The sequence below is a fragment of the Amia ocellicauda genome, chromosome 1 (assembly GCF_036373705.1).
Source record: "Amia ocellicauda isolate fAmiCal2 chromosome 1, fAmiCal2.hap1, whole genome shotgun sequence".
NCBI classification, from domain to species: domain Eukaryota; kingdom Metazoa; phylum Chordata; class Actinopteri; order Amiiformes; family Amiidae; genus Amia; species Amia ocellicauda.
In genome coordinates this window covers 27,972,803-28,116,981 of record NC_089850.1, presented here as the reverse complement: position 1 = coordinate 28,116,981, position 144,179 = coordinate 27,972,803, and the positions used below count along the sequence as shown (strand labels likewise).

General features: G+C 37.8%; 4 protein-coding genes across 10 annotated transcripts in view; 2 read left to right on the top strand and 2 right to left on the bottom strand.

Moving 5' to 3' along the window:
• Positions 1-3,354: 3,354 nt before the first annotated feature.
• On the bottom strand, positions 3,355-10,190 carry LOC136747667 (syntaxin-11). The gene is made up of 2 exons (XM_066700712.1): positions 9,848-10,190; positions 3,355-7,247 (listed from the first exon to the last, which is right to left on the bottom strand). The coding sequence occupies exon 2, from the start codon at positions 7,240-7,242 to the stop codon at positions 6,367-6,369; it is 876 nt and encodes a 291-aa protein (XP_066556809.1). The 5' UTR covers positions 7,243-7,247; positions 9,848-10,190; the 3' UTR covers positions 3,355-6,366.
• Positions 10,191-14,304: 4,114 nt separating this feature from the next.
• stx11b.1 (syntaxin 11b, tandem duplicate 1) lies at positions 14,305-19,274 on the bottom strand. 7 transcript variants are annotated; one of them, XM_066700662.1, is made up of 3 exons: positions 19,194-19,274; positions 16,361-16,535; positions 14,305-15,554 (listed from the first exon to the last, which is right to left on the bottom strand). In XM_066700662.1, exons 2-3 carry the CDS (start codon positions 16,437-16,439, stop codon positions 14,677-14,679), a joined length of 957 nt encoding a protein of 318 aa, XP_066556759.1. In that variant the 5' UTR covers positions 16,440-16,535; positions 19,194-19,274; the 3' UTR covers positions 14,305-14,676. The 7 variants fall into 7 exon arrangements, with proteins under 7 accessions (XP_066556759.1, XP_066556749.1, XP_066556739.1 ...); XM_066700652.1 differs by lacking the exon at positions 19,194-19,274 and adding an exon at positions 19,075-19,185; XM_066700642.1 differs by lacking the exon at positions 19,194-19,274 and adding an exon at positions 19,011-19,187 and having other exon boundaries at positions 14,306-15,554.
• Positions 19,275-30,515: 11,241 nt separating this feature from the next.
• mthfd1l (methylenetetrahydrofolate dehydrogenase (NADP+ dependent) 1 like) lies at positions 30,516-122,386 on the top strand. The gene is made up of 28 exons (XM_066700628.1): positions 30,516-31,136; positions 33,880-33,964; positions 34,226-34,276; positions 34,369-34,422; positions 35,796-35,920; positions 37,466-37,566; positions 38,335-38,471; positions 43,850-43,961; positions 45,562-45,632; positions 46,595-46,692; positions 46,954-47,127; positions 52,763-52,899; positions 53,512-53,558; positions 54,121-54,228; positions 54,500-54,574; positions 55,872-55,974; positions 57,750-57,826; positions 58,740-58,880; positions 67,364-67,432; positions 74,253-74,364; positions 88,067-88,206; positions 88,750-88,791; positions 89,669-89,769; positions 90,629-90,806; positions 98,453-98,560; positions 99,057-99,209; positions 117,829-117,946; positions 121,895-122,386. The coding sequence occupies exons 1-27, from the start codon at positions 30,904-30,906 to the stop codon at positions 117,916-117,918; spliced, it is 2,922 nt and encodes a 973-aa protein (XP_066556725.1). The 5' UTR covers positions 30,516-30,903; the 3' UTR covers positions 117,919-117,946; positions 121,895-122,386.
• Positions 122,387-131,512: 9,126 nt separating this feature from the next.
• Positions 131,513-144,179, top strand: part of akap12b (A kinase (PRKA) anchor protein 12b) — a 49,282-nt gene continuing 36,615 nt past the window's right edge. Inside the window, exon 1 of the mRNA XM_066700598.1 lies at positions 131,513-131,756. Coding sequence (XP_066556695.1) covers positions 131,643-131,756 — 114 coding nt within the window. The 5' untranslated portion in view covers positions 131,513-131,642. The remainder of the gene's footprint in view (positions 131,757-144,179) is intronic.

The window sequence follows — 144,179 nt, the reverse complement described above, 5'->3', positions numbered from 1 at the left end:
AAGCATCCCTTGCATAATCATACTTATTTATCAATAAAAGTGATCAATACGATGTGTTCTATGATTTTCTTATTGAAAAAGCCCAGTAATATTATGAACATTTGCGTGAGAAAGATTTAGTGAATTGCACGTCAGCTATATTTGGTAGACTTAATAAATCCTGACTTGATTAACTACACTGGCACAATTAACAACCTAAACTGAAATAAGCATTGACATGTAATTAATGTGATTTCTGTTTGAGAAAATAATATCACACAATTTAATTCCCACAATTTTGTAATGGCTGTGGAAACTACATCTCCGTTTTCTGTTTAATCTCTGAATTGCATACACTTTGTATTCTACATTTATATCCCATAATTGCGTAAGAAAGGAATTACAACAGTTACAGCTTTACAACAGCTTTAGTTGATTTTTTACTGATTGCTGCAATAACACAAACCATTACATTGGTTTGCTTCCTTACTTTTGAACTTATTTCTTCTGTAAACAAATGTTGATTGTGGGTATGTGTCCAGTGTGTAACTTATGAAGATGTATAGCTAGACATTTACATTGTTATACTAAACTACAGAAACTACATTTCCTGAAGTACAACAGGCAAATGTTAAAAGTAAAAGTCTACTGAGAGAAGTTAACTGTGATAATATCATGTTAGACTTCAACCTATTGGAAAGATAGTGAATTACTGCAACACTGTCGTCTCATTATAGGAAGCAATTGTATTAAATTAAACTGTATTTGTACATAATGCCAAGATAGGACTTCAAAACCACACTTGCTTGTCAAAATGAACATTTCTGTGTTTAACTACATGTGTATGTTTCAATTATTAACCAGCAGATCATTAATATGGATATTAAAGAATTTTAAATGTTAACAGTGTTCTGTCCAAGCAGGTGTGCTCCTGGCGTATGATGACGTTTGTATGTATGAAGGAGGAGGTCATTGTACTGAATGCGCCCTAACTGGTGAGGAGGCATTCCAAAGGCAGAATCACTTCTCAGGATCTCCTCTGCTACATCAGTCAGGACACCTTCCCACAGTGCAGCACCAGGACGCTGAAGAGAAGCCCTACCAGCGCAGTGAGTGTGGGCAGGGTAGGCAATTGTCTAGGGCCTCGGGCTTGGAGGCGGGCCTTCAAAACCGTATCATCCCTATACGCGAGTCCAGGGTCCCAAGCTGTGGGGCGCGCCGCGGGGAAAGAGCTCAACAGGTAAAAAGTCAAGACGAGACACAAGAAATCCCCGAGGCCATCTGACAGCTGTTGATTGCCGCCCTGCTGAAATCACACTGGATAAACTGATACCTTTTGCATCGACCTCTCTCTGTGAAACAACTTTTTCCACACTTACACACATTACACACACTGTACTGTCCGACTCACACGAGTGGAAACTGGGTCTCGGTTATTTATTGGATTCTTCCATCTCCAGTCCCGGCCAATCAGAGTAGAGGACTGTCAGTGTCTGTGAGCCGCTGATTGGTAGCTGATCACAACACACAGCAGTTTATATGAGGTGATAATTATAGTAAAATAAATACATAAGAATGTAACAGCAGATTAATTTGCTACAGGAACCAGGGTCTACGAGGCCAGCAAGCAGCAACCAGAAAGAATGTCACTCTCTCTCTGTCTCCTGATCTTCTCCAGAAAAGAGGGCAGGAGAACTATGGGTATGAAAGCATACAAGAGGCCGCTTCCCCAGTTTTGAGTCAGACCCCATTGTAACAGTGGCGGACTGAACAGTGACCAGAGCCCCAGGGTGAGACAAATCAGCAGCAGCTGTACTCAAAACACAGAGAACAATCATAACGATGCCTACAGCTTTGGAACAAGTCAGGCGTAAACGGTAACCAGCCCAGCCCAGAGGTTAAAGGCCTCAGTGCGAGTTCATGTGTATAAGGAAATAACTAAGTAACTGAGCTGTGATAATACAATATTAGATGTTAACAATGAAACAGGAACAGCCAACAACAGTAGGAATTCAGTCAAACGTGTTAGACGTAAAGTTGTAACAATGATAGACTAAACTGAACCCTGGAACAAGTTCAAGTCTGAAAGGCAAGAAATATCATACTGTACACATCAGGAACAGGCGAGAGCCAGCTTCCACTGCAGCCGCAGTGAGCAGGTAGCGCACAGTACTCGATACAGTTATTTTAGCTAAGAAATAGCTTTTCAGAGGTTCGGAGAAGAAGCAAAAGAGACGCAGTTTTTCTCAGTCACCCTGATGAGCCTATTGGCAGCTCAGGGAGTCTCCCACAAGTGTGACATGATTCCCACCGATGATTGTTTTTTGACTTGAAAGAGAACTCCTTTGCCATCCTTTAGCATCTGTCTGGAGTGATTAAGTGGCCCACAAGGTCATTTCATCTTCTTAAATTAAAGGAATGGATTAAGCTGAATATGTGCCTTTTGTGATGAGTCAGTTGGGTGGAACTTGAAGGATGGGCAGGTGTGACAAATCAGCCTAGTGTTTAGCAGGTGAACCGAGTGTGTTCAGTTAGTCAAGCTAACGTGGGCCTGGCGTGCAACCTCTCGTATGCTTCTGCAGGTCAGTTTTCGTGTTCAGGCTTTCTTTCTACAAAATTAATTTTTGGTCTGATCACTTATATATGAATATTATGAATCACAAGAAGAATACATAAAACAACAAAAAGATGTATAACCCATTGTTTGTGTCTTATCTGAAATAGTGTACACCATAAAGAATAATATTAGCTCAGCTGCTCACTGTGTACATAAACAGTTTTGCTTTGTTAAGATCCCCATTTCATCATCACATTAGATTGTTCTGTACAATGTTCCCTTTAGTTTTCCTTGTGGAGTATGTTTCAGAAGTATAAATAGATAAAACTGGTTATTCCACCAATGCTTAGGGTGATGCTGAAACTAAGCAATTCAACTTAGATGGGGAAGCTGAAAGACAATCTCATACAAGCTGCCCCTCTGACTGTTTCCTGGAGGAATCAGGCATGTGATCATACTCTCCATGTGCTGATGGGTTGGTGGAGAACATGTGAGAGGAGATGATTAAATCATCCTCTCATAATCACATGGGGCTTCATCCTAATTCTGTCATTGTGGGCCAACGCCAAGTCTCTTAACTTTCTTGTTTGTATTATTAATTTAAATTGTTCAAAGCTTCATCCAGGTCCTTCTAAGGACTCTCTAGATTTGTATTTTGTATTTCAAAGCATGTTGCTCTTGGGAATGTGGAGTAACCAGTTGTAGTCAATAAAATATACTTTCATGATAAAAACAAAAAGCAAAATACCAGGGAATCTAAATAACAGGCCTAAAACATACAATTAGGCACCTCATCACAACAGTACACATCACATTCATACTGTGAATCAGTATTTTATTTTATTATTATTTTTTTACAATAGTTCAAAACATGCATCACTGCAGTATAGTCAATATGCACATATGATGGATGCAAAAGCTAGAAAAAATCCAATGTTAACGTCACAACGTGCTGCTTTAAGAACTGGTATTGATGTCTGGGGCAGCATCTTATTCAGAAGGTGTTAAAATGGAACACCACAGTAACGGTTTTTGCCGAACACTTGTCATTCAGTTAGCAAGAACATTTCCACACTGGTTTTGTGCTACTCATATTGCATGTTTTTAGCTTAATGCATCAGTTCATATACTGGTCCAAATATTTTTGTGAAATGTACGAATACAAATACTAGGATTTTCTTTTTAACCTTGGCTTTGGTTTTCTTGAGCAGTTACCTGAAATGCTTAGTCAGTGGAAAATTCACTACAGGAAATATACCCCCCTGCAGCAAAACTCCTATGGACCTGGGTTGAGAAGAGTTTCCAGTCATGACAGAAAAGCCCACTGTGTCTTTTTGATTTTGACTAATAGCCACAGTCTCATAGTGGAGCACCACTCTACACTGTGGCAACCGTGGGATTGAGATCAATCACACCGTATTACTTCCTGTAAATGTATGTTGTTTTTTCTTTCGCAGTATTTTGCAATAGGGTCTTGTTTTCCAACAATGGAGTATGTGGATACACATAATTATGAAAGGGATGATTGTGAAACACTATACACATTAGCAAACAGGTTTCGCTGGCTATGGGTTTTATGAAAGCTATACAACCAATTTTAATTTACATATTTATAGTAATAAAAAGTAAAACATTGATATTGATTTCCTGATGTGTAAAACTGTAGAAACCAGGACTTGTACCTGCAGATATACATTGTATTCATGATACTGATCTACCTGTTAGTGTAAAGTAAGAGTGGTTATGGTTATGACTGAGAGGGCTATGCCTTTCCACTGGGGTGTTGCCTGTAGAGTCCTGTCCTTAAGGTTTTCAGATCTTCTGCACTGTTACTAGATTAAAACAACCTTTCTTTGACTTCAGTAGTCCTGTAGGTACATTCATACATTTTGTTCAGATGTGACTGGCACAAAAGCATTCCTTAAACTCATTATTTTGTCACCTTTGTAAATATCCTAACAAACTGTAATACAATAATATCTGTAATTGTCCAGCTGAGGATTCACAAATGTTGTTTGTTACAGATGTTCACAAAAATGAACTAAGTTGTATAAACTGCCTAGTAAAATTTTACTAGGCCTTAATTTCCCTTCGCAGCCAAGAGTCAGCAAAAGATTAATCCGATAAGAGGTTCCACCCATACAGCAGTAAAGTCTGAAGCAGTCTATACTACTGGGTGATTTCAGAGCAAAATTGTTCCATTTTTGATTAATACATCATTCATTTGATATATATATATATACACAGAACAAAACTGCTAGCTTATGAAAAAGCTGCACAACAGTTGATAGTCAAATACAACTCTATGCCATACCTAGATATTGCTATTGCTAGGACTACAATAATAGGCTTTCATTCGAGTAGTTGAACTAGGCCTCATTTTTGTACTTGCTAGATGATGCTCCAAGCAAGTGGAAGAAAAATAAACATTTTGCATGATCTGCAGGATTACTGATAGTACATTCATCTGAGAATCTAAAAGTAGTAGTAATAAATGCAGGCCATATGTGGACCGCACATCAAAAAACTGTGACAAATGTACTGTGCCAATGGTCAAATGAGCAACAAATCCATTTTGCTGAAAGAGGCACAACATAACATGGATACTACGAGCCCCCACATTTGCATGACATACTGCCTGGCAAATAAAACTGACATCAGAAATGCCACGTCAAACATGGCCTAATGAGGTAGAGAATGCAAATACCGCTGCCCATGTGCATTTCATCTTCCTGGTTTGACTGTTCCTATTGTATTCCTATCAGCCTTATCAGCCTAAAGAAAACATTCTTCAACAATAACAGGGATATAACACGGCAGACTGTGGAAATTAAACTAGTCCACAATGTGCAATTATATTAAACTGAAAACTCCCATGTGAATCATATTAAAACATTTTATTTTTAATGTAAAACATTAAAATGTTTAAATTTTCCCCATATCAAATATATTGTAACATATCTGTAGACAGATAAAATATTTTACATTCACTTTTTTATTATAACTTTCTGCATCCTGCAAATGGTTATTTTAAAGTACAATTTGTATTCTAGCCATTTAAAAAAGGGTTCTTTATACACACACACACACACACACACACACATATATATAGATAGATAGATATAAATATATTCCCTTTCAAAGATGTGCACCAAAAAAAAAAGTTAAGTGTCAAACTATAGCAATGTGTTTCGTCGTATCAAAGAAACCGTGACTCATTCTACCTCAACCTGCATTTTTAACACCTGAAAGAAAACTACTCTCAATGTCAGAATACAACATATGGACAAAAACAGGGCAAAAATGGCTGTTGGTATTCAGAAGATTAATAAAAAATAAAAAAGCTGCACAGCAGTTCAAGCTCATTTGCATTGAAGTTCCTGTGGTTTGACACTAAGCTATGAGGCTAGTTCACAGCACCAGCTAACAGTACTGCAGTATTTGTATAACTACAAAATGTCTTTAATAATAGAAGTGTTAGAAATACAACCTGCAAATATTTGTGCTTTTAAACAAGGACACACACATACACACACGCGTAAAATATATATATATATATATATATATATATATATATATATATATATATATATATATATATACACACACACACACTTCTTATCTTAAGACAACTTCCTGTTGTCACCACAAAATTGGTACACAAGCAACTGCACAGCTGAACTCAGATATACTCCTCTTACACAGCCAAAGCACAGATCAAACGCTACTCAGAAGTAAACTGGTCGCTGTCAATGTGAACGCTGCATTTTCAGAAGCTGCCACAGGAGAGGTGGGGAACAAGAAAATATAGATATCCTCAGGATTTCCACTCACTTGCAGCAGGGGAAACAGCCACAGAAGAGCTGTTTGCAGGGGTTCTTTTTCTTGTATTTCACGGCTTGTTTAATCTGATATGTAGCCTTCCCTACATATTCCTGAGTCAAGCTCACATTGGCTTCGATGTTGTCCAGCATGCAGCCCTGCTCCTCCACCAGCAGGGCCATCTGCAAAAACAGGTTGTGGATCTCACGGATTCGGCTCTCCAAATCCAGCAGTTCCTTGTGGCGGTTCTCTATTTCGTTGAGCGCCGAGCGGGACGTTTTCCCTTCGGTCATCAGATTCTCAGAAAACACATTCCACTTGCCGGTCTCGATCATCTCCTCAATCTGATCCCCAGTGACCTCCTTGCCCATGATCTCTACCTGTCTCTGGATGCGGGTCTTGCAATTCTCCCGCTGGGTCATCTCAGCCTCATTGTACTCAAACATGGCGTCCTGAAAGCTGTTCGTGAGAGAGATGTACTGGGACCGCACCATGCGCACCAAGGCGGCGTTGAGGCCGTGCTCGGTCTCTAGGTCCTTGCTGAGGGTCTGCATCTTCTGCAGCCGCTTGTAGATGCCTTCTCCCCTGGCCTTGATGTCCCGGGCGATGGCATTGGAGTCGCGCTTGATACTGCTGATCCGCCGCACAGACGTGAGGAAACGCGTGTTCTGCTTGCCCAGGCGTTTGACATCCACCTTAAGGTGACTGATCTCTTGCCGAATCGCCTGCGCCTCTTTAAAGACGTCATCCATGGTGTGTTCATCTTGAAACACCACGGCCTGCTGCTCCATCTCTACATCTTCCACAGCCGAAGGGTCATCCTCCCTCTCCTCGTGGGATGAGTCCTGGGTCACCACCTGCAGATCACCGAGTCGGTCTTTCATCGTCCCTGTAATACAAGGCGTTCAATTAAGGTTCCATGTGTATTTAAAACCTGATCAAGTGTACTTTACTTTTTTCTTTTCAAATATTCCAGAGAACCATGACATGTCTCAGTAGGTGTGCATAACTGTATAGCTTTAGAAAGGTTTGCTATGATTATAGTCACAAAATATTATGTTAATTGAAACAAAATACCTTTGTGTAATTTCCCGTGTAAGTGAGTATTATAAAATACTGAATGTTAAATATTTAAAAAATAGAATAGAATAAACTAAAATACTAATACATCTTTATTTGATTATCATCTTTGCCGTTAACAAAGCTTTTAAACTGTAGGTAACTTGTGGTGCATTTGTACCAGCATAAAGATAATGTAATAATATGAAATCACAATGCAATGTATGTGATCACTATTACCACAGTACACTGAGTAAAAGAGAAAGAGCAACAAGCATAATTCAGCTACACAGTATCCCCGATAGCCCTGCATAGAAATCTACAATTTAACAAAAAAGCGAATTCAAGATTATCAGCTTGTTTCAGACCTCGATAAGCACTAGTCTTATACTACAACACCTAAAATAACATTGGGTAGGCCAAGACTAGTGCTGATCAGAGTCTCGAAACCAGGACTAAATGTTCTTTCTTGCTTTTTGAAGCCATAATTATTCTAATAGGTTATAGCATCTAAAAGAAAACCGTCTCCAATGAAGAAAATAATAAATGTTAAAACAAAGCTACATGTAGCCAGCTGAGTGAATTCTTGACAGTTAATGGGAAGATGTCTAGGAACATTTATGAAAGTCATAGGCCAAAATAGAAGATGTTTCTTAAATTCTGAACAGAAGACATAACTGACAAGGAAGTAAGGATAAGGATGGGGATGGGGAGAGAGAAAGACTAAGGTATATAGAATTGATTACCAAGCAATGTTGTAGCATAAATGCTAATCGTTGAAGAAGAAGTCATTAACAAACACAAGAGCTTGTTCAAAACCCCAGTGTGTGTGTGTGTGTGTGCTATCCTGTGATTCAAATGGGTGCTCTAATCTGAATGACACCGATGTAGAGATAGCCTCGGCCTCTCTCTGGGGCATGGTGCTCAAGTTAAGGGGAGCGATGGAAAGTCTCACATCTGAGCTGAAAACAGCCAAGAGTGAAATGCAGTCCTCACTGGGGTTAAGGTTGGTGGGAAAATTGACCCACCAGCTAAGCGACCACTAACTACAAATTTGTTTTCACTGGCCACTTTAGTTGTTTTTTCCCCAGGAGCTTCTTTCTTCTACACAAACACAAACAATGCCACCATGTACTGGGTTACAATTCCTATTAAGCAAGTGGGTACAAAATATTATATTATTTCAGACTTGGTGAAAATAGAGGTCTCTTTCTTGTCATTTAATAACCGTCTGTGCTGGGAACACTGCAAATACAGTTTCTCATGGTCTACAAGATACTGTACACGATAACCACATCCTTCAGCCTTCATTTAAGATTCTGTTCATGTCAATATTTCAGTGCATTCTGTTCATGTCCAAATATAACGATGATGATTACATTATTTTCCCTTTGCATTTAAATCCCTGTTTAATATTATTTATTATTATTATTATTATTAATAATAATAATACAGTTCGTAAAACTTTAAAATTAAATATCAACACTCCTCCGGATTGTAGAACTAAAACTAAAATAAAATTTAAAAATAAAATGTAAAAACATGGTAGTGTTGTTTTGAATCTTGAACTGGAAAATGCCTACAAAACAAAGGGCAGATCTAAGTGCTTAGGCGGTATCAGAGCCACAGCGTGTAACTTTAAAATACTGTATGCGTCTATATAACGCAGGGACGTGTTTGGGGGATTTTCGAAAGTTCATATATATTCCAGTTCCACATTCAGCTCAACAAGTGAGCAGTTTATCTAGAACATACATACGCAACAATGCTCGTTTCGTGCTTGTGCACATGAATGTGATTCCAGTCCATTAAATAAATCGCCTTTCTTTAAAATCAGTTCTCATCAAAACCGGTAGAACCTGTTTCCATATACCCTTAAAAACACTGCATTACAACAGAAATCAAGTCATAACAGCTATAAAACCCAATACTCGTATAGGGACTCCTTGAGGGAGTTTCAAAGGGAATTCCCACAGCTCACATTATCTCAACCAAAAAACCCACCTTCATTCGAAAATAGTACAATAAAAAGTAATTTTTCAGAATAAAAACAATAGCCAATCATACCCGAAGTCTTCACTCATGCTCAGACATGGAGTTTGTCCGGGTTTAATAGTAATAACGCCTACTATAGGAGAAAACATTAATTAATACTTGTCAGATTGTAATTTCCACCTACAACAGCTCGGCAATATCCTCATCCTGTGAAACGATATCATTCATCTGGCTAATTGACACTAAGCGACCCCCCTAGGACTTAATTAATTTGCAACAACAACATTTATCTAATCAGGTGTATTAATATTGCGCATACATACTTATACAGCAACCAATTTGCTCATCAAGTAACTGTTTGCGCATACTTAGAAGTCAGTAAGCACTTTGCATGTAGACATGAATGAGACTGACATATTTTCACATAAATAGTACCTTATTTCATGTCCCGTAAGGCGATCAACACAGCTTCTGTAACACAAAGCTGCCCAAGAAGAGCCGCCGTCCGCACATCCTGCGCCGCTCCGCACTCTGCGCCGCCGCCCGCGGGACTAGCGTCGCTGTGGGCGGAGCTGCGGGGCTGCGGGGCTGCGGGCTGCGCTCTGAGACCCGGCGGAGGCGGAGAGAGCTGTTCCGCTTCACAGATGAAACAGCTGCCAGACAGGGTGCAGGTGATGAACAAACTGCGCGATGTTGAAGACTTTGCTATTTAGCGCCAACAGCTGCACTCTTCTGTACTGATCTGACTCCGTGTACGACTTATTATATGGTGGGAGGAGGAGGATGACATCTGTCCCCGTTGTGTGTCGTGGTCTGGACTCCAATCGCTTCATTGATTCAGAGACTTAAACTAGAAGCGGAGTACCGAGACGCGTGTGTGTGAACGGCAGTCTGTCCTCTCACGCCGCTTATCTCTGCTGCCCCGCAGTGCTGATGATCGATGCAGAGAGCTGGGGCTGGTCTTGTTAAACTGCCCGCCCAAGAGACAGCAGATCAAGAATTGCTTAGTTCTCTACTAATCGCAATGTTTATCTTCAGAAGAACATACAGTTTACAAACGTCTCGATGTTAGACTGTTCACATGTGTTTAATGCCAGTAGGCGCATTTACACGGCCATTTCTGATCCGGATCCGCAGTGTAAATGGGACGTCATCGATTAGAAAAGCTGATGTTTTGCTGAGGAACATTTTTCCTTAGTAATGCTATTTAAACCCCCCCATTATTATTTCCAGACCATTAGCAGCGGGCACAGAACAGGTGTGCCACTCAGCCTCCTTTGTACTGACTGGCACATACACTGCTATGCAAGAGTCTTTGACATTTTGCAATTATCTACCTAAATGCATAATGTATGCAAAATAAAACATGTTCAATGCAAATACACCTTTTACAGAAAACCATTATTTTCCGGTAACGTTATGTTAAAATATTGTCAGTATTGTGTATTTTTTTGGTTTGTTTGTTTTTTTAGTACATATGGTTAAACTCTTGAAATGAAATTAAAATGAACTTCAGTCACAAACATGCGAGTGCATGTGTGGCGACACCAAGAGAACGGTACAGGCCTGACTGCTTGACTCCTACAGTGAGGGGGTCCGGAGGCTCTGTTATGCGGTGAGGGGCATTTTCCTGGCATGGTTTGGGTCCACCTCAGTATGTTTCATATCCAGTCTGCCCTTGCAAACGCATGGGCTTTGTCATAGGCCCACTGCTGTTCAGATACGGTTTGCTTTCACACAGCAGTTTTAATTAGTGGGTTACATCTACAGTGAAGAAAGTGTGGTTATATGGTAAGTGCTCTGCTGACTGGCACTCATCATGCCTTTTGTCCCACTCGACCCAGGGCAGTGCTGGCTGGCTGACTTACTTCCTGTGGTGGGTCACTCTCGACCTGGGTCATCTCGCTTTATACCCATATATGTGCCTTCACAAAAAGAGCATCATAACCCGGGTTGCTGTGCTAGAGCAAATGGGACTTCACTGAGTAATATATGTACATGTAGCATCTGGCAACAACTTCAATTTATACACAGCTGCATATGTCCACCTCTATATATTTAAAATAACTTGTCTTATGAATGTGCTTTGCCTCAGAAGACTGTAAGAGGAATGAAAAATCCAGGTATAATCTTCATAGAGAGTACTGATCAGATTTCTCCTTCAAAGGTCAGAAAATGGCAACAATTAGAATGAAGTGAAAAGTAGAAAATACTCTGACAATAAAGATATAATAAGTAGTCATTTACTGGCAACAGTTTTCATGAACCAATGTACAGATACAGTGATTACAAGGATAACGCACCTTAGTAAGTACACTTTATGAAAAATTGTAAATATATGATCTTCGGAACATTCCCATTACACTGTGAGAATTCTACAAAAGTTACTATATATATATATATATATATATATATATGGTCTAGGCCTCAGTACTGTTGGACACCATACACAGTGCAAGACTGATGGAAACTTTAGACAATAGTCTGTTCCAAGCTGGACACATTGCATTAGTAGTAAAGAGGAACACAGAGCCACATGACTCACAGACTCATGAGTTGTACTCAGGTCAGATACCAGGGAGCTCATCAGTAAACTTCCTGCTTAAATGGTTTGTGTGATTTAATTCCATATTATATATTTCTCCCCTTCTCTAATAATTTCAAACCCAGCAAAAAGTTTCTTATAATACAGATGATTGTACAGGGGGTCCTCGAAAATCATAGGGGATGCGTTCTTCAAGATCGCAACAAATTGCGAAATTACAAATTAAGAGGAATTAATATCCATAAGAAATAATGGGAATGGCCCTAGATGCGTTCCAAGTTCCAACACCCCAAAACAAAAACAATGTACCCATCCAAATGTCTTTTAAACACAATAAAGCATAATAAATGTATAACCATTGCTGAATGACCTCAGTGAATGAGCCTAACATAGTATTGTACAGTTTCTAAACACCAACACTGTTTACTTAGCCCATCTCCAAAGCATTAAATCACATTATGTAAAATCAAGACATTCAAATTAACTTTTACTGTTAGTAAAATTAGAGAGAAATTATTCATAAAATTGAGCGTGAATTTGAGAGAGAGAGAGAGAGAGAGAGAGTAAAAAGAAAAGTTCACTAACTGCACAGGATCGCTGTTCACAGGCTAGAAAACACGACATTGTGGGACAATGGGACTGTGAGTCTGGCAACAGTTACGATATTAAGATCTAATCTAAAATACTTGCTTTGTACCTTTTCAGTCTCTGTAGTTAGAGAAAATAATAATGGTAAGTGAGAAAGTAGGAGGAGTTGTAGTGAGGAGCAGCTCACACTGTAATCACATCAGTTTATAATATCTGCACCCTCCTGACTTTGTAACGCTGACATTAAAAGTCACTGACGACTCTGCAAGGACAGGTGAAGAAAAATGACGATTAATGAAAAAACATCCTATATTCATTAGTGACGACTGCGAAATGATGAACAACGAGTCAATGCATTGCGAGGACCCCCTGTACTGTATCTGTACTGTACTTTGGTGTCAGCACACTTGATATCTGTAGAATCACTTCCCAATCAGAGAGCAACAATTAAATTAACATATACACTCACCTAAAGGATTATTAGGAACACCTGTTCAATTTCTCATTAATGCAATTATCTAACCAACCAATCACATGGCAGTTGCTTCAATGCATTTAGGGGTGTGGTCCTGGTCAAGACAATCTCCTGAACTCCAAACTGAATGTCTGAATGGGAAAGAAAGGTGATTTAAGCAATTTTGAGCGTGGCATGGTTGTTGGTGCCAGACGGGCCGGTCTGAGTATTTCACAATCTGCTCAGTTACTCGGATTTTCACGCACCATTTCTAGGGTTTACAAAGAATGGTGTGAAAAGGGAAAAACATCCAGTATGCGGCAGTCCTGTGGGCGAAAAGGCCTTGTTGATGCTAGAGGTCAGAGGAGAATGGGCCGACTGATTCAAGCTGATAGAAGAGCAACTTTGACTGAAATAACCACTCGTTACAACCGAGGTATGCAGCAAAGCATTTGTGAAGCCACAACACGTACAACCTTGAGGCGGATGGGCTACAACAGCAGAAGACCCCACCGGGTACCACTCATCTCCACTACAAATAGGAAAAAGAGGCTACAATTTGCACAAGCTCACCAAAATTGGACAGTTGAAGACTGGAAAAATGTTGCCTGGTCTGATGAGTCTCGATTTCTGTTGAGACATTCAGATGGTAGAGTCAGAATTTGGCGTAAACAGAATGAGAACATGGATCCATCATGCCTTGTTACCACTGTGCAGGCTGGTGGTGGTGGTGTAATGGTGTGGGGGATGTTTTCTTGGCACACTTTAGGCCCCTTAGTGCCAATTGGGCATCGTTTAAATGCCACGGCCTACCTGAGCATTGTTTCTGACCATGTCCATCCCTTTATGACCACCATGTACCCATCCTCTGATGGCTACTTCCAGCAGGATAATGCACCATGTCACAAAGGTCGAATCATTTCAAATTGGTTTCTTGAACATGACAATGAGTTCGCTGTACTAAACTGGCCCCCACAGTCACCAGATCTCAACCCAATAGAGCATCTTTGGGATGTGGTGGAACGGGAGCTTCGTGCCCTGGATGTGCATCCCACAAATCTCCATCAACTGCAAGATGCTATCCTATCAATATGGGCCAACATTTCTAAAGAATGCTTTCAACACCTTGTTGAATCAATGCCACGTAGAATTAAGGCAGTTCTGAAGGCGAAAGGGGGTCAAACACAGTATTAGTATGGTGTTCCTAATAATCCTTTAGGTGAGTGTATATATATGTATATATACGTATGTATATATGTATATATATGTATATATACGTATGTATATATGTATATATATATATATATATATATATATATATATATATATATATATATAATGTAGATTTAAAATCTTATTTAAACTTATTTAAATTGATCCTGGGTTCCAGGGCAAGCTGCTGCCTAGCCCCTAAATTGGTATATAGCACATACTAACACTTGAAATAGGAACACATATTTAGTGTCCTATTATAAGTGTTTTTAATAGTTATATTGTTATTTATTTCCCGTTATTATATATCACACTGTATTTGAGTAAAAATTGTTCTGGAAATATCAGTTTATATTGAGAGAAAAAAGTATTTGTTTCACAGTTTCAGTTGTGGCCTTAAATTCACATATCTTTACTCCAGATAACTGCAGATGATTTCAGGTTACTGCCCCGTTATAATTACTCTCATTTGACGCAAGGGAAACAACCACAGAATATTTTCTTTAAGGGATTGTCACTATTGTATTTCTTGGCAGCGTTGAGCTTCGTCAGCACCTGCCCCAGAGACATGTCAGTTTTGTGGATGTTGGCTTCAATGGTGTTCATCATGGGGCCCTGGTCCTCCGCAATCATGGCCACATCTAGGAAAAGCTCATGGACACTCTTGATGCGGTTCTCCAGATCCACCAGCTCCTGGTGGCGGCACTCGATCTCATTTAAGGCGGAGCGGGCTGTCTTGCCCTCCACCAGCACGTTCTCAGTGAACACATTCCACTTATTGTTTTCAAGCATTTCCTCGATCTCTTCGCCGGTGACCTCCTTGCCGACAATCTCCATCTGCCTCTGGATGTGAGCCTTGCAGTTCTCTCGGAGGGTCATCTCCGTATCGTTGTATTCGAACATGGCGTCACGAAAGCTGTTGCTCAGGGAAACATACTGGGTCCTTGCGATACGCACCACGGTCGAGGTTACACCGTATTTGACCTCCAGCTCCTTGCATTGCTCTTCCATCTTCTGGAGCCGGTGCAGGACTCCTTCTCCCCGGGTCTTGATGTCAGCGGCGATGGCATTGGAGTCTCGCTTGATGTAGGTCATCCGCGACACATCGGTGAGAATGCGGGCGTTCTGCTCCTTCAGACGCTTGATGTCCTGCCTGATGAGCTGGATCTCGTTTCGCACATCCTGAGCCTCCTTAAACACACTTTGCAGAGCTCGGTCTGTGTCAAACAGCGCAGCCTCCTGACTCAAGTCCCCTTCATCTACATTGCCACTGCTCTGGTTCAGTGTTGGGAGTTCAGTTGACACCACCTCCTGTAGATCTTCCAGTCGATCTCTCATCATTCCTGAAGCACACAGAGAAGCACACAGCTTTTAATACTGCAAACAGAATTCAACTCATGTAAGAATACTCCAATATACAATTTCCACATTATAATTGTAATCTTTACAAAAACACCTGAAGACCTGCAGCTTCAAATTAAAAAACTCTCATAGTCAAAAGTTATGTCTACCATGATAAACAAAACAGCATAATTGGAAGTAATCAAAAGACAAGAGAAATTGGGTTATAGTACATTTGGAATATATAGTACACTGTTGAAAGGAAATCTATCCATTTGCATGAAGAGAAAGATATTTGATCAATGCAAACTACCAGTGCCCACTCATGATTCCGAAACCTGGTCACTAAATGCAAAAATGATGCAGAAACCACAAACAACACAAGGAAGCATGGAAAGATGGATGCTTTGAATAACAAGACAAGAAAGAAAAGGACAAAAATGTATCCAAGAGCAAAGGAAATACATCATTGTGTGAAAATGTTAAAATGGCAATAAGCCACATACATTGCAAGAAGTACAGACCCAAGATGGAAAAAAAGCTACAGAATGCATCCCAAAGATTAAATAAATACCTAAAAGAAGACCACATAAAAGATGGGAAGATTAAATAAGAAGCTTGCTGGTGTGACCTAGAAAAGAGACAATAAATGATAATAAATCTATATAATATAAAATGCTTATCATACATTTAGAATATTCAGCTGTTCTTTCCTCTTTTTTTATCTCAGTTTGAAGCTACCAGATACTGAAATTTGCTCACAGCTAAAACCTTTTTGCTGCTTCAGGATAGAGGAGCACATATTCACCTACATATTCACCTATATATGTGCTGTCAAAGCCATCTGCTACTACTGACTCCTCTCTGCTTTTGGTGCCTGATATCATCAGCACCTCTCTGCCTCACACGGCCCCCAAAGGAACATCAGCTCACAAGCACCCGTTGTGTTATTCTCAGTCCCACAAGCCCTCTGATCATGCGTCCTGCAAATATGAAACCCATTTTCATTAGTTCCTGTAGTGGTAATATTCTGCGTTACACTATACACCACTGTATAACTGAAAATATTGGATGGTATTAAATTTGGCAGATCTGCAATATTGTGGGATATTGACAACATAACAAAAGTTTACAATTTAAACTTTTTAATTAACACAAAATATATTTTCATTCAAAAGAAATGCTAACATGTTTTAATGGTAAAATCAGTAGTTATTTTCTGATTACAGCCTGGGAAAAACAGGATGACTAACGTGTTTGTAGTATTCACATCTTGTTCAGAGCCCCAGGCTACAGTCAGGTACTACAGGCAGACCATTTAGCCACTTAAAGTAGTTTCAAATTGCTCTTGTTGCAATTTAGAAATTGCTGATTAATTGAATCCCATTAATAATTCCAACTTTTCTTCCCCTGTATGCATTCAGAGGGTGGGATTGTTTGTTTGGTGGAAGTATAATTGGTGATTCAACCACCAACAATTCCCGACACATGGAAGGCCTAACTCATGAACGTTGAAACATTTTTAAGTTCCGCATATATAAACCTATTAATAGAGCTATTGTATTTTTTAATGTAAATGCCTTAGACAGATGCAACAGACAAATAACAACAAATACTTATACTACTATTGTTATCAATATCATAATTTCCCTGAAACAATGCAATTAAACCTTGCAAACACCACAGTAGTCCATCTGTTAATGTGCTAAGTATTTTATTAGAAACATAACTTCATGAACCTGAGATATTGTAATTGTTGCGATACAAGATCATTATATAACTTAGAACTAGAAAGAATCATTTTGTAAAATGAAATGAAAATGAAAATAGAAACATACTGCTCATCTCATTACGCCTTAACAAAACCAGTAAAGAAAATGCAATTACTGACATCACTTTAAAATAAGGTGGTGTGATGAATTAATATATGCTAATAATATAATACTACAGGATAAACACAGTAATGTGTCATTTATTTAATATGAGGTATTTCAATCCTGTGGTATTCATATATTAATTAATGAGCAATCATATAATCTTATTTTAATATGTTACCAAATAATGTCTTAACATCTTGGGGTTACAATAATGAGAGAGTGCCTTTTCATGTGCTAGTATCTGCCTTTCTGCTTGAGATAAGACAATCCTTTCTGTGTTGTAAGCACTAAGACATTTCTTGGTTTCACCAGCTTTGTGAAACTCTAATAACAAGTCCCTCTGGTATTGTGGTCAAACCAGACTGATTTCATATGATGAGTATGTTCAGAGCAAAGGTATATGAGACTGTTTTACCTTACCAAATAAGTTTATAGAGAGACAATCCTTGCAGTCATAGGCTTCATGTGTATTAATTGTACTGAGTGAGATTCTCATTTATGCTTCTGGCAGTGAAATGGAAATTAATACAAACCAATTAAGAGATGTTAAATGATTAATCAAAGGTAATAGTCAGCAATATTCATCTGATTGAATAAAATGCATCTCTGGCTATACACAGAGCATGGATTTCATGACTTGCAAAATTGATCCCAGAAATTAAAAATCCAAGGAAAGATAGAGAAATAAAAAAGGATCCAAATCAAAATTATTAAAGAATGATTAGCTGGAGATACTTTCACTTCTTTAAAATAAAATATGAATTTCAAAAAGATAGGGTGATCCCAAAATTTTAAATCAAAATGGCAAAGGGGGAATCAACACTATTATCTATCAATGTAAACTGGAACGACATTAATTTGAATATGCATGTTTGTGTAAGGATGTGTCGGTGTCAGCCAATCAGATTCACTTACTTTTTCTTCTTTCTCCAAAAGTATGTTATACTAAACACATTGCTAAGCAGGTTATTTCACTTGGCATTAAAAGGACGTTGTCTTTTCAAATGATATTTGCTGCGTTATTAGGGGCAAAATAAGAAGTTGGTTCAAAAGTAATTGTAAAACCTTCTGGTGACTTAATGAGCTCCTTTTAAATAATAAAATATATGTATGCACGTTGGGTCGTTTTAGTATACAAAATGCATTGCTTTTGTTCTATGGGCCCATAATGTATTCTCAAAAATATGTGTGCAAGATTATCTGTGCAAGTGTTGCATTGATATTTTACTGAGACGGAAAGCAACATGAGTGTGTTGTTGTCAATCAAATATCTGACACACAAGTAAAACTGTGCAGTGGTGAAGTGTGTTGTTTTTGACCCTATATTCCATCCAGCATGCACCAGTCAGAATTATAATACTGTCCTATTCGTTTTTATTATTTCAGTGTTAATTAAACAATAACATTAATTAGTCTTTCATATAGATTTAAAGAAACTTTATATATCAAATACTGTATACATCAAGTAAGCAGTCAAATTATTTGCAACGTACAAATCTGTAAACACAGCACTGTTAAACAATAAAAACAAGCTAACTACTGCTGCTGCTACTACTAATACCAATAATAACAATAGCCTACCTTATTGCATTTCCCTCACTTGGATCAACAGATTGTGTTCAATAAGAAGTAACCTAGAAGTGACCTGTACATGCTCTGGAGCTCCCCATGTTTGGAAGTGACGCCCGCAGAAAGGATCTGGCTCCTTCTGATATTTGCTTTTGACTGGATGCGGAGAAAGAGGTGCCTTATTTTTAGGTTTACCTCGTCTCGGGTCTCTGTGGCAGATAGATGTCAGATAACATCTTTCAGGAAACGTCACTGTGGAATGAGAGCGAGTGGGTTATTCTGCCACACCTCCCCTGAGCACAGAGCCAGAGAGAGAGAGAGCTGTTTGTATTTCCAGTGACAGTGAACATGTCCGATGCATTGACCTGAACTGATGGGTGACGGAAACCAGAAATCAGAAACCAGCCGCGTATTGAATGAAACAGCACTCACATCCGTCATTCAAATTGTATGCAACATGTGTTAACTACATTTGAACTGAAATGTGGCCATAAGGGAATCGGTGTAAATCCCATGATCAATATCCGATAATCCAATAAATCAGTCAAATCATTTCATCGTTTCAATCTTCTTCTGACACAAAATCTTTATCAGTGAAATTTCCACCCATGACTATAGAGCTTTTCCAGTCTTTAAGACTGTAGAGTCACACACTTTATTTTTTATATGCAGTTTTTCCTTGAACACCTCCCTGCACAATGTCTTGTCTGAAAATGAAGCCGTTACTGCGATGGTATATGCTGATGGTATGTGAAATTCTAGTTTTGGAAAGGGAGCTTGTCAATGTGTTTCAAACTAATCTGTATGCTATAGCACTAAAATCATCAGGTTGTTCATTGTAATACGTGATATTTGTAATATTGTACAGGATTATTACTTAATGATGAATTCATTTTCTAGTTTGAGTAATTATACTCTTTAATTCATTCTCAGGGTAACCTGTAAATGACTTAGAATTATATCATGGTTTTAAGTTTATTTATGTGTAATTTAATAAGTGTTGATTTAATAAATACCTATACATTGTCTTGCTCATTAAAGTAGTATAAACATTTTAAAAGTAACCCAAAAATTCAGTGTTTATTATATTTCTTACCAGAGACTTTCACTATATCTCATTATTGTTACATACAATTACCCATTTAAACAAACAAAGGTGTGATGACATCACTGTATTTATACAGCTCTGTTATTAACTACAATATTCATATACATTTGTGTTACATGTTATACATTTTATAATTGCCTTTCTATTCCACTGTGGGCCTAATATATTGCAGGCAGTCTCAAACATCAAGATTCAGGGAAGAAGTTCAGGGTCTCAGAGCGAATAGTGCACCTATGTAAGGTCGATAGACATTTCTTTTATGCGGCTGATTTAAAGAATTAATAGCTATAATTTTTTACTTTTACTTCAGAGACTGTGCCTTAGCACTTTGGAAATATTGCTGTTCACATGCTGGAATCTGTAATAAACAAGCGAACAGCATGGCACAGATTTTTTTTGTGCCGAATTATTGTCATCTGTTGTCTTGAATTTTCATCTTCTATTTGAATGACATCTGCTCCACAGTAAACAAAGTGCTGTTGTTGTTTGCTATGGTTGTGTAATGATGTATGTTAGGTTCAAGTAGGTATTACGGTGCATTCTATGATTTATTTTTATGAACTTTTCATCAAATTGTTGCCCTGCTGGTCTTAAATTATTTTCTAATGCTTGAGTGAAAAGGGAGAAACTGGCCCATTTATGCAAATAATGCATACCTTAAGCAATATAGTTCAATGCAAATAGAAATAAAACGGGACATATCTAGTTTGAAAGATAAGTGTGAGGGCTTTGACCTAGGCAAGACTATCTCAGCTAAACACAGTGCTATATCCTCACACTCTTGTCAGGGACAGTTGCTGTACTACTTCCTGTTTTGTAACCACAGCTTGTTTTCTTTGATGGTCTTTCTCAATCTGTGTATTAGGCCGTGCAAAGTTTAATTTCTCTATTATTTGACATGTACTACTGATATTTATTGTGAGTTCCTTTACATGCCAAGAAAATAAGTTAAGCAACATGCATGAGAGTCAAAAGAATGCAATTAATTTTCCATATGAAAACATGAAGGTGAAAGGTTGGAGTTTTCTCATTTTCAACACAAAATACCTTATAAATTATCAAGCAGGAACAGGACACAAATACAAATATAGGAAGAGCAGAATAAAGTGAATATATGACAATGCTAGAAAGCTATCTTTATACTGTTTCAATATCCTCTTATCACTGACCTAATTTTAATGGTTAAGTGGGTGTATTCAAATGACTATACGGGTGCTGAGTTTAGTTATGTGTATTCTTATGTGGTCCAACTTCACATTAAGTAAGTAAGCTTTACAATGCCTTTACAAAAATATCTAAAAGGAATTAAAATTATTTCACCTATTTCTGGTCACATCTTCAGCTGGCAACACTGCTATTTTGTAGGCAAACTGCCCATCTTATTCATTTTGAAAAAATCTTACATCTAGTTATTATACTACTTCTTGTTCCACAAGATGTCTTTTTGTTTTGTTTTTAGAAAAGTATTTCGCACAGAAGCAAACAAGAGTAAAACAAAGTATAGGAGGGAGGTCAACAGTGGAATGACTAGAAGAAGGAACTTGTGTGTAAAATCAAATAAGTCTGTGACAAGCCTTGAATCATGTACAGAGGAAGGAGAAAGGCAACACAACATGCTTCTCTATTTACCACAATCTTGAAACAATATTTAAAATACATGAACCTGCATGACCAGAATTTTCTACTCAATTGTTTATTTGATTTCCAGAGAACATAGCCCAACTTTTGCACGATTGAAATATCCACACTACTTCCGTGTATTTAGTGACCAAAATAGTTGTATGGATGGCAAATCTATTTTATAAGCAATGACCTTACAACTGAACTTAATGTGACCCACTTATTTATGTTAACATTGCTCACATTGATGTTATTGCTTTCTTTTTGATACAAATCAAGCTTAAAAAATGTCATAATACAGGACTCTAGAACACACTCATACATCTATGGAGGAGGCATATTGAGATCACTTGGTAAAATAATTAAGCTGAACTAATAAAACTTGATTTTACTAACAGATTGCAGTCTAGTTTGAACTTATGATTTTCCATTCTTGCTGTGCACACCCATAGCTTCTTTGCTAACTGACAAGTGATCATGGCGTGGCCTGTGTACCTGAAGTTTCACAATAGCATTTGTAAACATCCTTAATTACGTTATCCACCTGCCAATACACTGAAGCATGTGAAAAAACAGTCTGGTGTAGACTGTTATCTGAATCTTCCCTACAACAAATACAAATAGATTGGATGCTTAACAGTGTACTTTTGTAGCCTCTGCAGAATCATAATGATAGTTTTCAGGGCTGGGTTAGGTTTGTAAAACAGACTTGTGTGGGTATTGGGTAATATTCAGGCAACACTAAAATAAGTTAACCTTACATTTTGAAAGGAACCTGTTGTACCTGAAAGTCTCAGAGGAAGTGTGGAATGTCTGAGCTTGTCACTTGTAGCTTTGAGCTGCTCCAAACTGTGTTTCATTAGCTTCAGAATGGGGAGAGGAAAACACAAAATGATGAAACTTTGTTTGACTAATACTGCTGCATCACTGTCACACTGATGTGGTCCTTTTCCAATTAAAAATTGAAAGACTATTAGAGGAATCAGGGACTATTACAGTAAAATATCAGGAAGTCATGTGCTCATAGATACCACTTTTGTTTCTTTTTTTAACATAACATATTGGATGAACCATGTGATTTTCAAAGGATTGGTCACTTACAGGCAGGCAGGCAGACAGCAGTACGAGGGAAAGGAAATGAAACACTCATTTTCTGTGTAAACCTGTGGGCTGCCCTAAATAGATGACTTTATTTCATACGTTTCAATGCAGCTAATGAGAGTTTACACACTCTTGCCCTTGGTGCTCGGAAGGGAGGTTGACTGGGGAAATCCCACAAAACCCACATGTGTTTGAGATGAAAAGAAATGGATTAACTTTTGTTCTTCTAGAATTAGAACTTGATGCACATTTTCCTGTCAGATCAGGGGATGTTTTAACTGTTAAAAACCACTGAAAAAAGCCCTCCTTTTATATATACACTGTGACTGGGGGAAATACCTGTGAGACAGAACCTATAATAGAATTGGATTAGATGTCATACATGGGCTAGCACTCCATATTTAGAAAATACCTTGTTCTCACATTTACTGATCCTTTAGAACTATATTCAAAAAAATGAAAATGTCATGATTCTACAGAAATATTTCTTTGTTTTAAGTTCTCTAAGAAAACTTTTTTATTGACTGAAGAATTTGCATTTTTTTTTAAACTTCATGCAATTGGTTGGATCCTATCATATACACAGTGACTGAAATGGATATTCAGATGAAAACTTATATAGTACATAGTACATATAGTACAAATCTAGTTTTTAATACACAGCAATATCTACACAATAAAACAATGGCTCAAAACAATACAGTTTTGTATGTGGTAATTCAACATGCAAAGACTTGAAAACTATTGCATGTTGAAGTGAAAAATACCCTAAAAACAATTTGAATACAAATGTTAATTAAAGATAATCTATATGTCTATAAATTGGGAGACAAATTGTCATGTTCACAAACCCTTGCATGATTGACTGGATCACAAAAAACAAATACAGCTGTAATTAGTGTACTGTTACCAGGATAAAGAGAAGCTTCACATACATTATATATATATATATATATATATATATATATAATTTGGGGATCTGATTATTAAAGGGAACTACTGCAATTTCCATGGTTGACGGTTCACCCTGCGTGGGAATGGGGGGTGCCGTGATTGGGGGAGCTGGGCAGAAGTACTTTAGAGAGAGACTGAGAACAGGGTGCTCCTTAACAGCTGTCTGAGAAATAAAGCTGTTGCATGAAACCCAACTGTCTCTTATTATTTGTTGTTTTTGTCAGTGGTGAATCCGGTAGCAAAAAGCACGAAACACTACAATATACAGTGGGGGAAAAAAGTATTTGATCCCCTGCTGATTTTGTACGTTTGCCCACTGACAAAGAAATGATCAGTCTATAATATTAATGGTAGGTGTATTTTAACAGTGAGAGTCAGAATAACAACAAAAAAATCCAGAAAAATGCATTTAAAAAAAGTTATAAATTGATTTGCATGTTAATGAGGAAAATAAGTATTTGACCCCTTCGACTTAGTACTTGGTGGCAAAACCCTTGTTGGCAATCACAGAGGTCAGACGTTTCTTGTAGTTGGCCACCAGGTTTGCACACATCTCAGGAGGGATTTTGTCCCACTCCTCTTTGCAGATCCTCTCCAAGTCATTAAGGTTTCGAGGCTGACGTTTGGCAACTCGAACCTTCAGCTCCCTCCACAGATTTTCTATGGGATTAAGGTCTGGAGACTGGCTAGGCCACTCCAGGACCTTAATGTGCTTCTTCTTGAGCCACTCCTTTGTTGCCTTGGCTGTGTGTTTTGGGTCATTGTCATGCTGGAATACCCATCCACGACCGATTTTCAATGCCCTGGCTGAGGGAAGGAGGTTCTCACCCAAGATTTGACGATACATGGCCCCGTCCATCGTCCCTTTGATGCGGTACAGTTGTCCTGTCCCCTTAGCAGAAAAACACCCCCAAAGCATAATGTTTCCACCTCCATGTTTGACGGTGGGGATGGTGTTCTTGGGGTCATTCCTCCTCCTCCAAACACGGCGAGTTGAGTTGATGCCAAAGAGCGCAATTTTGGTCTCATCTGACCACAACACTTTCACCCAGTTCTCCTCTGAATCATTCAGACGTTGGCAAACTTCAGACGGGCCTGTACATGTGCTTTCTTGAGCAGGGGGACCTTGCGGGCGCTGCAGGATTTCAGTCCTTCACGGCGTAGTGTGTTACCAATTGTTTTCTTGGTGACTATGGTCCCAGCTGCATGGGGATCATTAACAAGATCCTCCCGTGTAGTTCTGGGCTGATTCCTCACCGTTCTCATGATCATTGAAACTCCACGAGGTGAGATCTTGCATGGAGCCCCAGACCGAGGGAGACTGACAGTTATTTTGTGTTTCTTCCATTTGCGAATAATCGCACCAAGTGTTGTCACCTTCTCACCAAGCTGCTTGGCGATGGTCTTGTAGCCCATTCCAGCCTTGTGTAGGTCTACAATCTTGTCCCTGACATCCTTGGACAGCTCTTTGGTCTTGGCCATGGTGGAGAGTTTGGAATCTGATTGATTGATTGCTTCTGTGGACAGGTGTCTTTTATACAGGTAACGAGCTGAGATTAGGAGCACTCCCTTTAAGAGAGTGCTCCTAATCTCAGCTCGTTACCTGTATAAAAGACACCTGGGCGACAGAAATCTTGCTGATTGATAGGGGATCAAATACTTATTTCCCTCATTAGCATGCAAATCAATTTATAACTTTTTTGAAATGCGTTTTTCTGGATTTTTTTGCTGTTATTCTGTCTCTCACTGTTAAAATACACCTACCATTAAAATTATAGACTGATCATTTCTTTGTCAGTGGGCAAACGTACAAAATCAGCAGGGGATCAAATACTTTTTTCCCTCACTGTATATATGTATCATTATTTAATAGAAATGATGATGACTGTCATCCTGCTCCTGCACAGACTGAGAATGATTACGAGCACAGAGTGAAATGCCACATTTCAGCAGTGGACCCTTGAGAATGCAAACCATGAGCCAAGATGTCAGGCCCACTGCTGTGTCGAACGCATTGCAGAACCTGTTCTGGGTTTGAAAAGCCCTGGTATGTGCACAGACTTCATTCCTTACGTCTGACCTGCAAGCTGGTACACCATACCAACGACATTGAACAAATAAGTAATCTGCTGTGATTATTTAGAACTATACTGTAATATGTGACACGCTTACCTTTTCTTCAGGTTATTTTAATAATAATTATTCATAATATTCATAGTCTATCTAGGAGATGCACAGCTTACAAATCAAACAAATGAGAATACAAGTAAGATACACAGGCTTGGGAGATTTGGGGGGAAGGGCTTCCCCAGCATTAGCACTAGCACACCCAACCAGGTTATGATTTTCATTAGCGTGAAATCATATTTGTGGGTAGAAAATGTGTTGCCCTGGATGAAGAACAACCCATCTGACGTGTGTACCCGAGTCGCATGATGCCATGTCCTAACCTCAGTAGAGGATGCTAGAGTGAAAGGGATTTAACAGTTAAAGTTGTATTGCCCTGACATTAATTACTACCAATTAGTAAGCCTGACAAACTCATACCTTAAACCGCAGACTATTTCTGCATTGCGGCTGTGAATGTTGCTCAGCAAAAGCACTCTTCCACTTCCACAAATCACAGCAAAGAAACTTCCTTGTCTTTCATTGTCAGCTTTTCAAACACAGGTAAAGTGAAAATGTTGAATGTTCTCATGCAGTTGAGTTCCCCAACTCTTCTGTGTTTCAATCGTGCCTTAATCGCTGGCACATGCAGTTCACCACATACACTGTAGGAAATCAGTATGGTTTCACACATCAGCAGATTTCAAAATGATGAAACTTTAGATTTGACATCTACCATTTGCATAGCTGACAGTATACTGTGGGATGTAAATGAGATTACTGTCATACTGAAATAGACATTCTGTATCTATTCAGGCAACTGTATGAATAATAAGCAGTAAACACGTAGAACAAAGCCCAATATTAAGTCTGTAACATTCCTGAAATCCCTATAACTTTGAAAGGTAAGTAGTGCCAAAACCACAACAATATTAAAACTATTTGTGCAGAAAAGCAATCAGTAAGAAAAAGGTAACATACCAAAAAAGCATTTTAGGAGCTAATGGACTTGTAAGTTATAGTTAACTAAGATTACTTAGTAGTAAGCTTATTAAAGTATGATGAGAGATTTAGCAACCATTCCCTGAGACTGTTGTATGTATATTCATATTTCATATTTACATTTATTTTATCAGCAGTGTGCTTGGTAGAAATGGTCTTAATGGTAAACCTGCAAACATAGAAAGGTAAGCTACTACGCTGTCTAACTAAATTGATTTTAAAACTGAAGTGCTGGTGGAGGACAACACCCAATCTGGCTTCCCTCTTGCTCCAAACAGAGACACCCTCACACACACACACTATCATAAATACCACACAAGCTCCTTTTCCTCTGCATCAGTTTTTCGCTTCACAGTTCCACGCTCCCTCCTGCTTAAAACATTAAGAACATTATCCCTCTGCCTCCCCAGTCTCTTCCTCTGCAGCAGCTCCTTAGCTCCATCCAACATGTGTGTGTGTGGGGTGGGGTCTGATGGCCTCATCCAAACAGCCATGCCATCGTTCCCCCAGCCAAGTGGGTTAAGGTCAAATAAACCCTATTACTTCATTGCTACTATCTTCCACCTCCTTCTATAGGGGGTTGTCAAAACTACTGAAAGGACAATTAACCATATTATACAGCTATTTGCACAACATTCTTGGAAAAGCACCAAAGCTCATGACTGAAAGCCCAATTGGACATCTCAACCTGTCTTTTATTACAGACTCATCCGCAGACAAATAAACAATCAGGCAAGCAATACATTTGACAGGATGACTGTGCTGCAGGATTCATTCACCTCCATTCACGTCCAGTTCCTTTTAGGAATGCTCTCCTACTTCAGGATTTACTCAGGTGCAAATAACATCTTGTTCACCATGGCAGGAGAAGCATTTTCATGAACATTTGTTTCTAGAAAAGAGTCTTTTCCTTTATTTGCAAACCAAATGATTGTGAAGTAGTGAGTCATGGTACAATAGTTCTGCAGTTACTAAGCTAGAAAGTGCATGTAAACATGTCCCCAAGTGGCTAAATAGATAAAAGCCCTTTCCTGGGATTCAGGATGATACCTACAGCCTGCTGCTACCTGGTTCAAATCCAGGCTGTGCTACTTGATGACTGGCTTGGATTCCTAGGTAGGTGTACTTTGCTGTCTGAGAATTGCTAGGATTGTGTAAGACAGAGCGCTTGGGAACTGTAGGCTCTCTTGTAAACACTGTGTCTTTTGGTTGCCTGCACAGATCTGTGTGGAGATGAAACTCTGCAATTTAAATTCTAGCTCAGCAATGTGACAGAAAGCAACTATTCAGGTTGCAGATACTTTGGATGAAAGCTGTGAATGTCCAAGCGGGGCAGCAGCAACCCTGTCTGTTAAACATCTTACAATTACAAACTGGGTTTTGGAAAACAAATTATTCACAATTCTAAATTGTTCAGGATTATATACAGAATTATTATCAGAGTGCTGATGCTTGTTTCTGTAATGTAACTGGCACTAGATTGCTTGTTGAGCTGCAACAGTTATTATAACACTTTGGGTTAATTAAAGCTTTTATGTTTCAAAGTAATTTGTTTCTTGGTAAAAACCAACATCATTAAGGTCAGCATTGCACTGCTATTTCCTATAACTGTAAGATCAGATATTTGTGTTGCTTCATGAGAGTGAGATGTGCAATTTGCAGATAATAGAAAATGAGGCATGTTTGCATTTCAAAATAGAAGGCTGTTATCTCTTCTAAAAAATGTATTACAATCATGACATTTGCGATGACTCCGTGCATGCTTGCTTTTTAACTGGTTCATCATTTCACAGAATGAGCTGACCAGCAAACTGAGATGCACAAGGGCAGACAAATCCTGAAAACTACATTTGGAATGTAATGCATTTTTGTATCCTATTAATTTATCTTTGAATCTAATGTTCAGATCCGTGAGCTGAGTTCAGTGTCTTCAGTGAAATATCAGACATATTGATGGTGTGATTATCTTCTTCAAAACAGGAAGAAGTGACCAGTTTCCTAACAAAGCAGGATTATCAAAATATGGATGCAACCACAGGAGGGCAGTATATGGAACAGCAAACAGCACAGCTCGCAAACACCAGTTGTGTATGAAATGCAACTGATTGCTCAGATGATACAGATGCAGTGCATGATTATATGGAGCGGCAGGGTGGAGTAGTGCTTAGGGCTCTGGACTCTAGATCGCAGGCTTGTGGTGTAAACATTTTTCTTGATCTGAGCCTGTACATTTAACTTTGGGATTTTAAACTTTGACAAAATAAAGTAATAGTAGTAGTAATAATAAACAATCATAAAATATTTTAGATTTTCTTCTTTTAAATAATAATAAAAAACAATAATATTAAAATATAATTAATTGAAACATACATATAACCAATTAAAACATAAACCAGGCAGGATAACTTTGAAGCAGGATGTAATGTAATTTTCTTAACTCATAACACAATCATCTTAATTAAAAACGAGACCATACTAGTTTCGTTTGCTCAACAGAATTGCTTACACACACCAGCTGATATAGCAAACACATGATTTAGAGTATCACTAAAACTCTCTTTTTCTGAAAATCCTGAGTAATTAACCATTTATGTACTGTTAAAAACCATTGTGTCTTTTAACTCTAGAGGGGGGCCAAATTGCAAGACTTTTTGGGTAACCCATGGATTCTAATGGAATACCTCATTTGATTTGTTTGGCATATTATTTTAATTAGAAATAGAGAGATAAAGAGTTGTACTAAACGGAGGTGTATTCTGAATTCTGCATATAACTGGAATCCTAGTTGCCTGCAGTGACTCAGTTCTGAAAGTGTTTGGTATTCTGGGTAAACATGCAATAGTAACCTGCTACTGTAAACCTACAAGAAAAGCAACTTGCTGTGGGATGGTTGCTACAATCAGGAAACTACTCCACAATAGTGGTGACATTAATTAATTTCCTCTCACTTATCAACTTTGTTTGGGATCATTTATGTAATAGTCTTTGAAAACATTGATGGAGGATCCATTAAAGAGTTTGATCTTTGTACTGTAATGTAATTGGATAATCTATAGCAGCCCAGAGGGGACATCCTAATTTGGACATGACATGTGGTTTTATGTGAAAGACCCTATGATGCATAAAACATATAGTGACACTTTCCAAAACAACATTCTCCCAGACATCATTCAATGTGCCATTGTGAACCAGAATTGTTACTAATATGACATCATTTTTATTTACTCCAGTTTTCCCTTTGTACATGAGATACATTATACTTGGGGTTTTTATTGTGTTCAGTTTATACTGTCTAAGTAATACAGTTCCTTACACCTTGAGTCAAGCAGTAAAGAACTGAAAATAGTTTTGTGTAGACTTCATATAATGGCAGATTGCTCCCATTAGATTATTATTAATAATACATTAATTAATAATTGATAATAATAAAGCTGACTGGCATTAGGTGGTACAGTTTCATGAAGCATTGCCCTCAGCAGTCAATCAGAAGCTCAGCTGAACCCATGCCAGTCATCCTGGAGAGACAGAAACCGGACCAATCACAGCAGCCCCTGAAAGGACACCATCATGCCCTGAGCCATTCTCCACATACAGAGCCCTGCACTACTGAAGCCACGCAGCATGGTGCTGTAGATAAGATGATAATGATTCATTACCATTTATAAATCCTCTGTAATCTGTAACTTTAATAATGTGTCTGTAAACTGCAGATTGCTCCAGTCTCGCCTGGAAACGGGGAGTGTCTGCAGCTCAGCGGACCCCACCTGATAAACAAATACAAAAACACAAACCAACGACGGCAACATCGACACGTCGTGTACACGCTCAGTATCCAGCAGAAATACTTCCACCCGCACGGTCATGACATTTTAAACTAATAAACTACCACCGGGGTTTACTGTGTTGCCGTTTTAAGGCCGCGGACACGCCTCCAGCCCGCTGCTCATTCCTCGCTCCTCGCCGCCGGGACAGCAGCACCGCACCGCCGCCGCCGCTCCATCACTCTCCCGGACCATGAGGCTGTCCGCAGTGCTGCGCAGTGCGAGCCGGAGCTTCCCCTCCGCCGCGGTGAGCCGGCCCCGGTTCGGGCTGCGGGCCCTGCGGTCTGAGGGCGGCTCTGCGGGGCCGGGCGGCTGCAGTGTGCGAGAGGCCAGCTCGGGCAGCGGGACCGGAGCAGCGGGGCCGGCGATGCTGTTCGGGAAACGCCGGGACCACAATGGCAGCCCCGGGCATGAGGCTGCCTTCAGGTGAGCGAACCTGCCATCCGGACACGTCCTATAGGCGTGTGACAACCCTGGCTTCATTTCCTGAGTAAAATAAACCCCTGTTCTCGTTGCATAATGGTTTGCGAAAGTACAGACTAAAGTTTGTGGATACTAGTCGAACATGTTATTAAATATACTTTTGTATGGTTTCCTCCTTTATAAACGAATGGCCCGGATCCCACGTGTAGCGCAGATGTCCGCAGAACTGCGCAGATCTGCAGAATCCCAACGATCCCATTGGTGGAGCAGCGCAGAAGTGCGCACATCTGCGCTGCTCGATCACGGCGGAGCACACTGATGCAACTCATTGTTGTTCTTGCTTCCCTTTGCCATGAGGGTTTACTTCGCAGTTTACACTAGCAGTGACGTCACTAGTGGGGTTAGTGAGGTTTACAGTCTGAGCAACTGGAGGCAAAGGAAGAAGTTAAACTCAATACGACTTTCATACAGTCACCTCATTGTTTTTGCCCAGCACGTATATATAAATAGAACTAATGAAAGGTTATTTATTTATATAGTTAGTTATGTATTGGCTTAACTATTTGGATTGAGAGCATAGTACACTGTACTTAAACATTACAGGGACGTTTCATGAGGTGCTTTTATTCCTTTTTATTTATTAATTATAATTGCTTATTATTATTTTAGTTGTGTTAGTTGTGGCCTGCTTAGGTCTTTGCCAACTGAAGTCATGCAACAACTAGTTGTCACTTCAAAGAGGAAAATGTTTGCACTTTTCACTTGTTCCTGGGAAAGCTGTGCCACTATCTGGCGAGCAAAAGTGTGAGACCCAGACTTAAAGTAGCAAGGCTTAAGGGTATGATATGTATTAGGTTTAAGGGTGGGGGTGGAAGTTAGGATTGAGATGAGATTGTGTTGAAGGCAATTCCCCCCACCTAGTCTTACCCAGCACAGTAGCCAATCCTCTGGTAGACTACATACTTGTGCCTCCATCACTGTGCGGAGAGTGTTGTTCAGCAGTTGGCATGCAGATCAAGTAGCACTGATACTAAGAGATCTGGAAAGCAGTTAGCCAATCATGGAAAATGGATGTTTTATCTGCTGTCCAGTCACATTTAAGGTGAAATGGGAAGGGGAAAAATTTACATCCATTATATATTTACTTTATGTATAGTTTGTTATCCTCATTTATTATATTTTTAGTATGGTTTTATCTTTCTTGATTTTTGATGTGACCCAATGTTATTGTATAGTGTCTGTAATTAAAACATTTTCTACACATATTTAAGGTATTATGATCTATAAAGAGTTATTTGAAAATAGGTTAAAACCTTGTTCATTTAAGTTAGAAATGTATGGGTACCAGCAGAGAGGGTATGAATAACCATTGTTCTAAGGAGACTGGCTATAAACCTATTTTTTTCTGGGGCTATTTGTTACAGCAATAGAAGTGGTTGGCTGTGGCTTTACTGGCCGCTGGAGTAATTTACATGATCAAGGAACTACTTTTGAGTGATCAATTAATGTAGATCAACTAGCATTGATCACTGAAGTTGGTCAAGTCTCTGATTAAGGCTACAAGCACAATAAATGCCTTTAATCCCGACAGTGAAATGCAAACAAGGCCAATCTAATCCCTGCACTTGGACCTGAGGTGTAAAATGGTCTTAGAGATAACAACAGTGGAGCAGGAGTGTCTATACATTGGTGTCCAGGTCATGGCATTCCAGTGTGCTATATGATAATGAGCTGGTTCCTCATTATTAAAGTACCACTCAAAAGGGATGTGCTGAGGAGGAGAAACTGTAATAAGATCAAATCCAATAGTATAAAAAGTACTTGGCTTCATGCACAATAAATACATGCCTTGTGGCTTTCTCCACAGCAATTTTGCCTGTATGCCACCATATGACCTTAAAATTCTTGTTGCCCAGCAGGGCAGGTGCCTTAACATTTAACTTGTCCCCCACAAAAATGTACCTGCCCAACTATTTACGTGAAGCTTATGCATGGTTAAAAGCAGTGGTAGAAAAAATGTACCACAGCAGTCCCTATTGGGATTGTCAAAAGGGCCTGAGGGAGGGGGGGATTGCTGATAGATTGCCAACCTGTAGGGGTGGGGGGGGGTGTCTGTTGCATACGGAAACCTGCTGCGGACTGCCGGGTGCCAATTACAGTCACTGGAAATTAAAACATTGTTGGTCACATGTCTGTTTCAGATGTAAACAAATCTGCAACGATCAAATTATCACTTGGCCAGTCGAGCATGTAATCTGCCAAATAAGCCTGCCTGACAGAAGTTGGAACCTGCATCGGGCCGTCGGGCGTTCCCTTATGTCGAACCATGATATGGAGAGGCACCACAAATCCTCATGGTTGAGATGATTTTAAAACCTTGTGGCTCCCATATCTCAATTCCAGATAGGACCTTCTGGTAGCTCACCTTATCTCCTCCACTGGATTCTTGTTTACATACTTCCTGTTTACCATACCATTATTGTATTTGGATGATGATTTGATATTGTACTTTCTTAGAATGTCATTGAATGTGACTTGACTTGAATGTGATGTAAAAAACAAATGCAAAGAAATGATTTATGTTTTCACATAAGCTATTGGTACTAGTTGTCTGAATTAGACATTTCTGAATGCTTTGTCACTGAGCTTAAACTGGACTTTCAGAAGCACAAATGCACTGTTTTAAACCATGTCAGGTCATTTTATTAATTGATTAATGTTATTTTTTTGTGTTATTTCTCTGTAGGGAAATAATCCAGAAGTCCAAAGAAGAGATAACATCATTACAGAAGCACCACCCTTCGTTCAAGCCTGTCCTTGCCATCATAGAGGTAATTCAGTTAAGAAGAGTTACATACATACAATGTGTTCTGTTCAGTTCAGCATTTCTTCTTACTGCTTAAAACACCAGTTCATTGTGTAAAGTGTTGGATTTTATTACAGATGCATGATAATTCTATCCAAAATAGTAGTGAACCATAAATGAAACCTGGGTTTGGGAGGGGATACATTAATTTCAACTGTCTCTTCTGTAGGAGCTTGGTGTTAAATTGTATTGATATTAAAGTGTAATTTTCGTGTTTAACTCATAGGCAGGTGAAGATGACAGTTTACTTGAAATGAACAAGGACATTGCTGCTAAGGTAAGTAAAGCAGCAAGAAGCCCTGTTGTGTGAATATATCGCACATTTATGATGAACAACTATAAACGTCTATAAATTCCATCTTTCCACAGATTGGATTAAATGTCATTCATATCTGCTTGCCAGTGGAGTGCACTGAAGATGAGGTATGTGCATCCGCAAAGAAGCGAAGAGCAGTGTATTACAATATTAAGACAGACCCCATTAGGAAAGTAAATAGACGATTGCTTAATGAGTATAGATTACAGCTTTATTAGACATTGCAGTAGATGTGAAGGTTTCTTTTTTATGTCTGGTTTAAGTATAGAGACTATCTTCAAAACAATATGTGCAAGCATTTTGAACAATCTTCTCCTCTTCCATTACCCTGTTTCCCTTAAGGACACAAAGATATTCTTTGTGACTGAAATCATGTTTTATTAAGTGTAGTTTGCAGTACTGGAAAAACTGTATGATGGAATCTCAAATATTTCTCATAATATTTTCTTTGTTAGTGGAAGCCAAAGGGATGAAAACTAGATTAATGACCTTCATCATGAGGTGTTTGTATTAAGATTTTTTGCTCTAATCAGGGTCATTAAGAGCTAGATTAATAAACATTAAATTGTGAGATGCGTGAAGGACAAGCTTTTGTTGTTTGAAATGTAATGGTGCTTGCTTCTGTGGAAAGGGAATCAAGCTTGTGTAACATACTGCAGGAATCAGTGAATACAGCAGTTTTTAGATTATAATATGGTCAGTCTAATACCTCCTCTAAATTTGGGTGGTAACATATCTGGGCTGCAACAAACAAACTGGAATTTCTATGATCCCAAATACATAGCATAAAAGCTGAGGTTCGGTTGAGAATCTATCCGGTAAGTAATAAAGTGACCCCAGACTCACTAAGGGAAGCTCATTCTGCCTTAAGACATTGTGGTTCACTGCTAGATATGCCACGTTTACTCTACTTAAGCTGAATGTGTACTCGGGGCCTGGTGTCTGCAGTTCAACGGGTTCAAGGCAGCTATCCTTGGATGAGTCTTTAACCTTTCACCTACTTCCCTACTTAAAGCATGAGTTTCAAGAGGTGGCGCTATGTCACACATGCCTTGGTTTAGTAAGAATCATTCAGTTAATTCATCTTAAAAGGGCAATGCAACATATTGCCGCATGCTTGTAGTCATGCAGAAAACCTTAAAATGTTATTTTGTAATCCCATCTTGGGTTTGAAGTTATTTTATTTATTTTGTATTGTGCAAGCTCATCACACTATTTATTCTTTTATGCAGGAATGTATTTATAAACAACTATTTTATTTACTTAAAATGGTTGGCTAGAAAAAAAAAAAAAAAAAAAGAATTGCAAACTATCTGCTCAAAGCAATTTCTTGAAATAGTTCCTGATCCTGATCTATTCTTGTTCTTGTTTGTAAACATTTAACTGCTACACTCCCTTTGTATTCATGCTTAGTTGCTATAAGATTTGTTTGCATACTGTACTACGCAAGGATGCCTTCATGTTTTTTCTGTGTTTCCAGATTATAGATGAAATCCTTAAGCTGAATGAAGACCCTAAGGTCCATGGCTTAGTTCTGCATCTGCCACCAGCTTCTCATTACAGCAAAGTACTGAACACCGTGAAACTGGAGAAGGATGTCGATGGGTGGGTGTGCCAAGAAGTGCTGATACTTCTTTCCAAATGCTATAGCTATAAAGGAATCCAATTGTGATATGTGTAGTGCACTGATAACAGAAAAAACACGTAATCATAATAAACAAACAACATAACAAAATCGATATGACTATTGGTAGCGATGTTTGTATTTATGATTTCTTTCACATTTTGGAAGTTTTATTTATGCACCTTGCTTTATCTTTCTGGTGTGTTGTAATTGTGCAAAAGTGAGTTGATCAGGCTTAACTCCATGATAAAGAAAACGTATATATTATATAGGGAGAATCAACATACCATGAGAATAGTTATTTTTTTCAACCTAATTGTGACTGACTATGAATAGTATTATTTCTCTAAATAACATTGTGTACCAGAAAAGCTGGACAGGCATTGTAAGATGTTGCACCTCAAGACGATAGTCTGAGATCATGGCTAATGTTTCCCTTTGTACATTCCACTGTCTGTATGAGCCAGATCAGCTGTAAGTAATATGTGGTCAGGAATCTCTCTCCCATGTTAGAATCAGGGTGGACAGGTCAAGTGAACAGGTCATTTATTTTAAAACCTGTGCAGAATCTCCAAGATGCTGGTTTACATATACAGGGAATTGTGACACATGAGAATTACACCTGGACTGATATCCAGCTGACATACTGTTTCTCTATTGTCTTGAAAGCTACACTAGTATGTGTTTCGCTCTTCTGGGATCTGGGATGAGATCATGCCCATTGGCACACAAGTTACAGGTTTACATGTGGAAGTCGGCAAAGATTTCCTGTGTTTTTGTGATTTTGTCATCAATTTCTCATGCTTTTGTGATTTATTTATGCAAAACTGAAATGTGCAAACCTTGTTTCCCCCAAGTTTTTGACCCAAGCGCATATGTGCATCATTACTTCACAGTTCAAAGCACTACCTATACTCCACAAATTATGCCATTAGTTTGGCTCTTCCACATGTTTGATTTTAAATTGAAGACCTATGATTGTTGTGTGGGGACAAGATAAAGTGAATGGAACTTTTGTAATTCAAGACAACGTGGGACACGCATGTCTCTATGTATGACTTTTTTAGAGTTTTGTTGCTGTATTGATTAATTTCTCAATTTTTAAAATTGGTGTCCAGATTTGATTTGGGTTCCAGCCCTTGCTAATTTAGCTTAGTAACATAAAATCACATTAGCTGTAGTGAATAGGGGCTAGTTAACAGAAATCAATTTAACTTTGATACATTCCATTTAGGAAATACAACATCTCTTATAGTTCTGTCAGATTTAAGAATTTAATTAAAAAAAAAAAAATTGTTTTCCTGAAATAGCATTAGTTTATAAGTGCATTAGATTATGTATGGCAGAACTTTGCTATAGAGATTGTTTAATTATGTCCAATGTTTTTTACAGTACAGAAACAAAAACATACAGGAAGGGCACAGAGTGCTTACACTGTCAGTAACAGTATAGTTCAATGAAAATAACTGCATGTCACTGTCTTTGCTAAACCATCCATCCACTAAAGCAAGTATTCGCACTTTCAGGGTGACAGATCTGAACGTGGGAAGGCTTGTCCGTGGGAATGTGAATGAGTGCTTTGTTCCTCCTGTAGCCAGTGCAGTAATTGAACTACTTGGAAGACATGGTAAGTCTTGAGTTTTCAATTGTTAAGTAACAGTGAACACTACTGGTGTTAAAAGGAGGACAAAAGATTAAGGTTAAGGTTTACCATAGGACCACTGATGTCATGACTTCAGTAGAACATTTCTAACTTTATGAGCTCTCTGTGCCATATAGGCTGCATATAATTGATCACAATTTCATGTGAAACAGAAACCTGTCAGTTTATTCCAGGTTATTAATTTACAATGTAGTGCATCACTTTTTACATATACATTTTTTATCCACATTACTGCAGATCATCCAAAACATCTCGGAAAAGACATTAATAATATAAAAAAAAAACTATTAAGCTTTTAAGCTAACTAGAAACTGCTGATTTTTTTTACTTCTGCAGTAAAGTGGTGGCACCACCCGGCAAATAAAACGCCACTAAATTACCACACATCAATTATTGAATATAGAATATCTTCATAAGATATACTTGCTTCTACAGTTAGGTTTATTTGAATAAAATACACTATTTGTTTTAGTATGCAAACACGTTAGCTTAGTTGATAAAACGTTATATAGTAAAAGTGGATTTGTGTATCTTAAGTTATCGAAGTTGGTATCAAGATGTTCTAGTAAGTAGAGAGTGATTCAGATATGAGAAATGCATGGAGAGGTAATAGACTGAGTTTTAGACATTTGCTAAAACATTTGCTTAGCACACAAACAAGCATAAACATTTGTACACTCATTGTAGAAAAAAAAGTATTTACTTAATGTCTGATGACGGCCTTTCTCACAGAGGCATCGCTGGAAGGAAAGACTGTGCTGATAGTGGGGGAGAGTGGGCCGCTTGAGGTTGCCCTGCAGTGTCTGATTCAGAGGAAGGGTGGAGTGGTGCTGAGTCCTGGGTGGAAAGCTGACATCCCACAGAAACAGGTATTTCTCTCCCACACGCTTTCATCCATATTTGGGAGTCTTCTGTCTTTCAAAATTGGGTTGCTATTGCAGATAAACAAAGTGCTGTATATGTTGCCTGCAGGTGTTTTGCAAGACTGTACTCGATGAAGCTTGTGATGTATAATTATGCTTGTCACACAAGATTGAAAAAATGTGGTTGAAGCACATTCAGACGACTAAAAAAAGAAAAATTGATTCTTGGTGGTTAAATTAAAAAAACGCAAAAAGCAAAAAATAAAAACAAAAACCACACCTCAGAAAACAATGTTGTCTAAGCATAGCGTTATACACCACAATAAAATAAAAAGGGTAAGAATACAGATAATGGTATGGAAGTCCTTGTTATTTTATCATTAGTGTGGTTATTAATTGTCATATAAATGTGTCTCTAAGGCTTCAGTTCAAAACATTATAAAAAAAATAAGGTTGATTGTGGGGACCTGTTTATATGTCAATCATATAACCTGAATAGGCTACTTTGTGACTTGCGCAGTGTGGTTTGGTTTTGCTGCGCAGATTGCATTTTCTCACAGAGACCTGTGACTTCGCACCCTGCTGGCTTCAGTCATATCCTAGCGAGTGTATGTGCTCGCAGACAAAACTGCAAATAAAAATTTCTGGAACTTATGATGACTCACTATCAGGGTAATCTGAAAGATGAATAATGTAAATGTTATCTTTTTAAATTCAGTGTTTGTCCTAAACGTAACCATGTTCGTAAACAACAAACGGGTGTAGAGAGACCGAAACCGGAAGCACGTACCTGTCCGAGAGTGAACCGGAAGTATGTAGGCTATAGACCAAGTGCACAGACTCCATTTATGTGATAGATTTCCTATGATTATTGAGCGGTGCCATAAACTCAAGCAGTTGAGCACACGCTTAACGCGGGTAACGCATAAAGCTTAGGACCATATCGCTCTCCGGCCTCCTCACATTTTTATTTTCCGTAAACTTGTAATTTTAAATATATACAGTGAAGATCCTGATTATTGCTTGAAAACAAATTGAAACAAAAAAACCTCAGTGTGTGGGGTTCACGTGACCTGCCGACAGCAAGTTATATCTGTTCTCTTTATCCGGGCAATTTTCAGCCATTAGTTGAATAATGATAATCATACACACCAAGTATCAGAGATGGCAATCAAAAGTGATAAAGACTTATCCGTTTCACCTTAAAAGAAATGGTGAAAGGGGAGACCATTACCGACATCCACGAGTCTCCACTACGTGGAAATGAAGGCTGTGTACCTCGATTTTCAAGCTGCTGCGTTACAGCGACCCCCAGGCCATTGTCGCTGGAGCTCGGAGCGGCCCCTCCCTGAAGCACGGTGGCCGCACACTTCGCTTTTTCCCGGATTACAGCAGTGACACAGCTCGGAAGAAAGGGACACGGCACAAAACCGTAAATGACTGATTCAGATGGGGTTTCAGTCTTATCTCCATGAAGTTGGCCTCCCCACTTACAGCACAAATGATAAATTCCATATCATTCGTTTGTGCCGGTTTGTGCCGTCGAAATAAATGTTTGTGCTGCTTTGGTTTTGAAGATATTAACATTTATTTATTTTCGGCGAGTGATGTCACTCAGCCCCCCCCACAACAACATAATCAATCCAAACATACCTCTTTCATTTGTGCTGGTTTGTGCCGATTAATGTTTTAACTATTATGGTTTTAACGTTATTTGTGATTTTTTTTTTTTAATGAGTGACGTCACTCAGCCCCCCTCACAACATCAGAATAAAACCAAACATGTCTCTCTTATTTGTGCTGTTGAAACTAATGTTTCAGCTTTTCTAATATTAAATATATTAATTAACTAAATTAAATTATGCAAAGAGCTTTTTTCAATATTACAACAGCAAGAGGTCAATAAAGGAGGAAGTGAAACAGATAAAGGGCAAAAATGGAAGTATCTTGGAAAACGAACAAGATGTGGCAAATGTTCTAAATGAGTATTTCACAGAGGTTTTTACAAAAGAAAAAATGGATAACATGTCACAGGTTAACAATCAGTCCAGTCAAACCCTAAGAGAGATCAGGATAAATGAGGAGGAGGTACTAAAGGGACTAGCAGAATTAAAAACAAACAAATCACCTGGGCCAGATGGTATATTTCCAACAGTACTTAAAGAAATTAGGGAAATTATGTATAGGCAGCTAACTCAAATATTACAAATGACACTTAGAACAGGGGATGTGCCAACTGACTGGAAGACAGCAAATGTCATACCAATCCACAAGAAAGGGGACAAAACTGAGCCAGGAAATTACAGACCAATCAGTCTCACCTGCATCACTTGTAAAATGTTGGATAAAATTATTAGACAGAAAATAGAGGAGCATCTTAATGAAAACAATATTCTTGGAGATAGTCAACATGGGTTTAGACGAGGCAGATTATGTCTTACTAATTTATTAGAATTTTTTGAACATGCAACTGCAGCTGTAGATCAGGTGAAAGCATATGATATGATATACTTAGATTTAAAAAAAGCTTTTGATAAGGTTCCACACCAAAGACTGATCCTCAAATTGGAAGCTGTAGGCATTCAGGGTATTGTAAGTAGATGGATTATGAACTGGTTGATGTCTAGGAAACAGAGGGTGTCGATTAGAGGAGTTGCTTCTAACTGGAGTGAGGTTGTTAGTGGAGTTCCACAGGGATCAGTACTAGGGCCTTTGCTTTTTCTAATCTATATTAATGATCTGGACTCTGGGATAGTTAGCAAACTTGTCAAATTTGCAGATGATACTAAAATAGGTGGCTCAGCAGATACAATCTCAGCAGCACAGGTTATTCAGAGGACTTGGATAATATTCAGTTGTGGGCCGACACCTGGCAGATGAAATTTAATGTGGACAAGTGCAAGAAAGATATCGCTGCTCTAGAGGCAGTTCAGAGGAGAGCAACCAGACTTATTCCAGGTCTGAAGGGAATGTCCTACTGAGAGACTGAGGAACTGAACCTTTTCACCCTGGAACAGAGGAGACTACGTGGGGACTTGATTCAAGTCTTCAAAATCATGAAAGACATCGACCACATCAAACCAGAGGAGCTATTCCAGATCAGCAGGGACACACGCACCCGGGGACACAAATGGAAATTCGGCTTCAAGGCATTCAAGACAGAAAACAAGAGACACTTCTTCACACAGAGAGGCGTCACAATCTGAACAAACTCCCCAGTGATGTGGTTGAAGCTGAAATTTTGGGAACATTTAAAAATAGACTGGATAGGATCCTTGGATCACTTAGATATTAATGGACACCAAACGAGCACAATGGGGCGAATGGCCTCCTCTCATTTGTAAACTTTCTTATGTTCTTATGATTTATTTTATTCAACACCATGCAGCCTATATCTCGCATAAGAGACCTGTTACTTCACCTTCTCTGCATCTTATTTGATTGTATTTATTTTTCATAACAAGTATAACACATAAAATACTAAGATTAACCATTTACAGCATTGCCAATACATGCATCTGAAAATAACAGTAATAATAATAAAAACAAACCATATCAATAGTAATATACAATACAATACGAACTGTGTTGGGCTTTTGAGCCACAAGATGGCAGTACAGCATTTTGTCAAATGAAAGAAAATGTTCTACATTTATTCCTCATGAATTGTACATTCTAGTAGAGTTTTTATATATTTATATATATATCTCCTGGTTATTCTAACTGATAAGCAGTGCATAGATTATTTTTAGGAGCAGTTTTGTAATTTTGGTAAGTAGGGATCAATTGCAACAAACTGAAGGCTGTGTACTAACTGGAGATGATGGCGTGGTTAGTACGCAGCTCCGTACTAAACTAGTCCGCAAGTTAAATGCACATTGCAACGAACCTCAAACCCACTGCTGCTGTGAAATAACTATGAAATAACTGAGAATATATTGAAAGCTCTACAGGAATTATTACCCAGCAGGAATTATGCAATATTATATTAATAATATGGAGTTGTAATACAATTGCGCTGTATGTAGCCTATAGCTGACTTCATATATTATATGCCAATATAGTAGTACAGTATACTGTGACCGGGCAGGACTGAGAGCTCCACTCGGGCCGCAGCTCTGCACGGCGGGGCGCTGTTGGCGGCTCTGGGCCTTTGCATTATACCCATTATTTTCTTTAAAATAATTCAGACCAAACTATTAAATGCTTAGTCTAGATAATGTTTTTGTCTTGTTTGGGTAAATAAAGTGCAATGGGAAATGCGATTTAGCTTTAGCTATATATTTTTGTGTTATATAACATCACAAAGAAAAAAAAAAAAACATTGCCCAAATTGTATTATCGATTATGCTACTAAAATAAATATATCATTATATGGTGTTATATGGCATTCGCACGTTAACTCACTTAGCAGGTCACCACCGGCGCTCTGCTCAGGTTTGCTAGTAGAGGCCAGGCCCTTCCCTTTCACTTCCCGTTTGGTAGCATAACATACTTAATCCTTACTAAGTTATTAAAGCTGGGGATCAGCTAGTCTCCAACTTTTTTGCTGCAAAAGGTACTAACTTTAGTCCGGAGCTGGGGATGATCCCGAGATATTACTTTACTAGGTTGTACGCAACTTAGTGCAGAGCTCCGTACTAACTCTGCGAGTTCGTTGCAATTTACCCTAGTTGTCTTTGTGTACAAAGTTTTCTTATTAATGAGGTATGATGGTAGAGATCTGTGACCATATAACAAAATCTTTAGTTTATACTACTTACGTGAGTTCATAGGAAGAGAGCAAAGTTTGTAATTTTCCAAAAGGCCTCTTATTTTTGCAATCTATTCTCCCAGTTAAAGAGGGCATTGTTTTCGTGTTTTTTGCAGCTGTAGTGTCATACGTGACCTCAGTTGATTTGTAATGAATTGTAGGAAAAATGGCAAAAATGTTAATTAGCAGCGACTTATCTGTGCTGGAATGTTTCAAAAGCTTAAGGGATCATTTTAGCAATATGTGTGACAATTGCTGGTGGCAGTAAAAGTGATCTCACAGATGGATTGAGTGTCTTAGAAAGACTGCTGTAGACGTAGAACTGGAGGTTGATGATCATGAACTTCTGAACCGACTTCTAAATAGAAGCTCCCTGGTTCCTCTGTTTTAGCTTTTACTTCAGCACATCCTCCATGGACATGAGGGGGCATCTGATGACTGTGTACGCCATCACACTGAATCTGTCCAGCACAGCACATTTCAGTTTTACATAATAAAGGTGGTCGGGATATTTGTTGAGAAAGTTGATATTCCAAATGCATCCCCAAGCTCTTAAGCCCCATGCAGGTATAAATGAACAGTGTCTTGCCAAATGGTGTTTGATGTCACAGAAATGTCTCTTTCGTTGCAGGTCCAGCAGGCCGATGTAGTTGTGCTGACCAGTGGAAATCCAGAGGTAATGCCCCCCAAAGGGTTGAGACCAGGATCAATAGTAATCAACTGTGCCTCAGCGATGGTGTCAGGTAATACATTCAAAAATAAAAACACGCATGAAACAGCAGACACGGTTTCAAAATTCTCATGCTGCTAACCACAGTTGGCAATCTTCTGTTCGTCTGGCCTCAGCTCTTAACCACATAGTGCACGGTCAGTAGCGGTTGATTTACAGCTGAAGGCAACCTAATTCAACTTGATTGAGTTCCTTTTCCTAGTACAGCTCCAGAGATTCTGCTTTGATGTTCTCGAGAAAACCAGAAAGGTTTTTTGACCCAACACGTGACGGCTGTAGCTTATTGAAATGAAACTTATGTGTAGAAAGCAAATTGTTTGGGACTTTGTGCTGAGTGTGTGTGTTTGTTGTAATAAGCACACAACAGTTTCTCTCCTTTGAGAATAATGGATCTTAAAGGTACAGACATTCTTTATTAAAGCCAGATTGAAAAAGAAAGGAAATCTGTGTCATTATTCATATTTTATTCTAGGAGTTTTCACTGGAAATAAGATCTGGCTTGTTTAACTTTTTACACATCGTACACCGCATGCAACGTATAGCATGAATTGTTTTACAATAATTCAAAATGTATGACAGGAGGAATATGGCCAGATCTGTGTAATTCAAAGGGGACTGGAGGGTGTGTTGTTTGCGCCAGAGGAATGCTGTGTTTGGAATATGAATTATTAGCTGTACTTTATAAATTTATAAATCTCAAATTTGCTGTCCCTGTTGAGCTGTTAAATATTGTCTGCTTTGTAACTAAAACATACTTTTCTATATTTCTTTATATTCAGAAAAGCAATAGAAAATATACTTTTTCCACAAAGTCACAATTTAACAATGTCTTGGCTATTGTTTCATGGGGGATAATAGGATTTTATTTTTATAATAACAATAATATATCCATAATCTGAAATCATTCCTAATTGTTTAAATGTGCAGTGCAGATTTGTAATCAATTCACATTCTTATACCATAGTCTGATTCAATTGGTGTTTTTCAATCTTTTGTCTACAGTAAGTAGGTAGTAGAGTTTGGCCATAAGCCATTGGCAAGTGGTGGAATGTTGTATTATTTTAATGCTTTTCTCTTCCTTTATCCAGTTTGTTTATTTGGACTAGCTGGTGCTAGGTAGTTCCTTTTCTTTTTTCTCTTCCTGCATCTGAATAAGCAAATATTTGGAAACTATGATTGTAATCATACTCTAGATTTGCTTCATGGTGTACACTGAGTCCCCTTCACTGTCAAGAGTATAGAAAACATGTCTTTAAAGCACTGTGGAGTGATGAATTTGCTGGTCCAGATCCCGATGGATAAATGCATCGCACCATTGACGTCCGCGTGTCAGAAGTGTAATGGGGTGTGCGACCTGCATTGTACCACTGAACTGTGATGTCGATCTCTGCGGAGGAGCAGCATTGTCCCCTGGGCCGCCATGGTGCTGTCTGGCCCATGTTTTAGGTCCATCATGTGGAGAGGCAGTGCAGGGTGCAGTGCTGAGCTGGAGGAAGGTCTCGGGTCACATCCAGCCCAGCCTCCTTCACAAATGCTTAATTAGTAGCTTGGGGAAATAGGGTCTTTTACTGTGATTTCTGCTTTTAAACATTCATTTTTCTTGGTGTTGTCAGAGGAGCTCCAGGACGGAGGGATTTCCTTGGAGGCGGGAGTGGGGCCCTTGGCTGCTGCTCTCAGGATGCAGGTTGGTTTCCTCAAGCCTCCAATTCAAACACTGTCCATCTCCATTTCTTTCCCTTCTTTCACGTCTTCGTACTACTCTGTATTTTTTCTTCTTTCAGCTTCCCTTTGTAGTGCATATTACTTTCTCTTGTGAAAGGGTGTTTTTAAAAGTTTTACATTGGCAATATAATGAATTCATTGTTCCACAGGGAGTTTAGTACAGGAGCAAATGGCTTACTGTTATTCATTCATTAATATATCTGTCATCCCTGCAAGACGAGCACCTGGGAGATTTAAAAACGCCTTTAAAAAAGAATAACCTCTACCCTAACTACTCTTTGAGCGGGGGTGTGCTTGCTGGGGGAGCAGGGTGTTGGCTGTGCTTGCTGAATTATGGACCATGGGGTAGGGGGTGTGTGCCTGCTGAATTGTCGACCGGGCAGAAGGTCAGTTCACGCAGGCTGTGCTTGGACATCTCGTAAAACCGTGAGAAATGCATTACACGGCCTTGAGACTGTGATGATGGAAAAAAACTGAGCCTCTCGTGTAAAATGTGAGACTTGGCAGACATTAATAATTCCTTTCCATTAAAAGTACACTTTTTTTAAACTTCAACCAAGTGATGTGGAGCAGTGTTTAAGTAAGTAAGTAATTACCTAGTCAGTCAGTGTGCCATTGCATAAAGCTGAGGTCTGCGCTCGAGTCTGTGTTTAAACTTGAATTACGCAATGACACACTGGCCTACAAGATAATTACTGTTTCAGGTACTTTGTTACCTGATTGTAGTCTAAAAGGGCTCTTTTAACAGAACGGAATTATTAATAAATGCTTTGTATATCTTCAGATCTCCTTGACTTGACTGAGAAACTATGATCATTTTGAAAGCACATAGGGACATTAGTAATACATGTAGAAAAATATGTAGCCTATTTTCACACAATGCAAAAAAGTAATATTCGGGACTATTACCTTTTTCTCTGTTAGAACGCTGTCATGAGTGGCCGCCGGTGGGTTAAGCATCAGCAATACAAGCAGTGGCATCTCCGGTGTCTCAAACTGCAGCCTCTGTCTCCTGTGCCAAGGTACTGTACATAGATTTTCTTGGAATTGTTCCTTCTAGTTAGTATTGAGTGGCATGGAATTATATTATTTATTTATTTTATTATCTGTATGTTTGATATTTTAAAAGTGATGAAATTAGATTTTCTTCAATGAACTATAGCCAACTTATTAAAAATTAATAAAAAAAAAAAGTTTATTTTGGTGTTTGTTTGTTTTCCATTTAAGACAACAAAGAACATCCCTAGGCCAATTTATTAAACTCCTGTTGCTTTCTTTTACAGTGACATCGAGATTTCCCGCGGCCAGACTCCAAAGGCAATTGACCAGCTTGCCAAAGAGATTGGATTGCTGGCAGATGAACTTGAAATGTATGGAAGAACGAAAGCCAAAGTAAGATTAAGTCTCCTGGAGAGGTTAAAAGAACAGCCAGATGGGAAATACGTTCTTGTGGCAGGGTAAGCACACATTCCCGTTAGATACTTCTCATTTGTTATTAATTATAAACGTAACCTTTTGGCTTGGGAATAAGAAGGAATTTCATACTGACGGAGAAAGTCCACTGTCAAAATGTATTACTGTAATTTGTTTCCCATCCAGCCTGTGGTAAAATCTAAAATAACCTTTAATATAAAAAATAAAATTCTCTGGAAGAGAACAGTGAACCGTTTTGGCGTAAATAGTTTCTAGCGCAAATGCTGCTCAAGTTTTTTTTTTTTTAATAATAACAAGTTAAGTTGCTTTCAGAAAATAATTACATTTTAACTGCAGTTTGTTTGCGTTTGAGAAGAAATGATAGATTTAATTTATTTCTGCATAGATTTAATTATCCCATCCTCTCCTGTACAGTGTATTTGAAAAAAGAAAAATAATAAGTTAATAGTTGTCTTCTGTGAGGTGAAGTCTTTCCTAGTCGACATTGGCTTATGTAGAACCTCTTTCTTGCTGAGCTGTGATTTAAGGGCTGTTTAGCTGTGTGTACAGGGTTGTTGAGCAATGTGTGAGTCCAAGGGGAGCAATATGGTAGTGGGAAGAAGCCAATAGGACATGAAACAATTGTTCGGATCATTCTTGCCAGTGGCGCTTTATCTACAGGCAGTGGAAAAACCTTTGTTAACTCTCAAAGCTTTCCTCTTGACTGATTTTTGTGACCTACAGAAAGTAAACCACAATAAACTCCTCTCAATCAGTCCTTTCTTTAGTCTCCTGCCTCCTTCTCGCTCTCCTGCCTTCTATTTGTACGACTGGGAGCTTCAGGTGAAGGATTTTCAAAGAGTATTTGGTTTAAACAGCAAAGGGAAGTTGAGTGCAGTCAACGCATACTAATTCACCAGACCTGCCGCAGAAAGCACATTTGTGATGTAGAAGAGATTGCTCTTCTCTTCTTATTTACATAATGGGCCTTGACTTAACCCCCGATTTGAATGGCTCTGTGATTGTGTGTCCTGCAGCAGTGCAATGCAGGCTAATGGTTTAGTTTGCAGCAGCAGACAAGCAGTCTAAAAAGATGAGCTTCCACGTCTAAATACTCACTTCACTAAGAGTCGACCAAGGAGGCCTGCAGTGGGCAGCAGCGTCACCTGATTTTAAGAAAGCTGGACTTGTCCGAGAACCTTTGCCACTGTCACTCTTATTATTGAAGTCTAATCTTTGAAAGCATTTCATACAGGTGGCTAAACCAAAATTCCCACCTTTTATGCTGAAAACAGGACCTGTCGCTGCTTTAAGATGACATGTTTCAGAGAGCAGGCAGTTGTTTTGGAAGTATGTTAGGGTTGCTGCCTAGAGGTAAATGATACTAAGGCATGAAAGAGTGCTTGTTAGGAACACAGGTGCAGGTTTCTAATACTGGGATGATGACAAGGTAAAAGACTGTAATTAATACGAGATGTTCCATATTATTTAAAAAAAGACAGCTGAAGCTGTTGATCTGACCGTTAGTAATTATTTTCTTTTGGCTACTCCAGGAAGACCTAAAACTCAACTGTTGTAAATGTTTCCTAGTTTTTTGGGGCATTTGGCTGCTGTCCTCTCAAGCAGCAGTGGAAACAGTTTGAAGTGGTTCAGTAACTTAAATTGTTAACAGCATTATACATTTTAAATTGCAATTAGCTCACATTACTGGGTGCCAAGTGACCTTGTAGATAGTCATTGTGGTATGAAAATATGGAGTCTTGTATAGTAGAGAAACTGAATGCAAAGCCAGGACCAACTCAGAGGCACACAATTGTGATAAAACCGTCTATTTCAAGCACAGCTCTCTTGTAATGGAAATTTAGCATCTGCAAAAAAATAAACTATACCAGAACACTTGCTCACCAGTTATAGAAATACATAAAACTGAATGTTCTTTTTTTGTGTTTCTGAAATATCTGTTTAAATGCAGTAGCAAACCGCTAACTTTATTCTGCATTTCACTACAGAAGAACCGGGTAAGAGACATGCGTGTAACTTAAACACCCTCATGAAAACTAGTTGTTGCATCTCATGAGGCGAGGCTATCCTGATTTCAGTGTTTTAAATGTATACAGTTAGGTGTATGTGACTGGACGTCAGTGTTTACAACTATGAAGAAACCATGATTTGGAAGCTACGCTGCTACACTGGATCAGCTGGTTCTGTGGTTTCAGACGGGGTCTATGTGCTGAGGCTCTGTAAAAGGTTTAAGAGCCGAGCCTTGAGCTCAGAGCGTTTTTCTCAGTGAATCCAGGGATTCTGTTTTAAAAAGAGAGGGTGGGTGCTTTATCATGTGGAAAAATAATTTACCGCTGACTGCTTAAAATGGCCTGAAGGCAAGTTCACATGCAGGAGTTTTCCTTTTTGGCTGAGGTTTTGTGCTCGGTTTAAATCAAATATTTGGCCCAGTCCTGGTCCACGACATGAATAGAAATCTCTAGACTGTCGGGTGTATCAGTGCACTGTGGATTGTGAAATGTATGCAGCAACACAATGCATTTAAACAAAATCACAGTTAGTTTTTAAATACCATCTTGAAATATTTTTTCTCCGATTTGAGGGAAAAAAGCTGGAAATACTTCCTAAATTATGGTCTATACACTTATGATTTTATGGACAGACTTTGATGCTACAAAGATGTTTATGATTTTATTACTCAATTTCTTATCTGACACCCTTATCCAGGGTGACTTACAATTGTTACAAGATATCACATTATTTTTTTACATTTACACATTTATACAACTGGGCATTTACTGGAACAATCTGGGTAAATTACCTTGCTCAAGAGTACAACAGCACTGCAGTGATTAAACACACAACCCTGTGCTCCAGTGTCCAGAGCCCTAACCACTACTCCACACTGCTGCCTTATACTGATGATGATGATTATTATTATTAATAATAGATTCTTTAAATTATGAGATCTGACTAGTAAACAATATCTAGGTGTAGAGGAGGTATAGACTTTCTTTAGGTAATTGTGTGTGTATATGTGTGTGTATAATATATATATACACACACACACACAGATGGATAGATATATAGATGGATAGATATCTCTTACCGTAGCCTAGTTGTAAATAGGCTTATGGGCATGTGTTAAAACTATGAGGTCATCTTTGCATCTTATGTTATCAAATTTATGGGGCCGGTTACAGTTGCATCTCGGTATCACACTGTCGATCAGTGTATAATATTAAAAATATTAATCCTAAACTACATTCTTTTGTGTCTCCAAATTTGGAAATGGCAAAGACTGTATTAGACCTACCTTTTGTTACCATTATATTTGGGAGCGGTAGAGGTACCTTCATTCTTTATATGCCATCTAAACCAGTGTGTAAGCTTGAGATCTCAGAGGACAAAAGTCTGAGTTATTGAAAGGCTTATCTTTTGGCAGCTCTATATTCAAATACCATTCTATACAGTATGGCCCTTTCTATCTCCGTGTGAAATGCACGTCTCTGACAAGGCGGATGAGAACCACGGTTTCTTTAATGTTGGAAACAAACAGTATCCCTGGCAGCCAGACAGGAATGAAAGACCACTTTGCAGCCTCCTGCAAAAAGATTCTCTTTGTTATGAAATCTATGGAGACTTGAAGGTTTGCAGCAATTAATATCAGACCCAGGCATACTTCTTTAAACTGGTGCCAAGATAACATGGCCTTTCTCATAGAGGAGGTGAAAAGAAAGTCTTGTATTAAATAAAGCTGCCCAGGTTGAGATGTTTAAGAGAACAGCGTTTCGATGTTCGTTTCAAACAGCACACATTAATGATACAATGCATCATATGGTTTTCTTCAAACTAAAGACCTCTACAATGCCAAGAACAGTGGAGTTTACAAAACCTGATGCTCCCTGTCAGAACAGATACTTTTTTCAAGATCTACATCATACATACATGTATAATATGTAGAACCCAATGAGCTGAAAGAAACAATAAAACATCCAGTCTGTATGACAGCCCTTAATTCTGGAATTAAGTTAATAAGGCTTATATTATGTTACGCTGTTTCATGTGAAAAGGAACAGGTAAATAAATGTGGACTTCTATTGTTTTGCAATACCACTATGAAATCCACTAGCAATGTACAAAGTAGTGTAAACTTAGTCCTTTTTGAATTTGTATTAATATAATGGTAATAAAACTGCAATTACCAATTTTATTTTTCCAAAACAAAGTTTGCCTATGGTACTTTTATGATGGTTTGCTAGGGACAATCTTAATGTTTAATTACGTTTAGCCAGGGTTGCAGTTCTACTGGTTTAACAAAGGTGGGATAAGTTTTGGATAGATTTGGTGTTGCTTTGTTTAGTATTTCTTCATACTATTCTTTTGACCTTTTTATTTAATTATTACATAATTTAGGGTTAGGGTTTCATATTTACAGTCAACCATGTTGTTCTAATGTTACATGATTCCACATGTGCTTAATAGTTTACGGTCTGTGCAAAATTCAGATGCATGGGTTTTTCTCACAAGAACAATGACCATGACCATAAAACACTAGTTCTGACTTTTGTATATTGGTTACCTGTTAACTTCAGCTGTATTATTAATAATATTATTATTATTATTATTATTATTATTATTATTATTATTATTATTATTATTATTACTATTTTGTATTAGTTGTATACATTACATTTCTGACATTTCACATAATCTTTTGCATATCTAAGGCAGGAATTTGTTTATTTAAAAACAAATGATCTCTGCATACGATTTTCTGAATATTGTGACAGGGGTACAGTTGATTACTTGTGCGTGATATTCTTGAATTCTGGTGTGTTTTCTGACTATATACATAACAAAATATCACATGAAAATGTCAATTTGATTAATGACAGGCATGCAATACAGAAATTCTTCTTGTTAAATTTTTTGGGTCATTTGATATAGATTAGATTTTCAGCCACTTACTGTCTATCCTCTAATGAACGTGAATATTCATGGGACAGCAGTTTATGAATCATGTGGAACTAATATTTTTGAAAGTTGTCCGATTTTCCCTTTTGGTTTAAGCCTTTTTTGGGACCTATGGATTGTTTGATGAGGTCAAGAAAGTTCTCATATATTTGACTCCTCTTTCTTGAAGAGATTTGATCATCAAAATATAAGGTCTGGAATCTCTCTCATGGACACAAGTGTACAAAAAGTAGCTGAAGGGTTTAAGCTCTGTGGTTTGCATCACCCATTAGCCAAGAAGGGTACTTGGCTGTTGGTAAACTTTTTAAACAAATAAAGGAATTCAATGTTTGAGACACAGACACACCAAAAATTAATGCAGTTCAAATATTATTCTTTAAATAATAATGCTCTCTTGTACTTTTAGTTTCTTTTAGCCAAATGTGATATACCCACTAGCCCAATAGTTATCCTACTTTGGTCACAGTGATGGAATGACATCCAAAATAGATAATCCTTTAAGAAAGTGTTGGTAAATTTAACCTTTTCGTGAATTTGAGCCTCTTTGTCCCACTTTTTAGTGTTTTTAACCTCAGGATGGTTTGACATGCTTTGGTTCTTTTTGGCATTATGTAAGATAAAAGCAAGGTGTACTTGTTTTTATTTCGATCCAATCTGTAAAAGGAAGGAAACTTGATTTATTTGTATTCTTCTGTTTTAAAGGATAACTCCCACCCCTCTTGGTGAAGGGAAGAGCACGGTGACTATCGGCCTGGTCCAGGCACTCACTGCCCATCTCAAGTCCAACTCCTTTGCGTGCTTGAGGCAGCCTTCACAAGGACCCACCTTTGGTGTTAAAGGTATTGCATCTGTTCCTGTTCATACTGAAGCAGATTATTGTGTGTGTGGCTGTTTATACAATCAAGATTTCTCTAATCATCTAGCAAAGGAATAGCGAGACTGAAATAAACATATGGGTTTGGCTAATCCATTGCCTTGGCAGAGTCAGAGACAGGGAAACTGCCTGTAACTATGTAACTTTAGGATATTGGGGTTCAGTTTCACCTATTCCTTCAATTTGTGCCCCTTGGGATGTGTTCAAACTGCTCTTGCATTAGTACTCTGTTACAGGAGAAACAATCTATATTTTAATTTGAAATCGAACATGTATGATGTCATGATCATCTTGGATACTTTACTTTTACTTAGTTTTTATTTTATTTTATTTTTTTGGAATAGCAAATCATTCTGTCTGATGTTTACCCACTGCTGCTAGACTATCAGCAGTTCATAATTCTGCAGGGCTGGGGTTTGGCCATGCTGGGAAAGAGTGTGTTCCCATGTGTGTCTGTGTGCACTGTGGAGCTGGGGTGCAGGGGTATTGGGAGGGCGCACAGCTTTGATTTGCTGGACGTTTGTACTCTGTGTGTGTCTCTGGGCCCTGAATATGGGATATGTTCTCGTTGCACCAGGGGGAGCGGCGGGAGGTGGATACGCTCAAGTCATCCCAATGGAGGAAGTAAGCAAGTCTTAATCACAATCATAAGACCGAGTCAGCTGGACTGCGCAGCTTCAGAACAATTTCATCCCTCACACTCTTTTAACATAATATTTTCCATCAGGAAGTTATTGCTGGTAAAGACAACACAAAAGACTTCAAAGCAAGCTGTGATTGCAGAATCAATATATCATGACAGCTTTCTCCACACAGCCTGCTGGCCCTAGAAAAGTGCATCCTGACCTGAAATGTTTGATTTGTAGTTCGCTGTATGTCTGCCACATTGTGAAAAAAAATGGACATGAATGGGATGGACACTTTGCCTAGTTGTTTGCAGATTATAAGTATTCTCACCTTCAAAACAGCATATTTTATTAGAGATCCTATTAAAAAGTATTAGCTCTCCAGTATGCTGTGAAGACATCAGATGCAGTTGTATTTTACCATGCTCTGATCAGTGCAGTGGCATCATATGTTATTAAATAGTTAACGCATCGCAACAGGATTACAGTCCACACTTTAATGTAAATTAAAAAGGGTCAAAATCCATCACTCTATGGTTAAATACACCCTCTCTTTTCAGTTCAATCTTCACTTGACTGGAGATATTCATGCTATCACTGCAGCCAACAACCTCCTAGCAGCAGCCATCGATGCCAGGATGTTTCATGAAGCCTCCCAGACAGACAAGGTAGCGTCTGATGACAGAGTAGCATTACTGTGCTGACACTGTAATCGCCTGCCTAGCTCCATGGCCTTCCAAAAAACACTTCTTATTTTTTATAGATCTTTACAACCAAAAACAATCCTTTGTTTTAGATATGAAACTTTTTGTAATAAAAATAATGTTCATGTAGTATTTAATAACCAATCATGGAGTTTGATGGGAGTACGCTATGAAATGCTTGCCTGTTTGATCCTGCTTAATAACCAAATCTTTTAATTTATTATTAATTTGTCAGGCCTTGTACAACAGACTTGTGCCATCTGTCAATGGAGTCCGAATGTTCTCCTCTATTCAGGTTGCCAGGCTACAAGTAAGTATGAGGCTATTCTTACCTTTTACTGTATCGACAGTTCTTTTCTACACTTAATAATAATAATGTTAATGCATGTCCTCAAAACACTTAGATATGGTCTACTACTAGGTTGTAGACTCCACTAGATGGTCTCAATTATTATTATTATTGTTATTAATTTCTTGGCAGACGCCCTTATCCAGGGTGACTTACAAAATGAGTTTAAATATATAGTATACGATATTTGGTATATGTCCTGAAGGTGCTTTACAATCTGTACTCATAAAAAATGTCAAGATAATTTAATTAAGTACTTTTGCCTGGTTTATGTATTCATTGTATTCCCTCAAGTGTGTTTTAAAGAGATGTTGTGGCATTTTAATAGCAAGTTATTTTTTATTATAAAGTTTGCAAGATTGTTTATTCTGGTACCTTCTCTCTTGGAAAACTAAACAAAGTGATATGTGTAAACGGCAGGGCTTTGCTTTGAAAGTTGAATAGTTCATCAGTACCACTTATGTACAATATTGATAAGAGGAGATGTGTGGTGCAGCCCTGCCGGATTGTTGGCTGGGATCCTGTGACTGCTCTGTTAAGGATTCCATGAGAAAGCAAATGCCTAACATGGGACAAACTAGTACACTGCTTAAATTTCTTTGCAACCTTCTTATTGAGACTTATTGCAAATCAAATTTGAGTTACATTGTTCATACCCGTTATATACCTTGCTAATTGCAATGCTATTGCAGCTTTCACATTAGATTCCTGATCAAATTGAATCTGTTTTTGTGCTCCAGTGACTTAAAGAAACCTAAAACCCAAAGTATAGTTATGAGAGACCCCCTCATACACTCTCACTGCCTAGCTGCCACCTGCATGGCTTGTAGTGGAAACACTAGGACAAGCTGGTGTTTATTTTCTCAATGTACATTGAGGCTGAGTTACTTTCCTGTATAGAGTTCACTGTTTTCTTATCCCTTGCCATACGGCAGTCACATTGAGCAGTTAGTGGTGATTTGTGGGGATATATGTTAATGCCAAGGTAAACAGTCATCCTGTACTATTTACATCGGTTCTATTACTGTGTATTCTCTTATGTTGCCCAGTCTCTGCTGCAGAGGTATGTAGATTACTTCTCACTCCATCTACAGGTGTGAACTAGATTTACTTTACATTAACTACAGAAGCAGCTTTGGTGGCTTATGATTTAGGTAATTGTTTAAAGGAGAAACTAACCTGGTATTTTGAAAGTCTCTCACAATTTCGGGCAAATCCTGAGCTATTTCAGTCATTTATTTTTTTATTTTTTCCCTAGCGTCTGGGCATTAACAAGACTGACCCCAGCACACTGACTCCAGAGGAGATAAACTTGTTTGTGCGCCTGGACATTGACCCGTCAACAATCTCATGGCAGAGAGGTAGAGATGATGAGAGATTCATGTCTAATGCCATCCATATTTCAGATGCCAACCTTACCCTTAAACCCTGGGCATGTTCATATGACTTGGAATTATGCTGTCAAAATAGTTGTTTTTTTGGTGGGAGGGATTTAAATGTTTTGTCCTTCTGAAATGCTCCATTTGTAAGGAATAACATCGAGCTGGAATAACCGCATAAAGCACCGTTTACATTTTACTACATTAAAAATCAGTTTGGACTGTGAACTATATGTTTTCCGGTATTCTGGTGACTGTTGTGCAAATGGAAAATATAGGGAAGCTCTGTTTAAAGTGGGCTCTGTATACTGACCAGCACAATGACTTTTAAAATGGCTACACAAGTAGAACTGCTGCTGTTTAATATCATAATTTTGTTAAAGAGAACATTTATACAAGAGACTTTAATTAGATTTTTCCAATGCTTTGGAGTTTATAATTAACTGCACTTTCTAAATTGATTTAAGTCTACAGTTGTATTTTGCCCATTCTCCCCATACATAATTTGTCAGTTGCTTTTCTGTGTTTTCTCTCCCTTTTGTTTTTGTTTTAAGCAAAGACTAGTTTATTTTTCCTGGCGTTTTATTTCGAGTCTCTTTGTGTCATCACAGACTTCGAATAACGTACTGTTACTGGAATTCTGAGTGAGCACTACCTCTGATGTTGAAATGATGTTGGGTTCCTGAGAAGTCCCACATACAGAGATTGGGAAACAAAGTTGATTCTAGACTCCTTGAAAAGAATGGAAACAGTTGATTGACTGATAAGAGTTCTAGGAAAGGATTATGTACATCTCCAATCTCAGAGCCTAGTTTCTGTTTTAGGTCTCAGAAACAGGATAGTTTGTGGGGGCTTGTCAAACCCTGCATTCCTACATGCTGCACCAGCATATTTCTTCTAGTAATTTAGGCCTGTTTTTATATTAGTTTGAAAGTTGGAAAATGTATTCTATATGTCCAAATTAATAAACACCACCAACCAAATACTCTTAATTTGCTCCTGTGTTTTGTATTGGTCCCTTCTGTATAGAAGAAAATACTGGTAACTGTGTTTGTAATCCGGCCACTTTAAACTCCAGCTTCAAATGGAACTTGCATTGATTTGTTTCATTGTAATGACAGCTCATTAGATTAAATCAGTTAATGCTTTATACCTTCTATTATTCCATTAACATTTCATCAGCATACCCGTATAAAGAAAAGGCTTTGAACATTCAGTCTTCTTTCACCAGGGACTTGTACTACTGAATCATCGTAGCAAGTAGAAAATCTTTGGAACAACACTTACCGAGGACTACTTTTTGTTTTATGTAGCACTTCATTTTAGGGGAGAATGTAGTTTTATTTGCAGTGTTCCTTTGGCAAGAAACTGCAAACATGTGGGAATGTCAGGGAGAACCTTATGAACTAAGAATGTCTAACAAGATTTTTCTTGGCTGAAGAAAGATCCTAACCAGGGTCTATGTTCTGATTTGTCCAGTTACTCCTTATATCAGCCCAAAAGCTCATTTATAACATTTTTAACCTTATTTGCAATGTTTACTTAAAATGATTTCACAGTCTGTCTGCTTTTTTAAAATATAATAACTCTAATAATGACCTTAGTTTCATTTTTTTCTTGATTTACTCTGCAGAGCAGAAATCATATTTGTTCTCTTCAAATTCTATTAAGTTTCAAAGAAGCCCTTAAAGAAGGAAAGGGGGAGTTTGAAAGTGCTTCAGTGTATACTGTATACTTAATCTTTTTTTTTAAAACAGTTTTAGATACAAATGACCGATTCTTGAGAAAAATTACAGTTGGCCAGGCAAGCACCGAAAAAGGACACGCCCGCCAGGTATGGGCCCCAGGCTGTTCATTTCCTAGTTAATTTGAGAGATGTTTACTGATTTTCAGATGCACTACATGTACAATAAAATAAGAGAAGCACAACAAAACAATGCATAAAAAAACAACTATACTATTAATTATTTGAGCCACACATATTGGAAACATACCATGGAATTATTCATCCCTCAAACCAATAATTTAGTTCATCCACTGTGTTCATGACTTGGCATTAAGCTAAAGAGAAAAAAAAACCTTCACACATCTTGAAATTACCTATATTAAGTGTCCTGGAATCATGTTTTAGTAACTGTCAATATAATGAACTCTAAAAGAGGTAATGCAAATAAACACTTCACCTGTGTGGGAAATTATATAAGTGAAAGCAAATGTTTTAGCAGATTTTTCTTCTAATAAAAATACATCTATTGCCAAGCATATGTTTGCATTTATGCTCAAGCGTCTTTCTCAGTTATTCACTTTGTTAACAATCGGAGAAAGAATTTTGATCTGTAATTCCTTATTATATTGAGTTAAAAACTTATTTTCAAATGTGAAGGTATCAATACAGTGCAACAAAGGAAATGTATTCCTTAATTTCAAATATAGGGCTTAATAAGCACCCTAATATGACTATAATACAATTGGGGACTGATTGTGTTTGTGTTTAATGTATACCTTGAGATTTAACTCTGAACAAAAATATCCCTTAACATATTTTGTGCTTTTAAGTGCTTCAGATGATCGATAAAACTATATGAACCTTACCATGATGGACATACAATTTAGCATCTGTGTTCAACTTAGTGATTTATAACTTTAATCATATTTTGTTTTCTATACGATCATGTACAGTGACATGTTCTGACCTTAACATTAATTATATATATATATATATATATATATTTTTTTTTTTGCTGCAGACTCACTTTGATATTGCTGTAGCAAGTGAGATTATGGCAATCCTGGCCTTGACAGATGGGTTGGCAGATATGAAGGACAGACTTGGTCGGATGGTGGTCGGCAGTGACAAGAAAGGGCAGCCGGTGACTGCAGATGACTTGGTATGTATATGGATTACCGCCATACATCAGAACTTCAGCTTTAAGGATGCTGCATCCTTATATGTTGGAATAATAAGGCAGATACAATAGGGTTTCTTCAGTGTTTTCATGAGAGCATCAGATTTGTATTTTGCACTTATAATGTTGATGTCAAAAGTAGGATCTGTGTGCACATGTCTATAGTCTAGTTGATGTCATGAAGTATACTACTGATTTAAAATTAATTTCAGAAAATAATGTGTTACAAAATGCTTTCTCAATACTTTGAATTCCAGTGCTGTATTACTTGCTGTTAATCTGCATTCTCAAGTCATGCATTTGTTGTTATTGGAATGTGTTGTAGGTAGAAAGCCAGAGTTTAGCGGTTGGTGGTTTTGAAACTTTACCCTGCTTCTTCGGTGTGATGGTTTACCAGCTGTAGGCTATGCTTTGTCAGTTGGGATTCCAAACGGATTATGTTAATGCATTACAGCTTTAATTTAATCTTGTGTTGCTCTTTACCATAAGGGCTACTAAATGTCATAGCTTTCAGGACGTTCAACTTTGTTAAAGTAAATGTGGATCTGTTTTCTCTAAATCCAGTTAAAGCATGAGCACAATCTTAAAAAATAATGTTAATAGCTCAGAGTGCAGATCAGGGAAGACAATTGATTAAAAGGAAAAACGAATAAAGGTGGGGGAAATGTTCCCATGCTGTTCCAATCAAAAGAATATGGCTTCTGCTTCGGATGCTTATCCACACTCTCCTCTCACTGCACATCCTCGCTGTGCTGAAATGGTTAAACTTTCAACTCGCCAGTTGCCAAGTGCGCTCTCAGTCTTGGCCTTTTGATCCGAGTTCCCGTACTCTCTCCTAACTACACACACATCTGGTATCATGGTTATTCCAATAATTGCCCGTAAATGTCTTGGGCCAAGGTTTTCAGTTGTTGCGTGCCCTGCCTATGTGACTGTGTGATGCTGGGACCATTGCATCATTTTTAATCTTGCTGGAAGCTGAACGTGCTGGAGTTAGCTTACTAATATCTGGATTTAATCATGAAATAAGTTGAGCTGTGCCGTAATACAGTGGTATGTTATATACAGCACCATACTGTACCAGAGTGGCTGTAGAGTTGGGCTCTAGTTTAGCACTGCTGGTCCTGGATGTTGTGTGTGTATTTCTACACCTATTTGTGCATTTATTGTACAGTGCGTGGCTGGCCTCTCCTATGTTGTGTTCTTAGTTTTATTTGAAAACCTGCTATCTTTATTAAACTTCATCCAATGCATCTGTGAATGGGAATGTCTCTGCCATGATTGCAGAAGGCCCTGCACCAGTAAATAATTTTCAGATGTGATATAATTCACCCTCGGGGAGGTGCGATTCCATGAAGTAATAGAAGCACTGCTGAAGTTTGGCAGCTGGTCCAGTACAATATTTCAGCCTCTGGTTTAGAAATAATGACATTTGGTACCAGTTGGCTGCTTTGCATTCATGTTGCAATTACACTGAAATGCTTTTAAAGGCTTTTTTGAAGTTTATCAATTCATGTAGCCATATAGTCCTGGGCTTAATTTTCTTCTCGGTAGACGTTTGATAATGATATCTTCCTAAATATAATCAATTAATTGGACAATTTTCCAAGGAATTTTATTTATATTTCCAAAACTAAAATCACCACTTGGTTAATTTTGGTATAGTGTTCAAAGACAGTTTTTAACCTTTTTTAACCTCTTTATTGCATTTTCTTCTATTTTAAAATAGTATCAAGAGATCTTAATTGGGAACATGTTTCACATAGATTGCTTCAAAACATCTTGTACATATTTCTTGAACCCCCTCCAGACTCATACACTTCCAAATGCAGTGCATTACTATTATTATTACTATTATTGTAGTAGTAGTAGTAGTAGTAGTAGTAGTAGTAGTAGTTAGTTTAAAACACAACGCTGGTTTTGTATCGAGAATTACTCGGGTCTTGTTATGTTACAGCCTTATTCCAAAATGGATTAAATTAATTATTTTCCTCAAAATTCTACAAACAATACCCCATAATGACAACGTGAAAGAAGTTTGTTTGAAATCTTTGCAAATTTATTAAAAATAAAAAACAAAAAAAGCACATGTACATAAGTATGTATAAGTATAAGTTGATTGGACATGATTTGGAAAGGCACACACCTGTCTATATAAGGTCCCACAGTTAACAGTGCATGTCAGAGCACAAACCAAGCCATGAAGTCCAAGGAATTGTCTGTAGACCTCCGAGACAGGATTGTATCGAGGCACAGATCTGGGGAAGGGTACAGAAACATTTCTGCAACATTGAAGGTCCCAATGAGCACAGTGGCCTCCATCATCCATAAATGGAAGAAGTTTGGAACCACCAGGACTCTTCCTAGAGCTGGCCGCCCGGCCAAACTGAGCGATCGGGGGAGAAGGGCCTTAGTCAGGGAGGTGACCAAGAACCCGATGGTCACTCTGACAGAGCTCCAGCATGTATCTGTGGAGAGAGGAGAACCTTCCAGAAGAACAACCATCTCTGCAGCACTCCACCAATCAGGCCTGTATGGTAGAGTGGCCAGACGGAAGCCATTCCTCAGTAAAAGGCACATGACAGCCCGCCTGGAGTTTGCCAAAAGGCACCTGAAGGACTCTCAGACCATGAGAAACAACATTCTCTGGTCAGATGAAACAAAGATTGAACTCTTTGGCCTGCATGGCAAGCGTCATGTCTGGAGGAAACCAGGCACCGCTCATCACCTGGCCAATACCATCCCTACAGTGAAGCATGGTGGTGGCAGCATCATGCTGTGGGGATGTTTTTCAGCGGCAGGAACTGGGAGACTAGTCAGGATTGAGGGAAAGTTGAATGCCGCAATGTACAGAGACATCCTTGATGAAAACCTGCTCCAGAGCGCTCTGGACCTCAGACTGAGGCGAAGGTTCATCTTCCAACAGGACAATGACCCTAAGCACATAGCGAAGATGACAAAGGAGTGGCTACAGGACAGCTCTGTGAATGTCCTTGAGTGGCCCAGCCAGAGCCCAGACTTGAACCCGATTGAACATCTCTGGAGAGATCTGAAAATGGCTGTGCACCGACGCTCCCCATCCAACCTGATGGAGCTTGAGAGGTCCTGCAAAGAAGAATGGGAGAAACTGCCCAAAGATAGGTGTGCCAAGCTTGTAGCATCATATTCAAAAAGACTTGAGGCTGTAATTGGTGCCAAAGGTGCTTCAACAAAGTATTGAGCAAAGGCTGTGAATAATTATGTACATGTGCTTTTTTTGTTTTTTATTTTTAATACATTTGCAAAGATTTCAAGCAAACTTCTTTCACGTTGTCATTATAGGGTATTGTTTGTAGACTTTTGAGGAAAATAATGAATTTAATCCATTTTGGAATAAGGCTGTAACATAACTCAGACTCACTACCAAGAACTAGGGAGGAGCGAAAGGCGAACAATGCATCGATCTAGGTGTGTATTCGCGCTATGAGCAGTTCATCAGGCTGTGTGCTTGAGTGTGATCACTGGACCCGAACAAAACCAAACCGAGACCAACTCTTTCATTGTTTCAGTTCGTCTGGCAAAATAACCGAGTTCAGTTCAACTGGAAAACTTGAATGTGACACAAGAGGGTCTCGGTTCTTTCTCAAAAAGAAAAACTCCACATTTTACCCCAAAACGTGTACAGTATCAGTTAAGATAACATGCGCATTTGTAGTTGTTCATTTACTTATTGTTAACGGTAACACCAGTAATCTGACAACAATTGGATATTGGGGTATACTCATCAAGGGTGTTACAAAGGTATTTCCCGTTTCTAAATGGAATATAATGCAAATGAAAGTTAATACATCAGAGGGTAAAATTTTATCTAAAGATGCTGCGTGTGAGCCAGTCATTTTTCAATCATTTTGCGGATTATTTGTACTTTTGTTTGTGTGAGAAAATAAGTTTCAGAAATAACTAATTGCTATAAAAACTCATTTAATGTATTATGTTAAGTAGTACTATATGTTTAAAGATGTGGCAGTAGCGGTAACATACTGCTAGATGGATATTTAGGGGATGTTACACTGTGTTATTGTATATTTATATATAGGCAAAACAATCACCGTTCGGCAGCACAACGCTGATTATAATATTCACAAGTATAGCAACATTTTGTTGTTTAATAACTGAATACAGTGTGTTTAAATATTGATACAGATATTGATGATACAGTCGTCACCGATTGTGAAAATAAATCGCTCTGCTGTCAGATCTGCGCACATTGTGCACAACGTGAACGCGCCCATGTATTATGTGGTGGTATCAGAAGTAATCACGTGTTAGACTACTGCATGTAGTTACTTTATTGCTGTCATATGTGTTTGTTATTGTACGCGTTATGCTGCCATTTCTTATGCACGAATCATGTAAAATGTAAATATCCTGTGTTTTATGAATACAAAAGAACCAAGCTCATTTGATTTATTGCAATATGATATTATGACGAAAACGAACCCGAGTTATGAACTGAGCACAAGGCAAGTGTGAACAGCAAGCACGCTGACTGATATATTGTTTCAGAGCAAAGGAACCAAACCGATTTCATTTGAAACAAACCCAATGTGGGGGTAACACGTTTGCCTGTATAGAGATAATATATTTTGTATGATTTATTGGTATATAACGTCACACATACGCCAGATAATAGTTAGCATTACATATGCCAACCTGTTGGATCATCAGTAACACTCAGAATTGCTGCGACTATATTATTTTCAACCCGGTCCGCTTCTCCTTACAGTCACAAGTTCTTGGTCAAAGGTGGCTTAACCTTTGTGTGGTGGTCTCACAAATGCGCCCCTATTCTGATTGGTTACGGCAGCTGACACGCAAGGACTTGACGCTGAATTTGCCGAACAATTAAACTAGGACCATTGCCGGAAAATTGCCAGCAACGATCTGCCGGCAGTAACCCATTCACACAGACCTTGCCGGCAACATTGAAGGCAATTGTTTCAGTTTGAATGGGGTTTATGACTGAGTGGTCTTAACCTCAAGTAATCCCTGAGAGTGTCTGAGCTAAATGAATAAAGGCTGCACTAGAATGACAAAAATAAATCGATGCATGCATTCATAGGGAACAGAATGTCTTTATTTACCCTCACAAATGTTTTCTCAACTGGGCTGGGCTTAGAATAACTGGTGGAGAAGAGAAAACCACCAAATTGTATTACCACGAGATAGGAGCAAATATACACACTGCGACCAGATCACCAAACACCCCCTGGCTCAGTAAGCGTCTCTGCTGTTGGCACAGCGACACCACATGATTATAAAAGGTGAGCAAGAAGGGAATTTCAAGAGTTTGTAAGAGGAGGGGACAAACAAACAAAAACCTTTTTCAACTTCTAAATAAGACCATTCTACTGCTGAGGGTGTTTTTCTATGATGTGACGAAGGTAACGTGTACGTTGCCTTGGATAAAGGGATTTGCTCAAAAGTAATACTAAATTTAAATGTTTTAACATATACTCTCATACACACATTATAAAGAAGGAAATAATATTTTAATTTGCATACAGGATTTCTCCTAATTGTTACAGTCCAACACATTCAATTCATATCTAGATTCACATCAGACTTCCAACCCACTAATGCAGCGAATTACCTAATGCGGTTACAACAAACAGGCTTACAAAAGGTAATGCAGAAAAGGTATGTGATGCTCAAAGGCATTTAAACCCATTTTCTACACTAAAAAGAAGAGCTAGATAAATGGACACAGAAAATGTAAATATAAAGAAATATATATAGTAATCAATTAACAAAATGATGGTAACATGGTTTGCAGATGGAGACTTTGCATTAAATAGTATAAAGAATACCTGAAAGCTAGAATTCTCACCGCAGTCCCATGATTGGTTCCTCTGTAATAGTCCAGACGAGTAAGCAGATCAATCCTTTGCTGAATTTACACCCTAATGATTTCACTCTCAAGCAACCTTTTGAGTGATGGGCACAGGTGGATTTATGCATCTTAATCTCTAGTTAAATGACATTACAAGCCTGATCACTTATCAAACATACTGTACATCTCACTAACACTTAAAGGGTTGCTGATAATTGAACAAGGTTCCATCACACACAGAAGACATTTGAGCACCATCCCCATATTTCAATATGTACAAAACAGTGTGTGTCCCTGGTAAAACAAAACCTAGATTTTCTCTCTTAAAAATCAAATTGCACCTATAAATCCCCAAACTGCAGAGAAAAGCAGTTGCTAAATTGGTTTGTTTGTATGCTTGCTTCTGAGTGTTCCTGAACTACAGCTTCTTTTTGCCTTTTGCACGTATGCACACTTTGTTTAATTCACATATCCTGCTTTTGCTGGGGGTTGTTTACATCAGCTTGTTATTTATTTTTGCAATGCTTAGGCAGTTGAGTATTTATTGATCTCTTCAGCTGATGTAAGCGAGGCATCGGTAAGTGTGTTTAGCTAAGCACCATCTCTCTAAACTTCATAAATGAAAGCCAGCATTTTTTAATTTTCCAAGTTGAGGTTTAAAGATGACTCTCGAATCCTTTAGCTGTAGCATTTTGTGACACTAGTAAATGTCTTTTGCAAGATTATTTATGGAGTAGTACTTATTTAAAGTTTAACTTCAGCATTTGCCCTGTATTGTGTTGTGGAATCATAAGCAACATTAAATTTGACTAAAATATGAGCAAAATATTGATATACAGTGCTGTTTTAGGCAGGGGTGAAAAAATGCTGTAAAGTAAGTGGTTTCAAAAATAGACATGTTAATAGATTATATTTATCAATTAACTAAATGCAAAGTGAGTGAACAGAAAAATCTACATGTGACCACCCTTTGCCTTCAAAACAGCATCAGTTCTTCTAGGTACACTATTAACATGTCTATTTTTGAAAGCATTCTTATTTACAAAACATTTTTTCACACCTGCCTAAAACTTATGTCAGGGGTATTCTATTTTTATATTTGATTGAGATTGATTTTTATTCTATACTTTTTGTTTGTTCACATAATTGTTTAAAGTATTTAAAATGTTACAGTTGGACAGCAAACAACAGTAAACTTTATTGAATTTCTAAAATTGAAAAATGTATCTTCTTGCTCAATCCATTATGTTGCATCTTGTCAAGGGTATGGAAAAATGTAGAGGCTTCTGTAAGCCCAATATCTATTTATGTGTTCTTCATGTGTTGAAGGCTTGTAAGTTTTTTTTTTTTTTTTTGGCGTAGCACCCAAACTACTGAACTACACAATAAAAATATTCTCTTTCCATTAGCTGCTTGTATGTTTATCTCAATAGATTTTGTTAAAATGTGTTACTGTCACATGGTTTACTCAAGGCAACCAGGGAATATTTGAATGACTAAAAAAATAGTCAGTCATAAAGGAAATAGCAATTTATATTTATTTTAGGCCATTAAGTAATATTTTGTTAATTGGTAATCAGGCTGGCTAAGGCTAGTCAAAAGGAATACAATTGTAACATTTGGAAGGAGGGTGGGCGGAGTTGCAGATTCAGTTGAACTTCTGACATCTGTTTTCAGTGTCATAGCCTCACAGTTGTTCGAGACTTACATCTGAACCCAATTTCCTCTTGCATTATGAACTGATGTTGTTTTAAATAAAACTTCAGCTCATCAAGGATACCTTCTTTGTTATTGGTTTCTTTTGAGTGCTTCTAATGCAAACATAGCCTTAAACATTTGCTACGAACCTGAACGTTTTAATAAGCAGTCCAGTCTTGTTCCTCTGAAAAGAAAACACTAATATGTTGTCTGTTAAGCATTTACTGTGGGAGACCAAATACCTACTTTTTTTTTTTTACTGTTCAGGTCCAAGACACTTTTGTAAATGTGAGGAAAACCACAAAAGTCCCCAGCAGTAAACAATGTCCAACAGGCAGAAATGACAATCAAACCGGTTCTGTATTTAAGAGGCCACAGAGTACACAAAATCTGCGATAGTTCTTAAACTGAGGATATTATATAAACAAATCTAAGACCTGGCTTTACACATGCTGACTTGCTTTTCTGGATGCTTTGGTTGCTGAACACTGGGCATAACAGTTTCATGATGTTGTGTATATCGACAGTTTTGAATCTCTTAACTTTCAGAAAGGTGTTCTCAGATCCTAGCAATGGCTGTTTGTTGGCCCATTTTCTCTATACTCCTTCCAAGGTTTATCATGGGGTAGACTTGTTTATCATGGGTTAACAATACCTTTTCACAAAGGTAACCCATCAATGCATATAACATTGAACTTAACAATACAAAAGAACAACACTGAAATATGAATTGCTTTAACTGTTTTTCTGTAAAGGGTGGACGTATTTTCCTTTAGACTTCTCGGATGGATTTCCTTACAGTTGAGTGCAGATTATGGTGACCTGGCCAAAGCGAAGTTTCTTTTAAAAATATTGCCATTCCTTCTTCTGATTTACTTTGGCTGTTCTCTTACAGGGTGTAACTGGAGCTTTAGCTGTTCTGATGAAAGACGCCATCAAACCAACGCTAATGCAGACTCTGGAGGTAAGTTAATAACTTGCAAATCTTATTTTAAGGAGGAGATAACTTTCAAGGAAAAGCAAGGATGTTCGTTTGAGGGTGTATTGTTGAACCATTCCTGGCTGAAATGCCTTCTTTTTAACTCTCTAAGAGGATGACATATGCTGTGCTATATGTTTCCATAGAAGTGTTGCAGTGATAAGATAATGCTATTTAGACAATGGCAAGCCTTTTTTTCATTAGCACTCTTCCAAACTACTCTATATTTGTATTCTGTGACTTGCTTAGGGGGTTTTGTCCTTTCACACATAGTTAAGATCACAAATTAATAGAAATGTGTGGAATGAAACCAATGCATTAGAATGAATGGATGATGCTTTGCTTTGACAGCTTTTGTGGGTTAAGTCTGAATTGTTTTGAAAATGAAAATACACTTTTGGTTTAATTTTGTCTGTCTTAAAGTGATGAGTTATTTTTGAGACATTCATGAGAATGCAGCATGTTTAAAGTTTGTGGAGGATTTATATTTTAACATAATTGTTCTGTGAATCTACTGTATTCTACAGTTTGAAAGCTTGAAAGATTTGTTATCCCTGCCATTCAGTGTGTCTGTATCCTTGTCTCACTTTATATCTTTTGGGTCAGGTTTAGCAATAGAGATTGATATTGAAAAATGTATTACTAGAAATGTTTTATTTCATTAAACACTGAGGCACGATTAACATAAACTAAATCATATCCCTACTGGGATCAGTGGCTGGGTAGAGCAGCACCTTGGATGTCTCTGGGCCTCTGCATTGGTCACATGGTGTCCATGCAGGCTCCTCCTGACCGATGAGGCACTAGATTACTGAACTGAGTCACGCAATTCTCTCCTGAAATACCTCACCCCTTTGGTACGGCAGCAGCTGTAAGGTGCTCTTCAGCTGGTATTGCTTTCATACTAATCTGATTTGTAATGTTTTGGTTTTATGTCATTGCATGCATTTGTAAGGACAGATTGTTTTACTCGGAATATGTAACATGCAGGGAAGATGGAAATCAGTGACTAGCACATGAAGGCTCTTCCAAACTATACTGTTATAGTACCTATGTTGCATTGAATCTTACTTAAATGTTTGGGCTTTTGAGTGGTTTATTAATTGGAGGATTTACCTATAAAGGTAATGGAAACAAGTGACACATAATGACTGAACTGAAGTAATCTGTGTACTGTATACCTTAAAATAAGCTAACATACGTCTTGTCTCAGTGGGGTTGACATATGGTAGTGAGTGTCCAGGGAAATATTTTAACTTCCTGGAGGTTCTATGGACCTGCTTTGCGATGGATCTAGACATAATGCCACTCTGCAATGTTGCTTAACTTAAATTGCAGTGTCTGACCAGTGATTACTCCTGTATTCTTCTCAGTTTGATTTCTGCTCTTGATTTTGGACTGGGCTGAAGAATTGTATCTTGATGGCTGTATAGGGAATACAATCTTTAATGCATTTATTTCCCAATCTCTGTAACAGTGTGGGCTGTAATTAAAGTTCATGCAGTCCGCAAACAGGCTTTTTTACTCCAAGCCAGGCGATGCTCTCCTGTTCGATGATCAATGTTTTTAAAGCAAAGTAAGACTGGGCCTCTTCTAGGAGTCACCACTCTGGCTGACTGTTTTGTTTTAAATTGAATTGTCTAATTTGCAAGCTGTTTATCAAAGGCTGACTATCAGTTCAATATTAGGATTGGGAATGTTGCTCTTGGACTAATCACATTTTTAGCTGTCAAAATGTTAGTTCACTTTACGGTGCGTTTATTTGAACAATTAATTAATCACAGAGGGGAGGCTTGTGGTGACGTGTTGTATACTTTAATGGATAACATCAGTTGATTATACCTTGGTGGATTGCTCTCTGGCAAATTGTTTGTGGATTCCAAAATAGTTGGTCATTAATGTTTTGTAAAGTGAGACAAAGGTGAAACAGGTAGTATTTAACTTTGTTTGTATTGTTCACAAGAAGATCAAGCACACTCCATAGAGTAGGGGGGTTGCAATAGTGGGCCACAGGATTGTTTCTAGAACAATCTCTCTTACAGTGCTCTCTAAAGAGGATTCTAAAATGGTCAGCGTTAAACTCGCTAGAAATTGTTATTTCAGTAGTTTTGGATTGTGACCAAAAAATGACTTCCCACTTTCCTGCTAACATAGTGAACTACATTTATTACTTTTGGTATTCCCTTGACTCTGCCAACAGAATCTTCTAGGACCTGAAAGACATTCGTTTTTAGATTAAGCTTAATTTATTCACATAAAGAATGTTTTCTCCTAGTATGAAAACAGTCTGGCCTGACTCGCTTAATTAGCACTTCATTTATTAATTTTATTGCCATTGTATTTTTATTGTTTTAGGTTCATGTACAGTGCATTTATATTACTATAGTTACTGTTCAATGCTCAACAACAGGGGTCTTTGATGTACGCTATATTCTGTAGACGAATTGATGTCAAACCTTAATTATGTACTCGAGCAGGCTTGTTTTTCAGAATTCCTCCGTTTTGTTTATGTTAAGCTCCATTTGCTTCCAAAGGCTTCCATGTATATAAAACATGAAGTAAAGTGTAGGCCTATATTGTACCCGTTTGATTTCCTGATAAGGATGCATTCTGATCACATCAGCTAATTTACCAGTAACCAAAGTGAATCAGCAGTGCAGTAAAAAATAATGAATGCTGGACAAACCTGGCAATAAACAAGTATAGGAGAGGGTTATAATTTTCCACAGTGGGTGTTTCCTCATTAGGATTTCTACAAGCTTGAACCTGAACAGATCAGAGAGAGATTATTGTACAGTTTTCAGAGCTGCACCTGGCTGAATTTATTCTCCTCATTGACTGATCCTTTCAGTGAGAGACTGCGTGTTAAAAGTTGCCCACACTACGATGAGGGCTACAAGAGGTCAAGAATATGGAGAGTCCAAAGGTCACCTTGTGTTTTCAATCTGTATGCCTTACTATACAGGAGCTGCCTTGCCCAGGTCAGCAGCTGTTGGGCTTGGGTCACTCTGTGATCAGCCTGCAGTCGTTGGCTTCATGAATGTTTTGGAGAATCTTGGAATTCTGGGTAACTTGATGCTTAGAGTGACTAGCTGATTTATAAAAAAAAAAAAATGGCCATGGTCACTCTTAAATTGTGATTATTGGCAGAGATGGACAGAAGGATAAGACACAGTCCCACTTAGTGCGGGAAGCAACTTCCGACACTATAGACAAGTGGTACTACATTGCAGATAATAGGCGAGAATACATTTGAAAGTGGGTGAATAATATAACTTCACAGATTGTAGGTATTATTTTTTGTCCTGCATGTATTCTGTGACTTTGTTTCTTGTAAACGAGCTCATATGTCACAGCCCAGGTTGTTGGCAGGTCCATGGGAATTTTCCCTGGTGTGTGCCTCTACGCCTGCGGTGCACGGGAAAGGGCAGCCATTGTTTTCACAGATGGAGCTGGGGGCATGATAGCCGGGAGGCTGACTGAATGCCAGCCTTTCTCTTTGCAGCAGGTTTATCAGCCTAAAATCAACAGGATCAAACCCACATACATGTGAGATGCATTAATCATAAGTCAAAACATGACTATGAGCTGCTGCTATGGCTTCAAAGACACCCACCCACCCACGACACACAGACTGGACTGGACACACCCATATTGCCACCCATCTTTATCATAACACTTGAATTCTTTGTTCAGGAAGTACCATAAACACTCTTTTATGCCGTATAACTGAACATTTATTTTATTAAACATAAATATTTTGTTTAAAAGCAGAAGATAAGGTTGTCAGCAGTTCAGCATCTCATTTGACTTCATGTAAGTAAGGTCTCAACCGCAGTACTTCATATTGAAGAATTCTATACAAATTGGCTAATGTAAATAAATTTGAGATATTCTGTAGAAATGTTCATACTAGTATCTGCAGTGCTTTATATCTGGGGGATTTTCAAAAGTGGAGTCTTGTCCACTTTCGTTTTCTAATCATGTAGGCTAGTTTTCTGTAAATGATTTAAGATGAACTGGGTACAGGTTCTGAAATGTAGTCATTTAATGACTACATTTCAGAACCGTTCAAGGGAAAAGAAACTCATTTAAAGTCAGGGGACGTGGAACTGTGGAATACAGTTATAAGATATTCACAACTCCCTTAGAGGGTTGCTGAATCTCTGATTTATAGGCAGTGTATTGAAAGTTGTTTTTAATGCAGACTACTCAATAGAGAATTGTAGTGCAAGGTGTCCATTGAATTTGTTTTGTTGAAATGTTTGTGCTCTGAATATCTTGGGGCATCATTATCACCTCATGCTATTTCCAAGATATTCCAATTTCTGGGCTTGTGGTGCTTGACTGTGCAATAAAACTGTTTTCAACCTAGGAAAAAATAGTATTTTTTTTCTGTCAAGAGATTCTTGGGAATTTACCAAAAGTCATATTTAAAACCCATATAATCTTAATCTTCATAAACTACAATTGTTTATATTGTATTTTCAGCCATCAAAATGCATAGCTCGGTTCTCTCACACAACGGCTAAATTAATTGAATCCTGCCTATAAATGGATTTCAGAATTATCCTATCAGATCTTGGCTTATATTTCACTGTTGGACTGTTGGATTTGTCCAAGGACTGAGCAGTGAGCTGTGCACACACTTATATACAGCATCAAAGTATGATTTAAACCATTTTCCCTTACTCTTTGGTTTTGTGTTTTAGGTAATCCTTGAACTCATCTAAAGCCCTAAACAAATCAGAATTGTGTGATCGTGTTTTACCTTGATTGACCATGACATAATTTTATACCGTCAATGTTGCCATAATGGCATAAAGAGCATATAGGCTCATTGTAACATGAGCTATGTAGTTAAGTTCTGCATGATTTGAGATGAATTTTGCTGTTTCAATGCAGTGGTAAAGTCTCTGTGGGACACACATGCAGTCAAATCTTAGATTGTTGATAGCTATAATTGTGGGAGAATAGCTATTAATACTAAAACTAGATGTTACCCTTTCCCAGGAAGGATAGTCTGAAGGTAACAGACATGTTATTGTAATTAAATCTTATCTAGTTACATCAATAATTCAGGAATATTGTGTTTTGAGTGTATGGTCACTGATAATTAACTAATCGACATATTTTCCCATTTCTTAAGTACTTTCTGCTTGTTAACTTAATCTTTAGATAAGCAAATCTAATCTCATTTAGTCTGTACATATGTTCTGCCTGGCTGATATGAGCCAATTCCTTATGAAGCCATTAGGAGTGTTATTAAATATGTAATACATTTATAATTTACTTCAACACTTGGGATTGTTTTTTTTTTTTTTTTGGTACCAGCCCTGTTTGTAATATATTTTGTTTTCTCATAGTTCTAATTGAGCTAGTGAAGACAGCTTGATTTGTTTACTCAGTTGGCTCAAAGTTGTGATTATTCTTTCTTGAAGGGGAATGCTGACTCCCTTTGCAGTAAGAAAATGGGAATTTGAGATTCTCATACATTTTCTTTTGCAAGCTTTTTACTGTTGCATATTGAGTTGCTGTTGGAATTTAAACTAATCCAAAGCATAAACAAAGTATATATATATTTTTTTAATACTGTTGGACTAGGGGCAGTATTGAGCCATTTGTGTAGAAATTGAAATTCGGCTTGGATAATAGTCCTCTTCACATGGTTCACTATATTCCTGTTGACAGGATAATTTTGACTTCTTGCAGGGAGATTCCTCTTGCTTATATGTCTGTGCTCGCCCCATGATGTAATGACTTACTTTGCTTTTCTTGGGTAATCTCTTATTCTCCTGCACATTAGTTTGCAGATGTTACATTGTCAATACAGCATGGAGGTCTTAATAAAATGTACAGTTTATATGAAAACAGAAGGTGTTCTGTGAATAAATACTGCACGTTAATTATTTAGATTTCTCAGTGAAATTATACTGACTAGTTCCTAATACCCTGTTGATATGAGCTGAAGAAAATGGCTCAGCAGAAAGCGCAATTTGGAGACCGAAACAAGGTTAAGGGCAAAATAATAAATCCGATTTCCTGTTATTGCTCTAATTCTTCTCCTGGGTACAGTATCATTGTTTTTCCACCGACAAAAGTAATGTAATTATTTTGATTTTCACTGTTTAATCCCTCTTTTGTACCTTTTGTCAATGAAGTGATTTTTTTCCATTTTGTTTTCTTGTTTATACTGACAAATATGCTTGTGTTCTTCAGTATGGTTGATGGTGGAATTTTTTTTGTTTTAGCAGAAGTAAACAAATCCTTTTAATGGTGTTTACTGTAAATTGCTGTCATTAGGATATCGTAGCTTAACATTTCAGTATTGGGCAGGTATTCAGTACTGGTGAGACCAGTACACATACAATAGTAGTAATTTGTTTATATCTAGTGAACTATTGTAAAGGTAAGCTCTGCCATTATGAGTGCAACTTGAGAAACAATTCCATTGTCTCCGTGGCCGTCCATTGACCATGAATATACACAGAAATTCAATAATGCAAAAATGTTGTCAGTTTTCTTTAATTACTTCATAGGAATAACTAAACATACTAAGAATTGTTATATTTAAGACATACAACATATAACTTTTTTAAATGGTTAAATATATAATCTGAAATTTGTTTTTGCATTTCTGCCTTCTGTGTCTTCTGTCCCCTAAGTTCCCTATGCCACTGAGAGTTCCTGCCGAGTTTTGTGTGAACGTCATGTTCTCTGAATTTGCACGTTGTTTTAAAGAGTCTGCTGTTTGTTGATGCGACTCTTCTGTCTTTTTCCATGTGTGTTTCTCCGTGTGAACTAGGGCACGCCGGTCTTCGTGCATGCGGGCCCGTTTGCAAACATCGCACACGGCAACTCATCCGTTCTGGCAGACAAGATTGCGCTGAAGGTGGTTGGTGAAGGAGGATTTGTAGGTAAGGCTATTGTTGTCTACTACATCTGTTTCCTGCATGATGGTCAGTGTTGTGGTTTTACATTGTAAGGTCAAACATCCTGTTTGAGTCGGAACAGAGGTTTTCTATGAAGCGTGTTGACATTCCACTGTTACAGCTTGATTTGGATCACAATCCACCCTTTCTCTCATTGTAATTAATGTATGACATTTTTATAAAATCATTAAAACCATCTCTCTTGACCAGAGCTGCTGATAACACTCACACATCTTCTATACACTTAAATGATCACTTGTAACTGTACATTTTAGTTTACTGTGATGTACTGCAGATATCTATCACTGTGTTTTCCAGTCCTGTCTTATAGAACTCACTTCCATCAGGGACACGTAATGTGTATATAGCCTAAAATGATGTCGTTTTTGTCAAGGGAGACTTTCCTTTCTATGTAAATAAAGAATCGAGCATGTGAAGTTCGCATCTAAAAGACTATAAATAAGTTCTAGACAGGTAAAGGAGTACAAAAATCACAACATGAAAGGGGCAAGAAAATAGTTAGATATTGGCTGAAATAAACAAAAGAAGCATATGTTCAATTGACTAATTTACTGCTGGACAGGGTTGTTTCAAAGTGATTTGAAGTCTGAGAAAAAACATGAATAGTTAATAGATTGGTGTGTGCTGATGCGTTTCATGTTCTTCACACCCAAAGCTGCTTAGCAATGACAACTTTTATACACCTGGATCAATAATTTTACGTAGAAGTTAACATCTGCACAAGATGTTTCTCAATAGCAAGGACAGTGCTTTAGAATGTCTCAGTTGTTTCATTTATTTTTCTGTGGAGAAAGCAGGCATTGTTAATGTCTTGAACTCATTGTTGAGATGCTTCATCCCAGGGGCTGTAAATGATCTCTCTACATGAGCTGTGGGTTGTCCTTCAAGTAGTTTTACTACAACGCTGCTTGTCATACTCTGGATGTTTTGAAGAGCAGGGTCTATGAATCTGGTAAAATAGTGTCTGGTAAAAAAAGTCTGACCGAATTGGTTATTATATCCCATTTCCAACAGTCGTTACACATGTCAGAGCCATAATGTGGTTATAACCAGATGTTAACCATTTCACAGTGCTTGACATAATTGTGTGTGTGACTAGGATTAATGGGTTCTTATGGTATTGGTTAGTTATTACATATTTTTTCCATTTTATCTGTAAGTATTATTTACAGAAATGAACAAAATTACTGTCACTTCCTTCTTTGTAGGAAAAAATAAATACATTTTTTTTTTCTTCTCTCATGTTCATATATACATAAGCTGGTACAATATGACCATTTTATAATCTTGCAGCCCTGAAAAGAAACGGCATATTGTTTTGTTTTACTTTCTGTCTCAATTAAATTTGGTTGTTTTGTGTTTACAATAGAGGTAATCTATCCATACATTTTCTTTTGTTCATTTGAATAATTTGAGATATGATATGCTTTCAGTCACATCAAGAGCTACTAAACCGCTGTTCGCTCGCTAAACAGAGTGACTGAAACAAAGTATGTTTTGATTACCCAGTCTTTACATTTTTGTGTGCTAATGCTGCTTAAATGTATATACAACATATGTCATTCATGTTTAATCTTTAGCCAATGACTTATGCTTACGATGAAGATTTGGTAACCATAGTGAATATTTCCTGTGTGATTAAAATTGCTTACAGCGAGTACATTTGTACTTTTTACAACACGTTTGGGTCAAAGTTAGGAATTGGGGATAAGCTCCTTACTTGTTACACATGACTTAAACCTACACAATGTGTTCTACATTGTTAAAGAAAGAAGTTCCTTAATATCCTGTAAAATGTATAAGGTAGCCTACATACAATAGCCTACACTCTTAAGGAAAGTACACGTTTGGGCCAGGCATTGGTGGCAAAGATGTCAGGTGGGCAAAGTTGAGATGCTGAATCTGCCAGGTAGGCAGCATTTAGAAACATTTGTATCCCCCTCTACCTTCCTCACTCACTCTAGTAGTCAGTATGCCTGTACCACAACACCTGCTGCTTATGGGCTGTCCTCCTTGTTATATATCAGGATATCCATGTGTGTATTTTTATATCCATGCAAATCATATCAAGAAATTACACAGGCTTTTGGATGGTTGGTTGCTGTCCATCTTTCCAAGTGTCCAATGGTAATGGATTGTGAGCTCGCTGAGGCCAGTGTCCAGTAGCAGCCCCCTGCTCTTCAGACCATAGGTCAGCTGCTGGAATTGTGTAGTGTGTCTACTGCAGCATGATAGGTTAGGAGAGTGTACTTTGAACCAGTTATCTCCATGTGCTCCTCCATAATTTGTAGAGAAAAAACATGTCCTGTCAATTATCTACAGTACACATTTTCAGCTTGAATTAATAATACAGTATTCTTTTATCTTCTATTTGAGGTTTATTCAGATAGGAATTAAATAAAATGGAACATTCTTGAGTATTCACTCTTTGTAATAAATGTAGATGCCATTTATAGAGGAGAACATAATAAATGTATAAATACATAAAGCAAAACAAAAACACATTTATTTTGCCAGTCAGCCACAGTGTCTAACATTACGGCAGCTGCTGTACAGTAATCAAAACAGTTTGTTTGAGCCTCATTGCTATTGGAGATCTTTTTCAAACAAACTGAATCTAAAAAAAACAAAAAACGTTGTAATATTCTTTCCGAATAAGGAAATGCAGAACGGGCTCTCGAGGCTTGGCAGTTTATTAGGCTGTCCGTCTCATAAATGTTGAGCTTTCCAAAGCATGTGATTTTTAGATTGTAGTAAAGTTTTATCCTATAGTACATACAATTTAATATACACAAACTCATCTTGTGGTTTTGCAATGCCTGTGTTCCTTGTTTTAATGTGTCCACATTTAATAGGATAACCTTTCAATGAAATGCTTTGGTTAAATGTATATTCTTGAGAGAAATTGCAAAATTATTTAAGCTTAGTCATAGTTTATTTTTGTTTTTACTTCTCATTTACTGGACTTGTAGAAAATATGTAATATCTCTCTTATTGGTATATGATCCAATAATTTCCCTTGTAATCTTTTTTTTTTCTTTTTTTTTTCAAACCCTGCAGGCTGACTTAATGTGAAATGATCTTGTTTACAAAATCTTGTAGGCGAATTTTAGTATACCACACCATTCAGGCATTGGTTGTTTTCGAGACCAATCATAAATCTTATCGTTGTGTGAATCCTTTTTTCCAAACACCAAATTTACAGTGTTAGTATATTACGAAACTACTGGGACAAGACAAACAGACACACAAGTACAAAAGTCAGCTGTTCTCAAAGGCTTTAAAAGTGTGTTGGTTCATCCTTGGGAAATTCGTTCTCTCTTTGGGATCAGCTTTTTGGCCACCCATCCCCTTTGTCTCTAGCACACATTTCAATATTGTCTGTGTCTCTTATAATGCCAGGGGCTACAAAAATACTGTCAGGCCTGATCCATGTGCCATACTGGCAACTGATGCCATTATACAGCATATATGTCCATTGCCTTACATTGATCATTTACATACATTTGCAGACCACCACCATTGATAACACACAGGAAAGCCAGGGAGCAGTTGACAGTGAACTGTCTTTTACCTCCAGTGTAAGCTGCTAAAAAGAAGCCCTTATGGTTAGCTTTTTACGTTTCTTGACTCCTAATGTAATAAAAGTAATTTGAGTGATGCATTTGCTGCAATTAATCAAGGAATAGTGACTGTAAATGTGACTTGACATTTTCTTTATAATTCAATATAAACAATCCCTCACATTTTTCTCATTAGTCTCCACACCCAGTACGGCCTTCACTTTTGCTGCTTTGTACAACATAATTTTGGCTGTCACATGCTACAGTTTTAATATCATTAAAACTACCCAGTTTACCCAGTTTTTTTTTTTTAATTTTTATGACGTCTTGTAAGCCTAAATCATCTTTCTTGTAACATACTGGGGAAGAGACTGTGCAGAAATGGGTCTTTGGCAGAGCTCTACATTGTGAGCCTTTTACTCAATTTGGCCGCACAGTGCAAATACAATTTTTTAACTCTATAAGGAAATATTACATTGTCATGATTAGGATAAAGACGATATTTTACACTAATCGTTATTACGGTAGCAAATGTGGGAAACCTAGTTCGGTTATGGATTGTCACAATTAACTGAGAAGGCAATGAAAACTCAAAGTCCCGTGAATTACATTTATGACCCAGTGTTGCAGCGGTTCATTTGGCACGATATCCAATCACCCACTAGGCTGGCGTCAGCCGCCTCATCATTAAAGCACACTTACAGATACAGTAGTACTCAGCGACTGCAACAACTTAGTGGTAACGTCGATTTTATTAAAATCTACTAAAGTCTTAAAATGTAATGATCGTTGATTTAGTTGGGTCTACCTGGGGCGCAGCTACTAATACAAAAAAAAAAAAATCTTGAGAGATGGCGGTGGCAGCAGCTACACCCGTGGAAAGTATAGGTGCACTTTACACTGAATTTACGCTGAAGTCAGTTTGCAGCAACATGTGCAAAGCAGAACTCGCATGGTGAGCACGACAAAGACACAGAGCACTGAAGAGACGCACTGGAGCCACGATGACAGGATGGAGACGCTCAGCTGGTGCAGGCCGCTGCCTCTGGATCCGAAAAGTTGTCCGTCAAGGATATTGCGCATTGGATCCTTTTAAACTGCACAAAGTACTCCGCCTTTCCCGTTACATGAACTTGTGTATGTCTCGCAAGCTACAACAACTACAACTACATTATTATTATCATCATTATTATTATACAGACAACAAAATAAGCAAGAAAACAAGCAGCTAAGTTAGCCAATAAAGGAGAGCATGTAATAAAAATTCTGAATATATTTTTAAACTTGTAAGTAACGGAGATCCTTAACTTTTTTCTGAAAAGTGATTATAACATTTCTTAAAATGTGTAGGGCGCTCCTCAGAGCCTCTGCAAGTGCGTTGCACAGCTGTGGCATATTATGCTATATGATACTAGTGCCATACATATTGAATTCAAAATAGAAATCTATATCATAAATGAAAAAACAAATGGAAAACGTTTGAGTTTCCAACGGTGCTGCTGTATGTTCATGTATTTACATAGGGACGTACATAGGTGGGGGGCAGGGGTGCCCATTTTCTTTCCCATGCCCTTTTTTCCCCCCGAAGTACCCTATATGACTCCCGTCCCCCCCCGTCCCCCCCACCACATCCGCACTTCGCTAGCTGCCTCCCGGAACGAATTGCCCCTTTTTTGGTTTGAGCCACTGCCCCCCCCGAGGATCCACTGTACAGCACTGTAGTTAAGCATATGAACCATTTATGATATTTTTGTTTTTGTTTGAGTGTGCCCCTACATTTTGGACTGTGCCCCTACATTTTTCAATTTGGGAGCACAGTGCTGCTAAGGAAAAAAGTAAGCGTAGAGCCCTGTTTGGGTAAAACCAGATGGGAACACCTGCCTCCATTGTTTAAGGCTGCCTCCTTCTATTTCCACATCTGCATTGGAAATTAATATTGTTGCAGAAGCAAAGCCACACATTATTGGACATTTACAGTGCTTTTAGGAAAACTTGGTTTTGTGTAGTATTAAGGGGATGTAGCCTGATCAATGCAGAATCAGAACTTTATGCAAAACGGGATTGTGAATTATACTTAATGCCTGATGAACTTAATTTGTTTTTGATATAGTATGGAAATAAATAATTCAGTGTGCTGTGTAGTGACCAGTTTCATTCCTGGGAAAGATGCTGTCCCACATTTAAGCAACTACAAATAAATAATGAAATATCAGTATGTATAAAGATATACTGGATTTAAGCAAAGCCCTTGAGAATGTGAGACAATAAGCAAATTCTGAAGCATCTCAGTTTTTGTGTCTTATGCTCTCCCTAACACTCGGTCTTTGTCCCTCTCATTTCTTTTCCTTCTCCGACATTTTCCCCTTTGCTTCACGCCCTGTGAGACTCGAGCTAATGCAACCCATATTTTGATGTTCAATTTCAGCTGATCTGTAAAGCCTCTGAACCCCTCCACTCCACCCCAGCTCTTGAAAACATTTACAGTGTGTGGTTTAAAGAGGATATAAAGTTCAAACACAGTCCAGGAAGCTGTGTATTTCCCTCAGATCTCACTCTCCTCTCCTTTCTCAATGGAGTGCTGTTCGGACTTCATCCTGGTCTGTGATACTGTAAAAATGACTCACACTAACATTCATTTCCTCTCCGCAGTCATTCAGAAAAAATTGTGTATACACACAGCACACTATAATACTGACAGTGAATGGGCAAACCTCCCTTCGATGGTAAAGCATTGTACGAGCAATAGTATCCTGTACAGTGGTTATTTTTGGTCAAAGCCAACACGATGATACCATCTCACAAAATCAGGACTTTAACACAGCGGTCCAAGGAGAATAACATTGGAAACATTTAATTAGCTGATAAACACCCTGTCCTTAGTCCCATAGGACTGTGCGAGCTGTGACCCAAATGTGGCACCACCCAGAAAGTTTGGGAACCACTGCCATAGGGCACCTCTTGGATGGTTTAGAATGGTGACACCGTAGAGACATTTAAAAAAAATATTTTGGGTAAAATGCAGTAGCTCATAGATTAGCAAACTCTTGCATGATAAACTCAGAACTGGCAGATTTTGGGATGATTTGTGTTTTCAAAAGAATACTGCACTGGAAACTTTTGCTCTTTTTTATTTTATTTTTTAAAGTTGTGTATATATAATTAGTTTTCATAGTGATTATGTTCTTCTGTAGTATAGGAAAAAAACATATTTTATAATTAAATAGAATCTGCTGTCCTGTTTCTTGAATTTGATCTTTTAGAAACTGACTGTCTAGTGCTCCCTATGACTAATGCTGTTGTGTTCTTCAGACCATTCTGTACTCACTGTGGATTACTACACGAGTTATAATCCTGCTTTCCCCTGCTGTTTGACTCCTCACTCTCAATGTCTGCTACTCCACTAAGTGACTATGAAGAGTGAGATATTCTTAATTGTATGAGTTGTCATGCATCCAAGTTGAACCAGTAAGAAAAATAACGCTTTCTTGTCAGTGACTCTTGAAACTCCTTGAAATGGTCCTCACATTTATTCATTGCTTTTTGAAAATGCTTTTATTAGATAGCCTATGTGTATTTTTGTGGATATTTCTGTTCATTTGATGGCAAGGTTTTACATATTAAGAGTTATTTTTTTTGACAGAAGTAGGTGCTGCATTCTGTGCTTTGCACAAAGAAAAACAAGAATGGTCTGTACGTGACTTTGTTCTGAATCTGTCATATTTTAAATAAAGAAATATATAACGGTAAATTGAAAGTAATTATTAGCAGTCCAGACCTATTACATGGTTGGTGGATTTGAAACTTTATGTACTAATCCATTTATATTCATGCATTATTCCACTTGAATACTTTAAGTAGCTTTTCCATGACCTAATATGTAAAGAATGTAAGATTAGATTTTTAAAATGGTTACTCTTGATGCAGGACACTTAATTATTCAATTTTATTTAGTGTAGTTCTAAATCCATGACTGAACTGAATATTACATACCGCAGACTGAAGACATACAAAGTTTGTGGATTGTGGTCAACTTAAGTATTGTTTTTACAATTTGTGGCTAACATAGTTTTATGAGGGATAGCAAAATATGATTTTCATAGCACATTGTTTCTGTTTGAAGTAAATACTTCTGTGTCATTTCAGCTGCACATTTTTCATTTCTATTTTTGTATTGTCATTCCAATTAGTTTGTTTTAATAGCCTGTCTATCAGACTATTTGAATTGAACTGAGGTCATTTTGTTCATGTTACTCATTCTGTTTGTAGTTAATTGTTCCAAGAACCTCATCTCTTGGTTTCTTGAAACATTTGCCATGTGGTAGTGTTTGTCTGTAGAAATAAAAAAACAGTTGTATACATTGGTTGTCAACAGGCCTGTTAGTTGAATTCAATCAGATAGGCACAACCGATCCTTCATAAACATTTGTTGTGATCAATATTTAATTTGAATAACATTTCAAGCTTATCTCTTCAGCACTTTTGTAAATCCATCCAAACTGATGAAGCTCAATGCATTTAGGCAGTCTTATTCATGAACAGACTTATCCTCCCAAAGGATAAATCCCCTTGACGTGTTCCCTGTCATGTGTTGGTTAAATGACAATCAAGCCAACTAATTATCAACGGGTTTCATGAGAAAACAATACATCAATCAATGAACATGTTAATTACAACAACACCTGCATAATAAACAAAAAACAACATGTATCACTAACTATCAAAGATGCATAATGACCCAATCACACTATCAATTCATGAAGTTCTGCTTTAAAGTTTACACTTGAGTATAATCAAAACAGAGTGTCACTTTATGGCGATTTTAAAATCTCTATATATTTGATTTGATTAAAATATTTGCTACTAATCAGATTTTCAAGAAAACTACAGGTAATGTCATTATTTTTACCTCTTGTTTTCATCCAAGAACATTTAAGGATGATATTTACTTGGCTAAGGCTGATTACAGTTTACTGATGACCGTGATCATGTAAAGGTTTAAGTCTTTGTGATGATAAATCTGCTCATTAAATAAGACTTGTAAAAACGTATGGAGTTTTTTCAGTTAAGATGCATTTATGAGACTATTGGAGAGACAAGCTTGGATAATAACCATCTTACAAATATTTATGAACAATTGGTTGCCTTGGTCTGATTTAATTTTAATATGTGTGTGTAAACATTTATTTCATTTTGGTGCTGTACAGAAATATTTCTTATAACTGGAGTGCATAACACTGTGTGGGACTGTATGTCTAGAAAAACAAGGCAATGTATCAATATTTTAACATCTCTGCACTTATTCGTTTGTTTAATGTGCACGGCATTCATTCTTTAAAGCTCAGACTGTTAAATGTTTGAATACTGTAATAGATACATAGCACCAAATTTGTCATGTGAATGAGTCTTAATTGTTTTGGTGTCAGTCTGACAAAATGTGAAGGTGGTCATGTGATGAATGGGGCCCAGTTCACTGAGGGCTAACTGTAGCCTTAGTTACTCTTCTCCAGGGACCAGTTTTCAGGATTGTACTGGTTGGGCAGTTCCCTGAGTCTTCATAGCTGTGGGAAAGGACAATCCAGCTGACTTTAGACTGACATGGGAATATCTTCTCGCTGTTTACACTCCCTGTTAAAGGCTTATGTTTCAGCGCAGTCTTCCACGGTGATCACTCCATTGGGTGTCAACATCAGTTTCAATTAGATTTTATATACAGAAGTGTTGTGCAGTATTTTACTACAGATGACTCAAATTAAATTATATAAAATAGGAAATAATACATATACAGTGATCTGTGATGTGTACATCTTTATTTTTTTACTTAATTTAAAAGAGATAATACATCTATGGCGGTCCTACCACCACAAAGTTTGTTATGAGTTTGTTAAGGAAATCTTCAACATATACTTAAGTTTTTTTGCAGCAGTGGTGAAGGACCACAGATCCTGTGATGCTATGGTTGACCAGAGGTGGCCTTGCCCTCAATGTCACTTGTACGTTGGAAAAGATCCCAAAATCTCTGTATTATCCTTTGGCTGACATCAGCTTCATGTGTCACTGATTTTCGAGAGAGGTCCACCTCCATCATACTAATTGTTTTCCAGTACTGCAGAAACGGGCAGATTTTTCCTGGCATCCTTTTCAGTTTAGGTCTCACTGTGAAGCAAAGGTCTTGTGATAATTTGTTCAAATTATACAGCGTATTTACCCACCTTATTAAGCAAATTTAGTTCTTTAACCACCAGATGAATTCGGTCATGATGTGCACATCTCCTATTCTATATTCAGTGTGGTTGTAGTTGCATCAGACCCATTAAATCTAAGTTAAGGTATAAGCTAAGTTAAAGATTTGGCTTTGAGGTTTGTTTACAATTATGGTATTTTTTTTTATTGCCAATAACCACTGCCTTGGGTTATTAAGGTTTATAAACTAAGGATGTCACATCTCACTAATCAAAAGATTAACTTTCCTGGCTTACAAAATCATATAGGAAACAAAATTGTAGAAAGTGGAAAGATAACAAATGACTCGGGACTTGTGGATACATGTTTCAATTGTCTTGTTTCAACAAAAGGTTGCCACAGGAACTATGTCTGTATGAACTGGAAATATCAGGCAAGCATTTCCACTATAAACAAGGCTGGAATACTCTTGCATTTTGGGTATTACTTATGCCTCAATTATGGTGCATTTTCTTAATTTTCTCAATGTACCTACAGTTCTTTGTATGTTTGAACTGTAAAAGATTGGAATACCATGATAAAATATTTGTATGATTGTATGAAAAAAAGTATTTCTAAAATGTCTCAAATTACCTTTTAGTCTAGTGCTTTATTAGGTACAGTGTCCCTCTCCCCCCACCGTAATTCAGTACTTAACCTTTGGTTTTGTATGTTAGCAGGAGACATAACCGTAAATGACATAGATTAACTGCATGATCCATTGTTCCCACAGGGCAGCCTTTCTGGAGAGCTGGAAAGCATTGTTTATCTCTGTTGAGATTGACATTCTGAGATTTAAAGCTGTCTGAAGTCTTCTCTATCTGCAGACTTTTCCATTTGGGTTATTTAAATTAACTTCTGAAAAGGAGAGCAAAGCTTTGGATGTACAAGCTAATTAAATAAGTTTAGAAAACAACAACATAGCGTGACTGATTTCAATTTCAAAATCATTCACAAGCGGAGATGCTTTTTAATTTAAGAGTTAATATTGTGAACTCCTCACCACCATGGCAGAAGTCCAGTGTAGTGTTACCTTTGACTGGCGGACTAAAGATTGGATTTTAAAGCAGGGAGGATAAGTGAGGTTTGCAGCCTACTGCAAACTTCGCTTTGCAGTGGCTTTGCCTCGGGGAGCATGTCCAGACACTGTCTTAAGCCCCAGTTGCAGCCAGCAGTTAAGTGCTGGTTACTACCCTGAGGTTGTGGCTGCAAAGGCTTTACTGAAGTGGCTCAGTCATTAGAGTCTTTGAATGTAAATAAGTCAATTTGCTCATTTACAGTAGTTTAAAACATTCACTATTTGTTGTGTACACGCACCTGCCTGTTTATGAGGGAGCACTTATTCTGCCACTGGTTTACATAAATAGCAGGGATAAATAATCAGGAAAGGAAAATAACAACAAACTTGCACCTACAATTTTTTTTCCTCTCGGAGGTTTATTCTCTGAACTTTTATTGGTTTTGCCTTTCAACCCATAAAATATAATTAAGTGCACTATATTGTTTACCTCTCTTGAATTTCTATTAATTCTCCTGTTCCATGTAAAAGATTACAGCTTGGCACCTGGCACACTGTACCATCACTATGGTGTGGTGTTGCACAGGATATCTCTTTGCTATTGGTGTCGCCATGCTTTTAATATGCTTCGGAGTAATTCCAGTCTTTTACACCAGTTTATTGTGAGTCATCAGAGTTTGATTCAGTAACAAAGGATAATACATTGGCTTAGCAAAATACTGCTGTTTCATAAGCAATACCTAATGCTTAAGTTGGAATCATTTCCAATGGCAATTACAAAGAGCCAGAGAAGTTGATGAAGGTTTAAGACAATTAACCCCCTTTCTGACCTATTAAATCCAATCCTTTTTCTTCTGAGATGGTTAGCATGACTGAGAGTAACATAAATATTTTGCAGCACAAGATTTCATATGTAATCTTAAAAAATGATTTTAAACGCCGATAATCAAAGGGGCATACAAAACATTTTCCTCCAAGACGTTGTCACAGCATAAAAAATTGAATATTGAGAGCTGTTTTTTTGGATGTCAGTGAGCAGTCTTTATTATGGAGATTAGTCAGTGGACTTTACTGTAAGTCTTCAAAGGGGGCTTTGCACTGGTTTAAGTCTGTTCAATGAGGCAACACTAGCTTTGTGCTCTGCTCTTTCCTGCTGAGTCGGTGCTTCACTGATGATCCATCTAGCTGGCTCCTGTATAGAAGGCTGTATAGAAGGCAGAAACATTGTGATAATGCAGACTCCCTCCCTCGGCATGCAGGGGCTGGTTCAGTCTGGCTTGGCTGTTTTCCTCCGTTTGATCATGCATTATGCTATTCAGATTACCTCAGAGATTTTGTTGTGATTGAGATATCAACTGTGCTTATTTAATTTGTTTTTATAGTCTCACAGGAATGGTCCAATTTAAGTGGTGGCACCTCATTGATAAAAACTCAATGCCAGGCCTTCAAATGTACATTTCTGATATTATCTTATTTGGTCCATCACAAGCCAAGTCGTCAAAGGGAGAATGAAACGTCAGGCCTTTGCTCTGTAAGGTGCTTAACAAAACCTCTCGCACAATCTTTGTTCACCCAGAATTAAATGGATACCCTGCAAACAGTGTAAATCCATTTAGGTTTTCTTTGAATATAATGCAATGAAATTGGCAGTGTCTTACTGGACTCTTGGGAAGTGGCTCCTGCAAGGGGACAGATGCATAGGGTACAGTGTGTGCTGCCTGGAGAGCAGTAACTCCCAATTTGACAGGTTATTTTTTTGTATTTTCCTTGGCATTCTATGACTGGAAGGATCTAGAGATGAGCGAATTAAAAATACAGAAAGGTCTGAAAACAAGGGACTTGGCTGAGCTGGGTGTTATTATCCTTATTCTACTCTACTACACTTCCTCTGCTAATGGTACCCATCATTTGGCAGCTGCAATATCCTGCTTCCTTCCATGTTGATGGTGTGCCGAGCCGTCTCCCCACTAACAACCAAGGGCCGCAGTGGCCTCACTGCTCATTTTTAATTTATTGTCCATGCACTTCTGAAACGGAAATAGTTGTCCTTCAAAGAGGTCTTGTCATTATTTTTTATTCATGTTTGTTTTTTTCCCCTGTGACGATTTTACTGGGAATTCCGATATGTCAAGGTAATAACATGACTGGTGAATCTGATTGAGTTGCTTTGTACATGATGGTAAGCCTCCACAGGATTTTTCAAATTCTCTACATTTTTTTTTTTTTTTTTTTTTTTTTTTAATCGTTCTTTTACTTGGCTGATTATATTGACAATAAGTTGACTTCTATCAAATGTTTAATAAAGGAGTAAATTTTTTGCCCCCTCTTATCTATGGCTAGGTACAGTACAAGACTGTGTTTAAAATGTCCTTTACTGATACTGACAAATTGATTTGAAGAAAAGCAGTTTATTGGATACGTTGATTTAAATCCATCAGCTCTGTTCAGCTCTTTGCAGTTCATATCAAAGGCATTCTGTGTGGATGTCACGGATTAGTAATAATTACTTTTAATTGTGCTTTTTTTGTCAGTGTGGTTCAACTATTAATAATGTGATTTACACCATGTGGGACCAAGTTCTATCAAACTCTATGCAGACATGTATATCTGCTCATTTCAAAATCACTGTAGATCAAAAATATGTAGGCTATGCTCTTAAATATGTAAAAAGTCTGTCCTTCAACCTGATTGTGGAAAATGTGGGAACTGAAAATAGGCCTATTAGTTAATAAGACTTTGTAATTTTGAGTGTACGTTTTTTTGGCTTATTTAATCAACTCATATCAGGCCCAGTTTGGAGCCATGCACATGCACTTCTGGATGTCTTCAATGAGTAAAGTGATCCCCTCCATTCTTGTTCTTTCAGTGACAGAAGCTGGCTTTGGTGCTGACATTGGGATGGAAAAGTTTTTCAACATCAAATGTCGAGCATCTGGCCTGCGTCCAAATGTCGTTGTTTTGGTTGCCACAGTGAGGGCCTTAAAAATGCACGGTGGAGGTCCCAATGTAAGTACTTTGCCCCTCCTTATCCATTTGAATTGAACCCTTCATAATGTTTTACTTCCTCAGCAAGTATACCTATACTATACCAATTTTGTTTATGTATTAAAGGAAAAATCAGTACACCTTAACTTTGATACCTAAATTTAGAATGTCCACAAGAGTGAATGTAGTTTAGACTGAACCTGTTGTGAAGATATCCTTCTTAGCTTTAATTAGCCACTGTACAGCTGAAGGTAGAAAAACAAAGTTGTACTTTTCTGCTGTACTTTTACTTTTCACCATTGCAAGTCCTTGTGCAGCATTTTCAGATTGCCTTCACAATAAATGGGTGCTCTGTAATTTACTGATTGACATTAAAGCTCTAGATCACTGATTGGTATTTTAATCTTTATCTGACACAAATAGAATGTATCTATGGCTGTACAATTAAGAACCACCTTGCTTCCAAACACCCTGGCCGAAAACCATCAATCTCAAGAGCTGGGGACAGATCAGAATGAGATGTGCACTGCTCATAAATGACTTTTTTTGAAAATCTGATTACAGGTCACTGCAGGTGCACCTTTGTCTAAAGAATACACGGAGGAGGTAAGATAATGGAGCAAGCCATATTTTTATTATGCATGACTTTTATTACCCAGAAAGTCTTATTTCTGAAACTTAGTAAAAATATACCTGTTTGAAGTATGAACTAAATAGCTGAAATAACACGGAAACATTTTCTTCTCTCAGAGGAGGCCACACAGTTGAAAGCTGTTTATAGGGTGGCAGCCCTAAACCCTATATTGACGCAGTGATTTATTCTGATGACATAAGAATCAATTGATCCTGTACATTTTAGTAATTTGACCCATCAATATAGATGCAGTGCCATGACTCTGCCTTAAGATGGCGCCTGTGTTCCCTCACTGAGTGTAAAGGGATGGCAGTGAGAGAACATCAGAGGCGTCTCTCGTAGTAGACTGTCATAGAACATGGCAACACTGATGAAGCTGTGTGCAAAATGGAGGGGTACAAGGGGAATACATTGAGCTGGGAGTCCAAAGTCCAAAAATATTCTATGTTTAACAGACAGTCAAAAATTAAATAATCCTATTTAAGTGAAATAAATGGATCAATCAATATTTGTTTTTAGAAGGCCATATATTTTCCAAAATGAAAAATTTTCTACAAAGTCATGTTCAATGTGATCTCCAAGTAGGTGTTTTTGTATGGTTCTAATGGACCTTCATTACTTCAGTCCTGTAACATCTTGTTATATATTTATTCACCTTAAAGGCTTTTACATTTGCAGTAAAACACCCACTATTTTAACATGTCCTTTAGTACAACAGATCCAATTATACAAAAACAAATTAGCCTGTTCTCTCTTCCTACAGCTGAAGTACAATAAAACAAACAAAGATAATACAACCATGAACCTTACATTAAATTGTAGCATCCTTTCTGTGCTTCTCATTACCAGAACCTCACTTTGGTTGAAGATGGCTGCAGCAATCTAAAGAAACAGATCCAGATTGCCCACCTCTTCGGGGTTCCTGTGGTTGTAGCATTGAACGTGTTCAAGTAAGTATTTTGAAGAACAACAAATTCTTAATTTCCAGATGATATTCTTAACACCCCTATTTAATGTACATTTCTGAAGTGTTATGATTGCAAACTTAAAAACAAAAGAAAATAACTATGTGGCTGAGCATTATGACTGGAAATAATCCGTGGCAACTCTGTCATGTTAGGGTCTTGAACTGTATATGCCTCATTAGTAACTAAGAGTATTTGTCACTATGCCTTACAGGGAACAGCCATGTTCGTCATTGGTGGTAGATCTGACATCTAAAGAATGACAAAGCCAGTGATTTTTTTTTTTTTGATTTTTTTTTTTTGTTGCTTGCTTCAAAGCAGACTGCTCAAGAACTGTATCTCAGGAAGTCATGCACATGTCATTAGAATTGCCTTCCCGCACAACAGATGAAAATAAGATTAACTCCGATTTATAATAAGCACAAAAAAAGGTTTTTAAAAGTGTATGGAATGGAAGCAAATGTGTGCTGTAACTCATAGTTCAGTTTCTTTCATTTAGAGATGTGCTAAAAGGTTACCAAGGCTGTTTATATATTCCCACATGAACAAATATGGGTCATTTAGAATCAGAGGTGACATTCTCAGTGTCAGCAGTGCAGGTTGTTGAAAAGAAGTATTGATGGGACAGTTATTTTTATTGTGTTTATACTACCTGGCAGTTAATAATGTGGTGTCACTTTACCAGTGCTGGTTTGTTGTATTTTTAAACTTGTTGGGAATTTGCAATGTGAAGCTACCACTATACGTGTCCAAATGCCCTGTTTTATTGAACTACAAAACTGACACACAATCGAATGCACAGGATCACATCTCTCATTCCTGTATGTTGCTTTCTTGTACACAGAACGGACTCCACAGCAGAGATTGACCTGGTGTGTCGGATCGCCAAAGACTCTGGGGCTTTTGATGCTGTGCCGTGTCACCATTGGTCAAGAGGAGGCAGGGGCTCCATAGAGCTGGCCAAGGCAGTGAAAGAAGCAGCCAATCAGCAAATTAACTTTGAATTTACTTATGACCTACAGGTGAGTGAAACAAAATACTTGTTGGCTTATGCATTAAAATAGCTTCCAGACTGTGGTGTTGAGAGAGTGTAAACTTTTCTGTCTGCTGATACTTGACTACACCCTCAGGATAATTACAGTTGAGCTCCTGACTGGTAAGATTCCAACAACTAATGGCTGTTATAATATGAATTAATGTCTTTTTTTTTTTTTTTCTAATGTCAACAGAGTAGATAGTTTATGACAATGACAGTGCGATCCTCGATGTTAAATATCTGCTGTGCTTATATAAATCAGACTATGTGGAGACAAATGCAACTGAAGCCACCACAACTACTTATCAATTATATTCTTATGAGACCACGGCCGGGTCTTTTGAGTTTCAGTCATGCCAAATGCTGTGCTTGATATAACACATTTTTTTATGGTTAAGGCTACATTGCAACAGCAGTGTTTCATACACAAGTGCTTACATTTTACACTTGCTGTATTTTTTAGGTATTGTATTTCTATCCAAGTTCTGCCATCTGTGCACATGACTCTTAGAAGTGCCATGAATAAACACGGGCACTTGGACAGGAAGGGAAATAAAAATAAATCTCGTCTTACGTTAGTACCATGATGTTTTTATTAAATATTTTCAAGTATAGTTATTGTGGAAGTAGGCTCAGAGGTAGGTAATTGGTCACTTAAATGTGTTGGTGTGGAATTCAGCCTGTTTTTTTCACCCAGCATTTATCAGACACTTCTTGCGACAAGCTTCTGCTTTAAATACCCTCTTTGTAACCCTTTACTCACAACATTGCTTTTGGGGCCTCTGGATTATAGTGTGTTGGTATTTGATCTATCTTGGGTTCTCATAAAGAGCATATAAATAACATGAAATGGCATCTTGCAGTTGAAGAACAAATGCTTCCTAGTCTTGAGAGGTGGTGCAATCAGAAGACTAAAGTATTCAGGGTATGTTCAGAGGGAGGTGTGAAGAACAACCTTGGTTTATACTGGTGCCCAGCAGTTCAGCTCCCATTTTTTGTTTTTCAAGTGTACTTGTCTAACTGTATCTTAGATATGAAAGGTCACAGGATTGTTCTGTAAAACTCCTTGAGGCTGCTTTACAATCTCTTATGTTGTTTGTAATTTGTAAAGTCAATGGCATCTCGTATCAATGCTTTATAGCAACTTATGATTTCTATCAACAACTTCTAGAACACCAAGTTACTCATTTTGCTTTCATCTTTAAAGGAGAGAAACTTCACAAAAAGCTGCATATCATCATCAGCCCCCTCAAAGGTCGTATTCATTCATGATGCATTAAAGATGTTTTTCACACTTCACCACACATCTGGCAGCGAATCAGATCTAAGACCGAGGAGGTTGTAATCATGATTGGTAGTTAAGTGTCGATTAGATTTCAGTTCAAACCTCTCTACCCCACACACTTGATAAGCGCACCTCTGTAATAGTCCTGTGAATACCTGTGTTAAATTTAATTCGGTTTTTTTAATCACTGACCTAGTTAGTCTGAAAGGAATTAGTTTTATATATGATCGACATGAAATAATGCTTCTTGCAAAATACATTTAAATGCTTAAGAAAATCACAGATTCTTAAAATGTTTTATAGTGCCTGTTTTATAATGATAAAACACAGATGTAGTAATGCAGCAGTGTCCAATTCATTTTCTGCTACGGAGACCAGAAATGTAAAGTCACAATATTATTAAATTCCCCAGTATTGGAAATAATACTCATGACTACCACTTGTGGGTTTGAGTTTCAACATGCTAATGAACATGCTTAAACATGCAGCCAAATTAAATTGAAAGGAAAAAATTAAGAATAAAAGGATAAGAAAACCCTATAATTTTGACCGCAAGAAAGCTTGTGAAAGGGCCTAGTGTACTACACATTAATCCTGTACTTTGTCTGCTCAATACATCCAATGTTTTCTTTAGCACTAGAAATTATGACATATTAAAGCACAGATTTTGCTTTGACATTCTCATACTTCATGCATAAACATAAAAATCCTTGCACTCAGAAAGGATTAATTGAGGACATCAATGATTCTTGCTTCAGGATATAGCAGGTTTTTCAAACATACTTGCTGACCTCATATGCAATTATTTCAGTATCCAGATACATTAGTCAGCAAGGAGAAAGCCTTGATTACAATCTGCAGATTAGATATGAAGATCTGTGCATTTACCCAACATATTTACGTTATTTTGTCAAGACGACACGTGTTGATATTTGGTAAAAAATTGACTGGTAACTTCTTTCACAAGTTAGTAATTATACGGTAATGTCATTACATAATCTTACTGTACTGGAAAACCTTGGACAATTTGCGGCCAATTTACTATCCTTCTCTGTGAGGAACATTCTGATTGAACAGACTAAAACAGTGATGTTTGTGAGCTTGTGCTCCTAAGGTCCACAATTTAAGATAGTATTAAACTTGGAATTTCTTTGAATCATGGACTTAAAATTCAATGGTGCAGGCTTCTTGGATGTCCTTATTGCATTTCTAATTATTTTCTACTTTTGAATGTGTACAAATGTAACTAATGATTGATTGCACTTTACATAGTCTACCTGTGACATGTATAAGCAATTGGTTTACTGATCTTTGACTTGGTTATGTTTCACAGTAAATATTTAAAATATAACCTATGATATTAAAGCATTTGTTATTTAAAGAAGCATGTACTAGTGCTATGTAATAAACACCTGTCTGAAGTGTGTGTTAAATCTCTGTCCTGACTTGAGGCCAGTCATGTACTCCCCTGGTTTTGAATCAGTTTTGTTTGTGATAAAAGTTCTGCTCATAAGAGGTGAGATATAACTTTGGTTATCAAGATCCTGGATCCTGCTGCTCCCGTCAGTGTATCTATCATAGACTGAAGAATACAGTTTGCAGCCCCCTGCTTTAGGAGATAACATAGACTCCCTTGCAAGGGTTTATTTATACCATCATGGGTGCAATTGTGGCGTCAGTATATATATAATGTCAGTATAAACGATCCACTCTTAGCCTATATTTTATTGGGAAAATGACCCTTTAATGTCTGTATAATACTAAAACTCTATATAAACTGAAAAACAAGGCCTTGTTTTAATTGGATGCTAGTAATAACAACAACAACAAATCTCTCCATCCATCCTTATTGAGTAACCGCTTCATCAGGTACAGGGCCTAACCCGGCAGACACATGGCACAAGGCAGGGTACACACGCGGCACACTCGCACAATTCCAGGCCAGTTTAGAGTAGCCAATCAGCTTAAGCAGTGTGCCTTAGGGATGTGGGAGGAAACGGGTGCATCCAGAGAATATCCACACGGCCACAGGAAGAACATGTAAACACCACAGGCAGATACCCAGGGTCAGAGTCTGAGTCCAAGGAGTGGTGAAGCAACAGCCCCAACCACTCCACCACCACACTGCCTCATTCACGTCTGTTTGCACACCAAAAAACAAAAGCAACAAACATTTTTAGATTGAAAAGTTAAAATGCAAAGATGACAATATCTCAATACGAGACTCTCCCTTTAAAAAAAAGTGAGATCTGTCAAACTGCAGATCAGTAAGTGATGAAGTTTATCATAACGTGAACCTACTCGTATTTGTTATGCATTTTACAAATGGTGTACTGTTAATCATACTGGGAGCCATATGGAATTATTCAGCTTAATTCTCTACACACTGTACAATTTAAGTGAACCATAACACTATTTTATATATTCCCCATGCACACACATAGTATGGAGGAACTCTTGCTGTTTTCTGTCAGTTTCTCTTTCTAATGTTTCATATACATTTACAAGTGGATTGTTGGCTAGTCTTAATGTGTGGCCAATTTCTTCTTTGACAGCATCATAAATGAAAAGACTTATTTTTATTGGTATACAGAGGTTCTTCTTTTGTTTTTAAATATACACCCAAGTTCAAAAGTATAAATGAAATGTGAACTTGCAACCACCTCCAAATTAAAAACAAAAGTAAACACACAAACGTGAAACAGATTGAGGTAGTTAAATCATTTTGGCACCATTTGCATTATATGTTTGGAAAAAGAGCAGAGATATGTCCTTGTGGTCTTTTTTGTGAATGGGGTTCCATTAATTATGACTTGCTGCATAGTCTGCTTAGTTTCATGGATTTTGATATTTACTCTGTGGACTTGCACTAAACAAACTTTGTCTGGTCCTCCCTGTAGAAGTTGTATTCACAATTGAGTGGAAAAATAAATGACTATCATAATGTCCTCATCCATAGAAATATAATTTCTGCAGAAACTCAAAAAACATCAGCTGTTTTCAGTTATTGAGTTTGTGACTTTAATTAACTGACGGCACAGGACGGACTACTTCTTGCACAAGATGCCAGTGTTTGAGATGCATTATTGAGTTAACTTTATGTTCGTCATGTGTCTTCAGATGTCCTCCACCAAAACAAAAGTTGATAGCTTTGTTAAGGAAGAATAATTAAATATATTTGATGTTTTGTAGAAACTGTAAGCTTTTTTGACATTATTCAGAAACTAGTTTTATCAGGCAACATACGTTTTCTGTTGAAAATACCCACATGGTTTTCAGCACTTAAAAAGCATTTGTTTTGTTTCGCTCTCATTTTCTCCCATTGAGATTCAAATGATTCTGTGACATCAATAACAGCATACTTTGTAAGGTCAAATGGCCCTTGATTAGAGTGAGATCAACTGTTTTTAGTTCAACAACCTAATTTCTACAATTCCCAGATCTGTTTTAGCATAAAGAAAAAAACATACAGAATAAGCAGTGTATTTAACCAAACGCCAGAACCTGTACTCAGAACACCGAAAAGCCAAAATCTGAAAAAAAAAAAAAGTGCCCACCTTGAGCAGGATTGAGCAGGTAATGTATAGTTTTAAGGTCTGTCTGCTGCATAATGTTTATTGCAGACAGTGATAAGTCCTAAATAGGGTCCTGCATTTTATGCTACTTGTTTTTTTTGTTTTTAGAATTCAACTGCCCTAGACTTCTCTGGAACATGTCCAGTTATAGTAATTGAATTCACCATTAAGAAATCACCACATTATGCGTTCTCTAATTTAAAAGTATAATGGTAATTGAAAAAATTGATCAGTTAAAATAAACCTTTCTGAACAAACATTAAACAAATTCAGGAGCAATTTCTTGAAACTGAAAAGGCAATACTGTATCTACCGATTTACTGATTTGCACAAGACTGCTATAGATGTTTCAAAGTATACCTGTAGTTACTGACGAGTCTTCAGATGCAAAAGATCAGTATGTTTTGCACATTTTATTAGTTCCCCAAAGACTATCAAATACCTTTTGAAGTGAAAGTAATATTGGCATTCTTTGAGATATACCACCAAATTCATTACATTTGACTTAGTACATAATAGCCCTTGCCAGCAATATTCGGGCAAATAATTTCCCGAAAGCCAACAAGCTTTTTGCAAACTGTTGGAGATATTTATACATTGCCCAAGCAGAAAACTGTTTGAAAGGCTGACCGGAAGACTATTTTACCCGTAAAGTTGCCACTTGAGCCATGCATAACACGATGGGTCACTTGGTATTCTGCTGCTACATGTCATTCTAAATACATCTTTTTACAGAGGCTTTGTGGAAATGGAAATTAATTTCACCAAACACTGTAGTGTTAGAGGACCTCCAGATATTGCTTACAGATGTACAAAACTAACACAAAAAGCTAAAAGATTTGTCAGTTACCACCATTTCTGTAGATGCTGAAAGAAATGTTTCTTCTTATGGCCAAGGTTTTGTAGAACATCAATCTATGATGGAAGGCAGGGTTAACCAACTAAGAATGTTTCAATTTAATTGCAAAATTTAAAGCACGGGACATTTTCTGTCATGAAACTGTAAGTGGCACTTAATATACTGTGTGAACAACTTTGCATCATTATTATAGTTCTTTGTAATCTATGTTACAGCATTGATGTTCTGAATACAGTATTTCATATAAATTGTTCAGGGAATCAGTGCAGTTTTCGTATTCTCTTTTTGAGAAATGTGTTCCTACTAGTAAACTGGAACATTTAAATTATTTACACATTCTAAGAAATAATATTGAATAAGATGCATTAGTAATAAAGGGATGCATGTCCTTAACTGCTACCATTAATCAACACACCAATGTGCCTTAAAAGAATGACTAACTGAGATGATTCACAGAACCAGGAGATTAGTAATCAATAAGTGGTTTAATTAAGCAGGCAATGGCATAACCACCTTGGGCTGGGAGTTTGCATTAAATGCAGGGCCCTGGTCATAAACTTGCTGGGCAATCTGTAAACAAACAAATGGCAGCCATTTTTACATTTTGCATTGCATTTTACATTTGTTGCTTTATATTGCTTAAACTTTGTTTTAATGTATTATTATTCTCCATTTGTACTATGATTGCTGTCTTGTGGCAGGTTTGGTTCTATTTCTATGGTTATTTGTGCCAGAGAAACAGGGTTGCAATTTGTTTCCTGCAGAGATTGTGAGCTGATTTAACCTGTTCACAGTCAAATGGCAGCCATTTTTAAACTTGGCATCCGCTGCATATGCCTCGGTCTGTACTGACATAAAATCGCAAAAAGTTTTTAATGTACTTACTTTCTCATGTAACATATGACCAACATGTGTAGTCTTACATTTTATCATGTCCACCTTGCCAACAACAAAACCAGTATAAAACAAATTATTTAACATGTAGGTGCCCTAGTTGTGAAATCTCACTTGTTTGTTATCATATAGATAGATATATTGTAGATATGGATATATAATAATTTATTTCTATACAAACCTTTTTTATATTCTAGTTTTTATTTACAACTGAAAACCTCTTACCTAGGAGGAATTCAGAAACTGGATCTGTCATTCTAAAAAATCCTCAAATATTTGGTACAGAAAGCTCTTTGTACACCAGTAGTACTTTTTACATCAGCAGTCATTACTAGCTTTTACATTTTTTTCATACCAGTTCATCATCATAATGACTTGCCTATAATTTGTTTTACATTGCTATCTTTTGGGATTACTCATTTCTGCAATAGAGGTGAAACTGTACTTTATTTAGTATTTATGTAACTAAGTGTTCCTCTCCAAGTGCTTATTTTCCACGAAAACACATTTATATAAAACGGATAATCAGTGTCAACCATGTATTTATTTACGGTTTATTCACTGTCCTTCTGCATTCTTAAGAATTCCTTATGAATTCAAAGAACAAGATTCCCACAGAATGTGCACCCTTTTACTTAACCCTGCCTTTCTTAATTTATTCATCCAAGTAATGTGTTACATGTAATAAGAATGCCAGTTTTTGGGAAATGGCTGCTAAAAGTTCAAATAACTTTTTTTAAACATTCAAAGATTTGCAGCTTGTGGCAGGAAAACAAATCTCTCCGAACTTAAGAAAGATAACTCAAGTTTATGTGTGTAGAGTATTAAGTTTTATGTAACTTCATTATTTAAAAAAACAATTGTCTTGCCATTTGTTGCTTTGAGGTAAAATAAAGTAGATATTGAAATGCACTATATCAGTCTGTTCATAACTTGCTCTAACAACACTAACGGGTGCTTGTTGTATATATTCTTCTGGATAAAAAATGTTTTTTTTTTTTCCTGTGTGTTCTTTAAAGATGCCCATTGTGGAAAAGATACGAACGATTGCACAGAGAGTCTATGGGGCCAAGGATATTGAACTGTCACCAGAGGCTCAAGCTAAAATAGATTGTTACAATAAACAGGTAAGAGAAAAATAGCAGTCTATTCATTCTTATTGTATAGATCTCCTCTAATCTGAGAAGGTGATTTAGACCTTTTTATGATTTGAAAACAGGGCCCTTTCTTTAAGGTGTTAAGTCATATTGTTTTATATCATGTCTTAAAAATCAGAACCTCAAAGTTCTTAAAAGTACAAGATCAGGTTGAACCAATACTAGTCTTCCAGACTGATGAAGATGTCAGTTTAGTTATGATTATTACAAAAATAAATGTACCTTCTGAAATATGATCACACAAAAAAATTATCATCATTAAAACAACTGTCATCCAGGGGTATTTTAATATAAATTTCCAATTCTCTGCAGGTTAAATCCTTTTATGGATGATAAAAATCAAGGGATCAGTGGCAAAAAAAGTCCCATAATCTTTAATTGTACGCAGAAGATAATGTTCTTGACCATCCATTTCCAGGATCCAGGTTAATTCTTTAAACACGTCTTCCTTCTGTTCTTTGACCAGGGTTTCGGAGCCCTTCCCATCTGCATGGCCAAGACTCACCTGTCTCTGTCTCACCAGCCGGACAAGAAGGGCGTTCCCTCAGGATTCATTCTGCCCATTCGCGATGTGCGTGCCAGCATTGGGGCTGGGTTCATCTACCCTCTGGTTGGGACGGTGAGTGAAAATCTTGAGCAATGGAGCTTTCCGTTTGCATCAACGGGTTAATGTGATAGAAGACTGGTATTGTCCTCTCTGTGGACAGCATACAAACAAATGTATGTGCTCCTTTTATAAACCAAAGCACTTGGCAGAGAGCTGCAATATGCTTGCATATGCATTGTTTAAGAAAATATTTTTGTTGTTGTTTTTTAAAAGCTGGTCACTTCCCTTGTCATATGTGGTTTGATATATTATCTTTTAGATAGATGGGAAGTAAAATCGGATTAGTGTAACAGAATGGAAATATCAGCAAGGAAAGGAAAAAGTGTTTTGTCGCTTGTGTGTTTTTAAGTACATTAATTATACTCAATTTAACTCTACTTGTATAGGAGCAGATAATACCAATTCTACTATTGTTACTAAAACTATTAGTGCAGAAATTATAATCTGTGGATTAAACAACCTGTGTTGATTTAATTTTACTAAAAAACAAATGACCAAAAAACAAATGTATTTTTTATTAAGAGTTAACTGTATGTGATATTAGGTGAAAAGATGTATTCTTATGGTTATGACAAATGAAATGGTAATTGTGCCCCTGTCTTTTTTTTAAATATTTTCTTACTTCTGTCAATATTTGTCCTGTACTGGAAATTGTGTGTGTATAATTGGTTGCAGTGAGTCTTTGATCGTTATGGTGGCAGTCTTGCATGTGACCTCTTATTGTTTGCGTTAGGGTAACAGCCTCTGTTTGGGTTCAAGGAGAGCACATCGCTGTTAGGATTGTCACAGACCTTCACTCCCTGATCAGACATTAAAGAAGCTGCGCTGTGTTTTCTCTAATGCCATTCATGTAATCTGGGAGGGGAAAACCGTTGTTGAACAGTAAAAAGAGTTTGTGATCACACCCTCATTATTAACCAAGTTGTCGCTTCATGCTTCACTGGTTAGTTAAGTATTATTCTTTCCATTTTAAGTAGAAGCAGTGCGTTTGTTACTTTTTAAGTTATCAAAGGCAAAAAAACAAAACAAAAATCCTGTGGTTATTATTCATTACAAGCAATGCGGATCTGTGTTTGATTTTTCAGATAGATTTGGTAGTAATAATTGGAGTAATCTGTATTTAGTTAAACTGGAATAAATACTTAACTGAAAAAACCTAAGGTATTATCAAAACATTTGTCTAACCCTCCTGTGTTTGATCTTTTCTTTGTTACTTGTGGTTTCACCATGGGGTACAGGAGTCCCAAAATATATATTCAAAGATGAGACGCATATCTGAGGGCTTTGGTTTCTGCGCAAGTTTGGTTTTCATTAAATATTCCCGTTTCCCTCCCGTCAGTGATCCCTCCTGTGTTTTCTCCTGCCTCGCCGTATCCAGCTGCATCACCTGAAGTGTATTTTTTGCAATCAGATCTCAACCCAGAAATGCTAGGAATCTGATGTCGATATGACTGCTTTCTCAGTCTTTGTTTGATAAGTTATACAAGTCCCCATTGTGTTTGCTCACTCAAGACCTTTAAGACCTTGCGTTAAGTTTATTTCAATTAAACGAACCTTTGTAAACCGTCAACCAATTGGTCATTATGAAAGGCAACTGGTCCACACTTTAGAACACAGGCAGAGTTCTGAAGGAAGGTCTAAACATTGATACAATCTCTTCCTTCCTTCTGTCCTTGTAAATATTGTAGTACCATCAGATATGAAAATGTAAGACAAGGTTTTTGTAAAACGACATTACTACATGGGGACGTTTTATGGGGGGGTGGGGTTACTGTATCTGCTATAATTTGTTTTGGCAAATCATTATAGACCTTCATATTTGAAAGCACAGAACATTAAATATGAATTAATGAATTACACTGCACCATAATTATTTTGGTCTTGAAATAAATAGCCTCCAATTAGAAATGGCCCTGGAATTCCAGTCATGCTGCTAAAGTGCATTACTCTATGACACACTGACCATAACCTGTCCAGCATTACAGGGTTACAGGCACACAGGACAGATCTTCTCTTCGTGTTGTCAGTTCTGTAGCATTGCCAGTTCCTTCCGTCAGCAGCATGGAGTTCACTTCAAACACTGTAGCCCTGAGAAACAAACCATTTCATACCAGCATTTAAAATGTACAGGTCAGACCCCTTCAGCCATTCGCCCATGATTTGTGTAATATGCTATAAAACAGCATGAAATTACACATGCACAATGGAATCCCTTCAACAGGGTATTATCTAATCTTCTGCAACTTGTATTAAAAAAACAAATTCAGCACAATACACAGTTAATATAAGCTATATTAATTCATTAATACCCATCATTTGCCATACTGTAGCATTGCTTTGTACTTTATGGAACTCTACTGAACTTTTTCCTTCCTTTTTTCTGCTCACTGGTGTTTCTTCTTTACCATAGTTATTATAGAAAGAATAAGCTCACTACGTCAGTCTGTACAGAAGTGAAACAGCGGGCTGCACTGAAGCAAAGTGCGAATCGCGATTCCATTTCACGTGATCCTATAGCCGGCAGAGTCTTACCATAAGGTTTGGAATATCACAGTGAGGTGTAGAGATTTGCCATTGGTTTCTTTGAAGCGGTTTGAAACTTTGTGTATTCGAAACTTCGTGACTGCTATACTTTATAAAGCTCTAGAAAAATGTGTGTCTAGTGTTGGATTAGCATTAGATCCTTTTAAATGCACCCTAGCAGAGGCAGACAGTCTTTACACTCTGAGAATTCAGCACAGGACATTTATGGCTTATTATTCACATTTTAAATTAAATTCTTCACATCTTTTATTTATTTTTTTGCTTCCTAGAAAATAAAATTACTTACCATATGCAGTGTACTCTTAGTGCAGCTATAACTTGTTTTTGTATCACTGACTCACAAGATGTTGTGTTTTGTGAGTGAAGGTGACACTGGTGAAGTCATAGGACAGGGTGACACAGAAATGACATGATTTCCCCACAGGAACACTATTGTTGTGTTATCGCATCAGTCACTGATTTCCTTATATTGGAGTAAACTCTGCAACATCGTCGCGGATTCCTGGTTTGTTGTCGTAACCTCCCTGATGAAAGTGTCAATGGCTCGGAGTCGGGAAGGAAGCGTTTCCTGTGGAAACATGTTCCTTGATTTCATGGCCTAGTGTTTTTACCACTGGTGAGGCCTGGAGGCTGTCCCTGTGCAGCACACGAGTTGATAGTCACAGTCTCTCTGTATGGGGCATTTTACTACTGTGTGTTTCCTCTTTCATCTCAGGTAACCCTGTGACTACTCACACATTCAGGAACTGAGGACACTTATTGCTAGTTCTTTGAACTCTTGAAGTAGAGCCTTTCTTCTTGGCAGGAGTTTTTTTGCATGCTTGTGTCTTTTCATACATTCCCAATAAATATTTTAACTTGAATTATAATTGACAGGGATGGTCTTGCCAAAATAAATGCAAATTTAAAGTATTCTGTACTTATTAAATATGGTGGGAAACCTTTTTCTGTTTAATACTAGAAGTCTTTGTAATCTGTAAGTAATTAATCTAATTGTATAAAGGCTTTCACTCATATATCTGTATGCAATCCAAACCCCGATTTAAGAATCTTTAAAAAATCTGATGTCTTGCCATATGAGTACATAATTAATCTGATTGTATGCCATCATATTACTTTTTTTTTTTTTTAATCATAATTTTAAAGAATGTTTTCGTAGTATTTCCATGTTATTTCTGGTATTAATGTATTCATTCCTTTTTACTAGTACAATACCTAGTACTTAGTACTAGTACTGAGAAAGCAGTCATATCGACATCAGATTCCTTGCATTTCTGGGTTGAGATCTGATTGCAAAAAATACACTTCAGGTGATGCAGCTGGATACGGCGAGGCAGGAGAAAACTGTGTTGGAAATAGTTTTTTATATATGTATTTTTATTATAAAATCCCATTGTTTAATTACAGATGTTATCTCCACAGTAATGTCTGTGGTCTGAATCATAAAGCTCCTTAATAAAAGTACTTCATGCCAGCATTTTTATTAAGCTACATTCTTAAGCTTAAATTGTCCATGCTGTGCCTCTCTAATATACAGAAAAATAATAATGAAAAAGCACTGCATCCCTCTAGATTAAACGAAAAGTAAAGATAAATAATACATCATCTCTGCAGTGCTGTTTGCTGGTGTCAGTTTCCATAGACACTCTCCACGAACATCCTCCTATATCTGAACTTCCAACAGGAGGATGGTATTCCAAGAAAGAATGGCTTTGCAGAATTCTTCTGCTGATCTCTGTATCGTAAAATCACATCAAGCAAGTGACAGCAGAGCGGGGGCCAGATGTTTTTCGGGTGTGTGTTATCATGAGCCCAAACAGCTTTATTTGTACTGTCTAAACACTGAGATCCTCTGCCTTTGCCTGCCATGTTTAAGCCTATTATTGTTGGCGTCTGCTATGTATTTATGTGTATAATATGTCTTTTTTTTTTTTTTTTGTCTTACTTTCCCTAGAAAGGCTTCCAAGCTAAATTAGCTGGATGTTATCAGGATAACTCCGCTCACACAAGCCGTGCTTTTTAATTAACACTGACGTGGTTTTTATCCCGGCTCAGTGTCACCCTGACCTGGGGTTATGACTCTCGCAGGTGGATGGCTGACAACATTGCTTGGCTCTGATGCTGGAGGAGGGGGTGGGTGTGGGGGGGCAGGAAGGCCAGGGGCAGTGCCTCAGGAAAAGGCTGATGTCATACTCTAGTAATGCATGGGTGGAGGGGCCCTATTGAAAGGCCCTGCAGCCCCACAGAATGCACAAACACTGCCTCATGGCTCGGTGGTCTTCCTCAGTCATATATGTTATATTTGTAATAAATAGGTTTAATGTCAAGAGCCTCATAAGGGCTTAAAGTAGTAAATGTGATGCTTTTACAGCAACACTGACATGCTGTTACATCACAGTGAGTGCATAAAACTGCAGGAGAAAGACTCCATTTCCTCCCCAGATATCTTGCTCTTTTGTCTTTAAAACTTTCCCTAACATTTTAAAATGATCCAGAAATTTAGTTATTTGTTTTGACGTACAGAAATCTGTTGTGTGTTGCTGCTGAGGCATTGAGGTGTTGTCTTTTGCATGGTAGCCCAATGTAGGGTGGCACATACCACTGCAATAATTATTTAAATATTTGAATTTAATTTAATTTGGATCATAATACATTAGAATGAAACCAAAGGTCAGATGCAATTCAATAACAATGATTTTCATTCAAGTGTTAAAATAGTAATTTAACTTATCGGTAACGTTTTCAAGTCGCTACATAAACTGCAACTCTTTTGGGCCTGGGGTTGAATTGAAGATGAAAATGAATCTTTTGTTTACAGCAATAATCTTGATTGGCTCAAGGATTCTGCTGCTACACAGTGATATTATTCACTGGTCGATGCAAAACCAGTAACATTGTCCCTCTCACAGTTTGCAGTACAGAAGTCTGTTGTCTCTGCAGAACAATAGAGACATTTTTCTGGCAAGACTCGGTCTCCATGTTTACTTCTTGAACCCTTTGACTAAAATGGTTTGTCGATCTGTCTGGTGCTCTGAATCAAAGGATTTCCAACTGATGCATAGAAATAGCACTGTTTTCATCCAGAAGTGAAACAAAGCAGCCTTCACCACTCCCATATATATATAGTAGGACATCATCGTTTGCCTCTCTTTAATTGAGCCTAATATTACCTTCCTCATTATTTCCGGCCTCATTATTCCCAAGAACACTGGTGATGTAAAGCCAGGATACATATTTTAAGTCAAATACCAATATTTATAATTGTATTACATTTTAATGTGAAAAAGAAACCTTAATTTGTTAAATCTTGTACAATCCTACCAAATACCCAGGCAAAAGCAGGGATCTTATGTGTGGTATTTTATTCTGAATACATTGTTAGGGTGCATTTTCAAAGTATAATGTCAGAAATGGTTCGGCCTTTTTAATTAGATGAAATATTGAAAAATCATTAGTGATATTTCATATTATTAGTAGTATTAACGTGACAAACATTTTCCAAAGCTACCTCAATAACCATATTGGACTACCATGCTAAATTCTGCAGTGAGAAATGAGTTTAATAAAATAACACTCGGATGATTCTTCACAGTGAGACCTATTGAGGGAGAAACGACTTTAGCAGTTTAAAAACAAAAACAAAAAAACTGTTTTGTAAGAAAAGGAAAACGACAAGAAAAAATGGGACTTTGCCATGATAACATTAACTGGGGGATCTGCTTAACATAATCATTTACTATGATTATGACCAATATCAGTGTTGTATTGTGTACCTAGTGTAGGCTGTGACGAGCTTTCTTTTGTGTCCTTTTGAGATGTAATCGATGCCTGAAGAGGAGCTATTTATTGCACAAAGTGAAAGTTCCTTTCAAAGGTCAGAAGGGAACTTTTCTGACTGGCCTTTTGGGTGAAAATATGAATATTTTGCTGCAATCTTGGTCTTTAATTACAACTGTCAGGTTTGACTTTGACAGTTAAAGAAATAGTACTGGAACCATGAACCTATTTTACTGAGAAAACCAGCCTCGAATGAGTTCAGGCTGTGGCGCATGTTACTGCTGGTGTTACACCCTTCCTGCTATTTAAAGACAGCAGCTTGTTCACTATGTGAGAATAAACAAAGTCATAAATTGTAGAATCTGAATGTATGTCAGTGTGTTTTGTGGTGATGTGGTGATCTAGTGAATACAATCATATGGGTTTGAATTAGCTGTGCTCTTGTAGGATATTTGAAGGACCAAATGGGATTCTCTTAAGGGCTGTAAACACACAAGCAGACTTCCCCCCCCCACGCTTAAAAAAAAATGTCCAGAATGCTTTTAATCAGGGCTGGAGCTGAGATTTGTGAATTTCATTTTGAAATGCTTTTGATCTGTATCACACTAAGAGGATAAGCAAAAGGATAGTATTGTGAAAACTAGAAGGGTAAGGCTCTCTGTTATTAAGATAAATAAACACAAAGAATAAGAGATTCAGTGATTTCCATTTGATAATACATGTTTTGGCTGATTCCCTAACCTCCAAGCAATGTTTATTTCTGGATGAAAATGACATGTTGGCAAAGATATAAACCATTTACAGCAATATGTGGATAAATACCTGTGTTTTGTGAAGCAGAAATTCAGATGTTCACAGAGGGTTTCGGAATAGACTAATCCCTAATTAATGTTTTCTTTGAGGATTCTTTCTGTTTTACATTAGATGTTACTCATTTTGTTTTTTATCTTAGAGATTGAATGTTGTTGTTTGCCTTTTAAGGTGCTACTACTCGAGTACCAATGTCCGCTCCCTCCAGTCTTCATTAGACATTGTATTCTGTTCTGTTATCAGTGCAGATCAATATAATCACACTTCCTCTGGCATGCATTGCCATTTTGAATTCTATTTATGGCCTGTAAGACTGTATAAAGTTAATTAGCATGCAAGTTTCAGTTAAACAATAAATATTATAATCATTTCACAGTTTACCGCCTGCCGCAATTACATGTCCTACATATTAGAAAAGTACTAACTGCAACCTCTTCATGTCATCAGTTACAACACTAGCTGTAGATGAACAAGGCCCCATGTAAATGGGGTTTCATACAATTGTCACATATTTCATAAGATTTATGAGCAAAATAATTAATTTCTCAATTACATTCATGTGAAAGAACACCTTAGTTCATACTCCCCATAAGTCTACTCCATCCCTGTGCCAAAGGGTAAAAGTCTCTTCTCACAGCCCTATCCTATCAGGTTATTCAAGGCATATTCCATCCAGGGTTTTGTTGTTTTATTCCTTCTCTTTTCCTGTTGATTGGCATAAATGAGTAACTGCCAAGTTTTACATTCCATACATTGTTTCTCTAGTGCACTGATTTAAAGGGCTGATTTAAAAGTATTATGCACTTAGTCACATGATGCCAACATTTAAATTTAGTTCATTCTATTGCTGCAAATATCATCCAGTGGTAAATGTGGGCAAGACCTATATATAATTATAGAAATTCTTAAAATATATTACATTCCTTTGTGGTTGAAACTTACAGCACAGTCACAAAGGTCTTTAGGTGTTTTCTAAAGAGACTCGGCAACAATGAAAGAGGTTACATTTGATAGTTATAGTTGATGTATTATTATATGTCACAGTTTTTGATGTCTGATCACAGTACCAATCAAGACATAGTTTAAATATTTTCATGTGGATGAAAAGCACTGGCAGGACAATTTCAGGTTCATGTTGTGGAGCCCTCTGTGTCTGAGGCACGTGCTCATTCAAGCATACAGCTACTGCCTTCATGTCACTACTAATACCTCCACATCTGCATTATTTTGCTTTCAAATTCTCAGTGGAGGAACAGGATACACATCCAATAAAATCACCAACCAATGTGGAAAGAGTATGTTATAAAACCCATTTCCTCTTCCCTGTCTGTTTAAAGTCAAAAGGGCCAGTTTATTTCATCATAAGATTGCCAAAAGCAAGAGAGAACCAGTCGTTCGGAGGTCAGAAATCCTTTGCTTCTCTTGGGGGAATAAGGTGATGGCTCCAGTCCTCGTGCACACACAGTGCCTCCTATCAGAGCAGCATAACGGAGCGGACGCTGTCTGTTTTACATGGAAACATTTGAGCATTATTGGCAAGAAGATGCTTTTTTTTGGCTGGAGGTTAAACACCTTTAGATTACAGGGTTGAGTTCTAGTGTTCTGCAAAAAAATGCAAAAACGTCCCTGCCAATAGTTGTTTATTTCAGAAATAAAGTTATGGACATGAATTTTTTTGGCACGAAGTTGAGCAATCAGCAATGTACCAAAATGTGGAGATCTTGTTCTCAAGCCAGTAATGGCAATGGAATAGGGCTGGGGAGTTTAAAAATGAAACTATTTTCTGTGTATGATACCCTTACAACTCTTTTTTTCTTCTTTGAATCTGTACTCTGTAATAACAATTTAAGATGATCTATCTAGTTTGCAGTTTTTGATCAACTTTCTGCTTCAGTTTTGTTGATATTACAAAGTAAGTAGTTAAATCCCTGCATAAAAAATATGCTTTAACGTTAAAATCCTAACTAATTCTTTAGTCAATACAAAATTATACTAGGTTGAAACAGCAAGTAAATCTGATCTTGCAGCTTATTAGTGAGAAATAGAAGACTGCTTCTTAAGCCTTTAATCTTTTTCTTGTTTGTTTTTGTGGCCAAAGACCCAGCCTGTAGAGTAAGTAGTTTTGGATATTTAAATATCAAATTCAAAAACTGCAAGAGGAGTAAAGAACGATGTAGACTATATAGTAAGCAGTGTAATTTGATTGTTGGTTCGTGTATTTAGTTTAATATTTATTAAACCTTTGCTCCTCAGTTATGTCTGATGGGAGTGCTGTCCATGACTGTCCAGTGGAGTATTTTGCAGTTAGGTGGGTGTAACTACAGTACAAGTATGAAATCCAGATGTTGTACCTTCTTTCCTGGAGGAAATACTTTGCCTGTTGTTCCAGGCTTCATTAAAGGCGGTAAAAGGAAAGAAAATATGCATTTCTCTTTTACTCCCATCTGATCTCCTTTTAGACTTCGTCTTTGACTGTTCTTCTGTAGACCAGGTTCACGCCATTCTTGAAGAATCAAACTGAAATGTACTGATTCACTGTGGGATGCATTCGGCACATATTGAACAGTTTTCTTGGGGTGCACAAGTCTTCCTGCAGCTTGTGGAAGCATTGTGGTGGGGTACGTTGATAGGGAGCAGTACCCAATCTAAAGAATAACAGATTCAGCACCAGACAATCTAATTGGACATTTCAGGCTTCGTCCAGCAACTGCACCTTATCAAAATATCTTGCATGAACTGATAAAGCAGTTGCTTTTTCTATGATAGCGTCAGTAAGAGAGTCAGTAAGGATCTTAATTTCAAATTAGAGAAAATATGACATTTAGAGGTTTCTTTTTTTTTGTTTACACACAAGAAAGGTTACAAACTTAGCGGAGTTAGTGGAGAAAGGCATGTTAAGAATGTTTAACTAATTTAATTCTCAACAGGGGAATTGCCCTGGATCCATGTAGAAAAGAGCTTATGAGAAGGGTGACAGAAGGAAAACATTTGTACTTTTGTAAGAAATATTTGTCACCCTTGAAACTGTAGTGTTACTAAGAGGGTTTTCATTATCAGCAGACGGTTCCTGCAGGTTTATTCTTGGAGCAGAGTTTCTATCACTTTCACCCCACTCCTCTTCACACAGAATATAGTATCTTGTGGCTCATACAGTGAACAGAAGGCCTACATCCTTTGGCAGACCATTCATTGTTTAAATATGAAAGAAAGTAACACAGAGTAATGTCAAAATACCCAGTGTTCTTTGACCTTGACAATGTTCTTTTGTGTTTTAGTTTTTTTGTAATTTTACTTTTTACAAGTCCTAAGATGATAACAATAAAGCCTAGACACAACCATTAGTTAAAGAAGTTGCATACTGTAGCTTATACAGCAATTGCTATCTTTCAATCTATATACCTATATTTAATTGTTTCAGAATAGTCATGTTTACCATTTTATGCACAAAATTATATAATATTCTTATTCAAGTTTCAATTAAATTATTAGATCAGTCTTTTTACAGCTGCCTCAGCCATGGGTAGTAATATAGTGGTAATACAATAAGTGGGTACACTACTTAGATTCAGTTGAGGAAGCCAAACTTGATGGTGTGCGTGAATGTAGGTCTATTTGGAGGTATTTGAAGACACTTCTGTACTCTCAATGTGTTCCTTATAACAGTACATCCAGAAAATAGTTTTTAACAACTAGGATGGGATTACACAATCCTGTGCCTAACAACCCAGCATGGTCACAGGGTTTGTCTGATAATCACCTGCTGCTGACTGGCAGTGTACCATCAGACCTGTTGCCAGGGACCTGGCTCTGACCTTCCAGCAGTTTTCTATTGCATATCTCGACAACATTGCCTACATTTGACTTGGCTGTGATGGAAAAGCAGTTCATACTCCCCATAAGTCTGGTCTGTCAGCTCAATATGTCTGTTGTTGTTAATATAGTTTAGTCATTAATATAGTGCATCAATATGTCTCTGTTAGGTTAAGACATATTGTTGTTGTGCATTAGATTCTGCGATCACTTTTTAATCCTCCAAACCAGAATGTGTCTGCCTTTTCATGTCAGTTTCTTCAGTGAGAAGGTCACAATATGCTGCTTGTCATGCATTAGCTTGTTCTCCATCTAAACCCTGAGACATGAACTATACACAATTTACTGCTATAGATGGCCTATCATGAAACTGATTTTTTTTTCACCTGGTAAGCAAGTAAGTATAATATTGATGTTCTGTAGTAGTAATTGTATTCATTAGTTCTGTTAGCTTTATTGCAGTTAGAGTTGTATTTATAAACATACTGCCTATTTGTGTGTGTGCATGGGTAGATTTCTTATGCATTTGTCATTTTTTTTAATTAACAAGTAACTTCTGGTCGCCTTTTACATGCATTTTGCAGAATTGCACCTTATACTCCCCAGCAGATCTTTGGATGTGATGAGCATGCTAAGACGATGCTTTGACACTGTCCTGAGAGCAGTTGTTTACCATACTCGTGATTCTCAGTTCACATGGCTATCTTTAATCATAAATTTAATTACGATAATTGTCAAGTTCACTGCATTTGACCAGTCAGTTGATTTTAATTTTACTTTATTTTAAGCTGTTATCTTCTCCTGTTTTAACTATTTCCTTTAACAGGTTGATAGACTGAAAACTCTGCTTTGGCTTGTGGGCTTCTCCTGTAAGGTTTTGAAATGCTTTTTAATTAAGCAATATCTGTTTTCAGTGCCCTGTTACACCAGGGTTTTATTAATCTCTGCTTTGAGAGGAAGGTAACCAGGAATCAACATGTTTTTCCAGGTGCCACGTTGTGTTTTCAGTGAGCAGGGACATAGATTTTGCTTTGTTTGCTGCAGGGCATTTTCTATATTATTCTTTACATTTGACTGACAGGATGTTCTGGTATATTTCTTCATGGTCAAGGTCTGCTTAATCCCCAGCATAAACAAGCAATGATCTGGTTTTAAAGGTTATATCTGAGCCCTGTGCTCCTGGAGAATCAAATTCTCCACATTTACTACTGAAGATCGTACAAGAAAATCCACCATGAATGCAGTTATGTTGGGAAAAAAATACAAATAAAAATCTTACAGGGAGTGAATATATTTAGTTTTCATTAGACTACTATATTAAAAACGTTTTATTAGACCGTGTAGAAAAAGAAAAGGATTTATGCTTATAATTCAATCAAAACACATCAGTAGATTGAGAGAAACTTTTACGTCATTGTTTGAATTGGCTGCCGTCTCTTCGTTGAAAAAGTATCGGGAATAAAACCTGCTACAATCAAAGCAACAGGCAGAAAGGTCTGATAAGAGAAAACTGGGGTCTGCTTCATAGACATCTCATATGATTTGTATTAACGAGATTACATCTAATTTAATACAATTAACTTTAATAATAGTAATCCAATACCTTATAAAAGATGTGATGTGTTTAATCTCTCCTGATATGGAGGTTTGATAGATTCAATTGGCTTTATCACCCACATAGTCTCAGGAATGGAGGGAAAGCATTCTGTCCTATCACTGCATTAATAGCTTTCCAATTGCATTCCCCATCATTGTGCTTACAGCTAGATTTCCAAATGGTTTGAAATAAGAAGTCTGTGGCAAAGCAATTTCTTAAACCTCATTCAGGTCACTTCAATATAGAATGTATTGTGAAACCACTTTCTGCACTTAAACCAATATAAATTGAGTGATTCAGTGATATACAATCAACTTCTTATCTTGCTGCATATGAAAATCATGCTGATAGTGTCTAGAATGCAAGTGAGCTACTATTATTATTATACCTCAGTTTGGTCTTAAAAGTGGTTTTGTTTGATGGGATTGGTGTTGACTTCATTAGGTTGTTTACCAACCCCCTTGTCTTTAATGTAATTCCCCCTTACCTTGATTTGTTAAGGCAGGCAGCTCTGTTATAAGAATAACTGAACCAAATAGGGCAACAAGTCCATTGTAAATTGTGACTTTGTCGGTTTGGTTTGGCAGATTCCTAAGTGGGATGTCTTCCCTACTATTCAGATTGCTGGCTATAAGGAATAATAATGGATCAGGAGAGACTTCATCTATGTGAAATGGCAGAAATGTAATATTGCAAAGCAGTAACCTGTAAGGTAGATGCCTAGTTACAGAAAAAGGTGGTATTTTACTTAGGTGTACCATATCTAGATGTGTGCGCACATGCAAGTGTGTTTCTGTGTGTTGCAATAATGGCATTTCACAGGTATTTTCTGATGTACAAGAAAGGCATACCACATGGATAAGTCTTCTAACAGATGAAGCGCAAGCACTTAGTCTACTGAGGAATGTAAAGGCTTGTTTATATTTCAGCCTCTGAAACCTCTCCATAAATAACTTCCCTCGTCTTAAAACAAAGTGAGCAATGTGTGTAAATTTGATCTAAGGCAGTGACCAAGTTGACTGATAGGCAGTGTAGCTTTCTAAATCCCGTCAAAGGATATTTCCTTTAAAACGTATTTCCCCCACATTCATTTAGTATTGTAACGTGCCAGTTCACCTAATAAGGGGTTAATAGGGGAAAGGCGGGGGGGCACAGAAAGGGTATGAAAGAGAGGAGGAAGCGGAGGGAGGGGGCAGTGTGGCCAGTCTCTAACCTCGGTGTGTATTCCTCAGATTAGTAAATAAAAGCTGTTGTTCTACCTGATCTAGTGAGTTGGTCCTGCTCTTTGGAAAACCTGGCGAATGCTACAATATTATAAAATCAATTGCAATGTATCCCACCTACTCAATGCAACCAGATTGTTTTGCCTCTTGTCACAAATCTGAATGAGTGTCCCTTATGGTTCATGCTGTTTTTGTCGTCTTTGACCTGGTGTGATAATTAAATGTATTCACAAAGATGCATGTCATTCATTTTCATAGCAGTTTCTCTTCATCTCTTCAAAATCACTGTGGTAGATAAAGAAAATTATATGCGGAGTATACATTACTGTTCATGAAAAGCATACATTCTGGGTGACCTATTTGCATTGTTACTTTACAATGTTGCCAAAAAGAATGGTTTATTTGAACATTCTCTACAATATAGTAAGGAACGTAACTAAAATCAATGTGCACATTTCTAAAGAGCTGATGTTTGCTTTGCTTTTCTGCGTGAACATTTCTCTTCCAGAACGCCTTTCTACCTGTCAGGCCTGTACCAGTTATGTGCACACTGGTATTTCCTGGTTGTTGAAGCTTAATGTATACTGCTTACCTTCATGTTCTGTTATCACAGAAAATGTCAAGAACAGATGGACATTGTACATGAAGCTGACTTTCTTTGGTTCCTAGTCTTCTGTAATGTTTTACAGAGATGAGCTTGGCCATGAGCTTGGCTTCTGTCTGGTTCATAAGGACAATTTATTACCTCTGTATGGGAACAGCTGTCTCTCTCTTTCTGTAAAGAAAGCGCAAAATTGTGACTCTGTGGAAATAACTTTATGGGCTTCCAATATAGGGACACTGGAAAATTGCACTGGTATGTATATAAAATATATTTGAAAATAAGGCTCTCAATATAGAACGTTGGACAGTGGACTTCAGATTTTGCCAAGTTCACCCCCTGAGCTATTGTGGCTTAATGGCTACATCAGCTTTACTTCAAAAATTAGCACTAGAACACAGTACCGGTATGAAATGATCAGTTTCTGATTCTTAATTCTCTTCTCTTTAAATTTGATTTATTTCTTAACTTATTTCCTTTTCTATATAAACAGTATTAGTGTGAAATGTCAAAAAAAAAATCAGGGTATCTAGTTTTATAACATTTTTAACATTTTATAATCAAGCTCAGGAACTGTGTAATAAAGTCATTATTTTGAATTGATACCAAGCTGCATGTTTACAGAATTCATTATTTATATTTGTTTAAATGGAACTGTTTTATAAGAATTCCACAAATAGTCATTAGTAGAAAATCTTGCCCTATTTGTTTTTTTACTAACTTGGTGTGAATTGTGCATGATATAGTCCATGACATTCACTAATATTATTTTTATTCTAAGTGGTTTTTAGTTGTGTAAATACTCCTTACATGGAGGAGCCAGGGAGTTTAACATTCCTTGGCTGGTCTCTCTGGGAAAATCCACGCCTGGCTGGCACATTGGATCTTCTTGTTTAATACTTCAGCTGTGGATCTACATCAGAGTTGCAGTTTTACCATTGTGGGAGTCATCTTGTCACAGGGCTCTGAAATTGAAAAAGTGAAGGCACTGCATTGGGATCTGTGAATCTTTAGCCATAAAAGCTGCTGCTTTATATAAGGAAACGGGAACATATATTCTGTTACTCTTTAGTACACTAAAGTATATTCATTTTAACTAGTGCATGTCTGTGTGTTATGAAAATGAACATAAATCAGTTAACAATTAATAAAAGAATGAAGGAAGTGAGAGTGTGGAAGTTCCTCTGTGGTTAGTGAGTGTCCATATATAGCTAACTTACCTAACCCAATGAGATGTCTTGAACTACAGTGAGGGGAAAAAAGTATTTGATCCCCTGCTGATTTTGTACGTTTGCCCACTGACAAAGAAATGATCAGTCTATAATTTTAATGGTAGGTGTATTTTAACAGTGAGAGACAGAATAACAGCAAAACAAATTCAAAAAACGCATTTCAAAAAAGTTATAAATTGATTTGCATGTTAATGAGGAAAATAAGTATTTGATCCCCTATCAATCGGCAAGATTTCTGGCTCCCAGGTGTCTTTTATACAGGTAACGAGCTGAGATTAGGAACACAAGGGAGTGCTCCTAATCTCAGCTCGTTACCTGTATAAAAGACACCTGTCCACAGAAGCAATCAATCAATCAGATTCCAAACTCTCCACCATGGCCAAGACCAAAGAGCTGTCCAAGGATGTCAGGGACAAGATTGTAGACCTACACAAGGCTGGAATGGGCTACAAGACCATCGCCAAGCAGCTTGGTGAGAAGGTGACAACAGTTGGTGCGATTATTGGCAAATGGAAGAAACACAAAATAACTGTCAGTCTCCCTCGGTCTGGGGCTCCATGCAAGATCTCACCTCGTGGAGTTTCAATGATCATGAGAACGGTGAGGAATCAGCCCAGAACTACACGGGAGGATCTTGTTAATGATCTCAAGGCAGCTGGGACCATAGTCACCAAGAAAACAATTGGTAACACACTACGCCGTGAAGGACTGAAATCCTGCAGCGCCCGCAAGGTCCCCCTGCTCAAGAAAGCACATGTACAGGCCCGTCTGAAGTTTGCCAACGAACATCTGAATGATTCAGAGGAGAACTGGGTGAAAGTGTTGTGGACAGATGAGACCAAAATCGAGCTCTTTGGCATCAACTCAACTCGCTGTGTTTGGAGGAGGAGGAATGACCCCAAGAACACCATCCCCACCGTCAAACATGGAGGTGGAAACATTATGCTTTGGTGGTGTTTTTCTGCTAAGGGGACAGGACAACTGCACCACATCAAAGGGACGATGGACGATGTACCGTCAAATCTTGGGTGAGAACCTCCTTCCCTCAGCCAGGGCATTGAAAATGGGTCGTGGATGGGTATTCCAGCATGACAATGACCCAAAACACACAGCCAAGGCAACATAGGAGTGGCTCAAGAAGAAGCACATTAAGGTCCTGGAGTGGCCTAGCCAGTCTCCAGACCTTAATCCCATAGAAAATCTGTGGAGGGAGCTGAAGGTTCGAGTTGCCAAACGTCAGCCTCGAAACCTTAATGACTTGGAGAGGATCTGCAAAGAGGAGTGGGACAAAATCCCTCCCGAGATGTGTGCAAACCTGGTGGCCAACTACAAGAAACGTCTGACCTCTGTGATTGCCAACAAGGGTTTTGCCACCAAGTACTAAGTCAAAGGGGTCAAATACTTATTTCCCTCATTAACATGCAAATCAATTTATAACTTTTTTGAAATGCGTTTTTCTGGATTTTTTTGTTGTTATTCTGTCTCTCACTGTTAAAATACACCTACCATTAAAATTATAGACTGATCATTTCTTTGTCAGTGGGCAAACGTACAAAATCAGCAGGGGATCAAATACTTTTTTCCCCTCACTGTAAGCTTGCCTTTACATTACAAGGGCTGTTAAACAAACACCCTTCTTCCCTAATTTATATTCAAATTAAATACAGATCTGTACAACTGTTGCAATGGCTGCCTTCAGACTCCTGTTTCTCTTGTAAGAGTATTGTTGACATTAATGTTTTCCATGTAGGTCAGAGTTTAGTACAGGAGCAGTTTGTATGAAGCTTCTGTTGGATGCACTGCCTTTTACGGATGGTATAAATGCCAAAAGAAAAGCAGCCTTTTATATTAGAAGGTAGTTTTTACTAAGCCCATTAGGGTTTTTAAAAGATGTTAAATATGTTCCTCCTGTTTCCAAACAAAGATGGTCATTATGTGGTGAAAGTAATTGTGATAATCTCTGTAGAAGACAGTTCCAAGCAGCTCGACTCGATGCCCAGTTCAACACCGTTTTTGAAACTTAAGCCAATATCCTTTTCATTTAAACCTAAACAGTACAAGCATTATACATAAATTACAATGACTGGTAGAGGCTTGGTAGCTCTTAGAAAAGCTTTTCTGTTTCTCACTGAAAGAAGCTAAATTCAGAATCACAGTAGGGTAGGCCTATCTTTTGACAGGAGAGTAATATAAATTTGTTTGCAGTTTTAGTTGTATATTGTTTAACTTTTGTAAACCTTTCCACTTTTCTTAAACTGTTTACCATCTTGAAATGCAGTAAGGTGGAGGTGGATCCATTCAGCTCTCATTTACAAATTCTGATGATAATAGATGAATTGGTGTATCATTCAGTAAGAGAATATCCCACAAAAAGCCTTAGCAGGGCACTTTTCTAAGGTGACATTTAGATAAGCAGTTTTTGTGTACTAATGCCCATATCTCTCACATTTATACGTTGCATTTTTGCACTCCTTGGACTATTTTCTTTTATTGTTTCTTGTTTTTCAGTCTCTTTATACACATTGCTTTACAAATGTAAAATGTTTTAAAAGTTTAATAGACACATCTGTATTTGTTATTGTACTGTAAGTAATAGGAGTCCAGGCAAAGCCATTGGTTTTCTTGGACTGGTGACAAGAACAAGGGCCCTGAGGTCTGACACTGACGGCTTTACCATCTTGTGTGATCCCATCCCTTCATGAATTCCTAGAAGTAGTTATGTTAACTCGTACTATACTGAGGTATTCAGTCTGATTATTTATATTGATTTACATATATATATATTAGTGTGTGTAGCGTGTAAGGCACTTTAATTGTGTATTTATTGCAAAATCTCTGTAAATGGATCATGTGTTGTTCATTAACAGAAATCTGAACAGTACAGGGAGTTTAACAGCTTTCCCTCAAACTTATATCTAAACTACGGTTTTACTCCTCCGTTTTCACAAGGAATGCTGCGGTTGTTCACGATTTATTATTACATGACCTGAAGCCAGTGAGTGGTGACTGATGGGTCCATGTGTCCTTTTACCTCCAGATGAGCACAATGCCAGGCCTTCCCACTCGCCCCTGCTTCTACGACATTGACCTGGACCCTGACACAGAGGAGATAACAGGGCTGTTCTGAGGGCGATGAAAATGCCAGGATCCTGCAGGTAAGCTGCTAGGACACACCTGCCTGGGTGAGCACTCGTGCCAAACAAGCTCCAGGGTCTTGATGCTAACATAGCAGCTAACACATTGCCTTCTTTGTACAGCCATTTGAAGAAGATTTAATTTTTTTTTTTTTTTTAAGGTTTCTCTTCCTCAGGGGTTCAGTGTGTTTATGCGAGGAACAGATCTGTTCCTGGACCAAATATGTATACATATTTCCCATTGTTTATTTAACACTATGAAATATACTTGAGTGTTGTGATTCAATTTTGTGCAAACCCACTCCTATCAAAAGCATATGTAATGTATTTCAGACCTATTTTGTTTGTTTAGGGCAAATGGATACACTGCAAATACTGGAGCAATGGGTATAATAGCCAATTAAAAGTGGCACTGGCCAGTGTTTACGGTGTAATGAAGCTTCGGGCTGAATTCTGCTTTTGGTTACTGATCTATTTCCTGTCCCCTGAAGAGGCGATGGTGCCGCCACTGGTGCTAACAGTGTTCAGATCACTTCATATAAATAACGATGTAAAATGTTAATATCCTTTATTGTAGACAGCGTTTGTCATTTGAATGGCTTTGCTAAGAAACTACAAGTATTAAACTGCTAGAATTAGTTATTTCCTCTAATGCCATGAAAAAAACATTTTTTAAATCCCTATTTCTAAGAGCCTTTGGCAATATAAAAAGTTCAAATTATCGTGCATTGGCTTCATCACTACATGACAGTACTTTCCCCACTAAAGACTGAGCGTTCTGCATTTTTGTTTCTGATGTACCATGAAGTCAAAGCTCACTACTTAATATTGCTTTGCCTTTTTATTTTACTGGCTTCTGGCATCTGTGCATGAAGGTTAAAACCAAATGAATGTTCCCTGCTAATAACTCTTTTAAATTGTTCCTAAACTACTACTACACATCTTGACCATTTTTACCTGGGGAGTCATCTCTCCTCATCAGGAAACCTGTGGACAGTATTGCAGACTGGGCCTCTTAAGAGCTCTGTAAACAATGCATACTGTGAATATTTTCTGTTTGTGAAGATATAGTCTTTACTATTCCTCAACTCTAAATAACATTAATATGTTAATTGGACCAACATTGAAAGTCTTTTCTCCATCTGTTTGCATCATATATGATAAGTTTTAAAACAAACTGTACTAGACTGGAATTTAGAGCTTTAATCCATGAGGTTTAAGTTCTCTTTGGTTTAGATTTATCTCAAATACCAATAGTCATTTAAAGCTGATTTATTTTGCTAATTTAACAGCTGGGTCAAGGTTTTGTTGTAGATGAAGATCACTGACTCTTATCATGAGTCCTATATTAGTGTACAACAAAGCATTGCTCATTCTGGCCCTGATTCTCTATATGACGGTGAATGGCCAGATTTAGCACATGGCCACTCTGTATGTAAAAAAATAAAGCAGTTGCAGCTCCTTTCACTAACGCACAAATAAAGTGGGATAAATATTGTTACCAAATTCAGATTGCTCAAAATGTACTTTATGAAAAACTAGATGAATGACTGGCTGACATAAGAACAAGAAATACAAAGTATTAACTTATTCATAAAATTGTATTCTAGACTTGGTATTTTTTCAGCCTTTAGCATTGTCACTACACTTCAGTAATATTTGACAGGACAGTGTGGATTTCTTTAATCTCTTCTGAATTCCAAATGAAACACAATCAGATTCATATATATGTGAGTTTCAAAAATTGCTGGCACTACAATAGTTTTAATAAACCTTAAATGTGGGGTGCCTTATCCCAGGGAGTTTATATAAAACAGATTATCCAGTCAAGGAAGGATGGACAGCATCTGAAAACAGTCCACATTCACCGATGTCACAAAAAACTATTTATTGAAGAAAAAGTGAACATCATAATGCTTACGCATTTCGACTCATCTTCCTCAAAGCATCGTGACGAAGAAAAGTATGAGAACATAGAGCTGATGTGACTTGCCAAAAAGCTCCAGTTTTGACTCGTGTCCAAAGGACATTCTCCCAGAAGGATTGTGGCTTGTCAATATGCATTTTAGCAAATTCCAGTTCCAAATGTTATGTTTTTCTTTCAAAAGTGGAGTCCTTCTTCCATGGAGGCCACTTTTGCTCAAAAAGCGACGGATGGTGCGATCAGAAACTGACGTACCTTCACCTTGGAGTTCAGCTTGTATCTCTTTGGCAGTTATCCTTGGTTCTTTTTCTGCCTTCGCACTACCCTTTTGTTCAATCTGGGGTCGATTTTCCTCTTGCGGCCGCACCCAGGGAGGTTGGCTGCAGTTCCATGGACCTTGAACTTCTTAATAATATTGTCACAGGAGCATCAAGCTGCTTGGAGATGGTCTTGTAGCCTTTACCTTTACCATGCTTGTCTAGTATTTACTTTCTGATCTCCTCAGACAACTCTCTCCTTTGCTTTCTCTGGTCCATGTTCAGTGTGGTGCACACAATGATACCAAATGGCACAGTGACTTTCCTCCATTTAAATAGGCTGAATGACTGATTACAAGATTGGAGACGTGCATGATACTAATTAAAGAAACTAATTGGTTTGGAATATCACTATAATCCAATTATTTATTATCTTTTCTAAGGGCTACCAACAAATGTGTCCAGGCCATTTTATAATATCTTTGTAGAATGAGCAATAATTAATCTCTTCACAGCTTCTTTGCTTTATTCTATGACATACAAAAGGCATGCAAGTATACATGATGCATGATGAATAGCTTTTAATTTCATCACTTTTCAGGAGGCATTAAGCATTATTTCATTAAGCTGTAAGGGTACCAACAAATGACTGTGTGTATGTGTGCGTGTATGTATGTATGTGTGTGTGTACACCGATCAGCCATAACATTATGACCACCTGCCTAATATTGTGTAGGTCCCCCTTTTGCCACCAAAACAGCCCTGACCCGTCGAGGCATGGACTCCACTAGACCTCTGAAGGTGTGCTGTGGTATCTGTAAATCCTGTAAGTTGCAGGTGGGGCCTCCATGGATCAGACTTGTTTGTCCAGCACATCCCACAGACGCTCGGTTGGATTGAGATCTGGGGAATTTGGAGGCCAAGTCAACACCTTGAACTCATGATTCATCAGACCAGGCCACCTTCTTCCATTGCTCCGTGGTCCAGTTCTGATGCTCACGTGCCCATTGTAGGCGCTTTCGGGCAGTGGACAGGGGTCAGCATGGGCACCCTGACTGGTCTGCGGCTACGCAGCCCCATACGCAACAAACTGCGATGCACTGTGTGTTCTGACACCTTTCTATCAGAACCAGCATGAACTTTTTCAGCAATTTGAGCTACAGTAGCTCGTCTGTTGGATCGGACCACACGGGCCAGCCTTCACTCCCCACGTGCATCAGTGAGCCTTGGCTGCCCATGACCCTGTCGCCGGTTCACCGCTTTTCCTTCCTTGGACCACTTGTGATAGGTACTGACCACTGCAGACCGGGAACACCCCACAAGAGCTGCAGTTTTGGAGATGCTCTGACCCAGTCGTCTAGCCATCACAATTTGGCCCTTGTCAAAGTCGCTCAGATCCTTACGCTTGCCCATTTTTCCTGCTTCTAACACATCAACTTTGAGGACAAAATGTTCACTTGCTGCCTAATATATCCCACCCACTGACAGGTGCCATGATAACGAGATCATCAGTGTTATTCACTTCACCTGTCAGTGGTCATAATGTTATGGCTGATCGGTGTATGTGTGTGTGTGTGTATGTATATATGTATATGTGTGTGTGTGTGTGTATATATATATATATATATATATATATATATATATATATATATATAAGCAGTGAATCAATTTCTTGTGTCTGTTTTTGAGTTACAGGCTTTTGAGTTACAATCGATTTGCAGTAGCATTTAATGTATATAATATACTGAATACAATGCCTAATATATATTTATTATTTTGGCTTTCCAGCACGCACTCTGCAGACTGTGGAGATGTGGAGGAAGCAGAAGATCAGACATTTCTCACCAAAAAGTACTGAAATGAACATTAGTTTTAATTCCCAGTGTTTTTTTGCACCAACAAAAATAAACCTCAGTCATCATTAAAAAGTAATATTGAATCTACTGTGATGTGAGCAATGTTCCTCTAATATAAGGGAGCTATTTTAGTGCCAAAGTAATGAGATATTGAAATGTTCTGTTTTGTGGGGTGGGTGCAGATTTTAAAACTTCTTGTAAAGAGGAAGTCGGTTCTGGATAACCCAGGTTTGAACCAAGACATATTTTTTGTGGTGACTTTTTCTGACTTTGGAGCTTGAATAAACTTTTAAATATACCTCAATGCCTAGTTTAATAAGTAGATTTCTACTAATAGAAAATCTAGTCCCTTTTGCAGAAGCTCTTTGTAACTTGAATCATTCTGTTCTTTTGTAACAAATAAATGTCTGTTTATTTAAATAAACTATGAATCCACGTCCTTTTTTTTTTTCTATACTGTAATCTAACCATAGGCTTTCCAATGGAAATTACCTGTTATCTATATTATTACATATAAAGCCCCTCACCATTAAATTCTTTCATGTGTGCAGCACCAGTCCAGAATTTTTCAATGGGTCTGGTGCCCCTCAGACTAAAGTGTGAGCAGGCCATGAAATGTCTCCAACACTACTGTCTTTAAAACATTGATATACACTGAACTTTGTAGTTTTACTGTGTTGGTAGCTCTGGGGGTCGTTACCATATTATTCCATCAATGCTGGCAGTCCGCTGCTATATATTCATGCTTAGTGCTTAATTTAAAATGACACTATTGGAAAAATACAGAGACAACAATCTATGGGTCCCCTTTGCTTTCCAAAATATAATATTTGAAATGTATCAACACACATTTGAGCAAGCCCATTCACATAGTTATGTCATTTTTAGCACAACACTGCACATTGTTATATTAGTTACTGCTGGAGTACAGTGTGAAATGAATACAGACAAATCCATACCATCAGCATCTGTGTACACATTAGACGCCGAACACATGTTCTTCCAGAGGCAACATATGTGCATATTACTCTAAGCATGTCACGGTCAGTATTTGGTGTTTACTTGCCCTAGGGGTTTGCAATCAATCCAAAGCATTCTGCGCTGGCTAAATTTGAAATAAATATGTTGGACTCATTTCAGAATTTAGGCCACTGAGATTATTTAAAGATCTGTTTAGCTTAAGTGGTCTTAAGTAAATGAGGTGCCAATATGCAATTATGGAGTCTGCTATAATAATTTGCTTTATCTTATTAGGCAAGGAGTTCAACTCTTAACACAAGAGTCTAGAATCATAGCATTATTGTATTGAGTACTTCATTATCAGTATCTTGCATCACAGCAGGAAATTACATTCACTTGTTCGTCTCTACAAAGTTGTTCATGGCTCTGGAATGGCCACCCTCCTGGTCCCGGGGCAGTGTGTGTGGCTGCTCGCTGCTATGCTGGGCTGCCCATGTTTGTGTGCGGTCTGTGCAAGTCCAGCTCAAGAGCCAGGTGAAATGCTGCCCGTGGCTGAGGTGTGATTCTCTCTTGTTGTGATTGGGCTCCTCAATGCAGCAATGCCTGCGTGTTAAACAGCTCTGTAATATCTGCTCAGTGTGTTTTGCTTCCCAATGACAGGGTTGAAATTAAATTTAAATAAATACATTCCTGACAGTTGTGAAGAACTGGAACACAACTATTTTTTTGTGAATAAGATTGTTAAAATGTATGAAAACATGCAGTTATTGACCCTGACTATGGTGCACACAATGTATTTTTGAAGAGATATCTTTTAATCATTGTAATAATAATGATACCCGTATCAAAGGAGAGTTACATGTTTTTACACTGAGATACCATGTTTTCTGTATGTAGAACATTTCAAATGTAACATCATCACTATGAAAAAAATCATATAGTTAATCTCATTCAGACATAAATTGAAAGCTATTCCAAGGGTGAGGTGTGCTCTTTGCTCAAATATGTTTTTTCTGTTCAATAGTTGATCTAAAATGGATTAATCGTTCCACGCCTTGAAGAAGTTACTGTTTCAGTACCAAGGACAGGTCCCTTTCTCATATGTTAGTTGCCTAAATGTATAAGGCGAGTATGTAGCAGTTGTGTGTTGCAATTTACTCATCCATTGTCTGCAGTCACAGCCTGCAATATATTCGCTAATGACTAATGCACTATTGTATATTATACCAAACAACAGCTAAACTCAGGGCATCTCAGAGTCTTTTCGATACGAGTCAGAATAGTTAAAAAAAAAAAAAAAAAAAAAACACACTACATGGTTATTAAGTTACTAAGTGACTGTCTTGAAACATACTTACAGGAATAAGCCACCATGTGTCATTAAACAAATTTAACCCCTTGGCTCTGGACGAAGAACACCTAACTTTTAATTTGCAAGATGCTGAATTTAATTCTCTAAATACAATCTCTACATTAAAGTATTTAATTTGAATATTAAAGCCTTTGTTTCATATGGTATAATTCCAAATAAGAGTATATGTACAGTATATAAATTGAAATACATGTATTTTAATATTTATGCAAAGTTGTATAATTATTACTTACAACACTTAGTCCAAATCACAACAGTAATTTGCAATATAAAGGGGCCCAAAGCAGTTTATTAAGCAAATTAAATGTTTTATTGTAGTTCATGATTTAGTTCCAGAGTTCCTTATTTGAAACCTTTCATTTCTCTCTCATCTTACATGTTGTGTCTATGTTGTGTTTGTTTTATTTTTCATAAAGTGAAGTTACACAGTCTGTTTAATTCTACCCCTATAGCAGCACGTTTCATGTGATTACTGAACTGTCCGTCGCAGGCCGTGCCTGAGAGAACTGTTTACAGTTCCTGGTCTTGTTTTGAAGTCAGCCGTCAGTGTGCTTCCTTTAGATCCTCTCAGCTAATTAAAACGTTTTGTCTCCTGTAGGACCTGACTGAGAGCTCACGTCGTAGCCAAGACTACAGGAAACCGCACAATCACTGGAACGCTCTCGGCAGCTACGTTCTTTGCTCATTCGGTCAGAATCGTGCCCCTATTCACAGTGTTGTTGCTAATTAGTTAGAAGTGAATAAAGGGGCTTAGGTCCCCCTGCCTGAATCCGATGTCTTTCTTGCCTGCCTGTGCTGTAACAATGGCAGGGTTGAGTAAGCCCTAGGCAGCTAGGCCTCTTCAATGCACAGCGCAGGAGTCACAGAGGGCAGTCACACACAGGCAAGGTTGTTAGAGTCACACACTAAACAATTAGGCTTCTTGTTCCTTTAGAGAAAGTAGGTTTAATTATATCCCAAAGTTTTCTTTGGACAGGGTCCGATCTCAATGTGGAACAGGCCTTGTTCCTGTTTTTGTCCTTCCGGTTTCATGAAGAGATGGTGTCTTATTTGTACTTACCTCTGGATCAGCAGTAGCCTTTGATTTTGTTTTTCATAGTATATTATGTTTTTGTGGGGTTTTTTTTGCTCAGTTTCTGCTGCTTCTTAGTACTGAGGTCACTTAGAAAGTCTACAAAATAGCATTATTGGTGGCATCTCATACCTACATGTTGGATATTCAATCTGTTTTGCATGTAAAAGTTCAGGAGCATCTTGTTTTGTCTGGGAGGAAAAGGATCATATTTTCCCTAAAAGTATATTTGTGAAATTGTTCAGCAATCCAGACTATTTACCTCTTTTTATATTGTGAAATAAATAATTGTAAATGGAAAACTACCACGTAACGTTTTTTTTTTTTTTTTTTCCCTATCTTCAGTAGTATATAGTTTCCTATTTTTTGTGTTCCTGTTTGAAGTATTTAGTTATTCAAACTAAATCTTATCCAGGCTATACATATTTCATAGCCTGGAAAAGATGTTGACCGCACATAGTTCTGTCATTGGTAAATCTCCATCATCTGACCAGGATGAAATCTGATTTTAGTTTAAATTAGAGCTTTTAATTTCCATTTGGCTGGGCTATTACTGTCTAAGTCCTGGCCAATGACCCAATATATTAAATTGTCCTTTTCTCTTCTTCCAAACACAGACTTCTGTGGCCATACAAACAGCAAGCAGCTTCATGTAATTTATTAAATATTCATGTGGAGGGTGCTGTTAACACTCCTGTTCTTCACCAAAGTGCCACGTGATATTTCATCTCCTGAGATTTAGTACCTTGGATTGATAGCCTACCGGAAACTGGCTACGCTATGTGGTATTAAAGTGCTGAGAAGAAAACCCCCAGAAACATTCTTGATATTTTTGTTTGTTTTTTTTAAGTCTAACAACTAGTTGTGTTGTCCATTTTGAACAGTGTGCGGTTCTGGTGATGGTTCGAGGTTCTGGCACACTCCTGGTTCCTATTCTAAATTATATCTACAATAGTGGTAGTTACAACTGAGCTCTTAATTGAAATCTTTAATGACTTAGTGATTGACTGGTTTCAACCTTGTCCATTGTTTTCAGATCTTAACAGTTGAAGAACCAAGCTGCCTTGAAAAGAAACCCCAAAATACATGCTTATTTCCTACATAATGTAGGTCTCCAATATTGAACACTTCTGATTCCCTGTGAAAGATGAGAAGGAATTGGACTGCTCATCAAAAGCAGGGATGAAAACACACCAGATTGCTGTGGGGTTTCCTGGCAGTATCAAGATATGTTAAACCTTAGTGAAACAGCCTTTATTTTATTGTCAGTAAATAATATCTACAGACAGTAATCACAATACAGACCTTGCCAAAAGAACAATGATTGCCCTTGCCCTTGTTTCTGTTTAACACTGCTAAGTTAAACCATCTGGAAATCAGGCATGTTTTCATTTTTTAACATACCACATAACTGGCTTTTTCAACACTGTTAATAGAGCATGAAACCATAAATGAAAGATTCTGGCAGTTTTGCATTCAGGGGTAAAAATGTCTTTCTTGTGATATATTTCTGTGATAAAATATAAACCGTAGAAGAAACAAAAAGCTTCCTCTACTACATAATGTTTACCTACGGGTTGGGCAGGGTCACGGTGTAAGACACATAAAAGATGAGAGATGACACTGATGGAGTAAAACATGTTTCTTGTAGCAGAGAATCTGTTAAGTGGTTAAGGAAACCATGCTCTGGGTATATTTCCATAATAGGAACAAAGCAAGTTACTGTGGATTATGGTGACACAAATATTGACACTGTCTGCAGACAAAAAAAAAAAGTGTGAACATTTTTAATTATAAAATATGCACTAATGGAAATTCATGGCAGTGTCCACCGGGTGAGGCTACGGCTTTTCATGACAGATGGATGTATGGAATTGTAAGTAAGTACATTTAAAAGTGTTTATATATTTCTATTCCAAAATAATCATATGCAATATTACATTTAAGATCTTTTTTTTTTTTTTATGTGAAGCTAATGGTATAGTCCAGAGTCTTATATTAAGAGCTACTGAGTCATGTTGGTTGGTTATATAAAGCTTATATATTAGACCCACACAATTCTTAAGGCTCAGGATTATTTACGATAATGACTTCTCTTAACATTGACTGACAAACAATCTCAAGGATTATAATGCAGTTAATTCAATTAAGAGGGTAAAAGTGTGTAGACAACAAACTGTAAATTTGAGAGCACGGGATTTAACCCTTAAGAACACAGTGTGACGTATATAAAACAAACATTTCACAGACTTGGCAACAATGTATTATTCCAATTCACCAGGCCTCTGTATGTAAGATATATGTCACATGGGATTCCTAAGATTCCCCTTTTTGGGGACCACATGGACGCGATATTTAATTCAGAAACATGTCTTAATTCAACTGTTAAATATACTGTTATAATATTATTGGAATAAGAAATCTCAGGGGAACATGATCACATATCAGAAGTTGCTATATACACTCACCAAAAGGATTATTAGGAAACCATACTAATACTGTGTTTGACCCCCTTTCGCCTTCAGAACTGCCTTAATTCTACGTGGCATTGATTCAACAAGGTGCTGAAAGCATTCTTTAGAAATGTTGGCCCATATTGATAGGGTAGCATCTTGCAGTTGATGGAGATTTGTGGGATGCACATCCAGGGCACGAAGCTCCCGTTCCACCACATCCCAAAGATGCTCTATTGGGTTGAGATCTGGTGACTGTGGGGGCCAGTTTAGTACAGCGAACTCATTGTCATGTTCAAGAAACCAATTTGAAATGATTCGACCTTTGTGACATGGTGCATTATCCTGCTGGAAGTAGCCATCAGAGGATGGGTACATGGTGGTCATAAAGGGATGGACATGGTCAGAAACAATGCTCAGGTAGGCCGTGGCATTTAAACGATGCCCAATTGGCACTAAGGGGCCTAAAGTGTGCCAAGAAAACATCCCCCACACCATTACACCACCACCACCAGCCTGCACAGTGGTAACAAGGCATGATGGATCCATGTTCTCATTCTGTTTACGCCAAATTCTGACTCTACCATCTGAATGTCTCAACAGAAATCGAGACTCATCAGACCAGGCAACATTTTTCCAGTCTTCAACTGTCCAATTTTGGTGAGCTTGTGCAAATTGTAGCCTCTTTTTCCTATTTGTAGTGGAGATGAGTGGTACCCGGTGGGGTCTTCTGCTGTTGTAGCCCATCCGCCTCAAGGTTGTACGTGTTGTGGCTTCACAAATGCTTTGCTGCATACCTCGGTTGTAACGAGTGGTTATTTCAGTCAAAGTTGCTCTTCTATCAGCTTGAATCAGTCGGCCCATTCTCCTCTGACCTCTAGCATCAACAAGGCATTTTCGCCCACAGGACTGCCGCATACTGGATGTTTTTCCCTTTTCACACCATTCTTTGTAAACCCTAGAAATGGTTGTGCGTGAAAATCCCAGTAACTGAGCAGATTGTGAAATACTCAGACCGGCCCGTCTGGCACCAACAACCATGCCACGCTCAAAATTGCTTAAATCACCTTTCTTTCCCATTCAGACATTCAGTTTGGAGTTCAGGAGATTGTCTTGACCAGGACCACACCCCTAAATGCATTGAAGCAACTGCCATGTGATTGGTTGGTTAGATAATTGCATTAATGAGAAATTGAACAGGTGTTCCTAATAATCCTTTAGGTGAGTGTATATGTCCAGTACAACCCATATTATATCTATTGACTTATTTGTCCAATTAGATGTTCTAATAACATTTGCACTCTTTTTGCCTTTTCATCAAATCTCATTTCCATGCAGGCAACCAAAAGCACTCCAGTGTATTTCAGTGGACTGTCTTCCTATTGTAATGACCTATCCAGGGCCTCCTCTTCACAAGACAAATCCAATCAGCCGATCCATTCGAGGCACTGATCCAAATAAGGCATGACTTTAATTGAGACGCTCTACAGCTTCAATGGGTCTCTGTTCAGTAGGGCCCATGATGGTGCACAGAGACAGATTAACCTAAAATTAACTTATTTTCCAGAGGAGCAAGTTGAAATATGATTAAATATAATTCCATGACAACTGTGACTATCTGATTGTAAAGTCTGTGACACCACACTAAGGTGACCTCTGGGAATCCCACACTCCTGACTTCAGTAGATAGTTGCCCCACTTGTGAATTATAAATACGTCATCAGATAATTTATTATACAAGCTAATAGCTAATCATTTGTTGTGTCATTTTGGGACCTCACATTTAGGCTCTATTACTTCCTATTTCATAGTTATATTATATGTTATATCTCTGTCTTTAGTTTTCAAAAACTATGGTGAAGGTAAATAATGATTTTATAATTGGATTCCTTTTAGCTGTTTGGGACCAGTCTGGAGGGCATCAAGCCATTCTACACAGCAGGCATTGGCTGCTCCAAGGGAAGTGATCACAATGTCCATTTTGACAGATTTGTGGTTAAAAATGTAATACTGAATCATTCATTCATCATTGTGTGCTACTGTAGGGTGAAACTGGATAACCCACCTTTGTGTCAGTAGAGCAGTGTTTCTTCATTATAAGTAGTGCTACTGCAAACAATTAAATGGCACACTTTCATAACAGTGGTTTTCCATTATGTGTTCCACAAGCAGGTATGGAATCACTTACTGTCATGCCAATAGTGTAATGAATATTCATTATAAGTGCAAAAACTGGCAGCATCCAAATAAAGTACTACTGTGCCAATAAAATGTTCTACTAGTAGCAACATTGGTCTTAAATATGATGTAAAAGATTGATCATTTGGAAAAGCTGAGTAGTATACAGAAACTTACATACCACTTTACTAAAATCCTGCTATGAAAGGATAACCATAGCTAAAGCATTTGCTCATACAAAAGTTTATTATGCATTCAGAAAATACATAACCGGGGATATGGAGAAATAGTCAATATCATCCCAGTCTTCAAAGTAAACCAAACCCATCAGGAAGGAGACTGATTGGAGAAGGGTTTGCTTTTAACATAATAATGACCCAAATGATTGACATTGGAAGAAAAACAACAGGTGTTGTTGATGCCCTGGCCTCCCCAGTTCCCATTGAAATGGTGTGTGAGCAACTTGACAAAAAACTTGGCAAAGAAGACTAAGATGTTGCTGAGGGACACTTGCATCCATCCATCCATCCATTTTCAAAACCACTTATCCTGGTGAGGGTCGCGGGGAAGAACACTTGCAGCTGAGTACATTAGGAAAACATGTAACTGATATGCTATCACAACATTTGATTTAATTCCATGGAGAATATAATTTTGACATAAATTAAATGTGTGTGTTGTGAAGAATAACTAACAGTTTGTCTTACTAGTTAGACTAAACTGTAGTGAGGAGGGAATGCTCTGAGAAACAATTGTGAAAAGGAATAAGTTGCTGAAACACTTAAACTACAGGCATTTGTTATGAATCTGAATGCTAGAGATGTAAAGCAAACGTTGTGATCCATTCTGCTGGCCATTAATCTCACTAAACTAGTGGGAAAAACTGAATTGGAAAACTCTTTTTTGGCGTTAAATTGCTTATTCAAACGGTCACCAGGTATTGTGATCATTACTGTATTTAACTGACAAATGAGAAAGGAGAGTTTGCACAGGACGTAGCCTACTGCCTGATAACTGCACCAGAGGACGTTTTCCACTGCAGTGACTACAGATGGTGTTTATGTAAATACATGCACAACATTTTTTAGATTTCATTTAGACTTTCCAACAAGTTAACAATAGAATAATGTATCGTATTCTACTATTCTATGTATTGATGTATGTATTATATTTTTCTGCACTGCAAAAGAACTAGCTATCCCAACATGCCGCGTAACAGCAGCATCCTAATTTGGACAGTGAATAAGAACAGGCTTGTTTTGCAAGGAAGGTACGGTAATACTGAATTACGCCAATTTAAAGTGCTTTTAATGACATTACGTTTAGTTCTTCCTAGTATCATATTTAAAGGAAAACAATGAGTGCGCTTGTTAGTCTTACAAGAAAAGAAAAGGTCACCAGCAACCTTCCCAGGGTTTTTTTCCCCCTTTCTAATGTGATGCTGCAAGGCGTGCCTGAGTCCTGTGCATGTGATAGCGGAGGGAGGCGGATTTCTAAAAGAGTTTGCAGGGAGCCAGATTGCATCACTTGAGAGGCTGACGGTCCCGGAGGGGGTCTGCAGACAGAAGTGGGTGCTGGGATAACTGGTCATTTTTCTGAATTGTTCCCAGACGAGAAGGAAAAGAAGAGTGTTGTGGTTTTGGCCATGGGAGCATCGACGTCTGCAGAGCGCACAGAGCAGAGTGCGGAGGACGCGGGCGCCCTGGAGCACACCGCCGGGCTGGACGCGCCTCAGGGAGGACAGGATGCTGCCGGCAAGGTAACACTGACACCGCTTCCTCTGAAGCTAGCTGTATCTTTTTTTACTTTTAGGATAACATTATGTTTCCTCAAGGAAGCTTAGGGGCACCTATTGGGGAAGTAATTGGGCAGAAACAAGAAAGTCCCTGTTTATAATAATAAATTAATAAAGTACTATTAGGTTTTATACAAGTAAAAATGGCGCTGAAATATGATGTGAAACAGGTAATTTGTATTTATCTATAGCGCATGTGAGTCCAGTATGTATGGCTGTGCAGTGAGTTGTTAGGACCGCATTTGCGGGACCGCAGTAATAAAATTGCGGTACCGGCGACAGATTTACGTTGTGGTACCAGACTGACAGTATTGTGATTCAAATACGAATATGATATTATACTGTAGTATTTAATGGAGTTCATTGCATTCCAGTGATTATTATTATTATTATTATTATTATTATTATAAATAATGTATTTACATGTATAATTAAATTTACACCAGTTTGCCGTTGCCGACACCTTTATGAACTGAACAAAATGAGAATGAAAGATTTCACGTAAAGTCGCAGCGCAGGTTATTTTAAGAAGTGCGCAATACATTTTTCATTCATTTTGTGGCTTTTAATGTTTTTAATTTAGTATTACTGTGTGTGTCACTGGATTGTTGCATCCCCTTAATGAACTTTTCAGTTATTCTTAGTCCTTATTTAGAAAGCACTGTTGTTTAATGATGGCAGCTCAAAAAGATCCGAGACTTTTCATCGTGATGTGATGTGTATCTGCATCCCCTTTGGGCAGCTGCTGGTCATGTTAACTGTGCTTACTTTTAACTCTCAGATAGATAGATAGATAGTCAGTACTTACACTAAGTTTATTCAAATACTCTGAATGATTTTTCTAAGGTGGGAATTTCACTTCCTATAGTCGCCCTGGACAAGGTCGTCTGCTAATAATAATAATAATAATAATAATAATAATAATAATAATAATGCTCAGCTTCAATTTGTGGATTTTTTTGTTTTGTTTTGCCTTCCTGGGACTCAACCAAGACTGCTGAAGCCTGTTTGCAGTTAACTGTGAAAAAATAAAATGTCAGTTTGTTTGGTTCTAGACAAAAATAAATAAATAGATCCATTAAATAATAGTGATCATGTGACAGCTCCATCCTTCTTCACGACAGTTAAGAAGCTATAGAAATTGTGTTCTTTATGTTGACTCCTGATATTCTTATTAGTGCCATTTTGTATGCTTACAAATTCTTTAACTTTGCTCAACACGTTTCCCCCCCATAACATTTATTTGATTTGATTTGATTTACTTTCCATTGGCTTTAATGTACACCTCTAAACTGTGTTACTGAGTTACCAGCCTTCACATTGGTTGCCCAGAGCTGAATGATTAAAAGGTTAAAAATAGCCTAATGTAATTATGAAATAGAAAGGAGCTGACAAGTTCAGTGCTCCACTCCTGATCTTTTCATGCACTGCTCTGAGATCCTCAGAAACAGGACCTAATGAAAGTCTGGTTTTCTCCCGACTGAGTGGTGGGACGCAGTACTGCAGCCTCATTGTTATTTGGGACTGAAGGGGTTCATTGTGTCAACTTGCTGTTTGGCTCTACCCCCCTGGACATCTCCCAGTGTTGGGAGATCATACTTTTCTCACGTTCACTTCGCTTCAGTCCCCTTGTTTCTTTTGTGATGTCTGTCTCTGCCCCAAAGGTCATTATCAATTCTCAGACGTAACTTAAGCCTACTGTCCTTGAAAATGCTAACATGTTTCTGGAAAACAGCTGTGTGTCGCTGCCAACTGCGCTGGCACTGAGAACCAGCTCATGAAGTATTTCTGATAGAACTCCATTGTAATAAAATAATAAGAATAATGAAACATTTCATAAGAATTATTACATATTAATCAATTACATCAATGTCCCAAAAGGTTGCCGTGTTTCAGCTACATATTAAAGCTTTTATGGTACAATTTCTGAGGTGACCTTGTCAAAAGGGACTACTGTAAACTGAGGCTGATGAAGCAAAAGTACACATTCATACGCTGTGAAAAGTTCAATATATACAGATGTGCTCAAATTTGTTGGTACCCTTACAGCTAATTGAAATAATGTTTCATTCCTCTTGAAAAGTGATGAAATTAAAAGCTATTCATCATGCATCATGTATACTTGCATGCCTTTTGTATGTCATAGAATAAAGCAAAGAAGCCGTGAAGAGATTAATTATTGCTCATTCTACAAAGATATTATAAAATGGCTTGGACACATTTGTTGGTAGCCCTTAGAAAAGATAATAAATAATTGGATTATAGTGATATTCCAAACCAATTAGTTTCTTTAATTAGTATCATGCATGTCTCCAATCTTGTAATCAGTCATTCAGCCTATTTAAATGGAGGAAAGTCACTGTGCCATTTGGTATCATTGTGAACATGGACCAGAGAAAGCAAAGGAGAGAGTTGTCTGAGGAGATCAGAAAGCAAATACTAGACAAGAATGGTAAAGGTAAAGGCTACAAGACCATCTCCAAGCAGCTTGATGCTCCTGTGACAATATTATTAAGAAGTTCAAGGTCCATGGAACTGCAGCCAACCTCCCTGGGTGCGGCCGCAAGAGGAAAATCGACCCCAGATTAAACAGAAGGGTAGTGCGAAGGGCAGAAAAAGAACCAAGGATAACTGCCAAAGAGATACAAGCTGAACTCCAAGGTGAAGGTACATCAGTTTCTGATCGCACCATCTGTCGCTTTTTGAGCAAAAGTGGCCTCCATGGAAGAAGGACTCCACTTTTGAAAGAAAAACATAACATTTGGAACTGGAATTTGCTAAAATGCATATTGACAAGCCACAATCCTCCTGGGAGAATGTCCTTTGGACACATGAGTCAAAACTGGAGCTTTCAAGCTTTCAAAAAAAAAAGAACACCATACCTACAGTGAAACATGGAGGAGGCTCGGTTATGTTTTGGGGCAGCTTTGCTGCGCCTGGCACAGGGTGCCTTGAATCTGTGCAGGGCACAATGAAATCTCAAGACTGTCATGACATTCTGGAGTGAAACGTACTGCCCAGTGTCAGAAATCTCTGTTTTAGTCGTAGGTCATGGGTCCATTTGTCAATTTCAACTTATTTCAGAGGAAATTGTGCAGTCTTCGTTTTATGTGGAGGGGTACCAACAAATTTGAGCACGTCTGTATTTTGTTCTCCTGTAGGCTCTAAAGACTGTTTGCTACATGTATTTTTTATTTTACACTAATGGGTAATTATTCTTAACATTGAATAATATCAGAGCACAAGTAAAAAGAAAAATATCTTCATAGGATATACAGTGTACAGTGTGTATCAGTGTGTCTTTAAATTGATTGAGAGCCACATACTATGAACAGCAGTTTAAGTCGCGCCATTGATTAGGCTAAAAACTGGGACCATTATGTTATAAAGTGTTGTTAAAGTGGATGGAAGTGAAATATGTCCATAGTAGAGGACAGCTTATTTTGAGTCTTTACATTTATGTAATGTGTTCATTAAAACTATTCAACAGTAGCTGCCCTAATTTGTAATTTAAAATACATTATAACAGAATGAAGGTTAATTTGCATGCCCTTCAATTTATGTAAGGAAAAAAGCAGAAGCTTTCTGTTAATTATCTTTGTGTTTGCATAAGGGTCCTAACTGAAGTCCATCTATTGGTCCCTAGTTTCCAGAACCATGGCATAAAGATAGACCTGCTTTACTTGAGAGACTGTGAATGCTCTGAACTCAGTGGCCACCCTGAGATCACATCTGCTTCGGTCAGATTTACAAATCACATTAATGTGGGAACCTCTAAATCCACAGAGAAAACATTTCTTCCTGCATATTCTACTTTGCTGTGATTAAGACTTCACACTACCTGGTGTGACCGGCACTGAAAGTGTTAGCAGAATTGGTAAGCTCTTTGCTGGAGATGTAGCTGATAAACATCCTCTCTAGGATACGAAAAGGAATTTTAGAAATGCTCAAGTGTTCTCAGAACTAGGTCACAGACTGCTGCGTGAATATGTGTCCACAGACTTCCCATGTTCCCCTCGAAGTGGAGTGCTTTTATTTTAGGCTAAACAGGCCTATGGAGACCACTCTAATGTCTGCCTCAAAAATGGTTGTCTGAATCTGAATCACTTCCTTGACCATTTCCAGTAAAAACAGCTTTGGTAAAGGCTGCTCCTTCCCTGGTGAATGCACTGAAAACTGAAGTGATACTGAAAACCAAGGCTGTGCTTAGTTGCATTATTGATCTGGTGATGATAACTGTCAATGTCTTCTTCTTTATCCTTGGCTGAACAATTTTAAGTACATCTGTGCAATCCGGATGGCTTTTCCTGCATAAATAATCATTCATATTTTACTATTTTGTCTTGTGAATAAGATTGGACGTTTGTTTACATTCAAAAGCCTCTATGATTAATTCAGTACTATGCTGTGTATCAGGACAATTGTAATTTTAACTCACTTTGCACTATGATATCTATACTATCTATGGGAACAGTGTAAATTGGACAAATGAACAGGCTTTGGTTTCTGCTTTTGTTTTCAAAAGACTCAGTTGTCGTAATATAATAAATAAAAATGATTAAACACATGAATGATTGCTCAACTGACTACTGACTGTCACAAGAACTGATACAAAAAGCATTAGTAGACTTCCATGCCAACAGATATAAGCATTTTGGTTTTGTGTGAAAACACATTTTTTTGTTTTTTATATGAAGCATACTTTGCTGTGGTTAACTCTTGTCAAGGAGAGACTGAGACAAAAACTCACAATTCTTTTGTCATGAATGGTCAGATACATTATGTGACCAGAAATGTGAGTTCTGAGACAAAAAGCCAATTGAGGCTGAATTGTGGACAAGCCCAGGGCAATGGAGCAGAGAGAGTTCCAGTGGGGAAGAGGGGAAGAAGTCAATAGAGCCCAGAGGGGGACTTTCCTTCAATTCCTCAAGTGAAAGAGTCCTGTAGCAATGACAAAAAAACCTGAAGAATGGATCAATTGTATTCAGTGTCACATTTAAATGCAAAGTGCTTTCAGGAATAGTTTGAATGAAGGTCAACAATGTCGGATTTTTTTTTTCCCTTGAAGAAAATAGATTTAGGTTATCTATTGGAAATCCATTATCCTACATTCTCTTTTTAGATTTCAAAATCTGATGCTACCCATAACAACAACCTCTGTTTACTGAATACATGCAAAGATTGTGACAATGTACAGTGACTGCAATCAGATCTCCCCGTGGGTAGTCCTTTCAAAGAGCTCCAGTCCAGGCTGCTCTCTGGTGGTTTACAAGAGAGGGTTATAATAGGGTGACCATATGATCATCATTGGGGGGATCTGTTTCATTGTGAAGATGGCACAAGTCAATAACACTGTGACCCCCACCTTCTGTGGGGAATTGACAAGCCATTACAGAATCAGAGTAGTACAGTATATTAGGTCAAGGGCAAATGCGTCAAGTTAGAAACCACATGACCAGACAATGATAGCCATTTCATGTTTGTATATATTTACAGTTGCTTCTAAATCTACCCAAATATTCATGCCCCTGATCAAATGTAATTTGATTCAGTATAAACAAATTAAAAACAGAAACTAATGCATTACTTTCGTTATTGTATATTTCAATTACATTTATTAAACATCTATCTATTTAACATATGAATACAGCTGACAAAATAACTTTTTTTTTCCAGTTCCACTTGAGCAGTGGAAATAGGATAATGCACCTGGATACCACAATTTAAATACAATTTATAAATAGACATCACGTGACATCACCAAAATAATACCACACAGATTGTTTGCTGACAGTCTGACTACATTAATTGTATATTTTCTGCTGTGTTCATATAGTTAAAATGAATAAATAATTCAATAACAGTTATGAAACAATGCTCAAGTACTTTGGTTGGAGGGAGGTTGCAAGCTAAGTGTAGACTTAAGGAAAACAAACACAAGGTAATGCATGCACTTTGAGGACCTGAGCCCCTTCTCAGTCTTTATAAACTGGAACATGATAAAGAGCTAAATGCTCTAGGAATGACTCCCTTGTGTGAGTCCATAGGAAGATGCATTTGATGTTTAAAGGGTATATGGTACAATGTCTCTTCCTGTATCTGAATGAATGTAAAGAGTACATAAAGAAATAAAACAGAAAAGTCCCCAAGTGCTGGGGAAAGAGATGCTTGACATTTGGTGCCCATGTTGTGTTTTAGCTTAGATGTTGAATGTGTTTGAATGAGAGTGTTTTTGTTAAAGCATGGAGCAGGTCCATTAACGACCACCATTGGAAGCTGTAGGAGGTGTGGTACACATCTTATTGACACTCATTTTCTACCTTTTCCAATAAGGTAATTTTACTGGCATGGAAGAAAAGAAGTTGCATACTCTCCCTACGAGACTTGCATATGTTTTTACACCCCAAATTGACAGTGTTGTACAGTATCCTTGGGTACAATATTATAAAGCAGTGACAATTCTAAACTGTGTACTGCACACCCTCCCAATGGGGGGCACCTGCACATTAATTAATCCAGTTTTTAAGGTTGGAAATACAAAAGCTTAATGTATTTCATGTGTGGGATGGGCAGATTTCACCTCATCTGCTCACTGGACCGATCATGACAAAAGAATGGAAAGAGGTTTTTACATAATCATGGCCTCTTCACGTGCACTTCTGTTCATCTGCCAGCTTTCCAGTAGCAATAAAGGACTTGTTTATTTGAAAAAGGGACCCTATTAATTTTCTGTTGCTTCCTTCATCAGCCCTCAAAATATGAAAATAAACCAGAAAACAACAACAACAACAACAAGTAAACTTTGTGCACCCTTGGGAAACTGAAGTAGTTCCATCTCAGCTGGAGAGGGACTAGAATAGCTGCTGCCTACTTTAATTAAGGTTAAAGAAATTAAACTGCAGTTCTGAAATGTCTCTCACTGTGCAATAAAAGAGAGCTGTTCATTTTCAGCAAGTGAATTATTACTGGGTTATATACAGTTAGGTCCCTAAATATTTGGACAGTGACACAATTGTCATCATTTTGGCTCTGTATGCCTTCAAAATGGATTTTGAAAGGAAACAATCAATATGTCATTTAAGTGTAGACTTTCATCTTTAATTTGAGGGTAGTTACATCCAAATTGGGTGAACGGTGTAGGAATTACACCCATTTTTATATTTGGCTGTACTGCAGCTGTCTTTAGTTCCTGCTTGTTCTTGGGGAGTTTTGCCTTAGAAATCAAAACAAACCAATCAGAGAGATAGCAAAAACATTAGCTGTGGCCAAATCAACTATTTAAACAGAACGCACTGGTGAGCTCAGGAACACCAAAAGGCCCGGAAGACCATGGAAAACAAAGTGTGGTGGATGACAGAAGAATTCTTTCCCTGGTGAAGAAAAACCCCTTCACAACAGTTGGCCATATCAAGAGCACCCTCCAGGAGGTAGGCGTATCTGTGTCAAAGTCAACAATCAAGAGAAGACTTCACCACAGTAAATACAGAGGGTTTACCACAAGATGTAAACAGGAAACAGGAAGACCCCTGTATGGACAGATATCCTATGGACAGATGAGACAAAGATCAACTTGTACCAAAATGATGGGAAGAGAAGATTATCGAGAAGGGAAGGAACTGCTCATGATCCAAAGCATACCACCTCATCTGTGAAGCATGGTGGAGGTAGTTATGGCATGGGCATGTATGGCTGCCAAGGGAACTGGTTCTCTTGTATTTATTGATGATGTGACCGCTGACAAAAGCAGCAGGATGAATTATGAAGTGTTTATGGCTATATTATCTGCTCAGATTCAGCCAAATGCTTCAAAACTCATTGGACAGCGCTTCACACTGCAGATGGACAATGACCCGAAGCATACTGTGAAAGCAACTCAAGACTTTTTTAAGGTGTAGAGGTGGAATGTTCTGCAATGGCCAAGTCAATCACCTGACCTGAATCCAATTGAGCAGCATTTCACTTGCTGAAGGCAAGACGCCCCAAGAACAAGCAGGAACTAAAGACAGCTGCAGTGCAGGCCTGGCAGAGCATCACCAGGGAAGAAACCCAACATCTGGTGATGTCTATGGGTTCCAGACTTTAGGCAGTCATTGGCTGCAAAGGATTGCAGCCAAGTATTGAAACTCACAATTTAATTAATGATTATGTTAGTTTGTCCAAATACTTTTGAGCCCCTAAAATTAGGGGGACCACATATAAAAACTGGTGTAATTCCTACACCATTCACCCAGTTTGGATGTAACTACCCTCAAATTAAAGATGAAAGTCTACACTTAAAACATATCTTGATTGTTTCCTTTCAAATCCATTGCCAAAATGATGACAATTGTGTCACTGTCCAAATATGTATGGACCTAACTGTACTTGTTTGGGGCTATTGTAATCTCCTGTAACCATGCTGGCAAAGCAGTTGAAATGGAACTGGTATCAGTAAAGCTTTTATTAGCATCGCAGCCTTTGTTAGAAGTGGCGCTTCATTGATTGTCAGGGTTGTTAATGGTGGAGGCCTGGCTGAAAGAGCTGCACTCTCATGTTCTCATAAGTCCTGCTCCAGCCTAAAACCCCGGTACTGAAAACACTGCTTTGTTGATTGCTAAAGTAAAATACAGTGGAAGTTTACAAGTAAGAGGTCCCTACTCCTGACAGGAATCTGCCATCGGGAATAACCCTGCTAATGAGGTTGTTAATAGTGCAGACTTCCGAAACACAAGTCACTCCCTACAGAGGAGTGCAAGTGGCGCACAATGGCATCTGTCACAGTCCTCCTGCACAGATTTGAACCGCACATCAGGACAACAAGATAAAGGGCATTCCTGTCATCAGGGCTGCAGTGGGCAGGGAGGTGCCAATAACCCACAGCCCCTCTCTCTCCCTTCACATTCACACATAGCTAGTAACAGGCTGCACTACAGGACCTATGTGGGCCAAACATGTTGTATTAGGTCTTAAATATTAGAACCTAGATTATTTTTGTTGCCATTGTTTGGTTATTTCTTTCCAATTTTGTATGAAAAGACAAATTCCGATTTGAGGTTTTAGATGTAAAAGCTAATTGTATTAATTTCTTTAATTTTTATTTCGAAATCAATCAAACCCCCAGGGGATTTTGCAATAAGTCAGAGGCTTGACTGCACTAAAGTGATTGATATCTTGGGTAATACATTATAAATGCAACTGCATCTCTCTTCTGTGCAGGACCAACTGAACCAAACATTGGTATAGAGGACTTAGCAAACCATCTCATTGACAGCACTTCTTCAGTGTAGAGTTGCTTCTAACCAATCAGGATGCCCCTGCACCACAGCACTCCTAAATTAGACACTCAGTCATAAATGTGTGCCCTTGCTGGCACAGTGCGTTGAGTCAATATCTTGTTTTAATAACTGTATAATTGTACTATTGTAGATGAGTGGATCCCAGAGGTACCTTGTGTTTCAGAATATGGTGCCTCCTGCACTTCACTGTAAAGGTTCAAAGTGTATGAAATAATATTCTGAATTGTCTACTTGACAAATGTTAAGCACATTTTCCACATTGATACTCTCTAGTGAGCAATCCCAGAGGTGGGCCAATAAAGCACTCATTTAAAAAATGAATTGCAGCATTTGTATATTGGCATTGCTTTTGCTTCTCTGACACTTTCTAGTATAAAATGGTTGCTACCATTAAGAGAGAGCGAGTGCTTACACCGAGACAGGTGGGAACTATAGGATACTGTAACTAATCCAGCTGTGGAACTGATCCAAGATGCCCATGAAGCAATACAAAATTGTGCTTGTTAGCTAAATGCTGTTGTCAGGTCATGCATGCACTTGCACTAAGAATCCCCTCCCCTTTACTATCAAGCAGCTGTGTAAAACGATCCATTAGCTCCTTGATATGGGCAGAATTACCTGCCCCAAGGAAAGAACTGCAGAAAAAGCACAATATCATGTTCTAAAAAGACATTTTGATTGAAGAGACAAAGCTCATACAGGATCATTATCAATTTCAAGAGTTCAGGTAAAGAAAAAAAAATGAAGAAGAAACCTTGTTGCATATTTCTATACTTCTATTCTATTTGAAGGGGTGCAGTTTGGCCGCTGTCAGATTACTTTTGCCTTTCAGTTCTTTTGCACAAAATAACATTCCAAGAAATTGACCTTTTATATAGGGCACAGGGAAGCAATATTGGGGAAGGGAGAAGGTTTTTTAAGCATTTTAACCTCACTTCACATTGCTTCTATTAGAAGACAAACAAGCCAGCTGGCGAAGTAGGAGTTTCCTTCCTTCACCACCCCTATGGCTTGTTTAAAGGAAGGTTTAGAGTCGTTAGTCTGGGAATCACATCCCACCCACTTTCTATTGACAAAAACGATAAACATGTCCATTGAAAATGTTCTTCAAACATGGCAATTTATAGTGTGTGAGAACTGTAGCTGAAACCATATTGGATACTGAGACTTGTATGTATTGTTTGTTAATACAATTATGCCCTTTGCAATCTCTTTTTTAATCTGATTTATGGAGCGGTGGTGGGGGTTAAAGCCACTGCCATCACTGTATCCATATAGGAGACACCCAACATATTGACTATGAAGGTAGCATTTATTTTGATTGGTAACACTTTGCATCACCTGTTAGTAAAAGTTATTAAAAGTTCCTTTAGAAATGTCTGAAATCCTTCTCCTGACGAACACATGATACTATGGGATGCCTAATCACTTGGTCCAGCATTTTCCTTGTGCGTCTGAAAGATACCACTAATTAATCTACAAATACAAGATGTGAGGAATCTTGTGGCAAAGGTTAAAGTGTGTTAAATTGTGTTCGTAGTAGTATAAGGGATTAGGTGTATCAGATACAACCTGATACTTTGAAGACTCTGTGTGTCCCTGAAAGGCTTAAATGATCTTATTCTGTGTTCAGAAGTGTTACTTGAGCTTATCCACAAGAATTAAAATAATGTAAGTTATGAAAATATGACTTCACGAGAAAGCAAAGTGTGTTTTTTTTTTTTTTTATAACAGTGTGAATTTAACCATGCAATGGGCAAAATCTAGTAAGGGGTTGTAGTTTTAGGTTCAGTTCTAGATAGATTAAAAATGCTCCTGTAAAACCTTAAATGAGGTTTGATTTTTTGGAGTTAAAGCCTTAAGATTTTTTGTTTAGTTTTTTGAAGGAGAAATACATTGTGTATTTTTGTTACGTGGCATACGGAACATCAGCTTTCTATAATCTTTAAGGCCAGGATAAATCCCTAACCAATCCCTGTAATCTTAAGTACAGTGCTTTCAATGTAAAGCATGTATAGAGTAGTATAATAGCACATTGTTGCAAGCCCTTGGATGGTATTGCTGCTCATTGCATTTCTATAGTGGGATGGATGATTTCATGCACACCCCAGAGTTGCTAATGAATTAAATATCTCGGTTCACTAGGATGACATGGTGCATCTTGCTTATAAATCGCAGTAATGTGGAACTAAATGGAAATGCACATCCTACAAGGCTTTGAAGTCAAACATATTTATATTCCACAAGGAGTAGCTCCAAGGCTGTGCATTTTCTGGGATCTGAAGGGCGCTGAGTCCCACAGGACACCGCGTGGCTGAGGACCCAGTAGGTCTGTCTAATGATTTTTCACAATTACCCTCAAACATGTGGGATTCTCCATCAATCTAACTCAATGTAATGGAGAAGGCATTGATTTTTCCATTTCTATGATTAGGTCAGGAGTGGAGGAGGTGTAAATCTTAGAAAGGATTTGCATTCGATCTTTAAAAAAAAATCTGCCCCATCTTGACATAGTGGGCTTCTTTATTGACAATTTGGGTTGCATTATTTGAAGTTTGTACCCCTAAGGAATAATTTTCACCATTTTGTGCAAACGTCAATTGTCATGTTTCAGTGCTATAATCAGGTACTTTCCATTCTGGGGTTTGCTTACAGTTTCAGAGTCATGCGATTCCAGTTGCTAGTTAGTACAGTGTGTGTGTTTGAATGTAGTTTTTTCTGTTCCTTATGGTGAAACAGACACATTATTATTTTAATGTTAAAGTAAATTCACACACACACACACACACTGTCACAACTGTGTAATGTGAAATACCCACAAAGCTTTACTAACTTAATTACTCAGGTCTGGGGTAATTCTAACTCGCTAACTGTAACAATGGTTTATTAAAACTTTAATGCCCTAAAATACAGTTAATAAGGCCCTACATAATTAATGTCTGTTTAAATAGTTAATACTGTATTAATTGGCTCTAATGTATTTTGGACCCAAATAATGAATATTTGAATGGGTTAAAAATGCAAAATAGGATGCTGTGGTGCCAGACAAACTGATTTCTGAGTTTGGGGGGGTTGAAACTGGACTACCAGAAGATTATTCAATAGTTTGGTG

Bases quoted from the DNA above. Each gene is read 5' to 3' on its own strand.
- stx11b.1 (XM_066700662.1), bottom strand. From the start codon at position 16,439: ATGATATCAGGCACCAAAAGCAGAGAGGAGTCAGTAGTAGCAGATGGC. The intron at 15,555-16,360 runs GTGAATATGTGC...TGTGTGCTTCAG, and splicing joins ATATATAGGTGAATATGTAG to GAATGATGAGAGATCGACTG.
- mthfd1l (XM_066700628.1), top strand. From the start codon at position 30,904: ATGAGGCTGTCCGCAGTGCTGCGCAGTGCGAGCCGGAGCTTCCCCTCC. The intron at 52,900-53,511 runs GTATTGCATCTG...TCGTTGCACCAG, and splicing joins ACCCACCTTTGGTGTTAAAG to GGGGAGCGGCGGGAGGTGGA. The intron at 54,229-54,499 runs GTAGCGTCTGAT...TTAATTTGTCAG, and splicing joins AAGCCTCCCAGACAGACAAG to GCCTTGTACAACAGACTTGT.
- LOC136747667 (XM_066700712.1), bottom strand. From the start codon at position 7,242: ATGAAAGACCGACTCGGTGATCTGCAGGTGGTGACCCAGGACTCATCC.